The 144179-nt window shown below is 35.7% G+C and overlaps 3 protein-coding genes across 4 annotated transcripts in view; 1 reads left to right on the top strand and 2 right to left on the bottom strand.

Annotated features, from left to right (window-relative positions):
- The window catches only part of LOC147077247 (uncharacterized), a 10571-nt gene extending 9335 nt beyond the window's left edge, over positions 1 to 1236 (bottom strand). The window contains exon 1 of one of the 2 annotated variants that reach the window (XM_085940769.1): positions 1020 to 1236. The gene's annotated coding sequence lies outside the window, so the exon portion shown is untranslated. Of the gene's footprint in view, positions 1 to 894 lie in introns of both variants that reach the window. The other variant, XM_085940770.1, reaches the window with a different exon arrangement.
- A 10021-nt stretch (positions 1237 to 11257) lies between these two features.
- Positions 11258 to 66831, bottom strand: LOC147077248 (monocarboxylate transporter 12-like). Its single transcript, XM_085940771.1, has 18 exons — positions 66665 to 66831; positions 56671 to 57459; positions 51160 to 51261; positions 49363 to 49479; positions 47239 to 47372; positions 44886 to 45079; positions 42731 to 42874; positions 40439 to 40505; positions 37085 to 37200; positions 34877 to 35056; positions 32522 to 32778; positions 28489 to 28700; positions 27535 to 27699; positions 23865 to 24007; positions 20123 to 20228; positions 19508 to 19581; positions 18545 to 18691; positions 11258 to 16848 (listed from the first exon to the last, which is right to left on the bottom strand). Exons 2-18 carry the CDS (start codon positions 56701 to 56703, stop codon positions 16688 to 16690), a joined length of 2352 nt encoding a protein of 783 aa, XP_085796897.1. The 5' UTR covers positions 56704 to 57459; positions 66665 to 66831; the 3' UTR covers positions 11258 to 16687.
- A 3103-nt stretch (positions 66832 to 69934) lies between these two features.
- LOC147077249 (uncharacterized) lies at positions 69935 to 76653 on the top strand. Its single transcript, XM_085941475.1, has 4 exons — positions 69935 to 70146; positions 72362 to 72530; positions 74188 to 74319; positions 75206 to 76653. Exons 1-4 carry the CDS (start codon positions 70023 to 70025, stop codon positions 75447 to 75449), a joined length of 669 nt encoding a protein of 222 aa, XP_085797601.1. The 5' UTR covers positions 69935 to 70022; the 3' UTR covers positions 75450 to 76653.
- Positions 76654 to 144179: the final 67526 nt, after the last annotated feature.

Here is a 144179-nt window from a genome sequence, read left to right on the forward strand (position 1 = left end):
GGCTCCGGTTTTGATTTCCAGTGACGTCACAATATATCTATGTGACTTTCTCAAAGCCTGCGTGTTTGTGATCGTTTCACTTATATTACTACACTACTATTTTCACTACACTACTGTCATTGAACCGGATGGCATGTTGAAGTACCTACTAAAAAGAAAATAGGTACTTAATTATATAATAAACTATCTTTTTTATTCTACGAATAATTCACAAGATTTAAGAATGTAACATTCTTTTTTCTTATAACATACCTAGGTACCTAGATAATTTTAAAACACATCAGAGAAATAATATATAACCAATAGAAAAAACTTTTTTGAAAAAAACTACCCTCGCAACAACAAAAAGAACCCACACCCCTGGGATTCGCGCCCATGTGCTCTACTAACTAAACCATATGCGTGATGTTCTAATATATAATATTATGTACTTATAGTATATAAGAATGCAGACTGGATTGGCCAAGTACATCGAATCTCGGAGAAGATATCAGTAAGGTGGGCTATGTACGTATCACCTTGTGGTAAATGAAGACGATGGTCTTTACTGGGCGACATTGATATTTGAAGATGCTCCTCCAAAATAATTGTAGAACGACTACGCTAAATCGTGCAGTATGGAGACAATTTCTGGATTAAACTCACCAAGTGTCATAGAACCAAGAATAATGATGATAATTCACAATAAGTAGGTTCCCACTAACCACAGAACAGATTAATAAGATAAAAATGTAAAACCCATCGCCATGGACCAAGGTTTGTGAAGTAGTGTACTTTATGACGGTCAGTCCATAAAATCCTAAATAAAACAAAGCGTCCTGAGTGCCTCAAATATTGAATGCGCGTTACATTTACGTGACAAACTTAAATGTAGTATATTATTATGATACATACAAAACTATTGAAAATAACATTGTTTGCATCCCATATTTTCCACACTCGGCGTCCGTAGCTTGTAAGTATACCACACTCAATAGGGTAAGCCACTTCGCGTTAATTTTGTGTTCCCTGGTACTAACCTTCACGAGCTGTCAGATTTATAGACGAATCACAGAATCTGACAAATAATATTACTGTATAAATGTTTTATAAGTAAGATATTGTTGAATCGTTTGCAATAGTGAGTATTTCTTTTGTTTTGCTAGTTGACTAGTTTTAATTTAATTCTTTATTATTAGAAAACATCACAGCTGTTGTACATAGCAACTGAACAAAGCAATAGACAAGATAAAGTTTATTATTTTGTCATCCGATTATCTATAATCGGGTCCTGTTCAACGAACGAATTAAAAAGTCGAACTAACGTAATATCGTAATGTCTTTAAATACCTATTCTAAATAAATTGTCTGTTATTGACATATTGTATTAAATAATAAAGTAGTGAAAAGAACACAAATTTTTACGACGTCTTCTTTTACGATTTCCATAATTTATTAAATTCAAATAAAAAAATAATTGCTAAAACTTACATTTTGTAATATTTAGAAAATTTAATCAATAAAAAAAGTTAGGACAAATTTATTAGTCAATGTTTCACATAGATCCGTAAACGCTGGTAGCGCATATTGGAACTCTAAATGCTTCAGCAGGGCTACAATATCACGTTTTATTATTAATTTATTGTTGGTAGACATTTCACAATTTTTCTTCCGATTCACTGCGGAGCATTTAATTACTTTTTAATGACCACATTTAATAACATGCTAATTATATCTAATGGGCCCCTAATCAGAACACAACAGCTGTAGGGTTTGCGCTGTAAGGATTAAAACTTGACATTGTTTTTATTCCTCTGATGATCAGAATCATTGTAATATATATTTTTGTGAACTGACATCCCATTTTGATATAACGCTGGCAATAATTTTACATGTTTGTTTTCTTTTCACTGTTTTTGACGTTCGTTTGTTATTATAAATAAAATTCAACCAAATAATGGATATAAAACGTGAATCAAACGAAGGTGTAATGGAAATATTATAGAAATTACTCTATATCGTCATTTTGGTTGTGTTTTGAAACCTAAAACATAGGTAACACAATATGCTGAAAAACAACCCAAAACCTACGTATTTTTGGGTTACAGTAGATTGTGTTAGGTTTTGGTTTAATTTTTGGTCTCAAAAGACCTCGATCACAAAAACGATATGATGTAAGTACTATATTAATGCACAAGAAAAGCTCCTGAATTCAGAATGGTCAAAATTACCAATACATTTTACAGATTTTTGAAGTTAATTTTCAATTTGGTTAATTTTATAATTTGTCAAACCAGCGCTGTCTTTAGATTAATAAAGCCTGAGCATGTCTTTTTGCACAAGCAACGAGTGGTCCACTGTTCAGCTGTCGAAATTAGATCCCAGATTGCTTGACATATTGATTCGCCGTTTCTTGTTTCAAATTGAATTAAGTATAAAAAATTCTCTAATAAATACTTATATTAACTATCAGTGTTATTTATAAATAATATACATTCCAGTTATTCATCAGCTGTCAATGTCAGACTAGTCCTTCACAGAAAAACCGGTGGTATAATCGATTTCCAAAAAATATGTAGCATTGATCTATGCATTACATTTGTAGAAGGTGTGTTAACGCTAGTGTATTATTTATCATGTAACTACTTATCTATTCAAATCAAACCATTCCCTGAGTGAACACGACAGACGTGTTAGTATGAGCACTCTATAGAACAATGACAGGTTGTTACCGCCTAAAGCATGGCATCCTCTGAGGATCCAATTTCATGAGGCCAGAACGATTATTCTGATTCACAGATATGAGCGGGTCGATTACGATACTGAAATTTCTAGCCCATAAGAAATATTCTTCCACGGCGCTACATCCCGGGGTGGGATTTGGCCTCCTCCACAACCGCTCTCCACTACTATCGCCGCATTTTGTAAGATACGTACAAATGTATTCCACGGTGAAATGTTCAACGAAGAACTCGTCATTTGATAAAATGTTATACTTACGAACTCATGTTTCACGTACTGCGGCACACGAATAAGTGTCCCACGATAAACTGCATACGTACAACTTACATGTAACCAGTTTTATGTCTATATATTATGTTTTTATAGATAATATACCATTTACAATTAGTCGTCTGAGCAATAACACAGTTTATAAAATATAATGGTAGGTAAACGTGCTGCATAGATGGTCATGACATTTTACAACTTTCTTTTTAGACCAAACCATACCTAACCTAATCTAACCTACCCCAACCTAATATTACCTCATATAATCTTAGTTTGTGATAATCTTCTTCTTCTTCTTCTTCCACGGCGCTACAACCCGGGGTGGGATTTGGCCTCCTCCACAACCGCTCTCCACTCACTCCAGTCTCTCGCCACACTTCTCCAGTTACCGGGTCTTCCTATATGAAGCCAGTCCACTTCTACGGCGTCAGCCCATCTCCTTCTTGGACGGCCTCTGGGTCTCTTCCGTTGGGGTAGCCACTTCGTCATGATCCTTGGCGCTCTAACTTCAGGCATTCTCTCCACATGTCCCGCCCATCGTAGTCTTTGGGACTTACAGTATCTTATGATTGTTTGCTGTTCAATCAGCTCTTCCAACTCGTGGTTCATTTTTATTCTGTAGTTCCGATTTTCCAACGTGGGTCCAAAGATTTTGCGGAGTATTTTGCGCTCGAAGACAGCTAATTTGTTTTCCTCGTTTTGAGTTAAGCACCAAGTCTCCAGCCATAAGTGACCACTGGCCTTATAATGTTTTATAAATTAGAAGTTTACTTCTTCGGCCTAGAATTTTCGACCCCACCAGTCGCTTGCAGGCATGCCAGCATTTATTCCCGGAGATAAGGCGGATTTTTATCTCCTCTGCTGTCTTATTTTGGGTATTTAGGCTGGATCCGAGATACGTGAACTTGTCCACCCCTTCATATGCATGCTGTCCTATGTCTATATTCTGCAGCGGTACCTGATCGCGTGTGCTGACCATATACTTAATTTTTGACTGGTTTATTTGCAGCCCAGCGTTTTCTGCTTTTATTTTCATATTGCCACCATGGTCGATCATCCTCTGTCTGGATCTGCTTGTAATTACTGTCGTCAGCATAAGCGCACATCTGCGTTGTACTGTTATCTACCCAAGAAATATCATTATTTTGTAAAAAATATGTCAAATCATGCATCGAATCAATATGGCGTCACCTGCGCAGTCGAATCTATTTCTGGGGTGCGCAATGAGAGATGGTTCAGTCAGCCCGCGCCGCCGCATGCGCAATGAACTGGCCGGTCGCTTCGAGCGCGATTGCCAGACAGATTGATTCGGTTTTCATCTATCGCGTCGGTCGCTCGGAACCGATGCACCTCCGCGAATTATTTATTTTTAAAATATTTAGTTTTATAAAAATTTATATAAATGTATTCTGAACAATAAAAAGCACTATTTTTGCCGTAAATCCGCGTTGTCAATCAAACACGCATGTCCCCAAAAGAAGAAGCCAGCAGACGATACCTTGACCTTACTTCATCCACAGGGGGGTCCAGCGCAAGTTTCGGAGGTGACAAGGTCATCCATAGACGACAACGGGAGGGGCGGAAAAAGTAGGACCAGTCGTTGTGAATGTATCGGCTATAATAGATACACCATGTATTCTCACCAGCCGAAGTTTAAAGATCCTTCCACGTCCAATTCGATAAATAATACACACTGGTGTATGCTATGGACATTCTTACAATACAAAATAATCTACTTCTCTGACAATACAACCCGGGGTGGGCAATGATAGGGAACACAGCAAGGCCTGAACAAAAACGATGCATGAGTGGGAGTGAGAAAGTATTCGGCACCCTTATAATCTCTGCGACACGCGCTAGAGTAAGATAAAAGGTCTACATATTTTTAAGTTAGTTTCCAAAAGTATCGCTGGCAAATCGTGGTGAATCGCTTCACGTAGCATCGATAATTTGCGAGTTCGTGTTGCTAAATTTGCTATTTTTTGTGTTAAACATAAAGTCCGTGGTATATATTTTTAGTTAATTAAGTAGGAAAGGTGGTTCTGCGTGTTGTATTAAAATATGGTAGCCGTACTGATAAGCAAGAAGATGGTACGAGGGTGGGTCAATAATTCCTTAGAAAAAAGCATTAAAACAGTTTTTATTTTTGTATTTTTTTTTTATTTCTCAACATAATCTCCTTGGAGCTCAATACACTTGGTTAGACGTTTCTCATTTTTTTTTAAACCGTCAGAAAAATAAGTTTTCGGAAGGTCCTCAAAATAAGCATTTGTCCGATCGATGACTTCTTCATTTGAAAAAAAACGTTGTCCACTTAGCCATTTTTTTAAGTTTGGGAAAAGGAAAAAGCCACTGGGGGCTAAATCTGGCGAATACGGTGGGTGGTCGACCAATTCGAACTTCAATTCTTCAATTTTAGCCATTGATCGTAAACATGTGTGAACACGGGCATTGTCCTGATGAAAGAGGATTTTTTTCCTGTTTAAATGAGGCCGTTTTTCTTCAATTTTGTTTTTTAGCTGGTCCAATAAAGATGCATAATAATCCCCTGTTATTGTTTTTCCTTTTTCCAAATAGTCAACGAAATAATTTCACGTGCATCCCAAAATACAGTAGCCATAACCTTACCAGCTGATTTTACGGTTTTCGCCTTCTTTGGACATGGTTTGCCTTCGCAATCCACTGCTTTGACTGTTCTTTCGTCTCAGGAGTATAGTGGTGTATCCATGTTTCATCTACAGTCAGAAAGCGACGAAAAAATTCATCCGGATTGCGTTGCATGAGCGACAACAGGGCTTTAGAGGCCACCACCCTATTGCGTTTATTGTCGACTGTGAGCAAACGCGGCACCCATCTTGCAGAAATATTTTTCATGCCCAATTTGTCATGTAAAATAGAAATGACACTACCTTTTGAGATCCCTGTAACCTCAATTATCTCACTTAACTTTAATCTTCGGTCACTTAACACCATATCGTGGATTTTATTGATCATTTCTGGTGTAGTCACCTCTACAGGACGTCCTGAGCGTGGTTCATCCTTTGTTGATGTACGACCACGTTTAAATTCATTTAACCAGTTATAAATAGTTGCAAGTGAAGGAGCAGATATGCCGTGAACTAAATCCAACTCATTTTTTATTTCCTTTGCTGTTAACCCTTTTATATTAAAATGTTTAATAACAGCTCTAAACTCAATTTTCTCCATTTTCCATTTTTCCATTTTCCACAAGCAAATTTTTTTTTTAAATGTACGAGAAACACACAACAACCCGACCAATCTGATTGAAACTTCGCAGCATACTGAATCTTTAGTGCCGCTGCATGAAAACAAACCGCTTACACTACTAGTCGCGCCACCTGTCGGCTTTTCTAAGGACTTATTGACCCACCCTCGTATTATGTTTCATAGGAAAGTTGATACATGTTCGTGACAATTTATTTGTATATTATTGTTTATTTTAATATCAGTGACCTAGTGTTTCTTTAAAATAACTTAAATTATGGATATCTTTACCTAATGGTTGCATTTTGACCGCTTAAAAATACTATATAACGTAAAAAAATAGAAACTTATATTTTAATTCTGAGCGTCTAGTGCGAGCACTTTGGGCGAGCACTAGCGAAATGGTCTATGGTCTCGAACATTTGTAGGCGAATGCGTTCGCTCGCCCACAAACCAAACGCACGGCACGTAGCTTCATTTAGCAATGCAATGGGTGGCGTCTAGATGTATCTATAGTCTATGGAACCAGTGTTGCCATCTTTTTCTATGCTGATTATAGGGCAAAGGCATAAAAATTATAGTATTTCTGAAAGATATATAGTACAGGAACATTTTTCGTCTTGAAGCCTTCAAAATTATAGTATTTTGGTATATTTGGTGTAAAATTATAGTATTTTACATTTTTCGCGGAATTAAAATTATAGTATTGTACTATAATTATAGTACGGTTGGCATCACTGTATGGAACACAGTATTAATGGGAACTGAAATACCTGACGGGAGTGGAGTAACAGGCAACCTCCACCCTTCGCCACTGTCGCACTGCCTATGGAAAGGGAATTTTCGATAGACATAAAGAAAGTACATATTCTGTTGAATTTCAAATTGAAATGATATCCTTGAATTCAAAATAAAACTGCATCAATTGGTTATTGTATAATCAATTTATTTATTCAACATTTTTCAATCAATATCCAGTCATTGTCACATATATACCTAGTACATATTATATATATATAATAATATATTAAAATAAAACTGTAAATACAAAGAAAACATTTAGAAATTCTGTATACATTTTTTTTCGTCAAGTTTTTACCACTGACCTCGACAATGCTTGGCTATATTGCGAATGCGACCTTTACCTGTTAGGTCTGAATGTGTCCGGAAAACTATACTAATGCGTTTACCGTATCACATTTCACCGTGAGATGCTGAAACCGATGGCCGTACAGCATTGAGACCAAATTCATGTCTAAATAAAACACTTAAAAAATACGTAAGTAATAGGTAATAGTTTCAAAAGTAGGTGCTCATAACTATCAAGTCTTACCTATCAAATATCTGATTAAAATGAGTGTTATTATCAGAAGTTTGAACCCAATCAATATTAAAATTATGTTATTCTGCAATGCACCATCATTTTTTGATATCAATGCTATACGGCCATCTCTTTTGGGTACGGCTCACGGTGAAATATAATACATAGGCAATTTACATGTAACCAGGTCTCAAACGTGGTGTGATTCATGAAAGATTTTTAACGATTGGTATTCGAACTCACATCTTTCACTGTCTGGGTGAGTGCTTTTATCTGATGCGAATGAGTAACAACTATAATTATTAGGTACCTATCTGAGATGCATCAAATTTCAATAAAGGAAAGGCAATCAACTTTGTAATTATTAATTATAGTAATCATTCAGCAAGAAGATTATAATAGATGGCCTCAGATAACGTAGTTGTTACGGTTAATGAGTCATGGATGAATCGGTAGCTTAATCTTTTCTATGCCTCACGATATTACTACGGCAGTATCTGTCAGGCTGCAGATTTTTAACGACACGCGTTGAATGTAGAGCGAAGCTCTTAATACATTCGTTGTAATACCGACAATTTGTGGCTTAGTATTTCATAATCATTCAAACAGATGTCACTGTGTGTTTAATTTTTTTAGATTATACAAATCAATTGACAGTGGCTAGTAATTTTAGTTTCAAGTCGGACGAGATAACTCGTGAAATTTGTATGTGCGGCCTGTCGATCACGGCCTCATAGTATGAACTTGCAGAATGCATACAATCGGTTTAAGCAATCATATTGTTACAAGATTATAATAAATGGCCTCGGATAACGTAATCGTTAGGATTAATCATAATGAGTCGTAGATGAATCGGTAGCTTAATAGATAAGAGCATTAATCCGGACAGTAAAAGATGTGAGATCGAAACCCAATCGAGATTTTTCAAAATTTTATATTTTAATGAATAAAGAATATAGTTTAAAACTGACAGGCTTTACGACCTATTGCATTTAGAAGTCGAGTTCAGTGATTTTTGCAGTAATGTAAGTACTTCTCCCGCTGATTTAAATAGGTACATACTTATAATGGAGTTATTAATTGTGTTTGTTTACATTGTTATAAGCAAGCTATTGAGGACAATACTTTGCAAAATTAATATTCCCAGTACACATAGGTAAATAAATTAAATTAAAAAAAAAGAAATTTTAATAGTCAGTCAAAATCATTATACTTTCTTCATCTTCTTTGTAAATTGCGTACAGAGTGGAGTGAAGCAGTGAATGAAAGAGATTTTCTTTGTCGTCATTTCGAAGACGTTAGCTTACCATTTATATCAGTGGCGAAATATTATAGAAGTAGGCTATGAAGATCTGACAAAAATATTGCATTCTAAACTTATAAGTTATAAATGTTTTCATTTAACTAACAATAAAAACTACAGCAGGTGGTGTTGGTAAGTTTTTAAAATTCAATTAAACCCTACCTCAACCAAACCATATTATATTCTATGAAATATCTGAAATTATACCATTAAATCATATATATTTTACGATATATAGATTAGACAATACAAAAAAGACTTGACGTGTGACAGGGATTATTATAGGCGCCGTTTCGTGTCCATATGATCTAACTGAAGAGATGATAATGTAGTGAAAGAAGAAGATAATAAATCTTCTGTACAACAAAGGTATTACATTTCATTTGTTACTGTCGCTTATTTCCATCCAACAGGAAGTCTTCGCCACTGATATAAAGAGTTATCATATTAGCATTATAGATTTTTAAATCGTCATAGCAGCTATGTTTTTTTCTGATTCCCACCAAAATTTATATTTTTTATGCGACCTGGCGTCTTCGACTCTGTGCCCGAGAAGCATGCAACTTGTCGATTGCGACAGCAGATGTGTTTTTAAAACTAAACAGTCGCCACCACTAAATAGTGGCATAATTGAGAAATGCAAGTGGCAGTTGTCAAAATATATTCTTCTTTCGACCATGTCCGATCCTATGGGCCTCCACAGAGTAGAGGTTCTATTAACAGATTTTGTTTTTACGAGAAATGGGTGTCAGCCACTTGCTCAATCTATTAGGTCCATACCCTGACTCACACACAAATTGAAAAACAATATGTGTACTTGCCAGGCCCAGGATTCGAACCTGGGACCCACGGCATGATAGTCCAATGCTTATGTATAATATGTTACACCGAATGTGCGAAATTGACTATTACATGAAATGGGCAAAATTTTGGCTAATTCATGTAATAGTCAAGCCTGTTGCCTTATTCATGAATTAGGTAATTTTTCTGCTGAGTACATGAATTCGCCACGGTATGGAATTCTTGAACTGTCAACATGACAGAAGAAAAAGTAAATTTAATACGGATGGTTTTATTAGTTATAATTGGACATAATATAATATTATTATTATTAGGTTAGGTTAGGTTAGGTTTTGTAATTCTGAATTAAATTATTCAACTGAATGTCCATTTTGAGGTTAGCTATCAAGTGTCAACAAACTATCACAAACATTCAATCGACCATTGCACAATTGATACCCAACCACGAATCAAATCGCGAAAATACTTTTCAATAAAATTCTTCCGTTATCATATTATAGTTTTAGAATTTTTTTGCGCATAGTAAATGGATATGAACGTCATTCAAATCAATGACATTTGACACATTTGTTTAGTTGCAAAAAACACCACGGAGCGCGATCATCTATTTTGACCATAGATAATATAAATGTACATTTTGACCAAAAAATATTTTATTAATAATTTTGCAAAAAATACCACCGTAGCGCTACTATCTAATTTGTCCAAGACATGAAGTAGGCAGAAAAATTACTGCCGATTTCACGCACTCTCCAGATATTTTGTCTAATTCATGAAGAAGGCAACGGGCTTGCATTTTTCATGATTTAGGCAAAATTTTGCCCATTTCATGTAATATTCAATTTCGCACATTTGGCGTAACATATATACCATAAACATAATAATATAGTACAGAAATAAGAAAATCTCTTCATTTTAAATCATCACTTCACTCTTCACTGTCGACTCGCTGTAATATATCAGTGGCGAAGGGTGGAGGTAGGCTGTTAAGATTCGCTATAAATAGTGCACACTAAACTTTTTTAGTCATATGTATTTGTTTTTATTGAACTAAGACTACAATTTACAGATGGTGTTAGTTAGTTTTTAAAAATCAACTAAACCCTGCCTAAACGAAACCATAATAGTTTTAGTCTAATTTGGGCAATACGACAAAATTGTGCACACTTTTTCATTCATAGTTATTTGTTTTTGTTGGATTAAAAATACATATTGCACATATTCTTGGTTATTTTTTTTAAATTCATTAAGCCCTGCCTAAACCAAACTATAATATATATAAAATATTATTCTATTTATAAAATATTCAAAGTTATGTATGATTTAATTGCATAATTTTAGATATTTTATAGATATACATGTATTTTTTGACTATTATCTATTATGGCTTGGTTTCTCAGGGTTTAATTGAATTTTAAAAACTAACCAACATTATCTGTAAATTGTAGTCTTATTTCAACGAAAACAAATATCTATGTCTGAAAAAGTTTAATGTGCACTGTTTATGGCGGATCTTAACAGCCTACCTCCACCCTTCGCCACTGTAATATATGGTATCTACTGCAGTGATGAGATCATCTCTAATTCAACGTTCGGTAGCCATCCGTTAATGGTAAACCATCGGCAATTGAACCAATTTCGGCTGTTAAATCTTAACCTACGACACCGCAAATGGCAGAACATCAAGCGGGTTTTCTATATATGTGTGCACAGTGTGAAGCTTGCTACATATTAATCCGCAATGAAAAACGACTTAAATAATAATTCACTTTCATAAACCGTAGTTTCCCAAACTTTTTTGATTTACTGCCCCATTTTCAAGGAGAATTTATTTTACCCAAAATTTTAGCTTCTCATTGCCTGCTTCTCGATGCTCTCCAGATCCAGCACCCACTTTGGAAACCGTGGTTTAAACTACTTATATGTTTTTGTTAATTATCAATAATAATAATAATATGTTAATTGTTTCCTACAGTCCCAAAAGGGTAAATTTTAATGAAACCCGTCTTTTACTCTGCCATTTGGGGTTCCTAATATTTAATATTATAAATTTTACAATCTAATGAACATTTTTTTTTTGTTTATTTTAATACAATAATATGTCACATTTTTTGTTAACTATTTTCGAATAAGTACAATTTTATTCAAAAAATTACAACATTTTTTGAACACTATTTTATATAGGGTATTTTAGATAGGGTTGCCAATGGTATATTTTTTAGTGTGACCCTTAATAATCGATAACGTGCCGTCACAGTCAATGCTCCCTCTACGGTGTACGCATGTGCACACGTGTCCACGCAAATTAAAATTATTGATTCATGACAAATTATAAATTCAAAGCGTTCCGACATGACATAAAAAATAAGGGTAATTGTGCCGCAGAGGTGGAAACGAGCTTTTATAATTTTTTTTTTTTTACGAAAACAGTTTATTCCATGTAGACAATAAATTATAATAAATACCTTTTTCTGTCGGCGCATCGGCTTTTCGATCAAATAATCATTAATTGAAAATTTGAAATTTTCATACATTTTGATACACCATTATCAGAAACTAAGATTATATGAGGTAATATTAGGTTGGGGTAGGTTAGGTTAGGTTTGGTTTGGTCTAAAAATAAAGTTTAAAATCTCATGTCCACCTCTGCGGCACATTTACCAAAATAAGTGTAAACACAGGGTAATGTGAATAAAAAATATAAGTGCACGGAAGCACACTGAGTGAATTAGGTAGACGATATCTTAAAAACATATAAAACAACGTCCACCTAAACTCACCTCACGTAAGTGGAATATGTCAATATCCGAAGCGATTTGATTTGAACACTATTATTACTCTCCCAATTGGCATTACTAACGGCAGGTTAGATCTGCACCGTGGGAGAACAAACAGCGGATGCTCCAGATTTCTAATATAATTGTCAGAGACACACAAGTCAATGCCACCAAGAATGGTGGAGTTTCCATTTACACCGCGTATAGTGTAGGTAAATAAAGATCTCTTCTAAAGTTTAAACAGTATGTAAGCAAACCTAAAAGAAAGTCAGTCAGATAGAGCCACGGATAATACCCATACAGCCGAAATTAAAGGAGTCTCGAAAAATTCTTCTGGACCCTCGACCATAAGGTCGTTCTTCAACTGATGCGTCACCCAGACAATAGACCCACTCGCTAGTATGCTTCTAACTAAGGAGTTATAAAGAATTTTTAATACCGTAACATCCGAAAGACCCTGGAAGTATGCAAGATGAAGCCCAGCGCCTTTTTACAAATGATAGCCAACCAGATCTTTGTTTTGGCCTAATATTACATCCTAATAACATTTGCATTCACTTCACAAACGTATTTCACTCATGGTCACTCAATTTTAGTCTTTACGGCATAATAATTTGACAAGTTCATTTATCTATGCAAAAAAAATGTATTTTTTGATGAAATTTTACCGCTTGGATGACATCATGATGTGTAAACCCAATGTAAAAAAAAAATATAGGGAACATTGGACACTCCAGATGATTTCAGATACCTTCTCTTACAGCCCAGAAGTACAATTAAATATCACTAATCTGGTACATCAGATAGTGACACTTTTTATGTAGAATCTTAACAGCCTACCTCCACTCCTCGCCACTGCTATGAAAACATCCCCTGAGAGTAAGTAAAGACTTTGACGGCCCAAATTCAGATGGCTACACTGCGGCAGGGGATACTCGACCATAGTAACTGGAATGAACCGATGCTTGATGGAAGAAGTTTCTGAAGAAGGCCATAACCTGCAAACGATTGTGTTGTACATAGTGCCTTAAATGATGAAGTTTTGCTACTATTAATGGTTCAGAGAGGCTATATTTGCCAGAACCAGTCACATTGGTAATTATCCAACTCGCTCTCAGTCAGAAGCGGCACTTCTCTTGCAATCCAGAAAAGATTACTCTAGCGAAGACGTTTCTTTGATGGAGACGTTATGTCAGTATAGAATGGAAGTTTTGTGCTGTTTCAATGTGGCCATGTTTATACAATTATACATAAGACGAAACATGGTGATCTAGCAGTGGCGAAGGGTGGAGGTAGGCTGTTAAGATCCGCCATAAATGGTGCACACTAAATTTTGTCAGTCATATGTATTTGTTTTCATCGAAATAAGACTACAATAATTTACAGATGGTGTTTGTTAGTTTTTAAAATGTAATTAAACCGTGGGAACACCAAGCTATAATAGTATATAGTCAAAAAATTCTCGTCTATCTATAAAATATCTAAAATTATGCAATTAAATCATACATAGCTTTGAAGATTTTATAGATAGAATAATATTTTTTATCAATTATAGTTTGGATTAGGCAGGGTTTAGTGAATTAATAAAAAATGAACAAACAATATGTGTAATAATATATTGTATTCTTAATCCAACAAAAACAAATTAGTACAAATGAAAAAGTATGCACAATTTTGTCGATCGCCCAAAATATACCAAAACTATTATGGTTTGGTTTAGGCAAGGTTTAATTGATAACCAATACCATCTATAAATTATTGTTGTCTTTTTTTCGACCATGTCCGATCCTAATAGGATCCACAGAGTGGAGGTTTGTATTAACAGATTTGGTTTTTACGAGAAATGTATGTCAGCCACTTGCTCAACCTATTAGGTCCATACTCTGACTCATACACAAATTGAAAAACAATATGTGTACTTACCAGATCCAGGATTCGAACCTGGGACCCACGACGCTATAGGCAGACGCTTAAGCCGCACGGCCATCGTGGGGTATAAAAAATATTGTAGTCTTAATTCAATGAAAACAAATACGTATGACTAACAAAGTTTGATGTGCACTTTTTATGGCGGATCTTAACAGCCTACCTCCACCCTTCGCTACTGCGATCTACTATGTAAATCTAATATCTTGAGATGTGTAACTTTTGGAATACATTTTATACTGATTGTGAATGATTTCGGCATTAAGGGTTACATTGGATGAATCTTGGAAGTTAGCCCTTCGAGATGTGGCAGTATAGACGAATTCTTGAAATTCATTTGACTGACGGGACGAAAAAATAAGTTCATGTCCTGAAACGGATAGGAGAGAAGAAGAAGTTCTGCATAGCATCCAAACCAGAAAACTGCATTATGATAGTACAAATGTACAGCTTTCCCCAACGCGTTATCCAACGAAAGATTAACAGTAAACATAGCCATGTTTCGCAGATTGGTGAGAGTGCAGCTTCACCGAACTGTTTTGGGTAATAGATAATAGAGCAAAGATTACCCTGATGGTAGCTGTTCTCTGATAGTGGATATAACTCAGCCTTTTCAAGCAGATTTCTTCATACAATAAAAATCAGGCGATATAGCCGTAGACGCATTAACAATATGTAACAATAATGATGTATACAAATTGACTCTTATTACAATACACATAGTGTTCATTTTTCAATAACTTTCTTGTATATTTATTCGTTAACTACAGAATAATATTGGGTATGTATGTATGGGACGTGATAGTCTTAATATTCATAGATTACGTTAATGGTAGAGAGAGACACCGTGTCCGAAAACTTGTACGTATGCAGTTCGCCGTATCACACTTCACCGTGAAATGTTGTATCGGAAATATACAGTCGTATATTAAAGACCGCCCAACCTCTTTGGGTCGTATAGTAGGGCAGAGCGGGGTCACTTGATCATGATTTTGCTCAAAGCAGTATAGCTTCTAATTAATGAAGAAATAAGAAATGATATCTTTTAAACCAGTTAAGTTGTTTATTTGGTCATGTAACTTCATCAAAAAACTGTAACAAAGACGATGTTTACAAGACTAAATTTACATTAATGTCACAAATGCCAGATGGAGCCACCCAATGGGGTCAGTTGAGCCAGAAGGCGTAGAAAGGTTTTTTTCATCAGAGCAATATAAAATACAAACAAAATCTTTCTTAAATCTTTAATCCAAGTTATTAGAAAACAATAAGAACATAATATAGTTATACTTGTCTGTACTTTTTTCTTCTTTTGGAGATTTTTAGTGTTCTTAAGTGTTCTTAATTGTTCTTAATCTCTCAGATTCAGAGGAACTCTTCAAAATAGCTTTCTTCACTGTCAGTTTCTTCGATTATACTATCTTCTTGCTACCCTCACTTTTCCGTTTACTTTGTTCTGCAGCAAGCTGGTCCTTCTCATGTGTATCTGTTACTTTCAGGTGTACGTTTGTTATGGCTCAAATGACCCCTTCCTCAAATTATTACTAATTGGATTGAGCCACCCGAAGACTATTGAAAATAGATTATTTTTGATACTGTCATCGCATAAACACACTATTTTTAAATCAAAATACATGTACTTGATTGCCGTAACACCACAGACATGTGCTTGAGAGTCTTGAGACCAAAAAGTATGAGGAACTGCTTTCTTTACTTTTGGCGTGAAAATAGTAACATCGCTCGTTCACAGTCACATCGAACACCGGACGGTGACTGATGCAATTGCGAATTGGCTGTCTACCCCTCCCGCTTTGTTCGGAATCCACCGCTTGTATCTATAATGCAGCGTAAGAGTGATACTACGGGTGGCTCAGGTGACCCCGTGGCTCAAATGACCCCGCTCTGCCCTACTGACATAAAATTCATGTCAAAATAAAACACGGTTCTTGTCGGTTTACACTTTACATGAAGCCAGCAGCAAACAAATTTTGAAAATACCCGAAATACTAGATTATTTGTTAGGTTAGGTTACGTTTTCATTCTTGAATTCATGAATTTTGTCAAAATCAATTATAAAAATTGAATTAATGTTTCATATTGAATCTAATAAAATTAGAGACCGTATAGTATACGGTCATCTCTTACCAATACGAAAGCTCATGGCGTACTGTGCCACGGTGAAATGTTTTACGTACAATTTACATGTAACCGAGAGACACGGCTTCCTTGATGTCAAGGCAGTGGAAGGTTTTTGCGGTAGCCAGAAGATTGGAAACGTTTGGCTAAGACCGACATTGGGTATTAATACCGGATAATAACAATTTATAGTTAGATTAAGTTAGATGTTCATTTCTTGGTGATGTTTCTTCTGGACTTCTTGACGTATGGTAGGCCGGCTTTCTTCTGCTTTCCGACCACTGCCAACATTGGGAGAGCCCCGAGCACCATGCAGGAGCCCATTCCGTAGAAGCACAGCGAGTATCCGCCTGTCACGTCTCTCATGTAACCTGTGATTAAACGAAAAAAAGTTGAAGACATACCTTTTATATATTATAATATGAATGCAAAAGTGAAAAAGGGTAACGATTCAATTAATAAGCTGCATGTCATTTTGCATTGCAGATTCATTCATAATAAATGTCACACAAATAATATTGTGCTCCAACACTATGTACTTAAGAAGTTTTTTACACAATAAGCTACATGCATCGTCTCCACAGCCTTTTGAGGGTGGTTGGACCGATTATGATCCCAATCCCATCCTTAAATATGTCACACCCACCATCCTTATTACTATTGTCATCCAGGCACTGAACAATCACGGGTCATTAGTCGACCATGATTTAATGACAGGGAGTTGTTAGTAGACAACGAAAGAGTCAACTTGCTATAGTGTGGCTGTCGTTTAAGCAAGAACTCAATACGAGTCTCCGTACGAGCTCAGTAAATCAGAACATCTATTCAAGCCGTGTTACCGGCACATAGTGGCTAATCATTCATACAAACGTCATCATCATTCATATTAATCCAAGTGTAACCGTGAGAGTGCATTCCAAAACTATTTTTCTACTAGTGCATCATGACCAGTACCAGTTTAAATCGCTGTTTAAATGACTGAATAAGTGTACCTTATTTTTGTCTCATCGCTGATAGCATACCTAAACAATTATGGTTGGGTTACGGCAGACTTTAATATATTTTTAAAAACTAACCAGTTGATACACCCCTGTTACAGGCGGGCTTCTCCCGGTGTAAAATAATCATTTAGTAGTCATAAGTCGAAACGTAACCCTGACCTCTAGAAACGGCTTCATAAAACATCTAATCTGATTCCTTGCTCAACTACGTAATTTAATTTTTTTTATTCATGAGTAAAGGCCTTCGTCCGGTGTGTGAAAATCACATACTGGGCGGAGGTGTAATTAAGATAAATTTAATTTGATTTAAAAAGTTTAAATGATGATGGATGAGAGAGATAATTTTAAGACTAAATATAAGTATCCATTTATAATAAATTTTGCCGCGCTTGCCGGCAACGTAAAAATTTCCACGCGCCTTCGCTGGGGTGGTCCTCGTGATTCGTCAAATCAAAAGCATCACGCGATAAAATTTGGCCAATCACGAGAGTTCTTTTTGCTGGACGGCGTGGGTACGCGAAATTTGAAAAAGAGAAAGAAAGTTAGTGAGCGTCTGGTTTTCAAATCGTACGGACCTGACGACTACAACTGTAAAAATCCCCAAATATAATTTGTAAAACTAAAAATTAAGAAAATATAAGAAGACCACGTTACGAGCACGAAAGGCCGTGTTTTATTTACACTCCAATCGTTTAACACCTTTTTTTTGTGAATCCGGGGTTCGATGGACACCTGAGCTAGCCGCTGGAATCCCGGGCATCTCACAGTACTATCTGCTAATTGTATTAATAGTTCATTGAAAACAAATAAGTAGGTATGATTAACAAAGTTTGGTGTACACTATTTATTTAGAATCTTAACAGCCTACCTCCATTCCTCGCCACTGCTGTGGCATGATGAACAACAACCTCTCCTTAAAGCCATGCTACGTACCTATTCAATCATTTTATGCACACTCTAATACAATTATGCACAGTTTTAGCAGAGAACAGGTTTTCAGCAATAGTTTTTTTAATCAACTTGTAAATCTGTCGGCATGTGCAATAATAATTAATAGATAAATTACCTGCTAAAGGGGGGACTGAAATGGCACCGATGCTCTGGAACATCCTGACGAGGCCATATGAGGAGCTTATCCTTTCCCTGCCGAAGAGATCTGTGAGTAACACGGGAACCAGGAGAAACCAGCACCCGAGGCAGAGACCATAGCATCCTGGAAATTAACAATGAAAATGATTTATTTTTCCACATTTTAGTCATAGCTTTACCGAGGATATTTCGACTGGGCATGGTATAATAATTATGTAGTTCTTTGCTAAGTATCATTCTGTTATAATTTCATCTCTACAACAACACTTTAATGTAGTGACGAAGGGTGGAGGTAGGCTGTTAAAATCCAACATAAATAGCCTACTTCCACTCCTTGCCACTGTTATAACGTATCTTAACACTCATAAATACTAGCCAGGTCCAATGTCGTCGAGAGACTGCTCTTTTCATTCTCTTATCAGCTCCTCATTTAAAGTTATACCTACCACCACACGCCCAGTATCCATTGCAAACATCTGGTATCGAAGATCAGTATACAGTTACTCTGAGCTTTTGTAACGTGCCATGATTCGTTACCATAAAGCAGCACTATCATAATACAAGCGTTGAATAGGCGGCATTTGGTTCTAACCAAGTACAGTCGTGAGTCCCAGAATGACATCTTGTAAACTAAACGCTTTCCAAACCATGTCCGATCCTAATTAGATCATATGGGCCTCCACAGAGTGTAGGTTTTTGTTAACAGAATTTGTTTTTACGAGAAATGGATGTCAGCTACTTGCTCAATCTATTAGGTCCATTCTCTGACTCATACACAAATTGAAAAACAATATGTGTACTTGCCAGACCCAGGATTCGCACCTGAGACCCACGACGCTATAGGTCGACACTTAAGCTGCGCGGCCATCAAGGATATCTAAACTAAACGCTACAAGGCTAATAACTAATTCTATTAAATTCCTGATGAGTTTGGACATACCTGATGCGACAGCCATTAACCACCATGAAGTCACCAACGGTAGACTCAGCACTGACATTCCGGCGACAAATACACTGCAAATATAAAAAAGAAAATTATTAAGTATTTATTGAACTGGCGATTACGTGGTTGAACTTCATTATAAAACTATAAACACAAAACCAAAACTATTAAGCTATTTGTCCTGGAAATTGTTTCTAATAGGTATATATCTGAGGTGAGGAGTGAAGAGTCAATGTTGAACCTGGCTCGGCCTTAACGTGGCTTGCCTGTTATTCAAGCCAACCGAATTCCGGCGTCCTGGAAGGCCGCTAAATATTAACTATCTATAGAGTGTTTACGGCAGAGCTACGGGATACTGGTATGACAGGGATTCTTGGAAGCGCCGTGTGGTATCCATATGCTCCAGCTAACGGGCTGACATGACCGAAGAAGAAAAAGAAAAAGGTTTAGTTTAGAGAGGGCATAATTAAATTTTGAAAACTAACCAACACCTCCTGCAATTTGTATTCAAAGTTCAATGAAAACAATTAAGTAGGTATGACTAATAAAGTGTGCTCTATTTATGTCGGATTTCCACAGCCTATCTCTACTCTTCGCCACTGGTGAACCTACCTGAGAAGGTAAGCCTTTTTCCTGTCGAATATTTGCAGGTCACAGAGCCATCCTAGAGCCAGCCGACCACATAAGTCCATCGCTGCACTGATGGCCACTAAACTGCCTGAAAAGAAGAAGACATACCATTTGATTAGAAATATTAAGTACTTTAAATGATTAGTACCTACCTACTGTCGTCTCCCTCTATTTTAGAAAGTGAAAAGCACGCTGTCACTTTTATTCTTTGTGGTTTTTCGTCTGGATTCGGGACTTGGAGGTGAAGAAATAACACATCGGAATTGTGTTGTGTGACACCCCCGTATGGTCCCCATTTGGGGATGTCTTTGTGTATCTGAAGAGGCCCGAATCGGTATCGAAGCCAACAAATAATAATGGCTGATTGCGAAAATAATTAAATAATAATAACAGAGCCGAGCCGGCAATGCCTTAGAGTAGATTATAATATGTTGAATGGCAACAATGCCATAATATAACCGTTGACCATTTGCAACGTCGCTTTTTTTCGACGACGGCTTTCGTTGAAAAAAATCACAAGATGGCGCTGAGATCGCGACAAGCAGCAAAATCGCGAACGCGTACATTTCGCCCTCCGTAGAATTAAATTATTAAAAATGTAACCATATAGTATAATAAACGTAAATAAACTCGCCGCTTCCATCACAATTCCGTTGCCTTAATTATCCACCTTCATCCCAAATACAGACGATAAAAAAAGAAAACAAAACACAAAGTGACAGTTGAGAAATTCTCTTACAAAAATGGAGGGGAGTGATAAGTGGCCCCAGTCAACGTGGGACTACGCTTCTTGATTTTGATCGTCTGGAATCAAGAAGCAGGTGGAATTTCTTTCACCCGGACACACCCTGAGATCCAAACACCGGAATAGGAAACGGCGAGGAAAAAACATCCAGAGGCTTGCCTCTGGTGGCGCTCAACAAACTATAATAAAAAAAAGCAGTAGAAAGAGGATGCTGCCAAAGCCAAGCCAGTGAAGAAAAGAGCAGAAACACCCGGATTGCGAAGTCAGGGCTCCCGATGTACTCCCGACCAACTGCATCTGCCAGCGAACTTGGCCCACGGACGAGTGTATCGGGCAAGACCCTGGCTCCAACGAGGGAAAACGGCATCAAATGCCCTGCATCATCAGCCGCTTGAGCCTTCTTCGTCAACAGCAGCGTGTCTGTGAGCCTTGCAATCAGCCCTGGCCCAGATGCACCATGATGAAGAGAGCTACAAAGCGGCCTTCTTCAGCTGAGCAAAGCAGCCTCCATCCATTAGCATCATAGATTAGTTAGTTTTAAGTGTTTTGTGTTTGGAAGCGATGTATAATAAATTATTTCAGTGCTCGAAGTGGAAAATTTTACAACCCGGAGCGGTTGTATGAGGCAGAATGGCGTTCCGGTCCATTTCGGCCCCTGATATATTTTTAAATTATTTTTATGAACTTTAAAGCCATTTTAAGTATTAAATTAAGTTTTCTGCATATTATATTAGTATAATATCAGTGCAGTGCGTGTAATTCGATAGCCGCGGCAGGGCAAGCGAGCAAAAAAAAAAGGGGGTCGAGTAAAATAAAATGGAGGGGAGTGATAGTTGGAAACAGCGAGATGTATTTACGTTTAAAATTATCTAATGGTTACATTTTTATACAGTTACAATTTCTTTTATATTACTATCAAAATCCTTCTTCTCCTCTTCTGCGCATGCGCACCAAGATCCGGCTCAGAAAGCTATGCGCAAAAATGGTGTGTTGCCATTCTTGTTAAATTACATTATATTACAGTTTTATTATTTATTTATTTTCGTAATCAACCCTTACTATTTGTCGATTTGATGTCGATTCGGGCCTCTCCAGATTCACAGAGACATCCCCAAATGGGAACCATTCGGGGGTGTAACACTACCTACTTCCTTTGACCATGTCCGATCCTAATAGGATCATTCGGGCCTCCACAGTGGTGGTTTGTATTAACAGATTTTTGTTTTTACGAGAAATAGATGTTACCCGCTTGCTCAACCTATTAGGTCCATACTCTGACTCCAAACACAAATTTAAAAACAATATTGTGTATTTGCCAGACCCAGGATTCGAACCTGGGACCCACGACGTTATAAGCCGACACTTAAGCCGCTCGATCATCATGGGCTCATTACTTATTCAACAATAAATTATTATAAACCCGCCTGATAAATACCAAATAACGATAAATTTATATATTATTCATTTTGATTCAAAAGTATCGCATGTAAAATGAAGAATATATGTTTGAATAAGTGCCGGAGCACGTTCCGGTCTGAAAAAACTTCCAGGTCTCACTGTCACTAGGTACATGCATAGGTTCCTTAGACTTTCAGTTGTAGATGACAGTGGCGAAGGGTGGAGGTAAGCTGTTTAAATCTGACATAAATAGTACACACTAAACTTTGTCAGCCAAATGTATTTGTTTTCAGACTACAATAATGTGTAGATTGTGTTTAAAATTCTATTGAACCCTGCCCATAGTAGATAATAGTCAAAAAATATTTGTTTATCTATAAAATATATAAAATGATGATGTCATTAAATCGTACATCGTTTTAAATATTTTATAGAATTCTGATAGAAGAATATTTTTTGTTGATTATGGTTTGGTTGATAGCGTCGTGGTTCGCAGGTTCGAATCCTGGGTCTGGCAAGTACACATATTGTTTTTCAATTTGTGTATTCGTAAGATTATGGACCTAATTGGTTGAGCAAGTGACTGACATCCATTTTTCGTAAAAACAAAATCTGTTAATACAAACCTCCACTCTGTGCCCATATTGTGATCTTATTAGGATCGAACATGGTCGGGAAAAAAAATGGTTTGGTTTAGGCAGGGCTTCATGAATTTTAAAAAACTAACCATCACCATCTGTAGTAATGTGTATTCTTAATTCAATAAAAACAAATAAGCATGACGAAAGTGTGCACTATTTTTATCAGATCGCCCATTCTTCTTCTTCGATGGCGCTACAGCTCAAGTCGAGCCCTGGCCTCCTCCACCGCTGTCCTCCAGCCGGAACGGTCCTCCGCACGTCTTTTCCAGTTCCTGATTTTTAGTATCTGGTTGGCATCTTTTGTAACATTAACACCCCATCGTGTGCGTGGCTTTCCCACTGGCCTTTTCCCTCCTGGCTTTCCTTCGAGGATCTTCTTCGGTATCCGTGACTCAGGCATGCGCTGGACATGGCCTGCCCAGTTTAGCCTCTGGAGTTTTATGAAGTTGGAGAGTTTTGAATCTTGGTATAAGCGGTATAGTTCCGTGTTGTACCTAATTCTCCACTCCCCACCATCATTCATGGGTCCGTATATCCGCCTAAGGATCTTTCTCTCAAAGAATCCACCATTTCAGCTGCTTTCACATTTAGCGTCCATGACTCGCACCCGTATGCAACGACTATGCGTATGACGGTTTTATAGAGCCGCGTCTTAGTTTTTCTGAATTATTATGACTTGGTTTGGGCAGGGTTTAATTGAATTTTAAAAACTAACCAGCACCATCTGCAATTTGTATTCTTAGTTCAATGAAAATAAATAAGTATGACTGACAAAGTTTAGTGTACACTATTTATGTTGAATCTCCACAGCCTACTTCCATCCTTACCACTGCTATATTGTAATCTTGTCATCACCTCGGCAAGAAAATGTGATGGACGTTACTATTGCCACTATTACCAACCATATCTGATTTGGCTTGTATAAAATGTTTTTTTTTACCTGCTTCTGCTTTTGAATGTCCAATTGCGAGGGTATGCGCCGGAAGGTAGTACAGCAAATAAGGTGAGCCAGTTGACATGAGAGCCACGGATCCACTCACCAGCATAAAGTTACCGTCCTTCAATAGAGAAACGTCTAGATATCTGAAAATTAGAAGACACGTTTATTAGATTATTAGAATGCCGGGAGGAATTAGAATGGTGGTACCCGACGCGCCATGAATATCTATGAAAAAAACGAAACCTTATAAACATAATTATTTAGAAATATATGAAAGACTTGTATGTCACCATGATACCGGATGAAGGTCTCCCACAGGAGACCACCTTAAAGGGCGGACCGAACCATCATCTTGCCCATAACACCACAGCCTACGTCCACTCTTCGCGGCTCTCGCAACCCTGGCTGAGCGGAGCCTACCTCCACTGAAAACACCAAAATTCAAATTTGTCCACGCTCCCGCCAAAACAGATGCGGTCTGCCGAAAACGGCCGCTCGCGCCGCCTCTACAATCCGTCGGTAAAACAGAGAAGTTCGCGATCAACAGACGAGGAGGACGCCGCCGATCTGTCAGTTGCATGGGCGCGAAAAAGTTCACTCTCTTGCCCGTGACGCCGAACGAACAGCATCTCTCTCTCGCATCGGATGCCGGACAGCTAGCATCGCCTATGCTCGCCTCGGACGCAAAGCTACAAGCATCTCCAGCCCAGCCAGCATATCCCGCCAAAAAGACTGCATCGCCAAGCCGCAAGCACTGACTCTCGCCTTGGATGCCAAGCATCAGCAGCCCAGCCCGCGACACCACGTCTGCAGCCCACCAAATCGCCTTTACCAACCCACCGCCACAACAATAACCTGTATCTACGATAAAATAAACCAGCCACAACAGCATAAACCGTGCGTTTCTGTCTCCCACCCCCGCTTCTTTGGCCATGACATTATCACGGTCTGCCATCTCCGCCTAAGCGCGAAGAAGGCCGGTGATAACCATGATTACAAAAGATGGCAATGTATTATTTATTTGAAACAACCGACCGGGGGTAGTGTAGTGAGTGTAAAGTACAGCGTGTTTACACGCTCATTTTCTATGGCCGGCCTTGCATGCGCCTGCATGTGCCTAGAGCGCGTAAACGTGCTTGTGGCATACATCCAGTTAAATGGACAAATTTAATACATTGTGATACATCCCTGTTACAGGCGGGCTTCTCCCGGTGTAAAATAGTCATTCAGTAGAGTTATAAGCCGAAATGTAACCCTAACCTAGAAACGGCTTCATAAAACATCTAATCTGATTCCTTGCTCAACTTTGTAAATATTTTTATTCATAGGTAAAGGCCTTCGTCAGGTGTGTGAAAATCACATACTGGGCGGAGGTGTAATTATAGTAAATTTTAAAGTATAGATGATGGATTAAATATAAAATTCAAATGTTGTAAATTTTGCCGCGCATTGCGCAACGGTAAAATCTTCGCGCGTGATTCGCCGAATACAAAGATCATCCGATCAGATTTGGCTAATCACGAGGGCTCTTGGTAAGTCGGCGTGGGCTCGGAGGAATTTCAAAAAAAGGGAACCCCGAGAAGAAAAGTTAGTGAGTGTCCGGTTTTCAAACCATACGGACCTGACGACTACAACTGTCCAAATATAAATTTGTGAAAACTAAAAATTAAAAATATAAGAAGACAACGTTACGAGCACGAAAGACCTTGTTTTATTTCTATTCAAATCATTTAATTTTTTTTTTTGTGAATCCGGGGTTCGATCGACACCTGAGCTAGCCCCTGGAACCCTGGATATCTCAATAATTGACCCATCGTTTTTTTAGAAATTTTAAAAAATTGAGGCGTCTAATTCCAAAAAGCGATAAGTCCACATTTGGTCAAAATCGAGAAAAAAATACGCTTGTATTCTTTGTATAATTTTACACAATATGTATTGATCTATAAATTCCAAAACGCGACATAACCCTACGAAAAAAAATATTTTAAGTCTCGATTTATTACAAAAAGCGCCAAGTCCGTGTTTCATATTATTTAAAGCTTGGCTGATTTCGCGCGTGTTTAAGTCAACCAATAAGGGAACGTTCAATATTGAAAAGGGCGTCTCCCATGCTGTCGCATCTGGTAAACTCATGACAGTGCCACGGAAATATGTGCCTTATGCGGAGTAAATTAAAAAGTGAGATACAAATAGCGCTACGTCCAATTTTATTTTGTCTATATTTATTACATTTAAGAGTTTATCGCCTGAAACAAATTGCCATTTGGTTCTAATTTTGACATAGAATACAACGAAAAAATAACAAACAATTGGAGCTTGAAACATAAAAACGTTGTTGTCTCAATTATTCATTGTTGAGTTTGCTAAAAAAATAACAACAGTGCAATTGCAAAAATTGAGTAGATACATATTTTGTAATAAACGCCCATAACCTAGAATCCAAAAATATTTCTTTTAAATACCTATTCGATATCTTATATGGTAATATTTGACATAAAGAGTAGAGTTTTGTTTCTAGTGTTTTCTTCAAGTCGACCGGATTCCGGCATCCTGAAAGGCCGCTAAATACTGTCTAGAGCAGTGGTTCCCAAAGTTGACTGGGCCCCGACCCATCTAACAAAAATTTCCAATCTTGGGACCCACCTCTTAGCTGTCTTAGAGAAAAGAGGGCATAAATATTGGTAATGCTCAGATTCCCTAGTGGCGAGTCGTGGAACTACTTAATGCTCTCTTATTATTTGTTCTAATTGAAATAAAAAACCAATATGAATGAAAGACTGTTGAAATAAGAAACACAACTTAAATAAAAAAAAATTATTACTTAAATACCTACACCTGCAAGGTTTTTTTACAAAGTTATTTCAATGGGAAGGATGTTTTTGTTTCTTATTTTTCTTCATTACAGTTTTAGCATCAACTTCAACTTTAGCTACTTTTAATCGCAGTGAGTTTGATATATCCAATTTATTTAGGTATTTAGTTTTAATGTTAACCATAGCCGAAAATTCGACCTCACATAGATATGAGGTAGTAAAGAGGAGGAAGATTTTCATAGCTTCATCGAACAGGCAAGGATAATTATCAGCAACTGTGAGCCAGAATTTCGTTAACTGTTTACGATTGAAACTATTTTCATGACGTATCTTCTGATAAATCAATGAGTTCTTCACTTGCTTTTGTTGACATACTAGTTGGTAAGTCGTCTTGAAATGGGTTACAAATCCAACCCAACGAATCAAGCCATATTCTGTAGTGCATTGGCAATTCAAATTATTATTATTTTATCACAATATTTTCCGTAACTTAAGTTTATTTCAATTTTTAAGAATTATAAATAGCTGAATGAAATATCAAATTTATCACTTTCTATTTTTTTTAAATTCATGTATACAGTGGCGAGGGCCCACTCAATATTCGCTCACGACCCATAGTTTGGGAAACCATGGTCTAGAGTGTATACGGCAGAGCTACAGGATGCTGGTTAGACCTGGAACGAAACAAAACTGGCGAGCTACAGGGATTCTTAGAGACGCCGTGTGTTGTCCATATTATGCTCCAACTAAGGGGCGGATATAGCCGAAGAAGAAGAAGAAGTTTTCTCTTCTCTTGGAGCTGGAGACAGTTTTTATGAAATACAAGTTGTAACCGATACAAATGGCAGCACACTCACCTGGTTATTCTGTCGTAGCATGTAACTTTGGCATCGTCCGGTAAAACCTTGACTTCGTCATCCTGTCTCTCCATCTTATCCAAATCGGACATGTTGTTTTCGGAGGCGGCCATCTTGTGTAGGGAAGCTATCGCAGGGTGTGCAGGCGGCTTTATATACATTGATCTGTGAAACAGAATAATATTTAAGATTATATTAATAAACTTAGCTTTCCTAGTAGCCCTTTGTTATATCCTATATTATGATGTTTTACATATGAGACTAAAAAATTTATATAAATGTATGTATGAGAATGTATGGATGAGGATTTAGGTATGTATAGGTGTGTATATGTTACGCCGAATGTGCGAAATTGAATATTACATGAAACGTCGGCGCCAAGCAAGCATCAAGCATCCCAAGCCACAAGATCTCAAGCTAACAGCCAGCAAAAACCGCATCTACCCACCGCCAACGACAATGCAAATAACTAACTGCGACAATATAATAAACACCAGCCTCAACGGCATACATGTGCGTTTCTCTCATTCCACCCCGCTTCTGGCCTGCTAGTGATATGGCCTTCACCATTCTCCTCGACAGAGAAAGGCCGGTATCATACTCAACCGCCAAATCAACCGAATCACAATCCTCAGTCATGAGGACCAGGCGAAGAAGAAAAATATTATTCTATTCACTTGAGTAATTGGTATTGGTATTGGGGGTCCAGACATAAAAACCTCCCCTTGTGCATACGCCTGGTGTATCCTGTATCAATGTCAATGATTCAAACCTTGTTTCCTTCTTCTTCTTTGTTAAGTGTCGTCTCCTCTGCGAACATTACAGAATTATGCAGACTGCGTTACGCAGAGAAAGCTGGAGAGATATAACTAGGAAATTAATCACGATTGCCAACAGTGAGGGATGCGAAAATGAAAAACGAAGCATTACCTATTGTTATGTAATTATTAATACCTGCTAATTGGTCTAGTCCTGTGCCTAGCTTTGTAGACACAAGTGGAGTCCGTGGACAGATCTTCAACGCTGTGCAGTCTCCCAGAAGACCTGGTGGCACGCAGACCAGCCCAATGGCACTGCGGGTGAGAGGCTCCTTCTCCCAACACGTCTTGACTCTCCTCTTCTGATTCATCTGAGTCGCAATGGATTGTGGGGGTGGGTTTAGTCACCTGAAAATTTATATATATTGTATATAACTTAGTGACAATGAACCGAAGGCTGTATACCTATTATGTCTTATGAAATTACTTACGGAACCAAACTGTGATGGACCATAATATTCAAATGTATGAATAATATTTTTTTAAATGTTTTTGACCATGTCCGATCCTAATATGAATACTGATACCGCCTAAACCATGGCATCCTCAGAGGATCCAAGGCCATGAGGCCTGAATCATCATTGGGCTGATTCATGCAAACATGAACAGATCGACTGCGAGGCAAATTTCTAGCCCGTAAGCAAATAGTAATTATTAATATCATTTTTTTAATATTATTACCTACATTAGCCTTCATCCAATTTTGACCAATAGGTATTAAATTCGTACACTTACCTACATAAATATTGAAAGCAAAGTTCCCAGCCATACAATGTACCTAGCAACTAGAATATCTGATTTGAGATTACTTTAAAAAAATATGTATTTGTACCTAGTTCAAATATTTCAAAACATGTACCTACCTAGCAAAGAAATACAGCCCTTTTCAAAGCAGGTACCTAAAAAAGGTCTAGCTGCTTAGACTATAGATACATCTAGACGCCACCCGTTGCATTGCTAAATGAAGCCGCGTGCCTTGCGTTTGGTTTGTGAGCGAGCGAACGCATTCGTCTACAAATGTTCGAGACCATAGACCATTTCGCTAGTGCTCGCCCAAAGTGCTCGCACTAGACGCTCAGAATTAAAATATAATTTTCTATTTTTTTACGTTATATAGTATTTTTAAGCGGTCAAAATGCAACCATTAGATAAAGATATCCATAATTTAAGTTATTTTAAAGAAACACTAGGTCACTGATATTAAAATATATAATAAAATACAAATAAATTATCACGAACATGCATCAACTTACTTATGAAACGTAATACCATCTTCTTGCTTATCAGTACGGCTACCACATTTTAAGACAACACACAGAACCATCTTTTGTACTTAATTAATCAAAAATATTTACCACTGACTTTATATTTAACACAAAAAATATCAATTTTAGCAACACGAGCTCGCAAGTTATCGACGCTATGTGAAGCGTTTCGCCCCGATTTTATGGCGATACTTTTGGAAACTGGCTTGTAGCTAGTAGACCTTTTATCTTACTCTAGCGCGTGTCGCAGAGATTGTAAGGGTGCCGAATACTTTCTCACTCGCACTCATGCATCGTTTTTGTTCAGGCCTTGTCTAGCTGATTATTTCTGTGGTGAGCGAAATTCTTAGAAATAAGCCAGGTACATATTATGCCAGAGGCTGTTTTTGTCATTTTTCAGAGATAGAATAATTGTGAATTGTTTGTTGTGTATTATTACTACCTACTCTGCCCTACCAGCCCCTAATAGGGTCAGTCGGTTTTCGAACTCTCGAGGAGCGTGACGTCGGCCGTGGCGTCGCGCTCGCCGACGTCACCGTCATTTAAATTTAATTATTTTTTTTTTTTTTTAATATTTTCTACGCTGTACTATTTGACTGTAAATGTATTCCGACAAATAAACGCCCTGTTTTCGCCTATAATTCCGCCTTGTCAATCAACATAAGCATGTCCCCGAAAGAAGCCAGCAGACGATATCACCGTGACATGACATTACATCATCAGGAGGGGTCCAGCGCTAATACCTACCCCCCCCCCTTTCGGAGGTGACAATACGTGTATTAAATAAGGCTCTAAGTACCAAAAAGTAGTATTGCCTGTAGTTACAAAATACCGAGTCATTGCAGTAAAATTTCATGAAGCAGACCTATTGAAAAATGTAGTTTTAGAGTGTGAAGCAATCATGGCAGCTTCTATAATTTTAGGTATTAAGAATTCGCAAGTGTCAACACACCATCGTCAGCTATTTTATATTGAATGCTGTTGACCACTGCAGTGCTACTTACACCATTATAAATAAAACACGCCAACGGAGTAATAACGTCGACAGGTTTATTTATTTTGCTGTATTTTTTTGACTTGCTTGAGGCACTTAGACTATAGTTGAAGTTATTGGCGTTGGTATGTAGAACATTTTTCTATAAAAATGTCAGTTTTTATGTTTTTGGTACTTAGCGCCTTAATTAATACACGTATTCAATGATCATAATATGGGCCTCCACAGGGTGGATGTTTGTATTAATAGATTTTGTTCTTACAAGAAATGGATGTTAGCCACTTGCTCAACCAGTGACGTCCCGTGGGGGTAGGCAGATTGAGCGTCGTTTGGGGGCGGCAGTTACCCAAAGGGCGGCAAATCGAGGAGAATCAGGTATATAATATAGAAATAGCTACCATAACTTAATAATTACGGAAATATCTTTCCATTAAAAAAATCAGCTCACCGGTTGGAAACAAAATCTATTAATTAGGTAGGTACTATAAAAGTTTTAACATGATTTTTTTGTCGGGTTCGCGATGTCTAGTTTACTTCCGTTGTCCTTGGACATCACGTTCTTGGTGAACATCAATGACACACGCATACCTAATTTAAAATTTATTCAAATTTTTGCCGGTCACTCGCGAGTTTTGGAAGTTGTCAAGTGTATTTTTAAATGTACCGATCTGAAACCGTAGACTCGCAATATTGTCTATTGAAGCAGAGATGGCATTTAAATTCGCTTTAGTGGTTTAGTGGTAGTAACACATTTCTGAGATATTGAAGTCATGAACGGATGCTAAAAAGTACAGTATAAAAAAATGTAGCAGCATTTTGGCCACTGCCTAGGGGCGGCATTTTGTCTAGGGACGTCACTGCGCTCAACCTATTAGGTACAGTCTCTAAACACAAATTGAAAAAAAAAATATGAATATTTGCCAGACCCAGGATTCGAACCTGGGACCTACGACACTATAAGCCGACGCGTAAGCCGCTCAGCCATCGTGGGCAAAAATATTTTTGAATGATTCATAGTTTCAAGTATTGTATAACTTGAAATCCGTTTTACTTATTTCGGTTTAGGTAGGTATCTAATAATTAAATTTAATAATATTATGTTGGCACCCATGGCGGAGTAGTGCTCATTCCTGAATATGTGGGCGCGGGCTCGGATCCTGCGTCCGGTAAATATCAATTATTGTTTTTTAAAAGGTGTTTTTCAATTAATAACCAAGCTAACAATCATTCCTCATAAAACGTGTGTTTATAAAAACCAATAGCGAAGGGTGGAGGTAGGCTGTTACGATCTGACATAAATAGTGCACACTAAACTTTGTCAGTCATACATATTTTGTTTTCATTGAACTAAAACTACAAATTGCAAATAGCCAAATTACTGGGGTCACGATCCTCAGCCATGAGTTTCTGACTAAGAAGAAGAAGATGTAATATTCCATTCATCTAAATAATTCATATTTTTTTGTTCCTGGGGAGAATCCGACCCTGAAAACCCTCACTTGTGTGCGCGACTGCTATCTTTACAATGCATTTTTGACTTACTTAGTGTAGCCCTGACATTCAGACTACAAGTGTGAATCTTGTTACAAATCAACCATCATTGCTAAATACGGTGTAGTTAATTAAATCGTTACTCTCTGCATTCATATTATATAAATCCCGACCATGTCCGATCCTAATAATATCATATTATGGGCCTCCACAGAGAGGAGGTTTCCATTAACAGATTTTTTTTATTTTTATGAGAAATGGATGTCAGCCACTTGCGCAACCTATTAGGTCCATACTCTGACTCATTCACAAATTGAAAAAGAATATTTGTGTACTTGCCAGACCCAGGATTCGAACCTGGGACCCACGACGGTATAGGCTGACGCTTAAACCGCGCAGCCATCATTAGGATTATTTACCTCTATCAAACTAGGATGAAACAGATCGCTGATCAAGTTACTCCGGGGTGAGGCTGGAACCTTCAGGCTGATCTCACTGCCCGCCATCTTATTTTTGTGCGCGTCGTCCGCCATTTTGCTTTCTATTGCGGCCATTTTCTGTGCTTTTTCATGTTCAGCATTCAGCAAAGCGTTTTTCTGATTCAAGAAGATGTCCATGTCACTGAGTCGATCATTGAGGAACAGCCGTTCCAGTCGGTTGTTTACTTTTAAGCCATCTAGAAATATAATCATTTGATTTCATAATTTCAGTTTTGATAATATAATATTTTTTTTACATATTAGGTAGGTAATTATCAGGGAACTCGGAAATAATGGGAATTGAAATACCTAACGGGTAAGGAGTAGCAGGTAACTGATCTCGAGTAAGGAAGAATCCGGAATAAACTTAAGCATATGTCAAGAATACGGCATACGTCACATACTGACAACTGCTCTCGGTTTATGCTTTGACGCTCATTTAATATTTGTGTATACACACACTATTCCAAGTGCATAATGCGTGTTTCATTTTCGTAGGACACTCGTACATTCAAAACCCTGCATCAAAATGTAGCGTATTGAATATAGCCTATCGGAATTCTATTTGTTATATTATATCCTATGGTAACAATTATTATACTCACCAGTGGTGAAGGGTGGAGGTAGGCTATTAAGATCCGAAATAAATAACACACACTTAACTTTGTAGGTCAAACACGTAGGTATTTGTTTTCATTGAACTAATAATACAAACTGAGATGGTGCTGGTTAGTTTTAAAAATCAAGTAAACCCTGCGAAAACCAAACCATAATAGTTTAATGAAAACAAATAAGTATCACTGACAACTGAGTGAAGAGTGCACTATTTATGTCGGAACTTAACACCCTACCTCCACCCTTCGCAATTGATACTAACATGATTTTGAAAAACCTCAGAAACATACAAAAATGTTGGACTGAATGGTATTCAAACTCACATCTATCATTTCCCTGGTGAGTACTTCATTAAACTACCAATTCTTCTACAACTCATGTACAAACACTCGATAATGACAAGCCCTTTCTGTTAATTTGATAAATGAAGTTATTATTAACAGATTAATAAGAATGAAATGCGAAAGCCAGTCGCCATAGAGCAAAACTTTAAAGCCAGTATTAGTTTATGACCTAATGACGGTCAGGCCATAAAATGCCTGAGTTTCGAGTTTCATTTGAGCGTTCTCAAATGTTACCAATATTGAATGCGCGTTTTATTTATATAACAAATGTTTATATCGTAGTATCATCATCATCATCATCAGCCAGCGTCGATCCACTGCTGGATGAAGGCCTCCCTACACTCTTCTCGGTCCCTAGTTATTTACTGTCACTAACATCCACTGAACTTTATAAGTTCGTCTATCCAGCAGATTTTAGGGCATCCCTGTGGACGTTTAGTGCCCCTTGGGGTACCACTGTATGACAGCATTTATCCAGCAGTTGTCTACTCGCCGAGCGAAGTGTCCAGCCCATTGCTATTTCAACTGCTTAGCGACCTCTATCACATCGCGTACCTATTGTATAAAATATTGACCTGTTTAAGTTTATCTCATATTTCACGACACTACTCGAGATATGCACAGTACTCTCTCAGTAATCCGCCATCCCAAAAACCAGACAAGTGTCCAAATAGTGAAAGCGGCGGATTATAGTGCATACATACAAAATACGGTAAAAATTAAAACAGGTATTTCGTAAAAATAGTTTTTTTTTTTTGAGAAATTTGTACTAGCAAATTACGGTTTTATTTATAATCAAAATCAAGTATTTTCTAAATTATACTTAGGTATTTATAAACAAGTTTATTAACTAAATATTAAACAGTAAATCACTTGACACAACTAGTTGTTCAGTGAGGCAGATATTCTTGAATGGCTTAGGATTCCTGGCTTTCCCTATGACCAAAACCTTCAGTTTGTGTGTCCTGGTTCCATTGGAGCACGGCATAATTGTGATTTGGTCCTTGGGCACTTTCCTCCTTGGTACATAACTTTCTTCGCGATGAACGTACGTAAGTTTCCAAAATAAGCCCATCTCATCTGCGTTGTATACTTGTACGAGGCGGACTACTGAATTTGACAATTGAATACCAGCAAATTATAGAGCTTGATTTTGTGCTTTCTACTTGTAAAAATAACGGCGGATTATAGTAGTTGTCGGATAATCGAGCGGCGAATTACTGAGAGTGTACTGTACTTAGGTTCTTAAGCAAGGATTTGATACTATACAGAACTACTCGGTCAATCTACGTAAGCTGGCGGTTTCTTTAATTGACAGAGGTCAGTGATGGCTTACCGATTGGATCCATGTTTCTGCAGTCTGGATTACTGAAGCTAAGTAATGTTGTATCAGTGGTCGCCGTGGAACAGTGGGAAGGTGGTCCCGCGATACGCTGGCTTGGTTCCTCAACGCTGATCATCAAGGGAGCGGGGCGGTACAAAGCTGCACTGACACACACATGAAGCATTCCACCACCTGGAATAATAACAACATTTAAATCAGCGTCCGGCAACCGATGCCACACGTGGCACGCCTCGAAAATGACGTTTTATTAAAATTTTCGGTGGAATGAACTCTCAGACAGATTTCATTGTATGAAAAAAGTCGCATTCACTCTTTTAAGCGTTTTCTATACAACGTACTATTAGAGTTGGGTATTTCCCGAGATAATCTCAATCTCGAGATTCGGGATTTCCAGAAAAGAGTTCTCGGGAATTCTCGAGATATCGGGAAATTTAAAAAAAACCTGTAAAAATCCTAAAATCAGTGTAAAAACAGACAAATTCCAAAAAAATATGATTTTTTTTTATTCATGTAAGAAGACAAACAAAATATAAGTAGGAAAACAAATATAATTAAAAACATTACCTACTTATTAAAATGGAACTTCAAAACACAGACTGTCAATCGCTGCGTCTGACAATCGCATATGATTTTGAGATCAAAATTCCCTGATGTTGCAAAAATTGCGCTCATTTTGAGTCGACCTTGGCTTAATTGTGTTAAGTGCCCCGATCAGTCTTTGAACGTTTTGTGTTTTCTGTCCACTTTTTCCAATGACATTATTAATGGACGACGCACTCAGTACAGTAGCTAGCAAGTAAATTCAAACGTAACATTCGCACGTGCATAGGTAGACGTAACGCAATATCCATTATGCGATATCACGCATCGGGAATTTATAGCAATATCACCTTTATTGTAATGGCGTTAGAACAGTGTTTCTAGTAGCAATGTTCGTTTGAGCGAACCCGTTCGAACCGAACCATTCGGCAGACCCGGCAAGAAGCATCGAGAATTTATAGCAATATCACCTTTATTGTAATGTCGTTAGAACATATTATGCCATTCGGCAGACCCTACAAAAAAGTGAGTGTCATTTTTTTTTCCAGATGCTTCGTCCATATTAATGTCATTCTCGAGATCTGGGATTTCCCGAGATGTTAAAAATTTCTATTCTCTAGATTCGGGATTGAAAATTTCGAAAATTTCTCGAAAATTCCCGTCAGGAAATTCCCGAAACCCAACTCTACGTACTGCTGTGAGTAAAAGGTGCCATGATTCGCTACCATAAAGCAGCACTGTCTGAATGCAAGCGTCGAATAGGCGGCATTTGGTTTTGACCGAGTACAATCGTGAGTCCCAGACATTCCGCATTGAGTTGAATGTTGCCCCAGCCATTCCCATTCGTATAGCGAGCTCTTTCTGCAAAATGCCATCTCCCGTGATCTGTACCCTATTGATATTATCACCGGCCTTCTTCGCGCTTAGGAGGAGATGGCAGACCGTGATAATGTCATGGCCAAAGAAGCGGGGGTGGGATACAGAAACGCACGGTGTATGCTGTTGTTGCTGGTTTATTATAAGTAGTTGACACAGGGTATTGTCGTTGGCGGTGGGTTGGTAATGGCGATTTGGTGGGCTGCAGATGTGGTGTCGCGGCTGGGCTGCTGATGCTTGGCATCCGAGGCGAGAGTCAGGGCTTGCGGCATAGCGATGCGGTCTTTTTGGTGGGAGATGCTAGCTGGGCTGGAAATGCTTGTAGCTTCGCGTCCGAGGCGAGAGAAGAGATGCTGGCTGGTCGACGTCTGATACGAGAGAGGGATGCTGTTCGTTCGCGTCCAACTGTCAGATCTCGGCGTCCTGTTCGTCTGTCGGTCACGAACTTCTCTGTTTTACCGACGGATTCTAGTGGCGGCGGGAGCGGCCGTTTTCGGCAGACCGCGTCTGTGTTTTGGCGGGAGTGTAGACGAAATCGAAAGTCGGATTTGAGGAACGGCAGGCTCTGCTCGGCCGAGGGTTGCGAGAACTGCGAAGAGTGGACCTAGGCTGTGGTGTAATGGGAAAGTTGATGGTTCGGTCCGCCCTTTGAGGTGGGCTCTTGTGGGAGACTTCCATCTGGTATCAACATATCTATAATTTATTAATTCGACAACCCTTTTTTAAAATAGACATTCTTTTCCTTCAAGCGATTTTACCCTCGTGACTTTACAAAAATCTTACCCAGAAGGAGGATAGTCCCATGAAATCCATATCTGTCGACCAGATGTTCTATGACCATGGGGAATACAAAGCTGCCTGCTGCTGTCCCGCTCACACATATACCGTTGGCCAATGCTCTGGAAAGAGACACACACATTAAATAGTGACATAGAGATTAACGTGAAAGAATGGGGGGAGTTTTAGTTGTACCCCGTTTATACGTGCATGGATTTACTGTTGACAGTAAGCATTGTGTATGAAACTGTATGGGTAAACATGTATTATAATGCAGTTGGCAAGATTGCATGCATGAATCAAAAAAATAAGTTTAAGCTTCTGAATTTTCATGCGACAGTAGGATTCTTTCGATCTGCACTTGCGCAGTAGAACGAAAGTGGTGAACCTTGCCGGAAAAAAACGAACTACACTGCGCAGACTCTTTTTGGGGTTAACCGATTTTTACGATTGTCAAATAGTACCATAAAATGACAACATCGCGTCTTGCTCCCTGTTTCTCCTGTTAATTAATATGTAATTACCACATTTTAATATCACATTAATTATATCTAATGGCCAACTTAAGCAAACGCGCCAGTCGCGGTGTTAGCACTAAATGAGTAGAATGAATTGAAGAGACAGTCAGCACTTTTACGTTAGTTAGTTACAGTGTTGCCATCTTTTAAAAGTCGAATTATGGTATACATATGTGGAAAAAATATAGTACGCGTTGTCATCTGTTGAAAATGTATAGGTTTTTTTGTTTCTCAGAAAAAAATAACGGAGAATTTGAGAAACTCCGAGACCCCTTTTTATTTCGGTACCTCTTCTGACCAAAAATGCTTACCGAAGAATTCAAGAAATTTCATTTCAAACCTGTCTAGGGATTTTTTTGCCAAGTTCTCCAAACCTTCTTATATTGCGAAATTATAGTACTTTGCACCAATTTATCGAAAGGAAATATCGAAATTTTAGTACTTTTGAAATATTTTTTCCGATATTCAAAATTATAGTATTTTGAGCGTGCTATACCTGTTTTATATCATACATAGTATGCGGACCAAAATTATAGTACAAATGCTATAATTATAGTACGGTTGGCAACACTGGTTATTTATTGTTACGATAGCTTAAAAAAATACTATTGCTGCCAGTAAATCCTAAGTTCAGTTATGACGTGCAGTGTTTTTTAGCATTTCTAATAGGTATCTAGCTTGCAAAATTTCCATCTGGCATATGGCGTTATATCTAGCGTTTTTCGACACCGCAAACAGCTTGAAACATCTCATAATGTAGCCAGAATATTACACTGGATCTGAATGAAGCCCTCTCCAAGCTAATTCCATTATTCTTGGTTGCGTTGCATTGCCATGTCACCATGTATTTCACAGATTTTATTCCAGCGGCCTCTAAGTATATCTTTTACGAATTCTATCCCTTCTTCAAGCTGTATCCAGCTAATTTCTAATACATCACACAATATCCTTTTTTACACCCTTATCTTAAGCATTATGTCTAAAATGCCTTTCTCTATGAGACACTCGGCTATCAGAACGGGTTACATGTATATTGTACATAAAACATTTCACCGTAGCATAGTTCGCCGTGAGCTTTCCATCGGAAAGAGATGACTGTATACCATGGGGTCTCCAATTTTATTAAATTCATTAATTCAATTTTCATAACCGATTTTGGCAAAATTCATGAAATCAAGAATGAAAACCTAACCTAACCTAACAAACAATCCAGTATGCTGTATGGCCAGTGCCGCCTAGTGGGGGTAGGCAGATTGAGCATCGCTTGGGGGCGGCAGTTACCCGAAGGGCGGCAAATCGAGGAGAATCATTAGGTATATATTATAGAAATAGCCATCTAAACTAAGTAATAACGGAAATATCTTTCCATTAAAAAGTTCTTCTCACTGGATGGAAACAAAATGTATTAATTACTATAAAAGTTGTAGTAGGACTATAATGTTATGTTGGGTTCGCGATGTCTAGTTTACTTCCGTTTTCCTTGGACATCACGTTCTTGGTGAACAGCAATACCACGTGCAGATTTGCGAATTATAGGTATATAGGTACATGATTATTCAATTTTGTGTAAAATGTTTGCTAGTCACTCGCGAGTTTTGGAAGTTGTCAGGCGTATTTTTAAATGTATCTGAAACCGTGGACTTGCAATATCTGTTAATTGTCTATTGAAGCAGGGATGGCATTTAGTGGTATACATTTTGTTAGTAATGTATTCACAAAACACATTTCTTAGATATTGGAGTCATGAGAGGATGATAAAAATATTGTAAAAAAAATGTGGGGGCATTTTGGCGCTAGGGACGTCACTGTGTATAGCTGACTTCCTGTAATCAGACAAGAACCGTGTTTTATTTAGATACTAGTCAAAGAGGTTGGACCATAGACTATAGATACATCTAGACGCCACCCGTTGCATTGCTAAATGAAGCTACATGCCGTGCATTTGGTTTGTGGACGAGCGAACGCATTCGCCTACAAATTTTCGAGACCATAGACCATTTCGCTAGTGCTCGCCCAAAGTGCTCGCACTAGACACTCAGAATTAAAATATAATTTTCTATTTTTTTACGTTATATAGTATTTTTAAGCGGTCAAAATGCAACCACTAGGTAAAGATATCCATAATTTAAGTTATTTTAAAGAAACACTAGGTCACTGATATTAAAATATATAATAATATACAAATAAATTGTCACGAACATGTATCAACTTACTTATGAAACGTAATACCATCTTCTTGCTTATCAGTACGGCTACCATATTTTAATACAACACGCAGAACCACCTTTCCTACTTAATTAACTAAAAATATATGCCACTGACTTTATGTTTAACACAAAAAATAGCAAATTTAGCAACACGAACTCGCAGATTGTCGATGCTACGTGAAGCGATTCACCACGATTTGCCAGCGATACTTTTGGAAACTGACTCAAAAATATGTAGACCTTTTATCTTACTCTAGCGCGTGTCGCAGAGATTATAAGGGTGCCGAATACTTTCTCACTCGCACTCATGCATCGTTTTTGTTCAGGCCTTGGGTTGGACGGTATTTAATGTACGACCATATATTTCCGATACAACATTTCACTGTGAAGTGTGATATGGCGAACTGCATACAAATTTCCAGTCATGATCAGAACATTATAAGTCACACTATGTTATTAACCTATTCTCGGTGGCCTAGTTAGTAGCATAGCCGTCTGTAAATCTGTAGGGCTTGGGTTCAATACCCAAGCTGGGCAATAAAATACATGCTGTTTTTTGTGTGTTTGACCCACTACAAGAACCCGATGGATTGCAGGAATGGTTAATTATTATTCTTATATTTAAATATTTTTACCTGTGTTTCTCAAAATATTGTGAGACAATAATGATCCCAGGGGTTGTTGACAGTCCACCCCCGATCCCTGAAAACAAAGTCATATTTTAGTATTTCTGTAGCTAGGGAGAGTTACGTGTTTGTTTTCATTGAACTAAGAATTCAATTATTATTTACAGATAGTCCTGGTTAGTTTATAAAATTCAATTAAACCCTGCCTTAACCAAACAATAATGTTTAATTAACTATTATTTTTATTCAACGAATAATTCACAAGATTTAAGAATGTATCATTCTAGTTAGTAGCTCAATTTGGAAAACGCTTCAGAGAGTATTAAAAGCCATTATGTAGTTAAAATTTGTCGCATTTAAGTATGATTCCTTTAGCATAGTGATCTATGTGCATGGGCGCGATACCTGAGAGATGCAGGTTCGGTTCCTGTGGAGTGTCTTACTTTTTTCAAAAAGATTCTTTCTATTGGTTATAATACTTAATATAATATTATGTTCTCAGAAGTGTTTTCAAAATTATGTTATTTATTTATTTAAAAAAGACATGTTGAGTACATAACAAATTATTAATTCAGGACGTTCACAACATGACATTTAGAATAAAAATTACAAGTAATCAGTTAGAGAAAAAACAAGGTAGAGAAAAAAATAGTAGATAGAAGGTTTGACTATTATCTATTATGGTTTGGTTACGTAGGGTTTAATTGAATTTTAAAAACTAACCAACACTATCTACACAGTCATTGTAGTCTTAGTTCAATAAAAACAAATACGTATGACTGACAAAGTTAAGTGTGCACTATTTATGTCGGATCTTAACAACCTACTTCCACCGTTGGCCATTGCCATAAGATTTCATTTGGACGAGGGAGTCTCACAATTTTTTTTGTATTAAACACACCATGGTAAATTCTTAATAATAAAAAGCATATCAAGTTATATTTTTTTAAATGAATATAAAAGAATATTAAAAGGATGAAATTAGTCAAAAATCTACACGAGAAAAAATAGAAAACTTAATAAACTTAAAACTTACATAAAAATAATGTATTAATAACGTAACTTATGACATGAATATGTAACATATTCACAATTTTTTTACAATTGCGGGGTCTAATTACAAAAAACGACAAGTCCACAATTCAATATTTTCGGGAAACAGCGTTTTTATGTTTCAAGCTTCAATTATTTGTTTTAACGTGAGATTATTTTTTCCGTTGTATTCTATGTCGAAATTACAACCAAATGGCAATTTGTTTCAGCCGATAAACTCTTAAATATAATAAATATAGGCAAAATAAAATTGGACGTAACGCTATTTGTACCTCATTTTTTAATTTACTCCGCATAAGGCACATATTTCCATGGCACTGTCATGAATTTACTAGATGCTACAGCATGGGAGACGCCCTTTTCAATATTGAACGTTCCCTTATTGGTTGACTTAAACACGCGCGAAATCAACCAAGCTTTAAATAATATGAAACACGGACTTGGCGCTTTTTGTAATAAATCGAGACTTAAAATATTTTTTTTCGTAGAGTTATGTCGTGTTTTGGAATTTATAGATCGATACATATTGTGTAAAATTATACAAAGAATACGTGCGTATTTTTTTCTCGATTTTGACCAAATGTGGACTTATCACTTTTTGGAATTAGACGCCTCAATTGTAAGTTTATCTTTGAGTTAAAAAAAAATCTTTTTAATGTTTTCAGAAACATATTTATAATACAGTTGAAATTGTAAATTATCAACAAAAAAAATCTTAAATTGCAAGCTTCGTATTTTTCCGCTAGGTTCTCTGTTGGCATAAGGATCCCCCTTAAGGTCCAGTATTCTGCCCATAATATCGTCGCTATAGGATTGATTTTCCGAATATCCGTTTTTGTCGAAATCAACCTCTTAATGCTGAATGTTTTTTTGAATCTAATTGGACAAGAACCATCCCTTTCTTAAAATTACTTTGTAATGGTAATGAATACATCATTCATATGCTGTAAAAATAACAATTTAAATATCTCCATGTATTTAAATATAGGATTATGAAATTTGTTTTTTGTCTCCTGAACATTTGGTCTATTCGGTAAACCAATCCTACAGCGACGATCTGTCAATATAGATCTGATGAAGGTTTTGAAGTTTTTAAAACTTTAGAGTTTTTTGCCAGAGTAATAATATTATTCTACTAACTTCTTGCCTGATGTCATTTTATTATGAAACATAGCAAACCTAATAATGACAATATATCGTCTCCAAAATGGTTTGTGCAGTGCAATGGAAAGGATTGGTAATAATTACCTGTCAGAACTCCGAAGGTGAATAGTAAATGCAGCAGTGAGGTGGCCCAATAGCTGAACGCCATTCCAGCGGTACAAAATAATCCTCCAATGAAGACGACTGATCTGCAGGAGAAACGCTGGCACAGCGCAGAACTGACTGGGGCTGGAAAAACAGGAAGGAATAAATTGACGTTAGATTATTCAGACTTCAACGGTGACTACAATAATAATACTCATCAACAAGTGCCTTCCATAGTGGACATTGGCGAACATTGAACCATTATATCGTGAGGTTGGTGAAAAAACTTGGTAAGTCAACATTTTAGGTATTTTGGTCAACGACCAATGTGTATTCAGGTAAATATCTACGCTTAAAACTTGGTTTACACAGGGTTTAACTAAATTTTGAAAAACTAACCAGTACCATCTGCAGTTTTATTTGTATTGTTAGTTCAATAAAAACAAATAAGTATGACTGACAAAGCTTAGTTTGCACTAAGCATTTATGTCGGATCTTAACAGCCCAGTGGCGCACCCAAAAAACATTGAAACTAAAAGCCAATAGATTAGACAAATAAAAACACGGCAAAAAAATGATTTGAAATTCTCCAGCACCCTCTAGAAAAATTTCTTAGATTTTAATTTCTAACACAAAAAATTTCGAAACACTAATGTCAGGTTTTTTTAGAAACCCAATCCCTAATGGAACTGTCAAAAAATTCTCGGTGTCCACCTGAATTCCGGAGTGGTGTAGGTCATGCTGGGGAGGGCTGACAGGGCTCTAGCCTGGGGGCCCGGGCTGTGGGGACCCGGCGTGTCAGGTTGACCAGATAAGTGAGATAAACACACATCATAAATTAGCTTTAATAGTAAAAAAAAGTTATACTTCATGGCCATGAACATTTTCAATAATTGTGCAATATATTTTTTGATTATTATGTGTCGATACTCGACAGCTCCATTATTAAAGTGGATGTATTGAAAATCGACAATAATTCACAGTATAAGTACCCTTAATTTGAACTAAAACACAATTTGAAAAACGTTAATGTAGTATTTCACACTGCCTTTAATTTTAGCGGTAGGTAGGGGGCCCGCCAAATATCCTAGCCAGAGGGCCCGTTTCAGGATGTGGGGACCATGGTGTAGGTACACCGAGTGCAATAGACAAAAGAGCGATAAACTAGAAATTAGGCTGTGAAGAAGAAAAAGAGCCTATGGGACTAATTTTCATTCTCCTCCTTGGGCCCCCCCCAATATTAAAACCTGGGTGCGCCACTGTAACAGCCTACCTCCACCCCTCGCCTCTGATATACATGGTAGCATCGGTTACATGTAAATTGTAAGTAAAACATTTCACCGTGACACAGTTCGCTGAAAGCTTTCTAATCGGAAAGGAAAAGAGATGGCCGTTTACTAAATAGTCTCCAATTTTATTAGATTCAATATGAACATTAATTCAATTTTCATAGCTGATTTTGGCAAAATTCAAGAATGAAAACCTAACCTAACCTAACAAATAATCCAATCGGCTATTTTCCAAATTTGTTTGCTGCTGGCTTCCTGTAAAGTATAAACCGACAAGAACCGTGTTTTATTTAGACATGAATTTTAGATCAGTAGGTACTATACGACCCAAGTTGAGAGAATGCCTGAGCACAGGACGCCAAAAATCATGACCAAGTGGATCCCACAGTGGAAACGGTCTAGGGGTAGACCAAAGAAGAGGTGGGCTGACTGTATCGAAGAGGACTGGAGAAAGATGGGGAGGGCTGGAGACTGGAGAGGAGCAGCCAGGGAAAGGAGCGTGTGGAGGACAATTGTAGAGGAGGCCAAATCCCGCCCCGGGATGAAGTGCCGAGAAAGAAGATGAAGAGAACTATACGACCCAAAGAGGTTGGACGATCTTTAATATACGGACATAAATTTCCAACACAACATTTCATGGTGAAGTGTGATACGGCGAACTGCATACGTATAAGTTTCCGGACACGGGTAACAATAGGGACCGAGAATAGTTGAATGAGCTAAAGAGGTCTTCGTCCAGCAGTGGGTCGACCCCGGCTGATGATGATGATTTAAATTAGCAAACGGCTCGCCAATAACTTGCAAAAAGAGATAGTTGTAGATTAATTTATCACGGAGATCATAAAAGTCTGATTGCTGTTACTTACCTAAAGCCAAGCAAAGCGCAGACAGAATAGCAGGCACCCACGAAGCCATCGTGGCCGAGGACCCCGGAAACGTCTCCAAAACCTCGACGTAGAGGACTCCGTAGGACTTGACGAGTCCAGCTACCCAGAACTGCACCAAGAAAGCGCCGAGGACGACGAACCACCCAAAACCGCCGTCAGGTGCTTCTTCTTGGCTGAAACAAGATGGTGAAACATTACATAGATGAACTCTTTGGTGGTAAGTTTTCTAAACAATCAATCTCCAATCTCTTCTTCATTACTGAGGTTATTATACCTACGTATCAGTAGCGAAGGGTGGAGGTAGGCTGTTAAGATCCGACATAAATAGTACACATTTAACTTTGTTGCACCCACGTTGGCCGCGCGGCTTAAGCGTTGGCCTATAGTGTCGTGGGTCTCAGGTTCGAATCCTGGGTCTGATAAGTACACATATTGTTTTTCAAATTGTGTATGAGTCGGAGTATGGACCTAATAGGTTGAGCAAGTGGCTGATATCCATTTCTCGTAAAAACAAAAATCTGTTAATACAAACCTCCACTCTGTGGAGGCCCATGTTATGATCCTATTAGGATCGGACATGATCGAAGGAGAAACTTTGTTAGTCATACGTATTTGTTTTTATTGAACTAAGACTAAAATTTACAAATGGTGTTTGTTAGTGTGTAAAAATAATTAAAGCCTGTCTAAACCAAACCATAATAGTTTTGGTATACTTTGGGTGATACGATAAAATTGTGCACACTTTTTCATTCATACTTACTTTTATTTGACAAATACTGTTTTTCATTTTTTTAAATGCCTAAACCAAACTATAATAGATAAAAAATATTATTTTATCTGTTAAATATCCAAAGTTATGTATGATTTAATTGCGTAATTTTAGATAATAGATAGACGAGTATTTTTTGACTATTATCTATTAAGGCTTGGTTTAATAGAATTTTAAAAACTAACAGACACCATCTCTAAATTGTAGTCTTATTTTAAAGAAAACAAATACGTATGACTGACAAAGTGTAGTCGGCACTATTTATGGCAGATCTTAACAGCCTACCTCCACCCTTCGCCACTGATATGTATTCTACCTCTTTTATCTGTTACACGGTTAAGAACTTAAAATCTTCCAAGGTTTTCTGATCCTCAACGAATAATGTGAGCCTTATATTATCTTCTTGTGTCTGTACCAAAGATGCATCTAAAATTTCTGAATTAAAAGTTATTTACCATTGTTATTCGTTTGTTTGGATAGAAACTAAAAAGAAATCGGTGTGTGTACTTATGTACGCGGGTTAGAAGTTATACTTCTTTGGCGTAACAAAACAAAAACATAACTTGTGATAATCTAGATTCTTCGACTAGCTCTCAATTATCTTGTTAAATTACACACTCAAGAAAAGGGACCGCTTATTGGAACGCCCTTGGCTTATTTCTATACACTTTAACTTATATTACTAAATTATATAATGGTTTCTCGTTGTTTTTATTTTTAAAGTAACAACTTGAGATGTCCGGGGTTCCAGCGGCTAGCTCAGGTGTCCATCGAACCCCAGATTCACAAAAAAGAACGATATATTTATGTTTGTTAAATTAAATAAGTCTTTCTTGTGCGGGTCTTAGCGTTATATATTTGTATATTTAGTTGCACAACGTTATTTTGTAGTCTTTTACATATTTTGTTTTTACAATCAGTTTCGCAGGTCCGTACACGGTTTACAAAGGACGCTTACTAACTTTCTTTCTTTTCTTTATAAATTTCCCGTACCCACGCCGACTAGTAAAAAAGACTCGTGATTGGCCAAATCTGATCGCATGATCTTTGATTTGGCGAATCACGAGCCTGACCCTGGCGCCGGCGCGCGAGGATTTCACCGTTGCGCAATGCGCGGCAAAATTTATTATATTTGAATACTTATATTTAGTCTTAAAATTATCTCTTTCATCCATCATCAGGGTTACGTTTCGACTTATAGCTACTAAATGATTATTTTACACCGAGAGAAGCCCGCCTGTAACAGGGGTGTATCAAACTGCCACTATGACGTTTAATAGTTTGCTTACGTAAGGAATTGCAAATGGCTGACAATAAAAAATTCGCTGCCTAGGCAACGGAACAATTCTAAACTATAATATTATACTGTATAATCGTCACGATTGCAGTATCATACTGTGGCGTAAAGGTAGTGCGTTCAGCTGATAACCGAACAATCGGTGGTTCGAATCCAATCGAGTGCACAATCCACACGCCAAAAATACACTCTCATCTGATTTCCCAAACGCGCCAAAAGAAGTATAACTTCAAAAAAATGACATCCATTGTGAATAATTATATTACCTTGGACTGATGTTTGGTCCCTTCCTGAGAGCTTTGGACCTGGCGATGAGCGGCCTCGCGGTTAAGCTGGAAATCGTCAGCAGGTTGTCTTCTTCTTCCAGGTTCGTGTCAGGGGGACTCTGGAGATAGCAGGGCTGCAAACAACATATTTTTTCATCACAACACTACTTCTAGCATAGCCCTGGTTCCAAAACATTTTTAGTATAGATTAAAAAAATTAGTAACATAACTATAGAAAAATTTAAATATTCTCCCTATTGTAAGTCATAATCGATATTATAACCAGTACGGACTTTGGCCATCTTTAGAAAACGTCTCTAGCACAAGGTCAAGTCATTTCTCTCGGTTTGGAACCACGTCCCGCGCCTTTTTCCATGTTTGATATGCAGCACATAGGCAGACCTATTATAACATGTTGTTCTTTCTGAATATACAATGGCAATTGGACATAACCAAATTGACTCCTGACCACTACACCAGTCTGTTTTTGACAGGCCATTGTGGATTCGCTGCCAAGCTCTACAAGCTTGGACAATATGTTACCCAGCCAACATGTCCATGTGGCGGACAACCGGGACAACTACAGGATACAAAACACATCTTCTAGGAATGTTTGAAAATGTGCTCTGAAAGGAGAGATTCTCAAGTCAATCAAACCAGTTGTTGGAGCCCATCGGGCTGTCTGACCTGCAGCCCTATATTCTAACTAGTGATATGAAGTCACCCGACGACATGACGTAAATGTGACGTCAGCCAATACACGCTCGAGGCAAGCCGTCCAACGCATACGGCTCACCATAGATATTATTATGCTGAAACATCTATTTGTGTATGGGGACAATGGATAACGCCACTATTTTAGTAGCGTTATTTTCTCGAATGCTATTATCAGTCCGGTAGTACGTCACAATGATGTCATATGACGTCATGTCGACCGGGTGACTACAACTCGCAAGTTCTAACATAAGGCCCCTGATCGCCACAAAGGCCAATTATACTGCATTTAAAAAAATTCCAGCATCTTATTGCGGACGTGAAGATCTCTTCACTTAGTTTTGTTTGTCCGTATTGTTTTAGCTTTGTTAGCCTTTCTCTCCCATGGCACTTTTTATTAAATTACGTCTTTTATTAGACTCAGTCAAAGCTCACTTGAGAGCGTGGTGATCTCAGTCTTGGATATCTGCTTCTGAGACATTGTCAGGCGTAAACAACTGCTGATGCTTCCCATCAAACATAGGGCCTCGTGATACCGGGGTTAAGAGTGAGTGTGGTGCAGGGCGGGTTGGTTTGGAGGGTCCATGTTTATGTTGCAGGACGTAGATTGTGTTTGGATAATCACTGCATGATCAAGGAAGATTGGTCATGGTGACAGAATCTGTGAGACTGTACTAGTTTGGCGTGGAGTGATCATGAGTGATGCACTCTCGCCCTGCACCCGTTCCATTTGTCCCAGCTATATGAAGTGCCTTTTTGCAGTGACGTCCCTAGACAAAATGCCGCCCCATGTTTTCAATACAATATTTTTCATTATCCTTCTGACAAGAATATCTAAGAAATGTGTGGTATAGCTACATTACCGACAAAATATATACTACTGAATCTAATTTAAATACTATCTCTGCTTCAATAGACATATTTCCACGGCTTCAGATACATTTTAAAATACACCTGGCAACATCCTAAACTCGACTGGCAAAAATATTTGGAAAAGTTTTAAATTAGGTATGTATCTACATATAATTCAAAAATCTGCATGTATCATTGCTGGTCATCAAGGACGTGACCTCCAAAGACAACGGAGGTAAACTAGACATTGCGAACCCAACAAAAATATAGTCCTATTAAACCTTGTATGTTAGTAAATTAATACATTTTGTTTCCAACCAGTGAGCTGATTTTCTTAATGGAAAGATATTTCCGTTATTACTACGTTTAGGTACCTATTCCTATATATATTTAATGATTCTCCTCGATTTGCCGCCCTTAGAGTAACTGCCGCCCCCAAGCGACGCTCAATCTGCCTACCCCCACGGGACGTCACTGCCTTTTTGTGATAGTGGCCATCAAATCTAAATGACAGATATTTCAATAATTAACCTTAGTATCTAATATGTTTACCTTTACCTTATGCGTGGTGATGGGCAAATGCTGCGGCCTCGTGGCAGGGGTGCTGGCCTCCAGAGCGGGTGCCGACTGTACCGACAGCAGAGAGCTGGACATCACGTCCATTGGAACCACCACCTGGAAACATAAATGACCAATCATAACTATGAACTTATATTTTCACTCTGATTTAATGAGAAACTGCCAATTTTAAGTATTATAATATTATAGTCCCCACGCCCACGATGGTCGAGCAGCTAACGCGCCGGCTTATAATGTCATGGGTGCCAGGTTCAAATTAAGGGTCTGGCAAGTACACAATATATTATTTTTCAATGTGTATTTGGAGTCAGAGTGTTGACCTAATTGGTTGAGCAAGTGGCTAACGAGTGAAAAAAGAATATTTTTTTTATCATTATCTACTATGGCTTGGATTAGGTAGGGTTTAATTGAATTTTAAGAACTTACAAACACTATCTACACATTGTAGTCTTAGTTCAATGAAAACAAATACGTTTGACTGACAAAGTTTAGTGTGCACTATTTATGTCAGATCTTAATCGCCTAGGTTTTTGCAAGACGGTTTCATAGGCCCTGGCCGAATTCAAATTAGCAATACCCTATGCGGGTAGACGAATAATGATTTTCAAAAAGGCATCTGTCTTTTCATTTGACTAGCATCAAGTAGAGTAGTTTGCGTGCCAAAGTCCTTTAAGGCTATACTTCAGCTGAGGCATGGTCTAAAAAGATCGTGACTAGACGATGCGCGGATTATGCAAATGACGCGAGCCGAACGAAATATAATGTGTCATAAAAATCCAACATGCGTCCTTTTAATGTTATTTTAATTATTATATTCGTAATAATAATAGTATATTCATCGACATGTTTCCTTTTTCAAGTACATGCGGAACGTTTTTTAGTCATCTTTACACGATTTAAGAATATATTCCTCATACGCCATTACAAAACAAATTGACGTGCGAACAAGTCGACTATCGCTCTCCGACTGGCGACGCGGCCGAAATTACGTCTCACATACTGTTGAAAATTATTTGCCGTTTCACTTATGTACGCTCTTAAGAAACCTCGATAGTAATTGCGAGGTATCCATAAAGGCATCTAGAAAAGAAAAGAAAAAAAAAACAGCGTACCTCCACCCTTCGCCATTGCAAGATGAAGGTAGAACTAATGAAAAATATTATTATACCTTAGATTAAATTTAAATTAGACTCAAAGTGCTGGGTATGGAGACTATACCCGGAAGTCAGTGGTATCTTTTAAGTCCCCCCACTTCTTGTATTCACACATTTTTGTAAACGAAGTAAACTAAAATCAAGATTTAGATATTATATAATATTATCAAAATACAAAATAAATATAAAAGACAGAGTCCAGTGGGATTTTTTTCTTTGGAGGAGGCCTTCACCCGAAGAGGGGTTCTTACAAACCAAACAAACTAGTATAGCATTAAAAATAATATTCAAGTTACAAATACAAAAATATAATATATTAATATAAACGTTACATAGCACTGTTTAATATATAAACATTATTTATTAGTGTTATATACAAAATAAAAATCTTAATATATATCCCTATGTATTATACAAAAATATAAAAATATCATAGATAAAATATAAAAAATCATAGATAGATAGATATATATACATAACAGGTATAATCATAGGTTATAATTATATACGTTAGATATAGTCAATTCACTGTCATTTACTTTTTTTGTTTGTAACAAATAAAAAGGCTCTTTATTTTATTTATTATTTATAATATTATTAAATAATTATATAATATAGGTACCTCGTCTGTTGGTATTGTGACTGAGAGCGTAGGGAACTCCCCGACGGCGCCATCTTGCTTCTGTAGGTGGTCGGCACTAGTGCCGTTTCCCGCCAAGCCTTGCTGCAAACCAATAATAATAAAATATATCAATTTCATGTTAGGTTATATTAGCGACCTGAAGGAATATGTTAGAATCGTTCCGAATGATATGTAAAATGGCATGTTCAACTGCTTTGCTGGCCAAAAAGAGATCCTCATTAATGGCACTCAGCTCGAACAGGTGAAAAGCTACATCTATCTGCAGCCCTAACTTGTGACATGAAGTCACCCGAAGACATGACGTATGCTTGAGACTCCTTTACTTGAGGTTGTATGGATACTATCCGTGGCTTTATCCAACTGACTTTCTCTTAGGCATGCTTACATATTGCAGTCTGCAATTTAGAAGAAATCTTTATTTAGCTACGTATTTTTTTCGGCTTATACGCAGCTCTCGAAATGGAAAATTTTACGAACCGGAGCGCTCGATAATTTTACGAAAATATCAACTATATTATACTATACTACTACATCAATTGTAAATGTGATTTATAAAAATAAGGTTTTATTTTTATTATTATATGAAATATCTATCTCAGACGGTCAAATTAATATTTCCACAAGACGGAGCGATAATTTTGTGGATTTGATGAACCGGAAAGGCGCTACGGTGCGTTCCGGTCCATTTCGAGTCCTGCTTATACGAGGTATAAATGGGAACTCTGCCATTCTGGGCAGTGTTGACCTGTGTGTCCCTGATAACTATCTTAGAAATAGAGACCATCAGTTGTTTATTCTCCCAAGGTGCAGAACCAACTTGCCACTGGTAATGCCAATTAGGAGGGAGATAACTATGTTCAACGAAATTGCTTCGGGTGTTGATATATTCCACCTACGTGAGAATGACTTTAGGTAGACGTTGTTTTATAAATTCTTAAAATAGGGTCTGCTTAACTCATTAAATCTTCAACTAATTTATCTACTCATCTATCTCTTTTTTTTATGTAATACCTACTGCTATATTTATATATCTTTGTTTCTAAATGTCATGTTGTGAACGTCTTAAACTTATAATTTGTAATGTCCACAAAATGTTAAAAAAAAAAATGAATCTAGGGGAGCCGCCCAAGCACACGGCTCACCATAGATATTATTATGCTGAAACACCTATTTGTGTATGGGGACAATGAATAACGCCAGTATTAGAGTAGCGTTAATTTCTAAAAAGACTATTGACTCACTCCGGTAGTACGTCACAATGATGTCATATGACTTATGTCGCTGGGTGACTTCAACTCACAAGTTACAACATAAGGCCCCTGGGACAAGAAGTGTCTATAGATGGATGTATATTTGATGAAATTGTTCACAGAGTAAAGCTAGGCTGGAGTGCTTTTGGCCGCCTGAATAATATCTTCAAAAGTGACCTTCCACTGTGCCTAAAGCGCAAAGTGTTCAACCAGTGTGTGCTTCCCGTGATCACATATGCGTGTGAAACATGGACCCTAAGTAAAAGAGAGATCCAGAAACTTAGAGTAGCACAACGTGGTATGGAGAGATGCATGCTGGGCATTATGCGAAAGGACAAAAAGAGGAATGAGTGGATAAGGAAGCAGACAAGAGTTTGCGATGTAATAGAGTTTATTAAAAGCCTTAAATGGAGATGGGCTGGACACATAGCTCGAAAAAGAGACAATCGTTGGATAAATGTAGTCATCTAGTGGTATCCAAGAAGTACAAAACGTCCGCAAGGTAGACCTAGAGGCCACTGGATCGATGAAATGATAAAGTACTGCGGAAGTACGTGGCAACGCAATGCACAGGACCGAGAGAAGTGGAAGCAGCTTGAAGAGGCCTTCATCCAGCTGTGGATTATGGCTGATGATGATGCATATGTAAAAACCATAAGTGTGAGTGAGTAAGCATTCGGCACGCTTATATCTCCGCTCTATGCGTTAGAGTAAGATAGAATTTCTACGGCTGAATTAAATATTTTTTGAAAACGTCGCCGGTAAATATGGATTTGACTGATTACATTCATTTGAAAACTGCGAGCACGTGTTGCTGAAATTTATTGTTTTTGTGTTAAATATAAATTTAGTGGTAATTATTTTGAGTTATTTTAGTAGAACATATAATATGGTTAACTATGTTGTGTTTAAATTACGTAGGCGTACTGAGAGCAACCGTATCCGAAAATTTGTACGTAAACAGTTCACCGCAGGACACTTAACACGTTCAACAAGGACGTGTAACATTTAATCAAATGACGAGTTCTTCGTTGAACATTTCACCGTGGAGTATATTTGTACGTATGCTACAACATGTGGATATATCTTTAGGTTAGGGTTAATCTAATTTGAACTGTACTATTTGCAAACTATCGCCGCATTTTGTAAGATACGTGCAAATGTATTCCACGGTGAAATGTTCAACGAAAAACTCATTTGATAAAATGTTATACGAACTCATGTTTCACGTACTGCGGCGCACGATTAAGTGTCCCACGATGAACTGCATACGTACAACTTACATGTAACCCTTTATTTTGCCTTGGCTATATTATCTCATGAGTGTTTTCAGAATTGTGTATGTTAAATAATTAGAATGATGCATTCTTAAAATCTCGTGAATTATTCGTAGAATAAAATAAAAAATAGTTAATTAAAAATACGTATATAATATTATATTATATCGTTTATCAAGAGAATTACCTACGTTGGTACTGATTGCCCCAAAATGCTGTAAAAGCTTCACTAAAAGTTTGCTAAAATATCCGCAAACTTTTTTTCCCAATCACAATATGCTTGAGCATTAAAATTAAATCCAAAAAATAAACCAGCCCGACATTTTTTTGCTAATACAATAGTTTGTATGTACAACGATTTTATTATCAAGTTGCATGACAAAACAATACCTGTGTTTGTTCATTAGTTACCTACCTACATTATTCTAGAATACATAATTTTATTTGGTTAAATATTATTACCTACTAAACTTACGTATCTGAAGGTTATGGTTCGATTTGACTGAATCGATGATCGGTACCTACCTAACTGTGATCGCAAAATAAATGGTTATATTTGAAAATATTTTCATAAGTACCTATCTACCAGTAGCGAGGAGTGGAGTAGGCTGTTATTGGAATAATACATCTATGGAATAGGTTGATCCTAATAAGATCATATAATAAAAATGGTCCTACACAGAGTGTAGGTTTGTATTAAGCAGTGAAACGGCAAATAATTTTCAACAGTAGTCGCCAATCGGAGACCGATAGTCGAGGGGTCTGCACGTCGATTTGTTTTGTCATGGCGTTGGATGAAAATATTCTTATATCGTGTAAAGATGACTAAAAAACTTGTCTATGTTGTGTTATGTGCTTTAAAAAGAAAACATGTCAATGGATATACTATTATTATTAGTAATATAACAATAAACATAACATTAAATGGACGTATGTTGGATTTTTATCACAAATTATATTTCGTTCGGCACGCGTCATTTGCACGATCCGTGCATCGCCAAGCCACGATATTTTTAGACCATGCCTCAACTGAAGCCTTAACAAAATTTATTTTTACGAGAAATGGATGTCAGCCACTTGCTCAACCTATTAGGTCCATACCCTGACTCACACACAAATTGAAAAACAATATGTGTACTTGCCAGACCCAGGATTCGAACCTGGGACCTTAAGCCGCTGTTTTAAATGACTTTAACACCATTCCAAGCTGATTTCGTCGTAGCCACAATGCCAGAAGAAACTGTGATTCCTCAACCAATGCTTTAAGCTCATGCTGGCACTACTATAATAAACGTAACACACATAATTTACATAATATACGATATACGGCGTAAGGTAAAATCAACGTTGAAAAATTAAATGTAAAAAAATCTCTATTATTTTAAATTCATCGATTATCATCTAGGTCGTACGGGTTGGTACCTATCCAATTGAACGCTTTTACGTATTTTAAAAAAACATAATAATAATTATACCTAGTCAATTCGGCACGTTCGGGGTAGTTTTTTTTACTCTGATACCAGGGCCATTGGTAGTTACAGGGGAGGGTAGACTGGCACGCTAAAACCACCCACACCCCTTAATTCATTCATCCATCAGCAGCGCAATAACCTGATATATTATGTACATTGTACATATACCCTGGCCTCATTTAAGTCACAGCTGTATTACAATATGTACAATATTATGACGTGATGATGTTGACGGCATGGCATCATAGTAACCTTCGAATATTGAATGACAAACTAGCTAGACGCATTAAAGATAACTGTATAATGATTACACTATCGTCAGGCCGTGACAGGAAACTGTAGATTTCGACTGTAGTGTTAGTCATTTCTCATACTTAAATTAGCGTAATTTTGGTAAACTGTTTATAAAAAAAATAAATGATGGTTTCATATTTTTTTGATTATTAATAACCATGTCCTTGCTTTTTCGTACAAGGTGGTTGTTGGTAATTTTGAAGAATCACAAGCACCCAGGGTTTGAGAAAAACACATAACTATTGTGTCCTCACCGGGATCAAGCCCAGAACTCTCGGATGGAAGGCCAGCGCCTTGCGCACTGCACCACGAGAGCCGCCTGATAATTGAGGTGGTTAATATTTTATTTTAGTTAACACTTTAGTAACTGAGCGTAGGTATATTATGAAGAATCAGTGACGTCCTGTGGGACTAGGCAGATTGAGCGTCGCTTGGGGCGGCAGTTACTCGAAGGGCGCAAATCGAGGAGAATCATTAAGTATATAATATTATAGGAATAGGTACCTAAACTTAGTAATAACGGAAATTGAGTACCTTGGTATCAAAGTGGGACATAAGCCATTTACAAAATTATATCTTTCTATTAAAAAAATCAGCTCACTGGTTGGAAACAAAATGTATTAATTAGCATAAAAGGTTTAACAAGATTGTATTTTTTCGCCGGGTTCTCTATGTTTAGCTTACTTCCGTTGTCTTTGGACATCACTCCTTGATGACCAGCAATGACACGTGCAGATTTGTGAATTATAGGTAGGTAGATACTTAGGTACCTAATTAATTTATCGAAATATTTTTGTCAGTCATTCGCGAGTTTTGAAAGTTGTCAGGTGTATTTTTAAATATATCTGAAACCGTGGACTCGCAATATTGTCTATTGAAATATGTAGAGATGACATTTAAATTATATTCTGTGGTATATATTTTGTTAATAATGTATTTCTTAGATATTAAAGTCATGGAAGGATAATAAAAAAAATACTGTATAATGGGGTGGCATTTTGACGCTGGCTAGGGGCGGCATTTTGTCTAGTGACGTCACTGGAATGAATCAAATCAAACGTCAACACGAACGAGTTGTTGGCTGAATCGTTCCGTGTAATTGCAATCACAAAAAGTCGACGATCATTGAATCTGGTTGTGTCTGCGAGTATGCTGGTCTAATTAGACCTTTGAAATAATTAACAAATGAATAGTCACCTGAACGAAGCTCCACTCCCTTGGCAGCGACATGATGACCCGATCCTGCGGCTCCCCGCTAAAGAGATGGGCAGACCGAACTCGTAACACTGATCCACGAGGACCGACTTCCCCTTCCGGACGCTCTGCTTTCCGGCGGCCTCTATAGTAACATCTCGGAGTGGCAACTCCCTGCTCATTGGACTCGGCGCCCTCTGTACGAACCGTTTCCCCGTTTTACCTATTTTTGTGACCTTTTCTACTTCTGGTGAAATCTTCAAAAAACCCACCCTCGACAACCCCTCTACAGTAATTGGCACTTTTTGTTTTCGATTCTTTTTTTATTATTAAATTATTAAAATACAATCAGTACCTCAATAAATAAGTCGCATTATTTTTTTTTGTAACTCTCTCCAGAGCGGGTAACCTAACAATAATAAATATTCAGTAGTTTATCTTTCAAAGAAAAAAATATTTAGGTTGGTACCAATGTTTTATGCGTTGATAATAATATTATCTGTATGTTGTTTACTGAATGCAATATTTAAAAATTCAGTCCGAAAACCTCTACTATTTTGTGTTCAAGTATTATTAACAATACGTGTAATTTTTAGTTTATTATCAAAGCGAGTATAAAATATTTTATTATATATTATTTTTTACTCTCTCATTTGAGAAGCGTTGGTATAATATTGCGTAGAAAAATATTAGTGTTATTTTGTTGATGTATATTTTGTTTTAATTAGTGCTTTTAAAAAAATACTTTTAAGGGTGTTTTAAACCCTTCGGGGGGCCTTTGGGGACGCCAATCTGAAACAAAACAAAACACAATAATATAATAAATAACAATAATTATAGGTAAGTAAGTACATAATTTGAAAACATGTCATGCATTATACACTAAAAATATTTTGTTGTCTTAAACAGTGGTGGTTTTGGGCACGTGTAGGTCTGTAGCGCTGACAGGTTTGGAGACACCCCTGTGTTAAATTTGCATGTGCGATAAAACGCCGTTAACATTAAACATTAAAAACTGAATATAGTTATCGAACATTTGAACATTTTGAAAACAACTCATGAAAAATAATTACAAGATAAAAAGAACTTTTTATATACCACGTTTTTAAATTTTCTATTGAATCATATAAACTTGACATGTGTATTAATAATTTAGGACAAATAAGGCAATTGTCAACAAATATTTTTTTTTGCTATTTTGCAACAAACAAATATAGAATATTGAAATGTAATTTTGATTTCCATAGTAACACAAGTATATATTAATAATTTAGTTGCTAGGACCACCCCCTTAGCAACCAATAATAGTGGATTGGATTACGGATTTTTTCCGAAATTACTTTTCATACAAAAGAGAATTAACTGAAAATGAATTCAATTCTACTTAAAGATGGCTAAACGTATTAAAAGAATGCATTGGCATCGTGTTCTGATATCTTCTAAAAGTTTCAAATTTTCAAAGTTTCAAATTTATCTTGTAATTATTTCAACTTCACCCATAGATTGAAAAAATTTTCTCTTCATAATCTTTTACTATCTACACGAAATCGACATTAGCATTGCAAAGAAGTGGCCAATGCAAATACAACGAATGATGAGTCATAAAAAATAATCAATTCCTATCGTGACATAGTAGCGGAAATTCTCCGTAGATAGTTAGTTATATTGTCGTATATATTATAGTCTATGGTTATTTGCTACGCCCAGGTGGACGGGTAGTCACTAACGATTTCGCGTCATCATTAAATCGGTCTGCACTAAAATATCGATTTAACAATAAAAAGAATTCCCTTCTCTACCCAAGTGTGTCACAGCACTAGCGTAAAACGTATTTTATATGATTAATATTCCATTTTTTGAATTCGAATTTGGAACATAATTATAAAATACTTAGATACATACATATTAACTCTGTTCCACTTTTTGAATTCAAATTAAGAACATGCTAGTGGTTAGCGTTAGATAGCCTATTATTTCAAAGAATTTGACTATAACAAGGGGTTTTTTATAATTATTGTTACTCTACATTTGCATAACGCACGCTTGATTTATGTAATTAGACCAAGCGCATACACAAGGGGAAGAAGGTTTTCGGAGAAGATCCGCGTGTTGGTTTAGCACAGTGGTTTCCAAACTTTATGTTACTACCCCTCCCTTTTTAAAAAAATCTAATCTTGGGACCTCCCATCCCTTTATTTCATTACATAATAAAGACACATTTTTAAATAGTCTACAATGTACTTGTATAAAAATGAAAAAATATATAAGTATAAAAATAAACAAGGTTTTACTAATTTATATTCATTTATAAATTAATTTGTTTTTCATGCGATGAATGTGCTAGTTTATTAGCACAAATTCATCATCGTTCATTAACAAATGGATTCTTTCATGGTCCCCATATCATGAAGCGGGCCCCCAGGCCAGGATCTTTGGCAGGCCCACCTACCTATCGCTGAGGTTAATGACAGTGTGGTACTCTAACGTTGTGTTTCCTAAATTATACACGGGGGTTATCACTTAAGAGCGTACATAAGTGAAACGGCAAATAATTTTCAACACTGTGTGGGACGTAATTTCGGCCGCGTTGCCAGTCGGAGAGCGATAGTCGACTTGTGAGCACGTCAATTTGTTTTGTGATAGCGACAGAGGAATATATTCTTAAATCGTGTAAAGATGACTAAAAAACGTTTCGCATGTACCTACTTGAAAAAGAAAACATGTCAATGAATATACTATTATTATTAGTAATACAACAATAAACATAACATTAAATGAACGCATGTTGGATTTTTATGACAAATTATATTTCGTTCGGCTCGCGTCATTTGCACAATCCGCGCATCGCCTAGTCACGATTAGGGATTCCAATCCCGGGATCCCGAGCTATTTTCGATACCTATGAATCCCGGGATTGATAAAGATAATCCCGAAACTTTCGGGATTGATTTTTTTATCAATTTTTATGGAAAATAAAATAAAAACGAAAATATAACAGAAAAAATACTTTTAATATCAAATAACTACATTAGAAATAAACTGAGTTTGAATGAAGTTTGATTTATACCCATATCTAAGTTGCCGATTCATTTTATGTTTTCACATAAATTAATAAAAATGAGAAAGATTGGAAAAAGCAATGCTTCGCACTATTAACGAAGTAATTCCACCATGATCTCATAAGTTTTACGGCAGTTTCATATTTGGCTGACTAATTAGATTTATGAAGCGGAAAGGCCATAAGTACACCATGATTTGCTTTACTATTTTAAATCTCGCTAACCCAGTCATTAAGTTTTTACTATCAGAAACAGCAATCTCATATTAAATTCACATTATTATTTATATTAAAATATTATTAACTCCATTAAGCTTATGTATTTCCAAGATTGAACGTATACAACATTAACAATAAATGTCTTACTAGATTTATTTTTGACAGATTTCAAGGTTATTTGTAAATATAAAATTTTTATATTAACAATGGAAAAAATGCCAATCCCGGGATTGTCAAATTGTAATCCTGAAATCCCGGGATCAGAATTTTGGCTCGGGATTGGATTCCCTAGTCACGATCTTTTTAGACCATGCCTCAGCTGATGTATAACCTTAAATATATCAATCATCATAGAGGTATCACATCAAATTGCAACGCACAATCATATTATAATTTTAAATATTTAATAGCCCTGAAACAGCGGCGCAGGCGACATTTTTTTATTTTTAATAAAATAATATGAAAAGTGCATTAGCAAACTAACCAAGAACTCGGTAAATAGATTTTTGTTTGCTTCAATATATCTGGCGCAGAAATCAATAATTGAAAGTGGAAACATGGCGAACTTATTTTTTTTGTAATTTTGATTTCCATTGCTCCAATTTTTTATGAATGCCTTCACTTTATCTTTTTAAATCAGTCAATGCATTAGTGGTATTTTTTTTAATTTCAACCAAATAGACAAGTTTAACAACAAAATTATTGTTCCTAAACAAATTTGCCTCAAATTTCAACATTATGATTTGACCCTTTTATTTCATTTTTTCACGAGAAAGCCGGCGCGCTTCACGATAGTATAGAAGTAAGCAAAGTAAGTAAGTAAACAACCTTTTATAGGACTGTTTTTATGTAGTTTTTAACTAGCTGCCGTTTTATAAAATATGCATTTGAAAACTGCAAACCTGTGGCTACATTCATTGTGTTAAGCTTTTCGCGTTCTCTTTGCAACACTCCGCGCCTCCCAGTTTGGAAATCGCTGGTTTAGCAAGTGACTAACATCATTTTCAATACAATGTTTGTGAAAACAATAGGTTATTCGCAATAGATTATTGATTAAAAGATGCCTTGAATCCACACAATACAAATTATTGTCCTAGGTCAAAACGAAGTACGACGCAACAAGGCTTCGTATGGTAGGTATCAACTATCGATTTCACCATCGTCCAGGCATCAAATAAATATAACTCCACTTTATAAAATAAACCCCCAAAATAAGAATAATATCTAGTTCTCTATGTCATAATATAATATTATGGGTTTCATGTAAATTGTACGTAAAACATTTCACCGTAGCACAGTTCGCCGTGAGCTTTCTATCGAAAAGAGATGACCCTATAATATACGGACACTTTTTCATTAATATCTATCTGTTTTCGTTGGATTAAAAATGGGTCTAGGATGATTTGACGCCAGGACAACTGGACGCCATGCAATTCGAAAATAAATAGACGTTAGGTACTTTTAAAAAATATATTTAATATTAATATTTATATTTAGATCATTATAATATTATTATGATTTAATAGTGGTGAGAATTTAAATATGCACACGTAAATAATGATTTTTAATCGTGCATTTGTTTAAGTTCCAACGAAAAAATAGTTTTTTTATTTTTATATAAAGACTTACGCATGGTAATTCTTAATCCGTAATAAAAAAAAACATTATGTTAGGAGTAAAATGAATCAAAACTACCAAGTAGTAGATAGAAACTGATTAAAATTCCTCGTCTACGTTCTGTATACGTGTCTACGACAGTGCGGCGTCCAATTGTTTTGGCTTCCAGTTGTCCCATTCCCATTAACAATACATATTACACATATTGTTGGTTCATTTTTTTTAATTCATTAATCCCTGCCTAAACCAAACTGTAGGTAATAGATAAAAAATATTATTCTATCTATAAAATATATATAATTTGTATGATTTAATTGGATAATTTTAGATATTTTATAGATAGACAAGTATTTTTTGACTATTATCTATTATGGCTTAGTTTTCGCAGGGTTTAATTGAATTTTAAAAATTAACCTACACTATCAGTAAATTACATGCTTATTTCAATGAAAACAAATACGTATGACTGACAAAGTTGAATGTGCACTATTTATGGCGGATCTTAACAGCCTACCTCCACCCTTCACCACTGCCATATACTATACTGATTATTAGACTATATTAGATTCAACATGAACATTTATTCAATTTTCAAAGCTGATTTTGGCAAAATTCATGAATTCAAGAATGAAAACCTAACCTAACAAATAATCCAGTATATCGGCTATTTTAAAAAATTGTTTACTGCTGGCTTCTTGTATAGTCTAAACCGACAAGAACCGTGTTTTATTTAGACATGAATTATTTTATGTCAGTACAGTACGACACAGAGAAGTTAGTCCAATATATACTTTATGTCTTTAATATACAATATTTCACGGTGAAATGTAATACGGCGAACTGCAGACGTACAATTTTCCGGACAAGCATTTAACTGCAGTCTGCAACGCATGCTGTGTGTATATTATGTGAGTGAACATTGCACGAGGGTAGCCGAATCTAGAGGTCGGCCAAAAGATCTTCCATTGTTTTACGTTTAAGGTGAATGCCCTGCCTAGCAGCAGTGCAGCTATTCTAACATGTCACTTAACTCCAAAATCAATATTTTTAAAATGTGATAAATATGATGTATCCCAGTGAGACACCCCGGGAAGTCTGGGTAGGGGGAAAGTCGAGGCTGTATAGCCCGTTCAGACATACGCACTCAGCTCTCCGGTCGACATGATGTTAATGTCGCCGTTGGTGGTACGGTCGATACGTGTACTATACACGACCAGCTTCCACCCTTCGACTGGCTCAGTAGATGGTAAATTTGTTCAGGGCGGTCAAAAGAAGCTGGGTTTGGTGGAGAATAATTATTTTTATAAGTCTATTTTAAATTTTCTAACATTTTGAAACTTAAAAACAATAGAGCGGTATTCTAAGTATAGCTAAGGGTGGCACATCGTCTAGAGACGCCACTGCCCTAAATTCGTAATTATCGAGACACCAAGTTAAAACATAATTATTTTAAAAATATATTTTCTTATTTCATAATAATAATATACTTAATGATAATTACGTATTAATTATTACGCATGTTCAAGTTGTAATAATTACAAGATAAAAATAACTTTTTATACTTATACAGCGTTTTTAAATTTTCTGTTGAATCATATAAACTTGACTTGACTAGCTTAAACGATCAAAAAAAAATGTACTTGATAGAAATAATACTGAAATGTCATATTGATTTCCATAGTAACGCACGTATATATTAATAATTTAGTTGCTAGGACCCAATTAGCAACCAATAATAGTTTTACTTTTTACAGATTTCTTCCTAAATAACTTTTCAAACAAAACAGAATTAACTGAAAATGAAATCAATTCTACGGGGGGACATGCTCGTCGAAGGTCAAAATTGAGTTTTTATTGTATTTTCAAACCATGATCCTGGACACGCCTTAAACGTTGTAGATAATCTATTTATATAATTTTGAAGCCTTATTATCCTTTATAGTTATTTTAAACATTTGATGACTGCATGAAGTATTTTTGTTACATAAAATAGTATTCTTTTAAACCTCTCGCTCTAATGTTTTAGAATATAGTCATATTTCGGTACAAAACTGTGCAGTGGTGTTAAGATTTTTTACATTTATTAATTTTTAAACGCATTTATAAAACCATTAGTATAATTTATTACGAGATAATTTTTGTAAAATATTCACGATAAAAAATTATTTTGATAATCTCTGTAATCCCAAATTTGACAAGAATTAGGCATTTTATTATTCAAAAAATCGGCAAGATTAACACATTTGAAGATGATTCTAAAGATATTTATTATAAGCTATGTCATTGACCATTTAAGTGTGATAAAAATCTTATGAATAATGATTGCTTTATAAGAATTATTGACCTAAGAATAAGGTAGTGTTTTTTTGAAATACGCCATTTCTTTTGTCATTCCCTAGTGGTTAAGCTACAACATACGGCCGTAGCCATAAAACGACAAACTATAATTAAAGTAAGGAGTAAAATTATGTTAACGCGCGTGTTTGAACATGTACCTCACCGAATTTTTTTTTATTTTTTTTTAAACGATACATGTTCAAACACGCGCGTTAATATCATTTTACTCCCTACTTTAATTATAGTTTGTCAATTTATGGCTACGGCCGTATGTTGTAGCTTAACCACTAGGGAATGACAAAAGAAATGGCGTATTTCAAAAAAACACTACCTTATTCTTAGGTCAATAATTATTATAAAGCAATCATTATTCATAAGATGTTTATCACACTTGAATGGTCAAAGACATAGCTTATAATAAATATCTTTAGAATCATCTTGAAATGTGTTAATCTTGCCGATTTTTTGAATAATAAAATGCCTAATTCTTGTCAAATTTGGGATCACAGAGATTATCAATATAATTTTTTATCGTGAATATTTTACAAAAATTATCTCGTAATAAATTATGCTAATGGTTTTATAAATGCGTTTAAAAATTAATAAATGTAAAAAATCTTAACACCACTGCACAGTTATGTACCGAAATATGACTATATTCTAAAACATTAGAGCGAGAGGTTTAAAAGAATACTATTTTATGTAACAAAAATACTTCATGCAGTCATCAAATGTTTAAAATAACTATAAAGGATAATAAGGCTTCAAAATTATATAAATAGATCATCTACAACGTTTAAGGAGTGTCCAGGATCATGGTTTGAATATACAATAAAAACTCAATTTTGACCTTCGACGAGCATGTCCCCCCTTAAAGATGACTAATAGTATTAAAAAAATGCATTAGAATCGTGTTTCGATATATTCTAAAAGTTTCAAATGTCTAGCTAGTCGGGAAGTTAGTTAAAAATCGATTGCAAGATTTGTACCGGACAAATAAGGAAACGTTGTAAAAATGACAACTATTATATACACAAAACTGCTATCGGCGGCAATCTAGGGTAGTTTATCATATTTTTGTATTGGGGTATTATAATTGTTACAATAAGTTAGCCGTCCAAACAGTTTAATCTACCTTAAAAGTTAGCACAGCCAAGATAGGTGCTGTTGAAACATAACACTTATTGCAACAATTACAACTAACTTATTGTAAAAATTATAATACCTCAATACAACAATATGATAAACTACCCTCGATAGCAGCTTTGTGTATAGAATAGATGCGCTGGAGACATTTTCAATATAATATTATATCGATTCGCCTGCAAATAGTATTTATATTTTTTGTCGATTTCAGAAGTATTATTTTAATATATTTTAAGAGGCTACTTGCAATAAATTCATTTTGCCCTGGAAATGGCCCTGATTATTGTATTCGCCATTCTATGTTATGACAATAATATTTAAAGTTATACTTATTTTGGCGCGTTTGGGAAAACAAATCAGAGTGTATTTTTGGCGTGTGACGCCGATGTAACGCGTTTGGCGGTGACGGAAGTTGCGCGTGCCGATGCAACACAATTTATTATTATGATTATGCATTAAGATTTGAGGCTATATTTATATAAGTATTATTTATAAGTAAAATTATATATCAATAAATAAATAGATTTTGTGAACGTTGAGTTGGTAAATAATTCAAACAATGGTATGTTGTAAATTTACAATATTTAGACACTTCATACACAAAAATACATATTTTTACAGTTTAGGATAATATATGTCGTATATCCCATGTCAATTAATTTATTAGTGGTTTATAATAATTGAAGACAATAATAATTATTATGTTTCATCACAAAAGCCAATATCACGTTTCAGTTAAACCATTAAATAGGCTATGTTTTACTTTTGATTTGTAATAAATTATTATTGTTAAAGAAAATAGTTGTACAGTCATCTGTTTAAGTAAAGATGGTCGAAATACCGGTTTGCTAAATTTTTCAAACACAGGTTTTGAGATTTGTTTTTCTTCCAAATTATTTTATTTATTTATTATTTATTCGCATACATAATTATTATTGCTATAGTACCTATATCGATAAAATACCCTTGACACCGAAATGAATACAATCAATAATCATAATAACACCCCAATAAAATTTGATTTTTTATTAATATTCATCATCAGCACTTCTGAATCGATTATAACCGCTGTAATATGGCAAAGATGAGTTTGTTTTTCAAATGAAATACTGTAGCCCACAAAAAGTTTTGTAAGGCTAGAATATTCTAGAATCTAGAAACTGAGTATTCGACCAATTAATAAAATTATTACTGTATTGTAATACTTAAAAGTATTAATTATTAATTCATTGTATTTGTTATTTAAATTGTTATCTTACAATATGAACTGTAATTTTTTTGATTAGTAAGTAATCTATGTTAAATTTTAACATAATATGAAATTTTTTTGTACTACGACGTACTTTGGCATAAATTAGTTAATAAAAAAAATATTATTTTAAAATTACATGGTTAAATTAGCCTATTGTTTTACTATACGTTATTTAATTAGTTATTTCGTCATTGATGATATCCAATATTATAATAATTAATTAAATCTTCAAAAATGCATTGATTAATTGTAAAAAAATACGTTTGAAATGATTATTTTTGCTGTTAACAGAATAACAAATGTTTTTTTACTGTAGTAATGACAATATTTGAATATTTGTATAATCTAAATCAAGTTGGTTATTTTACCTTGTAGTAATGGCGTAGAAATCCTGTGTTTTGAAATGTAAACTGCGCCTGTTCACGTCTAACTCGCGTACTTTGTTGTGCAAAATGTCGATTCGAGTCTATTGTTTTGTATAATTTGCTGCGATGCCGGCGTCAAGTGCTACCGAAATATTAATAAGAATGTTTGAAATGGCCCAAACACTCTTCAGGAAACTGAGAACGTAGTACAGTGATAAAATCGATATTTCTTACATCATTGGATAGGGGTGAATCACCGGCGAAGAAAAACCTCCCTAATACAAATACCTACCTACCTAAAACGTTGTAGGTAGGTAATTTTACTATTACTTTTACCTATTACCTATTATTAAGTAAATAATATGTTATTATCATTGTATTGCCATTTGTATTTGTTTTTACAAAGATTGATTCAAATTTTATTAATAATACATAATAATATATTTTTTTAAGTTATACTTCATTTGGCGCGTTTGGGAAATCAGATAAGAGTATATTTTAGCGTGTGACATGTAACACATAATTTATTTTTTCACACGAAAAAAAACGCACTCGATTAGATTCGAACCACCGATTGTTCGGTTATCAGCCGAACGCACTACCTTTACGCCACAGTATGATACTGCAATCGTGACGATTATACAGTATAATATTATAGTTTTGAATTGTTTCGTTGCCTAGGCAGCGAATTTATTATTGTAGGCCATTTGCAATTCCTTACGATTAAACGTCAGATTGACATTTGGTACTTTAAAAATAAAAACAACGAGAAACCATTGTATAATTTAGTAATATAAGTTAAAGTGTATAGAAATAAACCTACGGCGTTCCAATAAGCGGTCCTTTTTCTTGAGTGTGTAATTTAACAAGATAATTAAGAGCTAATCAAAGAATCTAGTTTATCACAAGTTTTGTTACGCCAAAGAAGTATAACTTCTAACGCGCGTACATAAGTACACACACCGATTTTTTACTATTACATGATAGCCTGGCTTTATAATTTTGATAGTTTAATATCCATTGCGGGCGAATACATTATGCGAGGAACGAGACTATTTTTTGTGAACCGCTTGATTGAAAGGTTTGATATCGACTACCTACTCATAATAGTATCAAATCATCATCATCAGCATGAATATATTCATTTCTCAATGAAGGCCTCACCAAGCTGATTCCACTTCTCTCGGTCCTGGGCGTTTCGTTGCCACGTACTTCCGCAGATCTTAATCATTTCATCGATCCAGCGGCCTCTAGGTCTACCTTGCGGACATTTTGCATCACTTGGGTACCACTGGATGGCTATTTTTATCCAACGATTGTCCCTGTGCCTAAAGCGCAAAGTGTTCAACCACTGTGCTTCCCGTAATCACATATGCGTGTGAAACATGAACCCTAAGTAAAAGAGAGATCCAGAAACTTAGAGTAGCTCAACGTGGTATGGAGAGATGCATGCTGGGCATAACGCGAAAGGACAAAAAGAGGAATTAAATATATTCTATTAATAACCATGTCCTTGCTTTTTCGTGGGTGAAAGATGCTTGTTAGTAATTTTTAGTTAACACCCAGGCTTTGAGAAAATCACATAAATATAATATTGTGTCCACACCGGATCGAACCCAGAGCTCCCGGATGGGCGGATTACGCACCACGAGAGCCGCCTAATATAAGTAGGTATTATAACCCCCCCTCCGTAAAATACAATAGTTTGATAGGTACTTACATTGATAATTATTATTAGGTTACAGATATTAATTCTTTTGTGTCATGTGAAAATATTTTCCTTATTTGAGTGAAGAAAAGACGAAAAAAAGAAATAATATGTAAGGTGGTAGATATCTAATTTTTTCAAAAAGTGCCATTTTTCCTTTCTCCTCTGTTCTTTCTTACGTTTTTGTAGTTTTTGAAGTTATACTTCTTTAGGCGCATTTGGGAAATCAGATCAGATTGTATTTTTGGCGTGTGACATGTAACACATAATTTATTTTTTCACACGAAAACAAACACACTCGATTGGACTCGAACCACCGATTGTTCGGTTATCAGCCGAACGCACTACCTTTACGCCACGGTATGGTGCTGCAATCGTGACGATTATACAGTATAATATTATAGTTTAGAATTGTTCCGTTGCCTAGGCAGTGAATTTATTACTGTCGGCCATTTGCAATTCCTTACGTAAACAAACGATTTCACGTCAGAATGACATTTGGTACTTTAAAAATAAAAACAAGATATACCATTAAGTACCTATATAATTTAGTAATATAAGTGTATAGAAATAAACCAACGGCGTTCCAATAAGCGGTCCTTTTTCTTGCGTGTGTAATTTAACAAGATAATTAAGAGCTTGTCAAAGAATTTAGTTTATCACAAGTTTTGTTTTTATTTTGTTACGCCAAAGAAGTATAATTTCTGACGTGTGTACATAATTACACACACCGATTTTTCTTTTGTACGGCAGTTAACAAAGTAACGGTGAACCATTTGTTACGATGTTCTTAGACATCGTTAGAGACAAAGCACACTGCGAGTGGCCGTGCGTGGCGTGAGAAGTGTAAAAAGCAAGTGCCGTTCAGGCCCCTACGCTGTGCGCTCATCACACGGCTTCTTGCAGCGTGCTCCGCCTCTTCGATCTTTTACAAAGAGTAGATGAATGGTTAGAGTGTAAAATGATAGATGACAGTCATTTTCCTTTTACAATATTGTCAAGATTCTTTTTTTAGCTTATAGGAATAATATATTTTTTTGCCTTTCAAGCAATACATCAGGCACTGCGCTAATAATCAAACCTATGTACCTATTAAACTGACCACTGTGAACAGGCCGAATTCAAATTAGCAATTATACCCGATGCGGGTAGAAGAATAGTTTTCAATAAGGCATATTTTCTCAGCCACACAATTTTCATTCGACTAGCATCAAGTAGAGTAGTTTGCGTGCCAAAGTCCTTAAAGAAATCTCGATAGTAAATGCGAGGTATCCATAAAGGCATCTAGAAAAAAATACGTGAAAGTCTGACACCGCGAGCATTTTATGAGTTTTACGTCAAAAATATGTACCGTTATTCTATAGTATGTAGTGTTTATTTATATTTTACAACACAAAGTCTTATTAAATTTATTGTTTTATTAATACAGTAATAGTTAAGTAAGTACAGACATTAAAAATTAACATTAATATTAATTATTTTGTATTTTTCTCTATAGCCACACATTTTTATATAACATGGCAACACTTTGAATATGCTTTGAATAAAGAATCAGCTGTCAAAACAAAATATTTTGGATAACGCCTCTCTATTTGACGTTTTGTCAATAGTATCGTAGTAAAATCTCAAAATAGAATAGAAAATTCACCAAAAATGGAGCCAATCGTAAAGTTTCCCCTTATAGACAAGATGGAGTTCATAGACGACCCTCAAATGAAGCGATTGGCTAAATTCTTTCCGAAAATACAGAAGAAAGAAATTAGACCTTACGTCAAATGTAAGTTCTCTCCATGTTCTGTCAAAATTTTGTTGTTTTTCTTCCCCTATCGATGAGTAGTGGCGAACGGTGGAAGTAGGCTGTTAAGATCCGACATAAATAGTGCACACTAAACTTTGCCCGTCAAACGTATTTTGTTTTCATTGAACTAAGTAGGTACAATGTGTAGATAGTGTTTGTTAGTTTTTAAAATTCAATTAACCTAGCCTAATCCAAGCCATAGAAGATAACAATCGTTATTGATTAGGTATGGTCTGGTTTATGCAGGGTTTAATGAATTTAAAAAACAAACCAAAACTATCTGTAAGATCTACCTATACCTAATTCAACGAAAACAAATAAGTATGGCTGAAAAAGTGTGCACTATTTTTGTCAGATCGCCCATAGCATACCTAAACTATTATGGTTTGGTTCAAGCCAATTAATTAGAATTTTAAACTCACAAAGTTAAGTGTGCACTATTTATGTCGGATCTTAACAGCCTACCTCCACCCTTCACTGCTGATAATCGTAGATTGTATGCAAGTGACAGAAGATTCATACTTTTTGTAATCTTGGCCGCGCGGCTTTAGCATCGGCCTATAGCGTCGTGGGTCCCAGGTTTGAATCCTGGGTCTGACAAGTACACATATTGTTTTTCAATATGTGTGTGAGTCAGGGTATGGACCCAATAGATTGAGCAAGTGGCTGACATCCGTTGCGTGTAAAAACAAAATCTGTTAATACAAACATCTACTCTGTGGAGGCCCATATTATGATATTAGGATTGGACATGGTCGGATAAAATGAACGGATATCAGAACCAGTGGCGGCCGGTGGTTTCCAAAATTGCTTTCATTGGGGGTGCACTAAAAATTTTCTTACCTTATTTAAAAAGCATATCAAGTCAGCGTTGTTTCTGTTTAGCGAACACCTCAATCACTTCTCATTAAAGTCTTGAACTGTTTGTAAAAGTTTTTTCTCAATGCTTAACACAGGTAGACATTTTAAGTCAGTCCTGATTCATGGTAAGTATTTCTGAAAGACGATTTAATTCTTTTAATGGTTGAAAAACACTTTTCAATTTCCACAGATGTCATCGGACCATCCTTTTTTTATTCTGACTCTTATTATTATTATTATTGATAAAGTCTACGTTTACCGACATCATTTTAAAACACATACACTTCTCTTATTGAACTATAATTATAAGTATTAAGTATTATAAATCTTTTATTCAAAATTTATCATTTTAAAACACACACACTTCCCTGATTAAACAATAAGTATATATATTGTTATGAACAAAACTATCGAAATAACGTGACAAAACACCTAAAAAAGCCGACTATACCGACGACGACAGAAATCATACTGAATTGTATGTAAGAAATAATATTTGAAGAAAATATTAAAAAAACAAAATGGGTAACTATCGATTGTTTTGAATAGGTAGGTACGTATTTTTCGACTCTCGACAAATCGTCAGTTTCTTCGTCTACAAAAAGCAATAAAACTCCAGCAAAATGCCTGCATTGTTAAAAATATGACATCATGTTAATAATTCACTTACTTTGAAAAAAAACATGGTAACTAAGATTTTAATTTTTTATAAATTATATTCAAATATTTGCAAATATAGAACGATTAAAGGATCGATCCAAAATATTTATGTTGATAATCAATTTGTATTCAATATCAGCCTATTTTCAATGAATTTATATGAGATTTAAATAAAAAAAATCTATTTTTTTATCAATCCTGCTAAATCTCAGTTACTACATTTTTCCGCATAACTTTTGAGCTGCGTCCCAAATGGTCATAAAATTTTGTGTATTCATGAGTTATTTATCGTTTTCACGTGTCGGCTTGAACTGTTATTACCCAATGTAATATGAACGCCAAACTATGATCCATATTTGTGCGTTCACGACGAGCGCACGAATTCGGTGACTGTTCACTGAGTATATGCTTTTGGTATAAATTTACATGGATTAAATTGCGATAAACGAGTGATGACTTATGAATAGCATTGTTGCACATTGAGTGATGTTTAGGAAAAAGCAGTGCAGCGCACATGCATGGTGTTAGAGGAGCCGCCGCTGATCAGAACAATGCGTTTTGAATTCGGAATGGTGACATATAAACATAATATATCGGAAAATACCCCTTATGGTTGTAATACATTTATATTATATGATGTCATACTATAATATAATATGTAATCTGGATTCAGTGACTCTGGAAGAAATGCAGGGAGAAAACAGTAACAGGCTGGATGCCATCGCTTCGAATCCTTCGTCTAGATATCACCTGCTCGCCGTTCGTCACCTGCTCAGGCTTTTACATCGAGAGGCCATAAACACAGATCCCCAAGAGTTGAGGGAATACTTGGAGAGCTTGAAGTAAGGATAGACCTTATTTACCATTCTTCTTCTTTTCTTACAAGAATCCTTCACTAGTGTTGACACGTCTACCCAGGTTATGTCTGGATCCTGTAGCTACGCCGAATATGCTTTGTATATTGTATTTTGAGGACTTATTAACTTACTATGGACCCTGCTCATCGACATGTGGGTCTGTTTACACATGCTATTTTCTAAACAGATAAATGTGGTTGAAAAATTAACTCTATCAACATTAGAATAAGGGCCGTTGTTGAAATCTGCATTCACGTCTTTACAGCATTTTATATTGTGGTAAGGAATATTGTAAATATTCTACCTACCAGTAACGAAGGGTGGAGATAGGCTGTTCCGCCATAATTAGTGCATATTACACTTTGTTAGTCATACGTATTTGTTTTTATTGAACTAAGACTACAATTTACAGATAGTATTGGTTAGTTTATAAAATCAATAAATACTGCCTAAATCAAACCGCAATAGTTTTGGAATATTTTGGGCGATCCATCAAAATTATGCACACTTTTTCATTTATACTTATTAGTTTTCATTGGATTAAGAATACATATTACACATATTGTTAATTCATTTTTTTTAAATTCATTAAGCCCTGCCTAAACCAAACTATAATAGATAAAAAATATTATTCTATCTATAAAATATTCAAAGTTATGTATGATTTAATTGCATAATTTTAAATATTTTATAGACAAGTATTTTTTTTACTATTATGGCTTAGTTTTCGCAGGGTTTAATTGAATTTTAAAAACTAATCAATGTCATCTGTAAATTGTAGTCTTATTTCAATGAAAACAAATACGTATGGCTGACAAAGTTTAGTATGCACCATTTATGGCGGATCTTAACAGCCTACCTCCACCCTTCGCCACTGCTACCTACAATTCGATACGGGTGATTATTGCAAATTTGTAGTTAACTAATATGAATACGTGTATTAATTAAGGCTCTAAGTACCAAAAAGTAGTATTGCCTGTAGTTACAAAATACCGAGTCATTGCAGTAGAATTTAATGAAGCAGACCTTTTGAAAAATGTGGTTTCACAGAGTGAAGCAATCACGGCAGCTTCTATAATTTTAGGTATTAAGAACTCCCAAGTGGCCTCCAACCTGGGTGCGCCACTGTATTACATAAATAAAACACGCCAACGGACTTACAACGTCGAGAGGTTTAAATATTTTGCTGTATTTTTTTGGCTTGCTTGAGGCACTTAGACCATAGTTGAAGTTATTGGCGTTGGTATGTAGAACATTTTTCTATAAAAATGACAGTTTTTATTTTTTCGGTACTTAGCACCTTAATTAATACACATATTCATATGTTTGACCTATTTTGCTAACATACCTACTCACTTTAATATTGAGATTTTATATATGGGATTGTGTCCTGGAATAAGAAAATGAGTGGAAATCAGGGAACATAGAAATAATGGGAAGTACATTACCTTGTAAATGTGGAGAAGTATGGGATAATCGTAACACGTGTTAAAGAATATGTTATTTTAAAACCGTTACGTCTATAATCTATTAAATTTTGTCACGTAGCTGTAACGCGCATTCAATATTGGTAATAGTTAAGAACATTCCTGCGGCTTTTGTGTAGTATGACATTTGAATGAAAAATTGTTATTGTTTCCAGGCTCTCGGCTGAATGCTGCGACGAGCTGGCGTCCATTTTGAAGAATAAAAGCGTCTTCGAAGACATTCCTCAAAGCGTCAGACTGCGGCCTCAAATGGTCAGACTACGGTGGAAGATCGACATCTCATACTGGTGATTTACATTGTTTTTTGGGTACAAATTGAACACACAAACAGTGGCGAAGGGTGGAGTTAGGCTGTGGAGATCCAACATAAATAGTGCACACTTGTCACTCATACGTATTTGTTTTCATTGAACTAAGAATACAATTTGCAGATGGCATTGGTTAATTTTACAACGTTCTTATTAGCTCGTATTCTTGCTTGTCCAGTACAAATCTTGCAATCGATTTTTAACTAAGTTCCCGACTAGCTAGACATTTGAAACTTTTAGAATATATCAGAACACGATGCCAATGGATTCTTTTAATATTTTTAGCCATCTTTAAGTAGAATTGAATTCATTTTCAGTAAATTCTGTTTTGTATGAAAAGTTATTTCGGAAGAAATCCGTAATCCAATCCACTATTATTAACCCCTACCTAGACCAAACAGTTCACCACTACTATTTGAGGCATGTTAGGCTATCGCCAATGACATTAATATGGACGAATCATCTGGAAAAGAAAATGACACTCACTTCATTGTCGGGTCTGCCGAATAGCATAATCTGTTCTAACGCAATTACAATAAAGGTGATATTGCTATAAATTCCTGATGCTTTTTGTTGGATCTGCCGAATGGTTCGGTTCGAACGGGATCGCTCAAATGAACATTGACATTAGAAGCACTGCTCTAACGCCATTACAATAAAGGTCATATTGCTATAAATTCCCGATGCGTGATATCGCATAATGGAAATTGCGTGACTACCTGTACATGCGAATGCGCGAATTTACTTGCTAGCTACTGTATTGAGTGCGTCGTCCATTAATAATGTCATTGGCTATCGCATACTGAAATATCAGTACATTATATTATTATGATTTAACAATCTTTATTTTCTTTCTTTTCCACAGTCAACGAAGCCACGGAGACTCAGTCGATGAATCCTTGGACCAAGCGACTCGTGACTCTCTTTTACGGAACCGGATCCAAGTTATTCTACTGATCGAATTCTCGGATCAATCGAAACGAGTCATTTCTCTCAGTCTTCCGGCGTTGGAAAAGTTTAGGTTGGGCTTGTGCGATGCCATACGTAACGTTAAAACCACCGAAGCCAGATTTTTGAGGAGTCAGAGTAACTCGGGAGAGAACGCATGACGAATGCTCAAGAAGGTGTAATTATTAATATTATTAGAGAAACGTTTGAAGGTGACTCAAAAATAGGTCTCCTGCAGATCCATTCCAACCATTGGGTTACATGTAAATTGTACGTACGCAGTTCGCCGTATCACCGCCTGTATTATAATAAAATAATTAAGTATGTATATATCTTAACCAGTGTCTCTCAATCTGTAAGACGCGGCACACTTCTTCTTCTTCTTCTTCCACCCTGTCACGTCCTAACATTGGGGCACAGGGCAAGCACAAGTTGGCGCCACTTCCCTCGGTCCATCGCCAACTCCTGCGCCTCCCACCATGTCAGACCTGCAGCACGTAGGTCGCTCCTGCAGGGTGAGGGAGGGCCGGCCACGGCGACGGAACCCCTAAGGCTGTGCCACAACGGTACGAAGTGCCGCACTCCTTGGCGGCATTCGGAATACGTGTCCCAGCCACGTAAGACGTGGCATACTAGTGTACCGCAAAGGTGTGCCGTGAAAGATGAAATCTATAAATCTATCCGTATTATGTATTACACTATTAATTTAACTTTTTCTATGCCTCACGATATTACTATGGCAGTATCTGCAGGCAGTAGAGCAAAGCTCTTACTAAAATCGCTGTAATACCGATAATTTGTGGCTTAGTGACAGATGTCACTGTGTTTAATTTTTTAGATTATGAAAATCAATCGACAATGGTTAGTAATTTGAGTTTAAAGTCATTTTAAAGAAATTTATATGTGCGGTCTGTCGATCACGGCCTCATAGAGCGAGATAACTTGCTGAAGGTATAGAACCGGCTAACAGCCGACTTCCACTCTATGCAACTGTTATCTATTTATGTATAATAATTATTATGGGTTGCTGCCAAAAGTTGTCAAGTCGATAATTGAGGTATTTACAGTTAATAATGGATTATGTGTCTATATTATAAATATGTATGCTAGAAAAAAAATTAAAGGTCATCCGATATAATTATAGAACTTGCACGATATATAGAATTATGCCTGATTTTAGAGGGCATGTCAATCTTCAAATTACAATAATTACTCCATAACATGATTTCCAGACTTAACAACTTTTGGCAGTAACACCAACTAACCTAACCATAGGTCTGTTGAAAAAACAATATTATTTTATTGTTACCTATAGGTATTAAGATTTTATTTCTATTCATATTAATAAAGTATGTATATTTATGTTTATGTATGATTTTTATTTGGTGTGCCACGAAACAAATTTCCTTTCCCCAGTGTGCCGTCAAATAAGAAAGTTTGGGAGACACTGACCTAACCAATTAAGTAATACACGAGTTTATCGTATATTATGTAAATAAAAAAATATATTTCTTATAGTCCTCTTATTTTTATCAAAAATACACCGTGAGAAAAAGTATACTGAAGTCATCTTAATAGTCGTCGTAATAATGTCTTCAAAAGTGACCTTCCACTGTGAAGAGTGGACGTAGGCTGTGGTGTTCTCTTGATGTTGAAGTAGGCTGTGGGTTCTGGGAAAGTTGATGGTTCGGTCAGCCCATTGAGGTGACAGGAGACCTTCATCAGATGTCAGCCACTTGCTCAACCTATTAGGTCCATACCCTGACACACACAAATTGAAAAACAATTTTTATTTTGTACTTGCCAGACCCAAGATTCCAACCTGGGACCCACGGCTTTCTAGTCCAACGCTTATGCCGCGCGGCCACCGTGGGTGTTATTTACATAATATACAATAAACTCGTGTATTACTTAATTAATTAGGTCAGTGTTTGCCAAACTTTCTTATCTGACAGTGATACCAGATTCTACAAATCAGTCAGATAAGTTAATTAGTAATTAAGTAATACACGAGTTTATTGTATATTATGTAAATAAAAAAAATAAATTTCTTATAGTTTTGTTATTTTTATCAAAAACACACCGTGAGAAAAAGTATACTGAACGGGCCAAAGTCGTCCCACTGCGCCGCTTTCAGTTAGCTTTGCGCCTAAGACATCGATTCTCACAGATTAACCGTTGAAGTTAATAGTCCCACTAAAGTATACCTGGCTTTAATCAGACGTATCACGGGACCCTACGGTTGGTGTGAAGCATCATTTTTTTTTTACTGGGAATGTCTCACGAGAAAATTATAGTCTTAGTTCAATGAAAACAAATAACTATGTACTAATAAGTTTCTGTCTCTAAGCGACGCATCACTGGTTTTATATATTATATCGGTTCCATGACAAAACAGAACAACGAGAAATATAACTATGACCTTTCAGGAAAAATATAAATTGAATATTGAAATTGTCCTATTTCTATTATGTTGATAGATTTTTAATAGCACAGATTTTCAATACGCCATAATAAATCAAATTATATACCTAATTTCTGCATTCCTAATCACTAGAAAGCCTCAAATAAACGGGACTTTGCCGGCAAGCTTAGGATATTTCATCGTAATCAATATGATATGTTCAAAATGATTGGGTGACTAGGTACAACGAAATAATGACCTAACCTAACATAAATAGACTCCACAAAAATTAATGTTTCATTTTTCCCCTGGCTGTTCTGTTTTGTCATGTTACTATTATTATCTGTAGTAAGATGGCAACACATTGGATGGATAAAGCACATTGCCGCGAATTCAGCGGTTCAAGGTTACAGGTTCAAGTCCTGTCTCCTTGTGTGCGAACCTGAGAAACTCCCATCTGGTGATCGACTCAATCGTAGAGCTCCCGGGCACCTAACTTCCTTGGCCTACACCGCATACGATCAGGATCCTCAGAAATCATACGACTACTGAGAAGAAGAAAATCCCAAGTGTTTGGTAGATTGCTTGTGCATGTCCTGCAATCTAGTGTTATTTATAACCAGCCACCAACTCTAAAATATTTCTTATTATTGGTTTAAATTTTGACAGCTTATACAAATTATAATATTATTATCTACATTCTACAGGGTTACAAATGCGCTGGAGCGCTGTTCCGGCTTGTGAAATCGGTAAAATTATCGCTCCGTCTTGTGGAAAAAATAATTTCACTGATTGAGCTTGATAGGTCATTTATAATCAGTAGCGGCTCGTCCATATGCGCTGCAAAACTGCAGCACCCCCAAGCAAATTGAGAAAAATGTAATATTATAATATCCATAATATATAATATAATATATCCATGTATATTATATGAAAATATCAATATTATTTAAGCGTGAATGAAGCTCGCCCGCGCACCGATATATCCAATAATTATCATACACCACGGTACTGCAGTACCGTTTTCAAACGAATATGCTGAAAGGAGTGCGGAGAGCGTGGCACGCAGCTGGGAGCTTGATCGGTACTGCAGGCCCGACAGTGTATCGCCGTATCTGCGTCCGTATGTGAGCCCACGCGCATGCGGAGGAAAGAAATATTGATTTATGAACATTGTGAAAATTTATTCCTGCAAGCAATTTATGCAAAGTTCTTTATTTTAATAACTTATTAATATAATTAATTATTTATATTTAATTTTGATGTTAATAGTAAAATATAATCCAAATAAACATATTTTTTATTTTTAATCAACCGCAGCACCCCCAGATATCTTATCCACGAGCCGCCACTGCATATAATAGAAAATTTAACACACTTATTTTTATAAAATACAAATAAAATTTGATAACTATGTAAATATCTTCATAAAATTGTCGAGCACTCCGGTGCGTAATCTTTCCATTTCAAGCGCTGATTGTCTATCGATATATTAGTATTGTTACGTAGTTATTTAAATATTGATAATATGTCCACATATCGTCGATCTATCTCAGAGTCTGTCAATTTTTTTTTATCTGGCGGCACACTGGGAAAAAATTGTTTTGTGGCACACAAAATAAAAATCACCCAAAAATGAAATACAATTTATTTATTAATGTCAAAATAATACAATCTTGTTAGAATAGATATGTGCAGGTAACAATAAAATAATATTGTTTTAAGCGTCAATGACATTGAGCTACTTTACAAGCTGCTTGTTGGCGAGTTTAAAAGCGGGCAAGTGATTGTGATGATGTGCAAGTGAAGAAGCTAGCGAGTTGAAACCGTCGTTTTTCGTACTATTTGACAGGACGTATTGAGTAGTTTGTTTTTTTAGCGGGAGGTTCGCCACTATCGCTCTACTGCGCAGACGCAGATCAGCCCTCACGCCAGCGAGTAGCGTGTAAAGTAGCCCGGCTTTCAACTTTTCTCTGTAGATTGTTTACAATCTGTTTGTTAGGCTGTTCGATGATTACACTGGGCGAGTTTACAAGCAGATTGTAAATTCGCTGGCTTCTAGCTTGTAAAGTAGCTCAATGTCATCAACGCATTAGCGACAACTGTCAAAAGTTGGTTGTAAGTCTCGAAATCATGTTATGGAGTAGGTACCTAATTGCAACTTGAAAATTTGATACGCAATACAATTTCTGCGCTAATAATTAACCTACAAAATAAACTAAGTGTTCCGTTAAAATCTCCAGGTTTGTGAAGTTTTTCTTACACCTTGCGCATGAAAAAGATAGGGTACCTATATTGTTTTTAACTGACCGGCTGACAAGTCTTGTCGGTTTAACAATAGAACGGTTAGCTGCGCTAATACATAACCTACAAAAAAAACTAAGTGTTCCGTTAAAAGTTCCAGGTTCGTGAAGTTTTCCATTGCAGAAAAAGTTTGGGAAACCCTGTGTTAGATAATAGTCAAAAAGTATTCGTTTAATATAAATAAATAAAATTATGCTATTTAACTGTACCTACATCATTTTAAATATTGGTTATTTTATAGATAGAAGAATATTTTTCATCGATTTTAATTTATTTGTTGACAGGACTTAATAAATTTAAAAAAAAAACTAACCAACACCATCTATAATAAGTAGTTATTTGATACACCCCTATTACAGGCGGGCTTCTCCCGGTGTAAAATAATCATTTAGTAGCTATAAGTCGAAACGTAACCCTGACCTCTAGAAACGGCTTCATAAAACATCTAATCTGATTCCTTGCTCAACCACGTAAGTATTTTTTTTTATTAATAAGTAAAGGCCTTCGTCCGGTGTGTGAAAATCGCATATTGGGCGGAGGTGTAATTAAGATAAATTTAATTTAATTTAAAAAGTATAAATGATGATGGATGAAAGCGATAATTTTAAGAATAAATATAATTATTCAAATATAATAAATTTTGCCGCGCATTGTGCGTGAAATCCCTGCGCGCCTGCGCCGAGGTGGTCCTCGTGATTCGTCAAATCGAAAGGATCACGCGATAAAATTTGGCCAATCACGAGAGTTCTTTTTGCTGAACGGCGTGGGTACGCGAGATTTGGAAAAGAAAAAAAAGGGAGTGAGCGTCCTTTTTCCATCATGTACGGACCTGCGAAACTTATTGTTAAAACAAAATATGTAAACGTTTAAAGAAAATGTAAAATATAAGAAGACCACGTTACGAGCACGAAAGACCGTGTTTTATTTACACTCCAATCTTTTTTTTTTTTTTTTGTGAATCCGGGGTTCGATGGACACCTGAGCTAGCCGCCGAAACCCCGGGTATCTCATATTCTTAATTCAACGAAAACAAATAAATTATACGACTAAGAATGTGTCCACTATTTTTGTCGGATCGCTCATATTATACCTAAACAGTTATAGTTTCGTTTCAGATTTTAATTGAGTTTTAAAAACTAATTCTCACCATCTGCAAATAAATTGTAGTCTTGGTTCAATGAAAACAGATAGGTATGACTGACAAAGTTTAGTGTGCACTATTTATATTGAATATTAACAGCCTACCTCTACCTCTCGCTACTGGTATATACTATGTTATTTAGATGGACAGATTTTTTTAATTTTTGCACATTCAACGAGACAACGGCTTGCAAAGCTCATCCGCTCCTTACCACGCTACCGCGACCGTCCATGTTATTCTTTGGGTGTTAAGTGGCACTCCATGGAGCCACAGAATAAATTGTCCTTGTTACTGTATGCCTTGAACACGTATAGGAATCGTCCGTAGAATAATTGACCGTGCGTCAGGCTGAGCGCATGTTTTGTTACGTCATACGATAAATATTTGGTTCCCTGCAAATATTGTTAGAACAAATTAATACTATCGACCGAAGGTGTCTATTTGATGGAATTTGAATTTAAATTCTAATGGATTTAAATATAATTAATATGTATAAATATTATTTTCAGTAAATTTTATATTTGAGCTTGCAATTGACTCACAATTTTGGAAAAAATACAATATTTCTCGATCTGTTTTTTCCAGGACATAATAATGTATTATTATATTTTATGATGCATTGTAATCCACTATCAAAGGCTGTACCTCAGTTGAGGCACGGTTTAAAAGGATCGTGGTTAGGCAATGCGCGGATTGCGGGTCGCGGATGCAAATGACGCATGTCAAACAAAATATAATTTGTCATATAAATCCAACACTAAGTATATGGTCAGCACACAGGATCAGGTACCGCTGCAGAATATAGACATAGGACAGCATGCATACGAAGGGGTGGACAAGTTCATGTATCTCGGATCCAGCCTAAATATCCAAAATAAGACAGCAGAGGAGATAAAAATCCACCTTATCTCCGGGAATAAATGCTGGCATGTCTGCAAGCGACTGGTGGGGTCGAAAATTCTATGCCAAAGAAGTAAACTTCTAATTTATAAAACAATTATAAGGCCAGTGGTCACTTATGGCTGTGAGACTTAGTGCTTAACTGAAAACGAGGAAAACAAATTAGCTGTCTTCGAGCGCAAAATCTTTGGACCCACGTTGGAAAATGGGAACTACAGAATAAAAATGAACCACGAGTTGGAAGAGCTGATTGAACAGCAAACAATCATAAGATACTGTAAGTCCCAAAGAATACGATGGGCGGGACATGTGGAGAGAATGCCTGAAGTTAGAGCGCCAAGGATCATGACGAAGTGGCTACCCCAACGGAAGAGACCCAGAGGCCGTCCAAGAAGGAGATGGGCTGACGCCGTAGAAGTGGACTGGCTTCATATAGGAAGACCCGGTAACTGGAGAAGTGTGGCGAGAAACCGGAGTGAGTGGAGAGCGGTTGTGGAGGAGGCCAAATCCCACCCCAGGATGTAGCGCCGTAGAAGAAGAAGATATAAATCCAACATGTGTCCATTTAATGTTCTGTTTGTTGTTGTATCAGTAACAATAATATTAATATATTCATTGACATGTTTTCTTTTTAATTAAATAGGTAACGTTTTTAGTCACCTTAACACGATTTAAGAATTAATACGCCCGTCTCCATCGCGAAGCAAATTGACGTGTTTCCAACTTGACGTTCTCTCTCCAAATGGCAGCGAGTCCAAAATTTCGTCGCGCCAATAGTAGAAAAATTATTTGCCGTTTCACTGATGTATCACCTTTACATGTATTTTATAAAATATAGGCTACGCTCGCTCTGCGCTCCGGTTCATTTCGAGCCCTGGTTCAGACCACATTTTTTGGCTGGGTTTTTGTCTATCAAAATTATCATCATTTGCCGTCAATTGAGAAAGTCGCAAATGTCAATTGCGTCAATTGCATCTGTAAACGATCAATGAGCATCAAAACGCCAATAGTTCAAATTTGTCGCAATTAAGCATGGCAGTCGTAGCATAGTGGTAATGCACAGGGCGTGATACCCAAGAGACGCAGGTTCGACTCCTGCCGGACATCTTACTTTTTCCAAAAACAGATTTTTTTTCTATTGGCTATATTTTCTCATGAGTGCTTTCAAAATGATGTATGTTTTATAAAATTATATAAATGTAAAAGTTGAGAGTTGTTGAGACATCTATATGTTGCGAATAATGAATGATGCAGGTTTTATGATCTAAATTACGATACAAACACCTGCGAATTATAAATTTTATTAAGTGCATTCATAAGTGAAACGGCAAATAATTTTTAACAATAGGTGGGACGAAATTTCGCACTCGTCGCCAATCGGAGAGCGGAAGTCGTGGTGTGAGCACGTCAATTTGTTTTGTGACGGTGTCGGAGGAATATATTCTTCTATCGTGTAGGTAAAGATGACTAAAAAACGTTACGCATGTACTTGAAAAAGAAAACATGTCATTGAATATATTATTATTATTACTAATATAAAAATAAACATAACAATAAAATGGAAGCATGTTGGATTTTCATGACAAATTATGTTTTGTTCGCACGCGTCATTTGCACAATCCGCACGTCGCATAGTCACGATCTTTTTAGTCCATGCCTCAGCTGAAGTATAGCCTTAAGGCGGTGGCCTTGATGTAATTATTTTTAAAAACAGTCATTTCTCAATTAGAGTACGTCAATTTTACATATTATGTAAAATTGACGTACTCTACCTCGCTCCAAAAGTTAACACAGCCAAGAGAGGGGCTGTTAAAAGATAGCATTTTTTGGCAGTTCAGACGTTAAATTATTTTTATAATTAACTAGTTCAGTGGTCGGCAAACTCATTAGTCAAAAGAGCCAAATATCAACAGTACAACGATTGAGATTTCTTTTGAGAGCCAAATCTATTAATCTCAAACTATATAATATGTAGGTACACTGTTTATTAACTTAATAAAACTTGATATCATACGTAATAATGATCTTATTTATTGATAAAAATTATATTGTAAGTATGGTATCCATAAAATTAAATCATGACAATGACTGACAAACACTCAATGTTAATAATGGCCTTGCATCTTCTTGGAAAGTTTGGGAAGTCAAGATTTTTCATCTTGTTTTTAATTTTATCCACGATTCCAGGTTCTCATCAATAAGACGACTTCTCAATTTACTCTTGATTTCCTCTATTAAAAATTTCTTTACTAACCACAAAACTTGCAATATTAACATTGTTGGAAGATTGTATTCAGTAATTAAACAATTACTTAAAAAAAATTAAATACAGAACTTGATTTTTCTTGACTCTTCTAAAGTTCCTCAACTGGCTGTCTTCCTTGAATCACCGACAGGATATTTAGTGCTAAATGACGTGACAGGGCGTGTTTAGTTGTAAAGTATCTGTCGAAATTTGACTTCTTGTTATGCGCTAATTTTTCCTGACAAATAATACAGGTCCGTAGTCCATTTAAGTTTTGAATAAGCGCGTAAGTCTCTGTCCTTCCACTTTAACTTCATGGTTTTCGTCTTCCGTTTTTCTTTGCTTCTTCTTTGTAGCCATGTCAAATAAGGCAGAGAGCATTTGTGACAGAGCCGCGGTTTGCCGACCACTGAACTAGTTAATTATAAAAATAATAAATTAATTAATTAATTGTTTGTTTACGTAAGGAATTGCAAATGGCCGACAATAATAAAATCGCTGCCTAGCAACGGAACAATAATTCTAAACTATAATATTATACTGTATAATCGTCACGATTGCTGTATCATTCTGTGGCGTAATGGTTGTGCGTTCGGCTGATAACCGAACAATCGTTGGTTCGAATTTAATCGAGTGTGTTTTTTTGTGTGAAAAAATAAATTATGTGTTACATCTCACACGCCAAAAGTACACTCTGATCTGATTTTCCAAACGCGCCTAAAGAAGTATAACTTCAAAAATCTAGCACATTTATGTTTATAAAATACACATAAAATTTGATAACCATGTTATTATCCTCAGATAAGCTCTGATTTAATGTGATATAAAATGTGATATTAAAAAAATAAACCTTTCTTGCAGTGCAGGTCTTATTGTCGAAGTCGGAGGTCAACGAAATAACCATATAGTCGATTAGTGATTGTGTACAGACATTTTTTACTATTGAATTGACAAGATGAGTGTATTTTCCATTCTGCCATTTAAAGATCCTTGAGTGAAACTAAAAACAAAATTACATGTTTACTTAACGGCCCACATGCTCAGCGTAGGTCAAAATGGAGCATTTATGGTATTTTCAGAGCATAACTCTGGACCTTAGATTATAGAAAAACAGACAGGTTTAGCATACAAACTTAAAAATTAAATAGCGCACTGAATATAAACAAAATCGTGCACTAACGTTCACTACCAACGCACAAGTGTTTACAATTTAAATTTAAGAAAAAACCCAAGCTTAGTGACACAAGTATCCAGCATTTAGCTGGGTCACCCAAATTGAAATGCGAATAACCCCCTTAATGTGCGTGCACAAACGTGCACTGACGATGCACAAACGAATGCACCAAAAAAAAGTTGAAATTTCAACATTGGGTGACCCAACGTTTAGCTGGAACACCCAATTTTAAATTGGAATTTTTCGGTTAACGAAAAAAAAAATCGTGTACAAACGTGCACTAACGATGCACAAACTAATGCACCCAAAAAAAGTTGGAGTTTTAACATTGGGTGATCCAGGTAAATGGACCTGATAAATGCAGTAATGTATATATGAAAGAGGAATGGAATTAGTTCTGAGACGGCTTCATCGAGTAGTAGATTAATCCTGTTTCAAGATAATAAGGATATAAATGGGTAGGTACGAGGGTGGGTCAATAAGTACTTAGAAAAGCCGACAGGTGGCGCGACTAGTACTGTAAGCGGTTTGTTTTCATGCAGCGGCACTACCGATTCAGTATGCTGCGAAGTTTCAATCAGATTGGTCGGGTTGTTGTGTGTTTCTCGTACATTTAAAAAAAAATTTGCTTGTGGAAAATGGAAAAATGGAAAATGGAGAAAATTGAGTTTAGAGCTGTTATTAAACATTTTAATATAAAAGGGTTAACAGCAAAGGAAATAAAAAATGAGTTGGATTTAGTTCACGGCATATCTGCTCCTTCACTTGCAACTATTTATAACTGGTTAAATGAATTTAAACGTGGTCGTACATCAACAAAGGATGAACCACGCTCAGGACGTCCTGTAGAGGTGACTACACCAGAAATGATCAATAAAATCCACGATATGGTGTTAAGTGACCGAAGATTAAAGTTGAGTGAGATAATTGAGGTTACCGGGATCTCAAAAGGTAGCGTCATTTCTATTTTACATGACAAATTGGGCATGAAAAAAATTTCTGCAAGATGGGTGCCGCGTTTGCTCACAGTCGACAATAAACGCAATAGGGTGGTGGCCTCTAAAGCCCTGTTGTCGCTCATGCAACGCAATCCGGATGAAATTTTTCGTCGCTTTGTGACTGTAGATGAAACATGGATACACCACTATACTCCCGAGACGAAAGAACAGTCAAAGCAGTGGATTGCGAAAGGCGAACCATGTCCAAAGAAGGCGAAAACCGTAAAATCAGCTGGTAAAGCTATGGCTACTGTATTTTGGGATGCACGTGGAATTATTTTCGTTGACTATTTGGAAAAAGGAAAAACAATAACAGGGGATTATTATGCATCTTTATTGGACCAGCTAAAAAACAAAATTGAAGAAAAACGGCCTCATTTAAACAGGAAAAAAATCCTCTTTCATCAGGACAATGCCCGTGTTCACACATGTTTACGATCAATGGCTAAAATTGAAGAATTGAAGTTCGAATTGGTCGACCACCCACCGTATTCGCCAGATTTAGCCCCCAGTGACTTTTTCCTTTTCCCAAACTTAAAAAAATGGCTAAGTGGACAACGTTTTTTTTTAAATGAAGAAGTCATCGATCGGACAAATGCTTATTTTGAGGACCTTCCGAAAACTTATTTTTCTGACGGTTTAAAAAAATTGAGAAACGTCTAACCAAGTGTATTGAGCTCCAAGGAGATTATGTTGAGAAATAAAAAAAAAATACAAAAATAAAAACTGTTTTAATGCTTTTTTCTAAGGAATTATTGACCCACCCTCGTACCTTAGACTATAGATACATCTAGACGCCACCCGTTGCATTGCTAAATGAAGCCGCGTGCCTTGCGTTTGGTTTGTGAGCGAGCGAACGCATTCTTCTACAAATGTTCGAGACCATAGACCATTTCGCTAGTGCTCGCCCAAAGTGCTCGCACTAGACGCTCAGAATTAACAGACGTTATATAGTATTTTTAAGTGGTCAAAATGCAACCATTAGATGAAGATATCCATAATTTAAGTTATTTTAAAGAAACACTAGGTCACTGATATTACAATATATAATAAAATACAAATAAATTATCACGAACATGTATCAACTTACTTATGAAACGTAATACCATCTTCTTGCTTATCAGTACGGCTACCACATTTTAAGACAACACACAGAACCATCTTTTCTACTTAATTAACCAAAAATATTTACCACTGACTTTATGTTTAACACAAAAAATATCAATTTTAGCAACACGAGCTCGCAAGTTATCGACGCTATCTGAAGCGTTTCGCCCCGATTTGATGGCGATACTTTTGGCAACTGGCTTGTAGCTAGTAGACCTTTTATCTTACTCTAGCGCGTGTCGCAGAGATTGTAAGGGTGCCGAATACTTTCTCACTCGCACTCATGCATCGTTTTTGTTCAGGCCTTGGTAGGTACATATCAAATTTTGATAGATATAGCAATTCAAATAACCTTCACCCAGCAGTGGGATCCTAATAAGCATTGTGACACATATTTATTCTTATATTTATAGTAACCACATGAATGCAAATAGTGAATAACAATATGACGTAGATACTTCATAATGCAATGATGGGATGAAATGATCATCATTGACTTTTTTATTTGTCTATAAAGCATGCATTTTTCTTATATTGTGTAATAAAACATTTAATTCAAAATTGTATAATTACTATTAGTAAAATAATAATAAAAACGTTGTGTATTAATTACCTATAGTAAACGTAATTTTTAATTTACCTACCTACTGATACACCCCTGTTACAGGCGGGCTTTTCCCGGTGTAAAATAATCATTTAATAGTCATAAGTCGAAACGTAACCCTGACCTCTAGAAACGGCTTCATAAAACATCTAATCTGATTCCTTGCTCAACTACGTAAGTATTTTTTTATTCATGAGTAAATGCCTTCGTCCGGTGCGTGAAAATCACTTACTGGGCGGAGGTGTAATTAAGATAGATTTTAAAGTATAAATGATGATGGATGAAAGAGATAATTTTAAGACTAAATATAAGTATTCAAACTTTTTCAAACAAACGGCAACGTTAAAATCTCCGCGCGCCTGCGCCGAGGTGGTCCTCGTGATTCGTCAAATCAAAAGGATCACGCGATAAAATTTGGCCAATCACGAGAGTCCTTTTTGCTGGTCGGCGTAGGTACGGGAATTGAAGACTACAAAGTAACGTTGTCCAACCAAATATTAAAATATATAACGCCAAGACGCACGAGAAAGACTTAGTGTTTTATTTAATTTTACCAACATATATAAATCTTTTTTTTTGTGAATCCGGGGTTCGATGGACACCTGAGCTAGCCGCTGGAACCCCGGGTATCTCACTACGTTGTCTTTGAATATGACTATGACAGCTAAAATAAAAATATTTCGTATATATGTTCAAAATACATGCATACCGAAAATGATGATCCGTCAATACTTTTTTAGGATAATTTGATTAAACAACGTAGTTTTATGTGTAGTTTTAATATTTGATCATGATGATAATCGTTAACACCAATGTGGCCTTATTATTAGATTTAAATAAACTCATCGAATATTGTGAAGAGGCAAGGCAATGACGTACCTACATTGTATGATTTGTGACAGCTCTGGACATTCCTTAAACTTTAAAGATAATCTATTTATATAATTTTGATGCCTTATTATCCTTTATATTTATTTTAAACATTCGATGACTGCATAAAGTATTTTTATTACTTACATAAAATAGTATTCTTCTTAACCTCTCGCTCTAATGTTTTAGAATATAGTAGTATTTCACTATTTCATTACGTCCATGTGCAGTGGTGTTAAGATTTTTTATTTTTATTAATTTTTAAACGCATTTACAAACCATTAGTAAAATTATTAATGTTAACATTATATAAAGACATATTTACGATAAAGAATTATATTTTATAATATTTGATAATCGCGTGTTTGAACATGTACCTACCTAACCGAAAAAAAAAAAATATTTTTTTAAAAACGGTACATGTTCAAACACGAGCGTTACCATGATCTTACTCCCTACTTCATTTATCGTTTGTCAATTTATGGCTACGGCCGTATGTTGTAGCTTAACCACTGGGAAATGCCAATAGAAATGGCGTATTTCAAAAAAATACTACCTCATTCTAAGGTCAATAATTATTATAAAATAATCATAATTCGTAGGATGTTTATCACATTTCAATGGTCGAAGACATGGCTTATAATCATTATCTTTAGAATTATCTTCAAATGTGTTAATCGTGCCCATTTTTTGAATAATAAAATGCCTAATTCTTGTCAAATTTGGGATCACAAAGATTATAAAATATAAATTTTTATCGTAAATATGTCACTATATAATGTTAATATTAATTTTACTTATAATTTTGTAAATGCGTTTAAAAATTAATAAACCTAAAAAATCTTAACACCACTGCACATGGACGTACTGAAATATGACTATATTCCAAAACATTAGACCAAGAGGTTTATAATAATACTATTTTATGTAATAAAAATACTTTATGCAGTCATCAAATGTTTAAAATAAATATAAAGGATAATAAGGCTTCATATATATATAAATAGATTATCTCCAACGTTTAAGGAATCTCCAGTGTTATGCTTTGAAAATACCATAAAAGCTCAATTTTGACCTACGCTGAGCATGTGGGCCCTTAAGGTGACATTTTTACCTACCAGAGGCACCTAGCGGAAAAATATGAAGTTTGCAATTTGAGATTTTTTTTTTGATAATTTACAATATCAACAGCTGTACCTATTAATTAATAAATAATATGTAAGTAAGTATCTGAAAACATTAAAAAGAAAAATATTTTTTATCTTAAGTCAAATGAAATCTTATTTAGGTATGGTCCCAATATTGAAGCTCGAAAAAGATTTCAAGAAACACACATTTAAATTTTTATAAAAATCGATGTTTCTTAAATAAAAATTATTAAAACTATGAATTAGTCGAAAATCTATTAGGGTCAGCATAGAAAACTTGATAAACTAAATTTTATTAATAAATATCACCATAAAAATATAACATGTAATAATAAGTTGGAGTCCTGTGACAAATTCACATTTTATAACATTTTTTTATAATATTATTTTAAGTTTATCTTTGACTTAAAATAAAAAATATTTTTCTTTTTAATGTTTTCAGATCAATGACATTAATATGGACGAAGCATCTAGAAAATAAAATGACACTCACTTTGTGTCGGGTCTGCCGGATGGCGAAATTCATATTTTAATATCGGTATCCTACGCTCAAATGAACATTCTGCTTGCAAGCGGTCTGGCGACACCGCTGGGTCTGCCCATACAAAATTTCTGACTGCCGGGTTTCGACTCCACCGTTATTATTGTGTTACAAAATGCCAATGTGCCTAGTTAAAAATTGTAAAAAAAATCTACTTAACACTCCAAGAAAGATGGGATATCACTTTTTATGTGTTAGTATTATTTATTATTTATAAAATGCCATTTTAAGATATTGATGAATGTTTATTCAATGCAATTGAATGACAAGAACCATTGGACAGTCAGTCGCCTGTGATTCGCTGGGCTCACTTGCGTCTAATCTCCGAGAAGTCGTAAGTAACCGAGAATCTGTTTCTAACGCAATGAGTCATGACACTAATACGCCATTACAATAAAGGTTATATTACTATAAATTCTCGAAGCTTGTATCGCATAATGGAAACGGATACGTCATATGGTCACGTGACATCTACCTATACATCTGTGAATGACTTTCATGCACAATTTCTCGTGCGCGCCGGGTATGAAGTGAGTTGTCCATTTAATATGTCATTGTTTCAGATACATATTTATTATGAGCATACTTCAGTGAAACGGCAAATAATTTTCAACTATAGGTGCGACGAAATTTTGGACTCGCTGGCAATCGGAGAGCGAAAGTCGAGCTGCGAACACGTCAATTTGTTTCCTGATGGCGACGGGGGTATTATTTCTTAAATCGTGTAAAGATGACTAAAAAACGTTACCCATTTACTTAAAAAAGAAAATATGTCAATAAATATATTATTATTGTTACTAATAGAACAATCAACAGAATTAAATGGAAGCATATTGAATTTTTATGACAAATTATATTTCGTTCGACACGCGTCATTTACACAATCCGCGCATCGCCTAGTCAAGATCTTTTTAGAGTTGAAATTGTATATTATCAAAAACATGTCTCAAATTGCAAGCTTCGTATTTTTCCGCTAGGTGCCTCTGGTAGGTAAAGACATCGCCCTCACAAAAGAATCAGCGTTGCCAACAGTGTCATTCACAAAAATATGCCAGATAGGGTAAGAAAATAAGCTAGATGGCAGAATAAAATGCTATAATCAATGACGTCCGTGGACGGTGCCGCTCTTAGCCAGTGCCAAAATGCCGCCACATTTTTTTTCTACTTACAGTACTTTTTGTCATCCTTTCATGACTCCAATATCTAAGAAATGTATGGATACATTACTAACAATATCACTAATCAACCTAATTTAAATGCCATTTCTGCGTTAATAGACAATATTGCGAGTTTACAATTACAGGTAGGTATGTTGGGTCACTAGTGTGGTGTTCGATGTGTGGGTTGAGGATGATGATAATGAAATCTACGATGTAGCAGGGCGAGATTTATTAGCAGCGTATCGGTACAATAGTATATTATATAATGATAGTACATATAATCCACTAAGATAGTTACGAGCTAGGTACTTGGATTCGAGTGACATTTAGATAAATTATTCTTCGTTATTTATACAATAAAAAGTAATACATTAACATTAAATTCTGGTACATAATCATATTGGACTAAATATAGAGTCAGCGTTTTAAATCAAGTAGCTTTTGAAATATTATTTATTATTACGGTCGTAAGAAAATATGATACCATGAAAAATGATTATTCGGCTAATACACCGTAATGATATAATATGCTGTGATATGATGTAATAATATACCGTACTTAATATTGCCAAATCAACTTGCTGATCTAGCTAAGAGTTGTTTGCTGGAAATTGATTCGCTGGGAATATATAATTGCAGAATAATTTGATACGTTAAACAATAGATATTTGATCGCTACTATACTACAACTACAGGTACATTTAAAAATACGCCTGACAACTTCCAAAACCAGTAACTAGCAAACATATTTGGATAAATTTTAAATTAATGTAAGTATGTACCTGAATGCAATTCAAATATTATTTGCAAATCTGCACGTGTCATTGCTGTTCACTAAGGACATGACGTCCAAGGACAACGGAAATTAACAAGACATCGTGAACCCGACAAAAAAAAAGGTCGTTTTACAACTTTTATAGTAATAATTAATACATTTTGTTTCCAACCAGTGAGCTGAATTTTTTAATGGAAATATATTTCCGTTATAACTAAGTTTAGGTACGAGGGTGGGTCAATAAGTCCTTAGAAAAGCCGACAAGTGGCGCGACTAGTACTGTAAGCGGTTTGTTTTCATGCAGCGGCACTACCGATTCAGTATGCTGCGAAGTTTCAATCAGATTGGTCGGGTTGTTGTGTGTTTTTCGTACATTTAAAAAAAAAATTGTGGAAAATGGAAAAATGGAAAATGGAGAAAATTGAGTTTAGAGCTGTTATTAAACATTTTAATATAAAAGGGTTAACAGCAAAGGAAATAAAAATGAGTTGGATTTAGTTCACGGCATATCTGCTCCTTCACTCGCAACTATTTATAACTGGTTAAATGAATTTAAACGTGGTCGTACATCAACAAAGGATGAACCACGCTCAGGACGTCCTGTAGAGGTGACTACACCAGAAATGATCAATAAAATCCACGATATGGTGTTAAGTGACCGAAGATTAAAGTTGAGTAAGATAATTGAGGTTACAGGGATCTCAAAAGGTAGCGTCATTTCTATTTTACATGACAAATTGGGCATGAAAAATATTTTTGCAAGATGGGTGCCGCGTTTGCTCACAGTCGACAATAAATGCAATAGGGTGGTGGCCTCTAAAGCCCTGTTGTCGCTCATGCAACGCAATCCGGATGAATTTTTTCGTCGCTTTGTGACTGTAGATGAAACATGGATACACCACTATACTCCCGAGACGAAAGAACAGTCAAAGCAGAGGATTGCGAAGACAAACCATGTCCAAAGAAGGCGAAAACCGTAAAATCAGCTGGTAAGGTTATGGCTACTGTATTTTGGGATGCACGTGAAATTATTTTCGTTGACTATTTGGAAAAAGGAAAAACAATAACGGAATTATTATGCATCTTTATTGGACCAGCTAAAAAACGAAATGGAAGAAAAATGGCCTCATTTAAACAGGAAAAAAATCCTCTTTCATCAGGACAATGCCCGTGTTCACACATGTTTACGATCAATGGCTAAAATTGAAGAATTGAAGTTCGAATTGGTCGACCACCCACCGTATTCGCCAGATTTAGCCCCCAGTGACTTTTTCCTTTTCCCAAACTTAAAAAAATGGCTAAGTGGACAAGGTTTTTTTGCAAATGAAGAAGTCATCGATCGGACAAATGCTTATTTTGAGGACCTTCCGAAAACTTATTTTTCTGACGGTTTAAAAAAAATTGAGAAACGTCTAACCAAGTGTATTGAGCTCCAAGGAGATTATGTTGAGAAATAAAAAAAAAATACAAAAATAAAAACTGTTTTAATGCTTTTTTCTAAGGAATTATTGACCCACCCTCGTAGCTATTTCTATATGTAAATAATGATTCTCCTCGATTTGCCGCCCTTTGGGTAAGTGCCGTCCCCAAGCGACGCACAATTTGCTGAATCAACGGAATTTTCTGCATTAAAATCCATATATCGAGCCCGTTTACTAAAAAAAATAGGACTTTGTGTAAAAATGTATTTAATGAAATAAAGGGGGGGAGGCGCCAAGATTAGATTGTTTTAAAAGGGAGGCGTAGTAACGTAAAGTTTGAAAACCACTGGCATAATGTATATAATTTTTCTATTTCTAGCGCTGGTAAATTTTATAATAAAAATTCTTACCACAATATTGGTGACATCTTTCAGAAATGTCGCACGGGCTGTTACTATGAAACTCTTATTCGGATATTGCTTAAAATCGATTTCATAATCGGTGGCGTTTGTTTTTCTTGGGCCTTTACAATATTGGACATTGGTATAGTTTTCATGGTAAGGGCCCTGTAAAAGAAACGATAAAAATTAACTTGCAAGTTCCAAGACACACGACCCAGCAATTCGGTTACATGTAAATTGTAAGTAAAACATTTTCGCCGTGGCACAGTAAAGTTCGCCGTGAGCTTTCTTATGTTAGGCCCGTTTCAGACGGGACACCGGTATCGCGCTCGATATAATATAGAAGGCCCTTGTATTCGAATAAATGAGGAATGAATGGAAAGAAATTTCGGATTGTAATCTCGCTCTGGATGTAGATATTGTATGTAGATCAAGAGATATTGATAGTGTACCCACAGAGCTACAACTTGATATTATTGTTCTTCAGTGTGACACTGATTTTTAAGATAATTGCATCGTCGTGAAGAAATCTCCAAATTTTACAATGCCCTTAATTCAGACAAATTCGACCAACTTAAAGATTATGCAAGAAAAATGTTCGTTATTTTTTGATCAACCTATATATATGTGAACAAACATTTTCGATCATGAACCTCAATAAAAATTCTTTACGATCAAATATCACCGATGCCCATTTACAAGCAGTTTTGAGAATATCAACTACAAAATTAACACCTGAATTTAAAAAAAATGTACAACAGTTTCATTCTTCTCATTATTTTTTTTGTAATGTTTATTTTTCGTGATAATATGTAAGTATGTGAATGTGTAATACGTGTATACCTAAAAATGGTATTTTACTTGCGGCCCGCCGCTCATTTTGAATTCTTGAATTTGGCCCTCCATCCAAAAAGTTTGCTCCCCCCCTGCCCTAGGAGAAGATACCCAGGTCTAAGGTTGCTACGCTCAAAGTGAGCTCTGACTGAGAATTGAAAAACAATAATATGTGTACTTGCCAGACCCAGGATTCGAGCCTGGGACCCAGGGCATTACAGTCCAACGCGTTTGCCGCGCGGCCACCGTGGGTGTTAATCAATTATTAGGGAAGGAAATATTAAAAAAAAAAAAAATACTTACAAAAATGCTTGCGAGGTAACCTCCATTGCAGCTTTGAAATTTGTCCAAGTTGAGACATACTACAATAATTCCCAAAAAAAATATATTCCATTTCATTTTGATAATATTTGTTTTTGAATATTTTCAAAAATAGAAATATACTTTACAGTGACCAATTCGATAATGGTTTATTCAAAATAATTCTATTAAACAGAGTTTCGGCTGCTTTTATAATACACACGTACGGACATAATAATATTAAACACATTATAAAATGATTATCATATCGATTTTTTGTAAACAAAGGACCGGCTGCAGTTCAATTGGGCCTCAAATTCAAACTCAAATTCAAATTAATAATAATTAATAAATAATTTAATACGTTCACAGCATGACATTTAGAAACAAAGAAATATTATTAAAACATTATTATATAAAAAGATCTATATTAGCATTAGGTTACTCTGCTTCTTATTGTGCCATCCCCTAGCGGAGGTCGGCCACCATCAAGGCGATCTTATCTTTGTCATCTGCTACCCGGAACAGTTCAGTGGAGCTGCACTCGTACCAATCACGGAGGTTCTTAAGCCACGAAATGCGGCGCCGTCCTCTGCTATGCTTCACATTGATCTTTCCTTGAATGACAAGTTGGGGAATGCGCTATTTTTGTCCTCTCATAATGTGGCCGAGGTACTGTAGTTTCCTGGTTTTGATACTACGTAGAACTTCTCGGTCCTTCCCCATTCGATTGAGAACTTCAACATTTGTCACTCAGTCAGTCCAAGGAATTTTGAGGGTGCGTCTATACAGCCACATCTCGAAAGCTTCAAGTCTCCGTGACATCTCTTGGTTTAGCGTCCATACTTCCATACCATAAAAAAGAATTGAGAGAACATAACAACGTACCATACGAAGTCTTAGACCTAGGTTAAGATCTCGATTGCTAAGGATGCGTCTTATTTTGAGAAAGGCGCTCCTTGCGATCTCAATAAATTCTAGTTTTTATTTCCTGTGACTGGTCCCATTTCTCATTGATCCATGTCCCTAAATATTTATAATGGGTCACACGTTCTTAAGGGGGGACATGCTCGTCGATGGTCAAAATTGAGTTTTTATTGTATTTTCAAACCGTGATCCTGGACACTCCTTAAACGTTGTAGATAATCTATTTATATAATTTTGAAGCCTTAATATCCTTTATATTTATTTTAAGCATTTGATGACTGCATAAAGTATTTTTGTTGCATAAAATAGTATTCTTTTAAACCTCTCGCTCTAATGTTTTAGAATAAAGTTATATTTCGGTACATAACTGTGCAGTGGTGTTAAGATTTTTTGAGTTTATTAATTTTTAAACGAATTTATAAAACCATTAGTATAATTTATTACGAGATAATTTTTGTAAAATATTCACGATAAAAAATTATGTTGATAATCTCTGTGATCCCAAATTTGACAAGAATTAGGCATTCTATTATTCAAAAAATCGGCAAGATTAACACATTTGAAGATGATTCTAAAGATACTTATTATAAGCTATATTTTTGACCATTCAAGTGTGATAAACATCTTATGAATAATGATTGCTTTATAATAATTATTGACCTAAGAATAAGGTAGTGTTTTTTTGAAATACGCTATTTCTTTTGTCATTACCTAGTGGTTAAGCTACAACATACGGCCGTAGCCATAAATTGACAAACTATAATTAAAGTAGGGAGTAAAATTATGTTAACGCGCGTGTTTGAACATGTACCTAACCGAATTTTTTTTTTATTTTTTTTTAAACGGTACATGTTCAAACACGCGCGTCAATATCATTTTACTCCCTACTTCAATTATAGTTTGTCAATTTATGACTACGGCCGTATGTTGTAGCTTAACCACTGGGGAATGACAAAAGAAATGGCGTATTTCAAAAAAACACTACCTTATTCTTAGGTCAATAATTATTATAAAGCGATCATTATTCATAAGATGTTTATCACACTTGAATGGTCAAAAATATAGCTTATAATAAGTATCTTTAGAATCAACTTCAAATGTGTGAATCTTGCCGATTTTTTGAATAATAAAATGCCTAATTCTTGTCAAATTTGGGATCACAGAGATTATCAATATAATTTTTATCGTGAATATTTTACAAAAAATATCTCGTAATAAATTATACTAATGGTTTTATAAATGCGTTTAAAAATTAATAAATGTAAAACATCTTAATACCACTGCACAGTTATGTACCGAAATATGACTATATTCTAAAACATTAGAGCGAGAGGTTTAAAAGAATAGTATTTTATGTAACAAAAATACTTTATGTAGTCATCAAATGTTTAAAATAACTATAAAGGATAATAAGGCTTCAAAATTATATAAATAGATTATCTACAACGTTTAAGGAGTGTCCAGGATCATGGTTTGAAAATACAATAAAAACTCAATTTTGTCATTCGACGAGCATGTCCCCCCTTAAGTGTCGCTATTTTTTATACTAGTAATAGTTTTGTTTTCTTGAGGTTCATTTTTAAACCATAAGAATTACTGACCTTTTCTACCAGTTGATGTAAACTCTTTAAACTATCAGCAATCAGCACAGTATCATCGGCATATCGTATATTGTTAATATGTTTGCCATTAACCATAATACCCACCGATTCACCTTGTAAGGCTTCCTTGAAAATAGCTTCCGAGTACATGTTAAATAGCAGAGGTGACAATATACACCCCTGTCTTACACCGCGACGAATTTTTACTTCTCCACTGATTTCGTTTTCGATCTTAATATTCGCTGTTTGATTCCAATATAAGTTAGCTATCAGTTGAATGTCTCTTGCATCGATGCCTTTCTCCTGTAAGAGTTCGAGAAGTTTAGGATGCCTAACAGTATCGAATGCTTTCTCGTAATCGATGAAAGACATAAACATCAACATTAACGTCTAGGCATCTTTGCACTAGAATAATCAAGCTGAAAAGTGCTTCGCGAGTGCTCAAACCACTTCTGAAGCCAAATCCATGTCATCTTCGCATTTTCGAAAAATCCTATTATGGATGATTTTTTATAAAACTTTTAACATGTGGCTCATCAAACTTATTGTTCTAAACTCGCTGCACTGCTTTGCATTCGCCTTTTTTGGTGGAGTGATGTATGTCGATTTCAACCAATCATCTAGAATTATGCCCGTTTCGTAAATTTTATTAATCAAATCTATATTTCTAATTGATCTTCTTCTCATAATTTTATCATTTCGTTGTAAATATTATCAGGGCCGACAGCTTTACCATTTTTAGAATTTCGTATTGCGTTTATTATTTCTGCCCTATTTATGCATGGGGCTTGTTCACGTTCATTAAAAGTATAGCCCTATCATCATCAAACAGATTTTTAATATATTATGTTTTCCAACGAATCAGTTTCTTTTATATATCTAATATAATACGCCCATCTTCGTCTTTCAAGATAGTTGATGAGGTTCCTCTCGTAATTCCCAATGTTTCCTTTATCTTCTTGTGCATATTAAAGGAATCGTATTTTCGTTGGAGATTTTCAATTTCTTTGCATTGGTCAGACATCCATTTTTCTTTAGCTGTACGACTTTTACTTTTTATGGTACGAGTATTATGAATTCTCCTATATTGAGTTTCATTTTTATTTTTCCATTTTCTTCTTTCGTCCATTAAAGACAGAATCTCATCTGTCATCCATCTTAGCTGTTCTTTTATATTCTAATTGATTATTAGATATAGAAGAGAACACATTTTTTATCCTGTCCCACTTGTCTGTTATGTCAGAGGATGTAATGACTGAAGTTTATATTTGTTCTATTTCTATGTTCAGTGCACTTTTTACTTGTTGTTTGACTTTGGGATCTTTCAGTTGATTAATGTCAACACGTTGGATTGCGCGTGGTTCCCTCAGTAATCTTTTTAATCTAATTTTTACTGTAGCTACAACAGGATTGTGGTCAGGTGAGATGTCAGTACCTGGATAAGTTTTAGTAGATGTTACGCTATTTCTGTAACGATTGCGAATTAATATATCGTCTATTTGATTTCCTACAATGTTATTGCCATCATCTTATGGGGGTTTCCATGTATACAATCGCCATGCTGGAAGTTTGAATGATGTGTTACAAACAACCATACCCTGTTCCTGGTAAAATTGTAGTAATCTTTCTCCTCGATCATTTCTTTGTCCTAGACCGAATTCTCCTACTAACTCTCCACTTTTACCTTTACCAATCTTTGCGTTGAAATCTCCTATAATCAAGGTAACTTAATGAAGTTACCTTGATTTGATCTTTCGTCGATTTTAGAACTTCAATTATCTGTTCATAGAATTCTTCTATAACATCGTCATCTTTGTCGGCAGTTGGAGCGTACACATGTATTATTTTAACATTACCCATCCACGATTTGAGTTGTAATAGCATCACTGTGTCAGAGTAGGGAACAAAACTATTGACCGATCTGTTAATTTTATCGGTCACTATGATACCTACTCCATTTCGATGGTGGTAATCATCATTTCCCGAGTAATACAAGGTGCCGTTTTCAGTTTTAAATCTGCCGTTTCCATTCCACTTCACTACGCTGATACCAAGGATATCTAATTTTAACCGATTCATTTCCATAATAACGTTTTGCAATTTTCCACTTTTAAACATTGATCGCACATTCCAGGTCGCAATCTTCATAGCCGGCCCGGGGATTCTTAGCACCCTCTGAACATTTAAGGCCTGCCGAGGACTGAGGTCCATGCAATTTGATTTTCCAGCCATGATGATTACTAGGGATATAGTTAATGTGGTAGTTTCCCGTTGCTTTCCACATCGCAGTGTCAAAGCCATTAAAGCCGTTGCGACCATGCCTTCAGTTATCTAAATGTAAGCTGTACCGAGGTCCATCCTCTCCACCTTACATCAGTACTGATAATTGCCGCTGCCCAATACCAGGGATATTTATTGACTTCCCAGTCTAGATCCGCTGTGTTCTGCGATACCAGGGTCACCTCTAGGAGGATGTGGTGCTGGCACCACGCACAGACGATCTCGGCAAGGGAGAGGCTAATGATCTCTTTTAGATCTATATTACGCATCCACTTGCCTTGTAGGACAGCGAGGACCAGTGTCTGGTTTACTCAGAATAAATGTACTACCTTTGCAGTCCAACTTAACCCTTACCCCAACTAATAAGATATTAAACTGCAGAAGATTGTACGCACAAAATACGACCTCACCGATGCCGGGCAGTAGCGAAGGGTGGAGGTAGGCTGTTAAGATCCGGCATAAATTGTGCGCGTAAAAATATATGTATATGTTTTTATTGTACCAAGACAACAATTTACAGCTGGTGGTGGTTAGTTTTAAAAAATTAATCAAACACTGCCTAACCAAACCATAATAGTTTTGATATGTAATGGGCGATCCGACAAAATAGTGCACACCTTTTCAGTCATACTTATTTATTACAACGTTTTATAAGCTCGTATTCTTATTTGTCCGCTAGAAATCATGCAATCGATTTTTAACTAACTTTCCGACTAGCTAGACATCTGAAACTTTTAGAATATATCAGAACACGATGCCAATGCATTCTTTTGATACTTTTAGGTTTAGCCATCTTTAAGTAGAATCGAATTCATTTTCAGTTAATTCTGTTTTGTATGAAAGTTATTTTGGAAGAAATCCGTAATCCAATCCACTATTATTGGTTGCTAGGGGTCTGGGGTCCTAGCAACTAAATTATTCATATATACGTGCGTATAGTATTATTTCTATCAAGTACACACAGAAAATTTAAAAACGATGTACTTATATAAAAAGTTCTTTTTATCTTGTAATTATTTTCGCTGAAATAAGAATAGGTAAGTACAATATAATATTACAAATGGTGTTGGTGAGTTATTGAAAATTCATTAAGCCTTACTTTACCAAACGATAAATAATTGATAAAAAATAATCTTCTATCAGATCTATAAAATATCTAAAATAATGTATGATTTAATAGCATAATTTTGGATATTTTATAGGTACACGAGTTTTTCTTTACGACTATGACGCCGTGTCACACATTGCCCAGCGACAGTATTGCCTGATATGTTGTCGGGAAATAGTACCAGCATTTTTTTCTGTAAATATTGCCGGCAATGTAAAATTTTATAATATATGGCTTGGTTTCGAAGGGTTTGATTACATTTTAAAAACTAACCAACACCAACAGTAAATAATTGTAGTCTTTGTTTAATGAAAACAAATATGTGTGACTGGCGGCTCTCGTGGTGCAGTGGGTAAGGCGCTCGCCTTCCACCCGAGAGTTCCTGGGTTCGATTCCCGGTCATGACAAAAACATTTATGTGTTTTTCTCAAAGCCTGGGTGTTTGTGATTGTTCAAAATTACTAACAACCACCTTGTACGAAAAAGCAAGGATATGGTTATTAATAATTCTAAAAAAAAAAAAAAATAACTATGACTGACAAAGTTTAGTGTGTACTATTTATGTCTGATCTTAATAGCCTACCTCCACCCTTCGCCACTGATGCCGTGTCATACATTGCCCAGCGACAGGATTGCCGGATATGGTGTCGGGAAATAGTTTCAGCAATATTTCTGGAAATATTGCCGGCAATGTATAATTGCTAATGCTCGTTTACGGGCCCATTAATAGATGAAGCGGACCTGTATGTACCAGCCAATTAAATTATAATTATTTTTGCAAATAGTATAGCGATTATACGCATTGCTGGTTTCTTAATTATTATTATATTATAAACTGATCATTGTCAGATATATATATATGTCAATTATTAACCAATCTAGAAATCATTATCATGGTCATCAGCGAATTTGTTCAGTTATATTATCCAAATGCAATCTTTATCCAATGTGTCTAAACATTGCCGACTGAAGAGGAAAGCCGATACATTCACGACTGGTCCTACCTCTCCGCACCTTCCGTTGTCTATGGATGACCTGTCATTGCCTGTCATTATCTAAAGAGTGCTCATACTGACGCGTCTGTCGTATTCACTTGCCGCAGTATTCTTAGTTTCAGATTATTTTAACGTATCTTGGAGACCTTGGAGTTCATCTGATTTAGTGGTTATGTGTTATTAATAATTGGAAGTGACGATCAACGTAAGTAAACTTCTTCTATGTATAATAATATCATAATACACTAGGACGTTTGTCAATGTGACAGTCGATTCTAAACGACAATAACTAATAACTTATTTATACTCTTCAGTCATTATAGAATACCAAACTTTGCTTGCAAGTACATTATCAATAAATAGTATGACAGTGGACCACTCGTTGCTTGTGCAAAAAGTTATGCTCAGGCTTTATTAAAGATGGCGGTGGTCTAAAGCTCAAATTACACTGACGTAGTATTATTATTCTCAGGCCAACTGTTTGCCTAAAACAGTGGTGGCAAACCGTGGCGCATGCGTCAAACGATGATTACAAGTGGCGCATTGTTGAATTGCATCTTTGCGCATACTTATTCCTTTGAAGTAGGCGCAATAACAGAGCTAAGAAAATTTACAAAAAGTTATATAATATGTCGCTTTAGATCGACATACAGATGTGAACAAGTATTTTCATCCATGAAATTGATTAAAAGCTCTGCTGCTTTCAGTAACAAATTTAACACCAAACATTGAAAGCTTAGCGAAATCCAAACTCTCAAAAGCTTTCAGTGCTCCATTCCGCTCAGAGCTCTCTCTCTCTCTCTCTCTCTCTCTCATTACATTCAACAACTTTACTGTGATCTAGAGTTATCTTCACCAAACGAGACTCTCCGGCAGCTGTAGCACAGCTGTAGACAGCAATCACCCTCTCGTCCAAGAGATCATTTCTGACTATTGTAGACTGGTGCTCCAATAAACGTGTTAAGCGAAGCAAATCCTACCACTATCCCTATTTTACAACCCCAACCGTGAATGTAAGAAGGTAGAAAAGGTGCTTAAGTTGTATGGCACATCTGAATTTGTCTGTGAAAAAAATTGGCGCATGGTATGCAAAAGGTTGCGAATTGGAACATTGAAGTTAATGGCCCCATCTAAGCCAGTCTTAATCGAGCGTATCATGGAACCATGCCCCCCACATCTTGAAACGGGCCCCCAAACCAGGATTAGGGAATCCAATCCCGGGATCCCGAGCTATTTTCGATACCTATGAATCCCGGGATTGATAAACATAATCCCGGGATTTCGGGATTGATTTTTTTTATCAATTTTTATGGAAAATATAACAGAAAAAATACTTTTAATACAAAATAACTACATTAGAAATAAACTGAGTTTGAATGAAGTTTGATGTGTAGGTTGCCGATTCATTTTATTTTTTCACATAGATTATTAAAAATGAGAAAGATTGGTAAAAAAACAATGCTTCGCCCTTTTAACAAAGTAATTCCACCATGATATCATACGTTTTACGGCAGTTTCATATTTGGCTGACTTATTAGATTTATGAAGCGGAAAGGCCATAAGTACGCCATGATTATTTGCTTTACTATTTTAAATCTCGCTGATCTATTCATTATGTCTTTACTATCAGAAATAGCAATCTCATATTGAATTCACATTATTATTTATATTATAATTAAACTTGTGTATTTCCAAGATTTAACGTATACAATATTAACAATAAATGTCTTAAATAGTATAAATTATACTAGATTTATTTTTGACCGATTTTATCAATGTTATTTGTAAATATAAAAATTTTATATTAACAATGGAAAAAAATCCCAATCCCGGGACCAGTCCCGGGATCCCGGGATTGTCAAATTGTAATTCCGAAATCCCGGGATCAAAATTTTGGCTCGGGATTGGATTCCCTAACCAGGATCTTTGGCGGGCCCACCTACCTAGCTAAAGTCATGAGCAGTGTGATGCTCTACAGTAGTGTTTACCATATCATCATAATATTACATCAAATTGAAACACACAACCATATATTTAATAGTGTTGAAGTGAAGTAGCGCGACTTTTTTTTTTAAATATTAGAGTAAATTTTAGTGATGTATGTTAATCTCACTTAGCTGGGCGATTTGCCACGTCGGGACCCAGGCTAGAGCCCTGTCAGTCCCCCCTTTGCGGGGGGCATGGACGGAACCCTACGTTTGATGTGAAGCATTTTCCTTTGACTGGGAATGTCTCAAGAACGTTAAATCTTGTTGGGTCTACTAGGGATTGCAATACCCAATGAAAATACCAATACCAGTATTTCGTAAAATATATGGAAAAAAACAGAAGTATCTACCAATCAGTGGTGAAGGGTAGAGGTAGGCTGTTAAGATCTATCATAAATAATGACACTAAACTTTGTCAAACGTATTTTTTTTTAATGAAGTAAGACTCTACAATGTGTAGTTAGTGTTTAAAGTTCAATTAACGGCCCGCATGCCCAACGTAGGTCAAAATGGAGTATTTATGGTATTTTCAAAGCATTAGCCTGAATATTTCTTAAACGTTGTAGATAATCTACTTATATAATTTTGAAGCCTTATTATCCTTTATATTTATTTTAAAAATTTGATGACTCTTTTGAGAGACGGGGTAAAAAAAAAAACAATTTTGAAAAAAATATTTGTTCGGTGGGTAAATGCTGAGTACCTCCGCTACATGGAAGTACATTGGAATGTGGATATATGTGTCTTCAATTGCTCTCAGACATATACATGTTACAATGTACTTCCGTGTAGCGGGTTATTAATGCATTTCTTTCGGATCTAAATTTATAAGACAATTATAACTTTAAATCACAACAGTTTTTATATTGGTAGGTATATAATTTGGAACAGACTTGAAATACATAGATATTGATTAGAACTGAAGAGAGCATTCAAGTTGATATCTTAATTGGTAAAGCACTCTCTCGGAATGCAAAATACATGGGTTTGAAACCCACTTTGTCCAAAATATTCTCAAGCATTTTTCTTATTCACACGTTTACAAGTGAAAGTGCCTGGTGGGGTCGAATACGACGGCCAGATGTTCCAGTGGATGGACAGCATTAAAGCTGGTGTCCGATTTTCAGACATGTGGGTTCAATTCAGTCATTAAAATATAGGTACGAAGGTAATATATATTTTTTGGGTTTAAAAAAATAAGTGCAGTTTATAGTTTAAAAAAAATATATTTATTTAGGTCGGAATCAATCTTAAAAAATATCATATTAAAACTATATTTTTTTACAAGCAGATAATAATACAACTACCAATTCAATTAGCTGATTAATAAACCATTAAATTTATACAAATGAATAATTCACAAGATTTTGAGAATGTATTGAACATACATAACTTGTAAACACCTCAGATATATTATAGCCACTAGAAAAAACTAATTTTGAAAAAAAATACAAAACTCGACGGGTTTGAACCCGTATAACGATTGGTGTCGCGCCAATGTGTGCATTAACCAATTATATTTGACAAAATTTGTCAAAAATTGATAAGCATTTCATATATGTATGACCTAGGTACTAGTTTAAATTGTCGTCATTAGATAAGAGGCTCGTAGCATAATTGGTTAATTCACAGATTGGCGCGACACCAATGGTAATACGGGTTGAAATCCCGTCGAGTTTCGTATTTTTTTCAAATAGATTTTTTTCTAATGGGTAGGTATATATCTGAGGTGTTTTCAAGTTATGTAATATGTACACTTAGATTAGTTGAAAATGTCCCTCTTAGGCGGACGAAACCGGTCCAGATATAATTAATAAAAGAGGAATAAGTATGTACGATAAAAATTTGCGTTTTATTAAATTAAATTAATAATAAAATAATGGGACATTATTATTTAGTGGGTGGTATAGGAAATAATCTTATAATTTGCTACGGATGTGAAATATTTAGTTTGATCTCTAGGCAGAGCATATTTTCCTTATCGGTGTATGCTTTTAAAATGTACAGGTAATTTCCATAGAATTGCTTTCCTCCAAAAATCGTTATAATGTAAGCAGTCAGATCGATCTGGACCTGTCTGGAACCCTGGACATAAAAAAATATAATTTTATAATATGTATTGTAAATATATTTTTTACTGTAATAGCAACGCTCGAAATGGAAACTTTTACGAACCGGAGCACTCGATAATTTTACGAAAATACTAACATAGTATATAATTTTATGTGTATTTTATAAATAATTACAAGATAAAAAGAACATTTTATATATACAACGTTTTGAAATTTTCTGTTGAATTATTATGCTCAATAGGTATACTCAAACTTGTACTTGATATGAAATAAATAAAAAACAAACAAATATAGAATACTTAAATATCATTATGATTTCCATAGTAACGCACGTATATATTAATAATTAAGTTGCTAGGACCACCTTTTAACAACCAATAATAGTGGATTGGATTAAGGATTTCTTCCGAAATAACCTTTCCATACAAAACAGAATTAACTGAAAATGAATTCAATGCTACTCAAAGATGGCTAAAAGTATTAAAAGAATGCATTGGCATCGTGTTCTGATATATTCTAAAAGTTTCAAATGTCTAGCTCGTCGGGAAGTTAGTTAAAAATCGATTGCAAGATTTGTACTGGACAAACAAGAATACGAGCTAATAAAAACTTTGTAAAATACGTATGTTAGATTTTTGGTTGCATGCCACACCTGGTCGTCCAGTAGTCGCGCAAGCAATAAAATCGGGGGATCAGTAAAATTTCGTTCTTGCGCTCGGTCTGCAGCCCTATGTTCTAACTAGTGATATGAAGTCACCCGACGACATGACGTAATTGTGACGTCAGCCAATACACGCTCGAGGCAAGCCGCCCAACGCACACGGCTCACCATAGATATTATTATGCTGAAACACCTATTTGTGTATGGGGACAATGGATAACGCCACTATTTTAGTAGCGTTAATTTCTCGAATGCTATTATCACTCCGGTAGTACGTCACGATGATGTCATATGACGTCATGTCGACCGGGCGACTACAACTCGCAAGTTCTAACATAAGGACCCTGGTTTCCCGGTCTCCCTGGTCGGGCGATCGGTAGCGATGTATGAAAACATATACCTATGTATTGAGCGCTACCACACTGGGCGATCAATCGTGGGCTCGCGGGCAGCCACGCTGCGGAGAGAACATATTTTTTGCATAACTTGCGTGTACATTCATTATTATTATTTATTGGCTGTCTCTTTGGTCGCCTGCAAGTTGCCCGAGAGACCACAGTCGCGCGACTGGCTCGAGACCGGAGTCGCCCGGTATAGCCCGGCTCTAAGAGAATACAGACTAGGTTCCCAGAACTATTTCCAGTCGAGTTAGTTCAAAAGTACGACACGTCTGGATAAGTCTTGTGACGTTAATGGAATCTGGGATGAGAAAGAAGAAAATCGTCACAGTTCTTGCTAATAACCCAAAAATCTGCTCCATTTAGGAGGAATTGTCACAGCAGTGTTTTGTATTTTTTTAATTTGAGTGCTCAGATGAATTACTTTCGAAACCTTGTCCTTGAATTATATTTTCCAAATCGCCGCATCTCAAGATGTAGTTATCTTCCTCTATCTCACTCTAACTGGCTAGCGTGGTTGCCCAAGCCTGCGTCAAAATCATTACTCTTGACTAGGGAATCCAATCCCGAGCCAAAATTCTGATCCCGGGATTTCGGGATTACAATTTGACAATCCCGGGATCCCGGGACTGGTCCCGGGATTGGCATTTTTTCCATTGTTTATATAAAAATTTTATATTTACAAATAACATTGATAAAATCGGTCAAAAATAAATCTAGTATAATTTATACTATTTAAGACATTTATTGTTAATATTATATACGTTCAATCTTGGAAATACACAAGTTTAACGGAGTAAATAATATTGTAATATAAATAATAATGTGAATTTAATAGGAGATTGCTGTTTCTGATATTAAAAACTTAATGAATGCATTAGCGAGATTTAAAATAGTATAGCAAATAATCATGGCGTACTTATGGCCTTTCCGCTTCATAAATCTAATTAGTCAGCCAAATCTGAAACTGCCGTAAAACGTATGATATCATGGTGGAATAACTTTGTTAATAGTGCGAAGCATTGTTTTTTTTCAATCTTTCAATTTTTAATAATTTATGTGAAAAAATAAAATGAGTCGGCAACCTACACATGGGTATAAATACAACTTCATTCAAACTCAGTTTATTTCTAATGTAGTTATTTTTTATTAAAAGTATTTTTTCTGTTATATTTTCGCTTTTATTTTATTTTCCATAAAAATAGATAAAAGAAATCAATCCCGAAATCCCGGGATTATGTTTATCAATCCCGGGATTCATAGGTATCGAAAATAGCTCGGGATCCCGGGATTGGAATCTTGACCCTTGATTGACAAGTTGGGGAATGCTGAACTTTTTGTCCTAGCATAATGTGACCGTGATACTATGCAAAACTTCTCTGTCATTTTATATTCGATTGGGAACTTCAACATTTCTCACCTGGTCAGTGCAAGAAAATTTGATGATGCGACTGTTGTCGAACAAGAACTTCTTGTCTATGTACTAAAAATATGAACTAACAAGCCCGTCCTTGATGTTAATCGTACTTCCATTTCATATCATTTCATTTTACGCTTTCATGGTATACGGATCCTTCAATTTACGTAATTTGTTGCTTTTTATAATAAATATATATCTATATAAAATGATCAGGAGTGATATTAAAATTATTATTAGTATTTTTTTGGTTTTGTAAAAAAGGAGTTGCATCTAAAAAAGAGATGATACATTATTCAAGCACGCCTTGCCACCATGACAGATACGTCACTGAAAAGTCTTCCATATGCGACTACGCCGACTACAGCGACTTCCAGTTAGCGATGACACTTTGTTGTCGGACAGTATACAGACACATACTAAAACCCTCAACTTTTCATGACATTTACCATCCATAATCGTACATACTTTTTTAATGTTGCACTTGGAATCGAACTCTATCAATTTCTGCAACAGCTCCAACGCAGCTTCGGGTTGTTCACAGATGCTGTCTCTGTTGAAATTGACCACATACTCGAATTTACCATTCTTCTCCTTATAAATCTTGAAGACAAGCTTAAAAAAAAGAAAAATATGTATTATTACTAATAATAAATACTATTTACCAGTGACGTCCCGTGGAGGTAGGCAGATTGAGCGACGCTTGGGGGCGGCAGTTACTCTAAGGGCGGCAAATCGAGAAGAATCATTTGGTTTATAGAGAAATAGCTACCTTAACTTAGTAATAACGAAAATATCTTTCCATTAAAAAAATCAGCTCACTGGTTGGACACAAAATGTATTCATAATTACCTAACAAAAAAGATTTACTGTAATTTTTTGTCGGGTTCGCGATGTCTAGTTTACTTCAGTTGCCCTTCGAAGTCCTTGGTAACCAGAAACGACACGCGCACAAATGATAAAAAATACTGAATAAAAAATGGGACGGTATTTTAGCGCTGCCCAGGAGGCATTTTGTCTAGGGACGTCACTGCTATTTACAGTGACGTCCGTCGGCAAAATGCTGCCATTAACCCCGCTCTTACATCAGAGCTCGCATTGTTAGCAACATGTCAAAAACTTCGATGTGACGTCATCGTTGTTCACAAAACACTCGTTGCCAAATAGAGCTCCGCAGAATTGGTTGAATGCGAATGTTTGTTTGAAAAAAATATCTTCTTTTATTCCGCCAGGGTATTTTTTATCATGAATTATTGGTTTATTCAAGTTTATTGGACAATAAAAAACGTAGACTACAACTCGATTCAGATTGTGTTCAAATTGTGTAATTTAAAAAAATCGGTGAGTGTACTTATGTACGCGCGTTAGAAGTTATACCTGCTTCTTTGGCGTAACAAAACAAAAACAAAACTTGTGATAAACTAGATTCTTCGACTAGCTCTTAATTATCTTGTTAAATTACACACTCAAGAAAAAGAACCACTTATTGGAACGCCATTGGTTTATTTCTATACACTTTAACTTATATTACTAAATCATATAATAATTATTAATCGTTGTTTTTATTTTTGAAGTAACAACTGCCACTGTGACGTTTAATAGTTTATTTACGTAAGGAATTGCAAATGGCCGACAATAATAAATTCGCTGCCTAGGCAACGGAACAATTTTTAACTATAATATTATACTGTATAATCGTCATTATTGCAGTATCATTCTGTGGCGTAATGGTTGTGCGTTCGGCTGATAACCGAACAATCGGTGGTTCGAATCCAATCGAGTGTGTTTTTTTGTGTGAAAAAATAAATTATGTGTTACATGTCACACCGCAAAAATACACTCTGATCTGATTTTCCAAACGCGCCTAAAGAAGTATAACTTCAAAAATACAAGGTAATATTTTGTGAAGTTTACTTAACAATTTTAATAAAAATAATATTACTAACTAATTATTTCAACAATTCTTTTAAATTTAATATTTAGATTAGGGGGCGGAAACCAAAGGTTTTTAAGTGTGTAATCCATGGCCCCCACAAGGGGGGAGCTGACAGGGCCCTAGCTTGGGGGCTCGGGCTCAGAAGGGGCCCGGCGAGGCGAGTCGACCAGATAAGTGAGATTTCACAAATTTGCTTCACTAGTAAAAAAAAAAAAAAGTCGTCTGCTTCCTTGTCGCTATTTTCCTTCAATAACATTATTAATTAAAATTATGTGGTTGTACGATACAATTTTTAATTGTGTAAGTATCAGTACTGGACAACTCCATAATTCAAATGGATGTATTGAAAATTGATTAAAATATAGAAAAAAACACGGAATATACCCATTAATTTTACCGCATAGACCATTTGGAAAACGCTACTGTTTGGAAAGCATTATACTGTCTTTATCCTTAGCGGTAGGTAGGGGGGGCTGCTTCAGAATGTGGGGGCCATGGTATGATCAAGAGGAAACCATTTGGGATAGACCTGGACTGATGGTCAAATGCTGGACCAATTAAAATCCACACTGAGCTGCTACTCCAGATTGAAGAATTTCTCATGTAGCGTTATAAAATACCTACTTACCCTGACATTGTTTAGATTCTTGAACAACGTGAAGTTCATTCCCAGTATGAAGCTGCCGTTTGAAGACCTGTGAATCGCCACAGTTAATTCACTGCCATTAATTTTCTTAGGGCCATTGCACACTCTGATGTCTTTGAAATTTTCTTTGTAAGGACCCTGAAAATAGTGAATCGAATCACGTACACAATCAAAAATAAAATAATTACAAGATAAAAAGAACTTTTTATGTACTTACCACGTTTTTAAATTTTCTGTTGAATCATATAAACTTGACAATTCTATGTATTAATAAAAACTTTTTATTATACTTGATAGAAATACTGAATTAATATTATAGAATATTGAAATGTCATTTTGACATTTCAAATTGATTTCCATAGTAACGCACGTATAAAATAATAATTTAGTTGCTAGGACCCCTTAGCAACCAACAATAATAACTTTCCATACAAAACAGAATTAACTGAAAATTAATTCAATTCTGCTTAAAAATGGGTAAAAGTATTAAAAGAATGCATTGTAATCATCTTCTGATAATATATTCTAAAAGTTTCAAATGTCTAGCTAGTCGGGAAGTTAGTTAAAAATCTTCAATCGTCCAATACAAATCTTGGATAAACAAGAAAAAAAATGTACTGGACACTCAAGAAAAAATCTGTACCGGACAATCAAGAATACGAGCTAATAAAAACGTGGTAATAAAATACGTCGTCGAATTTGTAAGTTTTCACTGTGTTTTTCGCATAGATATTTTTAGAGACAACTTTGCTGGAATGGTCGAGCGTACGGATGTAAAGCATCATCAGTTTTTTTCCGCTTAGGAATCTAGCCAGGAGCAGTTTCCCAAAACTAAGGTAGCAACGCAGTTAAGTGTTTACAGAGACATTCTAATGAAAGTGCCCATGGGAGAGAGGAACTCGGTTAGCTAACAAAAATAAATGATGCTATATAAAAAAATATCGACTGTAGAATGGTAAAAGGACTTAACCAACACAAATAAAATTTTACAGGAGGCAAAAAAACGTTTTTGTTACGATTTTCGGTCAAAGTTAATAAATTAATACTTTGAGTTTTATACTCCCAGTCTGATTTTAATTATTGAGTTAATTAATGAAAAACCAACAAAATATATTATGATGGTTAAGTCGTTTTTCCCACTTCACTTCCTTTTTTTTTCCAGCTTAATCAAGATAATAAATTATTGGTATTTGCAGCTTACTTCTTTTGGACACAACGTGTATTTAGTCATGTACAATGTTATTATCTAGGGGCGGCAGGTTATATGAAAGTATGGTGAAGCAGGCTGGTATGGTGAGGCAGGCTGGAAATCAATTTGTGGCAAATTTCCACGTTAATATTATATTATATAGGTACGTTATAATGGCCAAAGTAAATCCTCCGTGATGCCCTGCATTTTTTTTATCGCGTCGCTATTCTTCGTAAGTTATCGGGTATTGTTGGCCTGCTTCATTCAGTTGTATGAGAAAGCCGATTCCTCGCCCCTCTTTTTATTTAATACCTCTATGGTTATTATCTAATAAAACCTATTTTGAAAATGCTGAGGGTTATTTCATTTTTCTTTTCTACAGTCGATATATAATTGGTATAAAAAACAAACCTAAAACAATACGGACATACACAACTATGAGAAGAGATCACACGTCCAATTTTTTTAAACTGGCATTTTTGTGGCGGCCCATTGCCGACTAAAGTAGAAAGCCGATACATTTACAACGACTGGTCCTACCTTTTCCACCCCTCCCGTTGTTGTCGATGAATTACTTGTCATTGCCTGCCATTTTTCTATAAAATGCGCATACTGCATACTGACGCACCTGTCGTGTTAACACAGGGAATGGTTTGCTTTGGATAGATGAGTTACATGATAAATAATACACTAGCATTAACACACCTTCTACAAATGTTATGCATAGATCAATGCTACATATTTTTTGGAAATCGATATTACCACCGGTTTTTGTGTGAAGGACTAGTCTGACTTTGACAGCTGATGAATAACAGGAATGTATATTATTTATTAATAACACTGATTAACACTAACATTCAATTTGAAACGAGAAAGGGCGAATTAATATGTCAAGCAATCTGGGATCTAATTTTGACAGCTGAAAAGTGGACCACTCGTTACTTGTGCAAAAAGTTATGGTCATGCTTTATTAATCTAAAGGTGGTGGTGGGCGGCCAGATCGAATGTTCCGACGGGCCCAGCAGTTGGTAGGACCGACTTGAACATCTCTTCCCTTTCGGAGGATATTCTTGGATTTTCTCGGAGGATTTGGTTTGTATACTGTAGCTCTCCGCCACACGGAAATGTTGGTCAGGTGACTTACAGCTAAACAACTTAGCAGCGAATTTAATGTGTTCAATTAAGATAATTAGTAATTCTATACCATTTATTTAAATAATTTATATTTTTTCTGATCCTGAGGAGCAGTGACGTTGCTAGGCAAAATTCCGCCCCTAGGCAGCGCCAAAAAGCTGCCCCATTTTTTATACAGTATTTTTATCACCATTCCATGGCTCCAGTATTTAAGAAATGTGTTGTATTGATATGTAGCTGCAGAATAATAAGCGATCGAATATCTGTTGTTTATAAAAATATCAAATTACTTTGCAGTAAAATATTCCCAATCCATTTCCAGTAAACAATTCAGCTAGACAAGCAAGTCGATTAGGCGAAATTAGAGACGGTGTATTATTACATCATATCACAGCACTATACCATTACGGTGTAATAGCTGATTAAACATTTCTCATAGTATTTTCTTACAACTGTAATAACAAATAATATTTCTTTTCGCTACTCAATTTAAAACGCTGACTCTATATTTAGTTTAATATGATTATGTAACAGAAATTAATGTTAATGTACTACCTTTTTATTGTATAAATAACGAAGAACAATTTATCTCAATGTCACTCGAATCAGAGTACTTAGCTAGTAACTATCATGTATAATATACTATTGTACCGATACGCTGCTAATAAATCTCACCCTGCCACATTGTAGACTTCGTCATTATCATCATCCTCGACCTACACATCGAACACTACACTAGAGTGACCCCAAAGATACATTACTAACAAAATATACACCAATAAAGCATAAAAAATTTAATTCAGATATAAAAAGCGAATAAATATATTTAAGTTAGACAAATCAACAAAGTCTGATGTATTTGGTTGATATTTCTGACACATTTGGTTTGTACCATTTAGCAATACACAGATTTATTATTTCCACACCATTTTCACAAAGCCCTTATTGTAGTTGGGTACATCATGTAAACAAAATATTTTAATCTATTTCTTTAAGTATACCTAATCTCGATTTACCGCCCTTCGAGTGAGTAACTGCCGCCGCCAAGCGATGCTCAATCTGCCTAACCCTACGGGACATCACTGCTGAGGAGGTCAGAACACGACAACCCACCCCCCTTGTGTGTGCGGCTGGTTAAGTAAAACGTGAGAAGCGGATTTTTATTTCGCCTAAGGAAGTCATCCCACCCACGGTGGCCGCGCGGCTTAAGCGTTGGACTATCACGCCGTGGGTCTCAGGTTCGAATCCTGGGCCAGGCAAGTACACATATTGTTTTTCAATTTGTGTGTGAGTCAGGGTATGGACCTAATAGGTTGAGCAAGTGGCTGACATCCATTTCTCGTAAAAAAAAAAAACAAAATTTGTTAATACAAACCTCTACTCTGTGAAGGCCCATATGATCCTATTAGGATCGGACAAGGTCGAAAAAAAAATATTATTATCTAAGACTATGTCGCTAATAGGATTGGTTTGTCGAATATCCGTTTTTGTCGAAATCGACCTTTTAATGCAGAATGTTTTTTTTTTATCTAAATGGACCAGAACCATCCTTTTCTTTAAATTACTTTGTAATGGTAATGAATACATCATTCGTATGCTGTAAAAATAACAATTTAAATATCTCCATGTATTTAAATATAGGATTATGAAATTTGCTTTTCGTCTCCTGAACATTTGGTCTATTCGACAAACCAATCCTACAGCGACGACTAGCTTAAAATATCTTACTTACAAAGGAAATAATCAAATGATTTTCTTTGGCTGTGACAACTGAACTCGAAGCGACCACAATTATTGATATTAATATTATTTTAGTTGAAAACATTCTTAATAAAATGAATAGGCAATGATACGTTTTTCCACTACAATGCTATATGCGCAATGAACAATTTAGAATAAAAATATATCTAGTTAAACCAATCATACATAATAATGTAATTTGTATATTATACTTATTCGTAATATCATTACCCATAGCATATAAAAATAAATTGCGTGCAATTACTCGTTGATTCGTAATTTTAAATGTTTTTAATGTAGGGTTTCCGACAGGCTTGCATCGAAATCGAAAAATCGGTTTATTTTATTCTTGTCTCCCGTGATGTGTATCCCCCCAGTGGCGAAGGGTGGAGTTAGGCCGTTAAGATCTGCCATAAATAGTGCATACCAAATTTTGTCAGTCATACGCATTTGTTTTCATTGGAATAAGACAACAGTTTACAGATGGCGTTGGTAAGTTTTTAAAAATCAATTAAATCATGCGAAAACCAAGCCATAATAGATAAGAGTCAAAAAATACTCGTCTATCTATAAAATATCTAAAATTATGCAAATAAATCATACATTACTTTGAATATTTTATAGATAGAATAATATTTTTTATATATTAAAGTTAGGTTTAGGCAGGGCTTAAGGGCCCACATGCCCCACGTAGTTCAAAATGAAGATTTATGGTATTTTCAGAGCAAAATCCTGGACCTTCCTTAAACGTTGTAAATAATCTATTTATATAATTTTGAAGCCTTATTATCCGTTATATTTATTTTAAACATTTGATGACTGCATAAAGTATTTTTATTACATAAAATAGTATTCTTTTAAACCTCTCGCTCAAATGTTTTAGAATATAGTCATATTTCAGTACATAACTGTGCAGTGGTGTTAAGATTTTTTACATTTATTAATTTTTAAACGCATTTATAAAACCATCAGTATAATTTATATCGACATTATTATAGTGAAATATTTACGATAAAAAAATATATTGATAATCTCTGTGATCCCAAATTAGACAAGAATTAGGCATTTTATTGTGCAAAAAATGGGCACGATTAACACATTTGAAGATATTTCTAAAGATCCTGATTATAAGCTATGTCTTTGCCATTCAAATGTGATAAACGTCTTACGAATAATGATTGTTTTATAATAATTATTGACCTAAGAATAAGGTAGTATTTTTTTGAAATACGCCATTTAATTTTTCACTCTTAATACAACGAAAACAAAATAAATAAGTATGAATGAAAAAGTGTGCACAATTTTTTCGTATCGCCCAAAATTAATAAATAAGCAGGGTTTAATTGATTTTTGAAACTAACCAATACCATCTGTAAACTGTAGTCTTAGTTCAACAAAAACAAATACGTATGACTAACAAAGTTTAATTTGCACTATTTATGGCGGATCTTAACAGCCTACCTCCACCCTCCGCTACTGTCGGGTAGGTAGGCCAAAACGAATTTTCCTTACATCCCACACTACTACAAGAGTTTATCACACCTGGTTTTATTGTATTTTTGGAAACATTGAGGCGCCCGTGCGCACCAGTAACAGTGAAGTTTGTACGTATGCAGTTCGCCGTATCACACTTCACCGTGAAATGTTGTGTTGGAAAATGTATGGTCGTGTATTAAAGACCGCCAAATCTCTTTGGGTCGCATAGAAAATAAATAAATAAAAATAAAAAAGCCTTTTTATTTCTTACAAACAAAAAAGTAAATGACAGTGAATTGACTATATCTAACGTATATATAACCTATGATTATATCTATTATGTATATATCTATCTATCTATGATTGTATTATCTACTTTATATAATATTAAATATTATTATTTTAAATATATTTTTGTATAAGTAATACATAATAATATATATATTAAGATTTTTATTTTGTATATAATACAAATAAATAATGTTTATATATATTATTAAACAGTGCTATGTAACGTTTATATTAGCATATATTTTGTATAATATTTTTGATGCTAAGATACTAGTTTGTTTGGTTTGTAAGAACTTCTCTTCGGGTGAAGGCCTCCTCCAAAGAAATCCCACTGGACTCTGTCTTTGGCTATTTGTAGCCAAATTGGGCCCGTTGTTTTTGTGATATCGTCTCGCCATCTCGCATGGGGTCTTCCTTTGTAGCGTTTCCCTTCTGTTATATTGTAGGTTAGTATGTAAAGCTTGGTTGGTGAGATAGATGCAAGGTTTGTTAGCGTGGTTGTATTTTTCTTTGGAGGGTTTTGGTCGTGATCGTTCTCGGTGACCAGCCGTATTGGAAGATGGTTTTTGTTATAATATTTTGTTCGTGTATGAGATCTTCGTAGTGTTACGTCCCCAAAAAGTGGAGTAGTTTAAGTAAGATAGTTAATCACTTTCACTAAGTCTTTTAGGTTTCGTAATTACGAATTTAAATAGTCTTTATACTTGTAAAGATATTATTTGCTATTTTATTATTATACAGAGGACTATGAAAATAGGACTCTGTTAAAGTCTCTTTTGTTTTGTCAGGAATAGCGAAAGAGAGCGGAAATGTTCACAGGAGATATCAAATGTAAAGAGAAGAACTTTTGATAGATGTTTGATTTATTAAACGGAGAAGAATTACAGTAATACAATTATTACGATTGACAAAAAGCCGACTTACAATACGAGAAGTACAATGGTTGACGGAGAACTAACAACTTCATTACGTGAATAATGGTAGATATATGAAAAGGAATAATGTTCTAGAAGTTTCTAATTATCAACACAAATAACATTATGTTATTGTTTTGTGGTTTTCTGGAATTAATTAGAATAATTGAATCAATATTTAAATTGACAATATTATTGATATCAGAGGATGCTATTGTTATCAGAGGAAGTTGCGGTTTCTTGGTTATTAATTTTATGCATAACAGTAGGAGGGGTGGGTTGGTTGCTATGTGATCTTGTCTTTGTTGACTTGGTTGTTTGTTATAATGTTGGTATTTTTGTTGACAAAGAAGTTCAGCATACCCGGTTTCAGGGCTCCTTCTGATTATTTGATCTTCGAAATGATGTCTGTGGTTGGAGCGTTTTGTTCTCTTTGTTCTTTTTGGTGGCTTGAATATTTCTGTCGTTCTGTGGTAGGGGGTTATTTTCAGGTGATGTAGGGAGTGTTCTTTTATAGTTAGGTTTTACTATGATCAGTTTATCATATTCTCTTTGGGTCGCATAGTACTGAAATAAAATTCATGTCTAAATAAAACACGGTTGTTGTCGGTTTACAGGAAGCCAGCGGCAAATTAATTTTCAAAACAGCCGATATACTGGATTATTATTTATTAGGTTAGTTAAGATTAGTTTTTCATGAATAAACCGACTTTTACCTAAAACACATATTATGTAATAAAAACTACCGAAATAGGTACATTTCATTCCGACCATGTCCGATCATAATAGGAACATATGGGCCTCCACAAAGTAGAGGTTTGTATTAACAGATTTTTGTTTTTTTACGAGAAATGGATGTCAGCCACTTGCTCAACTTATTAGGTCCATACCCTGACTCACACACAAATTGAAAAACAATATGTGTACTTGCCAGATCCAGGATTCGAACCTGGGACCCACGGAGTGATAGTCCAACGCTTAAGCAGCGCGGCCACCGTGGGTGGGGGGGTAATAGGTACATAATATGTAATTAAATTAGAAATACAGAACAACGCGTATTTTTTTCATCTCGGTGCTATAGAGATGACCGTATAGTATACGGTTATTTTTCTTTCCGATAAGAAAGCTCACGGCGAACTGTGATACGGTGAAATGTAATACGTACAATTACCAATTTTTGTTACCAGTTATATACCACCATGGCCCCCACAAAGGGAGGGCTGACAGGGCTCTAGCCTGGGGGCTCGGGCTCAGGAAGGGCCCGGCGTAGCGAGTCGACCAGATAAGTGATATAAACACACATGACAAATAAAAGTCTCTCTAATAGTAAAAAAAAGTCGCCTGCGGGCTATTTTTCTTCAATAATGTTATTATTTAAAATTACGTGGTTCTACGATACAATTTTTAATTGTGTATTATTACTTGACAACTCCATAATTCAAATAGATTTATTAAAATATACAAAAAACACTAAATATACACATTAACTTTACCGCGTACACTATTTGTAAAACGCTACTGTAGAGCTTCACACTGCCTTTATCTTTAGCGATAGGTAGGGGGGCCTTCAAAGCCTTACCACTATATGGAAGGATCGGGGAATTTCGATTGCCACAAAAATGATGCTTGTGCAAACATTAGTGTTCTCGATATTCCTATACGGAGTCGAGTCGTGAACCCTGAAGGCAAGAGAACGGAAGACAATTGATGCCTTTGAGATGTGGTGTTGGCGCCGAATGCTTCGCATTTTTTGGACGGAGCACAGGACGAACCAGTCAATCATCCAGGGACTGAAGATAAAGGAACGGCTTTCGACGATATGTCTGAGAAGAATTCTGCAGTTTTTTGGACATATTGTCAGGCGCGGACCGGACAACCTGGAGAGACTGATAGTTTTGGGTAGCCTCCAGGGAAGACGAAGCAGAGGAAGAGCATCTGCGTGATGGAGCGACCAAGTGAAAGAGCTGACTGGGGGCACCATCCATTCTGCCCTGAGAGAAGCGGAAGATCGAGAAGGATGGAAACTCTTGGTCGCTCAAAGGATGGCGAAATTTAAATGTGGTCACGATCCTCAGCCATGAGTGCACGACCAAGAAGAGAGAGGGGAGCCGCCAAAGATCCTAGCCTGAGGGCCCGCTTCAGGATGTGGGGTCCATGTGTGCCACACTTTGTAATCTTATTATGTACAGTTTAAAATAATATTATATTATTGCAATAAATATCATCAGGACTGTACTTAGAAAGCAGCAATTATTTATTCATTATCTATATTAAATTTTGCAATTTAGCTACGCACTCATTAATGTCATTATTATGTACATTTAAAAAGTAAACCTAAGTGCGCACACAATTTAGCGAAGTATCAATTTTGTCATATCAAAAATTTCGAAGGCTTTTCCGGCCAGGGTCGGATAATTTTACGATGTATTTATTGAATTACGCAATAAATTTGCAGCGCTCGAAATGGAAAAATTTACGAACCGGAGCGCTCGACAGTTTTCTGAAGATTTTTACATAGTAAAGTTATCAAAGTTTATGTGTTTTTTTTTTCATAAAAATATGTGTTAGATTTTCTATTATATGGCCTATCCAGCTCAGACGGTCAAATTATTTATTCCACGAGACGGAGCGATAATTTTACCGATTTCACGAACAGGAACGGCGCTCCGGTGCGTTCCGGTCCATTTCGAGCCCTGTAAATTTGTCTGTATTTATCTGTCTGTAACGCAGCGCAACATAGCGCAACACACCAGTGGCGTAGGGTGGAGGTAGGCTGTAAAGATTACACATAAATAGTGCACACTAAACTTTGTCAGTCGGACGTATGTGTTTTCATTGAATTAAAGCCGTATCCACATTGGCAACAAGTTTCTGGCAACCTCATTAACGTATATTTTTCTAGATAGCCCTGTCACTGTTGTGACAACCCCGTATGGTCCCCATTTGGGGATGTCTTTGTGTATCTTGAGAGGCCCGAATCAGTATCGAAGCCAACAAATAATAATGGCTGATTGCGAAAATAATTAAATAATGATAACAGAGCCGAGCCGGCAATGCCGTAGAGTAGATTATAATATAACCGTTGAAGATTTGCAACGTCGCTTTTTTTTCGACGACGGCTTTCGTTGGAAAAAAACGGAAGATGGCGCTCAGAATGCTGCAAGCAGCTAAATCGCGAACACGCCGATTTCATCCTCCAAAAAATTAAATTATAAAATTGTAACGATTATAATATTAACGTAAATAAACTCGCCGCTTCTATTCACAATTCCGGTGTCTTAATTATCCACCTTCCATCCCGAATCCAGACGAAAAAAACCATAACAAAACACAAAGTGACAGTTGAGAAATTCACACACAAAATAGAGGGTAGTGATACTGTCTTGTCAAAATATTGATTAGACTTTCGAAAAATGATTAATTTTACATAATTATAAAACATTCAATTCAACAACTTATACATTTTTCTTTTTATGCCTAAATATTTTATCTACAAATAGCTAAAAGTAGACGTTTATACACATACGTCATTTCGTTACTGTGAGATCATCATGGCAACGGGAGTGTTAAATTTACGATAGTTATCAAAATTTAATGAGGTAGCCAGGAACTTGTTGCCAATGTGAACACGGCATAAGATTACAATGTGAAGATAGTGTAGAATCCACGCCATAGTAGATAATAGTAAAAAAAATCCTTTATCTATAAAATATCTAAAATAATAAAATAATGCCATAAAACCATACATAATTTTAGATATTAGATAGAAGACCATATTTTTTATCGATGAGGCAGGCTTTCCTTAATTGAAATTAAGGATTCCAATCCCGGGATCCCGAACTATTTTCGATACCTATGAATCCCGGGATTGGTAAACATAATCTCGATACTTTCGGGATTGATTTTTTTATCAATTTTTATGGAAAATAAAATAAAAACGAAAATATAATAGAAAAAATACTTTTAATAACATATAAATACATTAGAAATAATCTTATTATATTATCTTTTCATAAATAAATAAAACTGTTTTACTTTCACATTATTATTTATATAACAATATTGTTTACTCCATTAAACCTTCGTATTTCAAATATTGAACTTCATTTCTTCTTTCGAACATGTCCGATTCTAATAGGATCATATGGGCCTCCACAGAGTAGAGGTTTGTATTGACAGATATTGTTTTTTATGAGAAATGGATGTCAGCCGTTTGAACTATAACGCCATGGGTCCCAGGTTCGAATCCTGGGTCTGGCAAATACACATAGATTGAACTTACACAATATTAACAATAAATGTTTTAAATAGTATAAATTATACTAGATTTATTTTTGACCGATTTTATCAACGTTATTTGTGTATTATAAAAATTTTATATTAACTATCGAAAAAAAAGCCAATCCCGGGATCGTCAAATTGTAATCCCGAAATCCCGGTATCAAGAGTTTGGCTCGGGATTGGATTCCCTAATTGAAATAGATTGCGTACAAATAAAAAAAAAACAAAAATAGAAACCATTTCTTTTATTCAACGAACAATTCACGAGATTTTGAGAATATAACATTCCATATATTTAACATACATAACTTGAAAACACCTCAGATATATACCCACTAGAAAATAATTTTAAAACCCGATTTTTTCTAGTGGGTGTTTTCAAGACATGCATGTTCAAAAATAGAAACATTAAACGTACATCTTTAATATATTATATTTTTATATAATTGGAGAAGATAAGACTGAATTTTTAATATTACTTATACTTTAAAAAAATTCCGGTTCCATTCTGAACTCTCAGGTATATGCGCGAGTTCCTTTAAGAGCGTACCTACTTCAGTGAAACGGCAAATAATTTTCAACAGTAGGTGCGACGAAATTTCTCACTAGTCGCCAATCGGAGACATACAGTCGAGGTGTCCGCATGTCGATATGTTTTTTCATGGCGTCGGATGAAAATATTCTTAAATCGTGTAAAGATGACTAAAAAACTTTACGTATGTACTTAAAAAAGAAAACAAGTCAATGAATATAGTACTATTATTATTAGTAATATAACAATAAACATAACATTAAATCATAGATGTATTAAAAGTAGAGATAGGCAACGATTTAGCTTCCTCGAACAACTGAATGAAGTATGCCGACAACAGCCGATAACTCACGAGAAATGGCGACGCGATAAAAAAAATGCAAGGCATCACGGAGGATTTACTTTGGTCATTATAACGTACCCATATAATATCGTCAGTCCCTAATAAAAAAGTCGGATCTGCAAAATGCTATTTTTCAGTACGAGCAATCAAAGATGTTTCATCAAATATCCTTTGTGACCTATTTCTTGCCATAATGAATAAAAATACGGGTTATAGAAACTAAACGTTTATAAAAACATCCGTCTGTCGGGTGAACATAGCAGCAACTGTCATATTCGACGCATCTTGCTCACCCACGCCCAGCCAACAATGTCGGTACGTAAAAACCGACATTTTTATTCGGACTCTCTCGGTAGATCCGTCATTTTTAACTTGAGTATCTCGAAATTTTTCAAACAAACAAAAAAAACTGTGATTGTGGTATAAATTTTTAAAGTGTTTAAACGACTTTTACGTAATAATCCGAAAATTACAAAATTTCAGATCCGACTTTTTTAATAGGGACCGACGATATAATGTTAACGTGGAAATTTTGCCGCAAATTCATTACCAGCCTGTTTCACCATACTTGCCTGCTTCACCATACTTTCATATAACCTGCCGCCCCTACCATTAAATGGACGCATGTTGGATTTTTATGACAAATTAGATTTCGTTCGGCACGCGTCATTTGCACAATCCGCGCATCGCCTAGCCACGATCTTTTTAGACCATGCCTCAACTGAAGTATAGCCTTTATCTGTATTTTTTCTCAAATTGTCTGACACATTGTGCTAAGTACCCAAGTCCCCAACTGTATCAATTAGTAAAATATCAAACATTATGTTACAATGTCACATAATATTAATATATGGACCAATCTAGACAATTGAGCATTTTAGTTAACGGCCCACGTGCTCGTCGTAGGTCGAAATTGAGTTTTTATTGTATTTTCAAACCATGATCCTGGACACTCCTTAAACGTTGTAGATAGTTTATTTATTTAATTTTGAAGCCTTATTATCCTTTATAGTTATTTTAAACATTTGATGACTGCATAAAGTATTTTTGTTACATAAAATAGTATTCTTTTAAACCTATCGCTCTAATGTTTTAGAATATAGAATATATTCTTTCGATCTGACTATAATTTGAAAAGTTATTAACGAAAAATCATTAAGAGCATACATCAGTGAAACGGCAAATAATTTTCAACAATAGGTGGGACGTAATTTCGCACTCGTTGCCAATCGGAGAGCGATAGTCGAGCTATGAACACGTCAATTTGTTTTGTGATGGCGTCGGAGGAATATAATTCTTAAAACAAAAAGAAAACATGTCAATGAATATATTATTATTACTAATATAACAATAAACATAACATTAAATGGACGCATGTTGAATTTTTGTGACAAATTATGTTTTGTTCGTCACGCGTCGTTTGCACAATCTGCACGTCGCGTAGTCACGATCTTTTTAGGCCATGCTTCAGCTGAAGCATAGCCTTAAAATTTAGGGTTCCTTTTTTCTGCACGAAAATTTTGCAACTCCTTCTTTTTACAAAATCTAAATCTGAATTTCGATAATAATTCGGCATTTGCGGCTTGATTCCGTTTGACAGAACGTGTATTTAGTTGTGTATATTGTGATTCTCAAATGAGGGTTAACGCCTTTTGCCTAACAGGGTCGAAACTATTGGTCAGGTTGGTGGCAACACTAAACAATCTTAGGTATCTTATTATGTTGTCACTTAATAATATACCAATAATAATTGGAAAATACATTTAAACAAATAATGAGTTGCTGATTGTGCCTACTTATTTCTTCTTCTTCTTCCACGGCGCTACATCCTGGGGTGGGATTTGGCCTCCTCCACAACCGCTCTTCACTCACTCCGGTCTCTCGCCACACTTCTCCAGTTACCGGGTCTTCCTATATGAAGCCAGTCCACGTCTACGGCGTCAGCCTATCTCCTTCTTGAACGGCCTCTGGGTCTCTTCCGTTGGGGTAGCCACTTCGTCATGATCCTTGGCGCTTTAACTTCAGGCATTCTCTCCACATGTCCCACCCATCGTAGTCTTTGGGACTTACAGTATCTTATGATTGTTTGCTGTTCAATCAGCTCTTCCAACTCGTGGTTCATTTTTATTCTGTAGTTCCCATTTTCTAACGTGGGTCCAAAGATTTTGCGGACTGCCTACTTATTTACAAGGATTTAATTTTTGTTTTGTATTATTATTATCTGTTAATATAATAAATAAAGTAAACGTCAAATTTGTGATGTCGTGTCGTATCCTGTAGTCCTGTACACGCACGTACGGTCACACTAGCTCGAAGATAATTCGAATATGTTCGTGCGTTCTTGATAATCTTCGATACGATCAAGCACAAAAATAGGAATTGTTTCAATTTGGTCACGACTCCAGTGAACGACTCAAAACTGAATTTTTACGATCGGGGGCGTTCGTGGCAGACGGTCTGCCAATGTAATTTGAGCTTTGGGGTCTTTTATTTTAAAGGTTTGAATAGAGAGGCACAAATGACATCATTTTATTATTATTATTAATAATAATCATGTCCTTGCTTTTTCGTACAATATGGTTGTTAGCAGTGACGTCCCTAGACAAAATGCCGCCCCTAGGCAGCGCCAAAATTCCGCCCCATTTTTTATGCAGTATTTTTTACCATACTTTCATGACCCCAATATCTAAAAAATGTGTTAAATATATGCATTACTAACAAAATAATACCACTTAAACATACAAAATTAAATTTAGATATAAAAAGCGCATAAATATAATATAGCTAAGTTAACACTTACACAAATCACCAGAGTCTGAGGTCCTTAAAAGATACACCTGACAACTATTAAACCTTTTATGTTAATTGTTGCCCACCACTGAGCTGATTTTTTTCGTGGAAAGATATTTTCGTGATTGCTAAGTTTAGGTGCCTATTTCTGCGAAAAAGCACTAAGTCAAAATTTTGCTGTTTTGACTTAATGATGAGGTAATCTTATTAAGAGTTCGCTCTATAGTCTACAAAAACACACACAGTCATATCTATAAAACTGGCGAAGATAGTCAAAAAGACATACATCTATTCAGAGAAAAGGCACTAAATGGACTTAGTGCATTTGCTTCTCTCATTCTCAGGCTATATTCACAAAATTCTGCGTGCGAAACTGCACTAAGTCATACTCAAATCAATATCGCAGAAAGGAATTTGCCTTTTATATGTATTATGTAAAATAAGTTAAGACCGTCCAAACTTGCAAACTCGATTATCTCAAAACTAGTATTTTTGACTTAATGCTTATTCGCAGTATACACACGAATTATATTATACCAAATGATTCTCCACGATTTGCCGCCCTTCGAGTGACTGCCGCACCCAAGCGATGCTCAATCTGCCTACCCCCATGGGACGTCACTGGTTGTTAGTAATTTTGGACAATCACAAACACCCAGGCTTTGATAAAATCACCATAAATATAATATTGTGTCCTCACTGCTTACATTACTTTAGTTTAAACTTTAGAAGGGATCTTTACTTAGACTTATACGCGGCATAAATGGAAACTGTCATTCTTAGCATTATTATGACACTTGTGTGTCTCTGATAATAATTATCTTGGAAATCGAAGGCATATGTTGCTTTTTCTCCCAAGGTGCAGAATTAATCTGCCATTAGTATTACCAATTGGGAGGGCAATAACTATGTTTAATCAAATCGCTTCGGATATTGATCTATTCCACTTACGTGAGAGTGAATTTAGATGGACGTTGTTTTATAAGTTTTTAAGATAGGGTCTATCAAAATTCACTCTGTGTGCTTTCATCTACTTTTATTTTTCATATTTTATTTTATTTTTTATTATTGTATTATTTCTCACGTTACCCTGTATTTTTATTTGAAAAATTGTAACACTTTATGCCATGTCGTTGACGCTTTGAATTTATAATTTGTCGTGTTCATTATATGTAAATTTTAAAAGTTTCATTCTGTGCGCTTCTATGTGGGTACCTAAGTATGTTTATTGTATTATTTACTCATATTACCCTGTATTTTTATTTGAACATTGTTAACACTTACTCTGTGTCATGTCGTGACCGCTTTGAATTTATAATAAGTAAAATAAAAATTAACTTGAATTTGAATTTCAAGTGAATTATTCGACTGTGCTGTGTACATGATGTAAAATGTTTAAAACCACAAATATCGATCACAACCCATGATTTATCATGATAAAATAAGGGATGGATGAAAAAAAAAACAATCTACACCCCAATAACCTTTATTAGTTAATAAATCAGTATAATTATTAAATTCTCTAAAATACCTTGCTACGCCACTGGCATTGGCTACGTGCGTAAATGAAAACAAATAAGTAAGTCTGTCTGACAAAGTTTAGTGTGCACCCTTCACCTGTGGTGTGTATAGGTGCGTACATTTTGAAGTTATACTTCTTAAGGCGCGTTTGGAAAATCAGATCAGAGTGTATTTTTGGCGTGTGACATGTAACACATAATTTATTTTTTCACACAAAAATAAACGCACTCAATTGGATTCGAGCCACCGATTGTTTGGTTATCAGCCGAACGCACTACCTTTACGCCACAGTATGATACTCAAATCGTGACGATTATATACAGTATAATATTATAGTTTAGAATCATTCCGTTGCCTAGGCAGCGAATTTATTATTGTCGGCCATTTGTAATTCCTTACGTAAACAAACTATTAAACGTCGTAGTGGCACTTGTTACTTTAAAAATAAAAACAACGATAAATAATTATATAATTTAGTAATATAAGTTAAAGTGTATAGAAATAAACCAAGCGCGTTCCAATAAGCGGTCCTTTTTATTGAGTGTGTAATTCAACAAGATAATTAAGAGCTAGTCGAAGAATCTAGGTTATCACAAGTTTTGTTTTGTTACGGCAAACAAGTATAACTTCTAACGCGCGTACATAAGTACACACACCGATTTTTATAATATTATATATTATATTAATTAATAATTAATTGGCGCACTTGTCGCTACTGCCCCGGGCGTTAAAATATCCCTGGCATTTTAACTTACAGATTTTGGCTAAGGGTGCATTATGTCAACTATTATTTCAGCGCAAAACAGGTTTTCTTTGGCTGTGAAGGCTTTGTAGATGTAACGGTAAGTCCCATAGAAAAACTTCCCTCCAAAGTTGTAATAACTTGTCTCCGTCAGGTCGTAATAGAAAGTTTTTTTACCTCCCTGAAAAAAAACGACAATATAGTATTATACTTGGGGATTATGAACACGATGGGTCACCACTTTGGGGGTAGAGGTGGAGGAGAGAGAAGGCGTGTCCGGAAACTTGTACGTATGCATAATGCTTGAGACTTTCACAGTTGTTTTTTATCGTAATGGATTTTCGGGTTTCCACCGCGTGTACTTCATCCTTCTTTTCTTATTTCCTTTACGTTTCGGATTCGTTGCAGAGAAAAAGTACGTATGCAGTTCACCATATTACACTTGAGTCACCAATCCCTCTTTGGACGATTTTTCAATAAAATTAGTTTTGAATGTACGTATGTGCTTTGAGAATCGGTGTCTCCGCCGAATCTTAGGGGTACATTGGTACGACCGCGTTACAAACACCCGAGTTCGTGAGCAGACACAACAGCCTTCGGTGATTGAAGTTATTTTGAAGTGACGATTTACGTGGCTGGGACACGTATTCCGGATGCCGCCAAAGAGTGCGGCACTTCGTACCCTTGTGGCACAGCCTCAAGGGTTCCGTCGCCGTGGCCGGCCCTCCCTCACCCTGCAGCGGTGTTACAAAAGTGACCTACGTGCTACAGGTCTGACATGGCGGGAGGCGCAGGAGTTGGCGATGGACCGAGGGAAGTGGCGCCAACTTGTGCTTGCCCTATGCTGCAATGTTGGAACGTGACAGGGTGAAAGAAGAATAAGAATGTGCTATATCAGGGATGGCCAGTGCGTTGATCGCGAAGGTATTTTTGGTAGATCGCGGACATAATAATAAATTTTACTATTTCTTGTTCAAACGTGGCTTCTTTGGTAGTAGGAGATGTTTTAATGAAACATAAGAAGCCCTTCAAAGATGGTGAAATATGGGAAATACGTCTTGAATTAATAATTTATTATGTGCTCAATGTGTCTTTTTTAATTAAACCCGCGGAGGGATCATATAAAAAAAATAAAAATGAAACTGAAAAAATGTCTTTAATCAATGGCGTATTATCATTATCGAGAAGTACAGTCATGCGAAGAACACAAGTGATGAGTTTAAACTTGGAAGAAATTCTACAGAAAAACATTAAAACCTAAATTTAATGTAAATTCCTATTCTTGCAATTTGACGAGTCTATATTACACGGATATTGCACAACTATACGTGTTTATTTTATTGGTTTTTTAAGATATTATTATTATGTCTGCATCAGAAGAATAATTAACAGTTTTACCACTGAAGGAACGAACCAGAGAAGAATAATATTCTTATATATTTAATGCATTTTTAGGTTCTATGCATGGTTAGGAATCATGTTGGGTTTATTACTTTATGTAAAAATGATGAAGCAATACCCACTTTTATCAGTTATCATAGCATTATACACCAGCAGGCGTTATGTTCAAAAGTGTTTAACCTGAACCACGTGATGGATGTTGCTTTTAAAATTGTGAATTCAATTCGTGGTAAAGCTTTACAAAGAAGGCAATTTCGATCATTATTAGAAGAATGTGGATCAGAAAATGGTGAACTTTTTTAGTCAGGCTAAGTTTTTGAAAAGGTTCAGAGAAGTTATCTGAAATTGAATAGTATTTTAACAATGAAAGGGGACAGCATATCATCAAGTAGATGACAAAACGTGGTTTTTAAGATTTCTTTAAATTAAAAGATGTTGCTACATTTATGTTGTTCCCATTTAATGATAGTGAAGAAATACCCATAAAAATAAGTGTTTTATTCGATATCGATTCTACACACTTTGCCACACTTGAAGGAGAAATATAATAATAAATAAAATAAATTAAAAAGCCTTTTTATTTCTTACAAACAAAAGTAAATGACAGTTAAATGACTATATCTAATGAATATATATATAACCTAGGAATATATTTATTATGTATATATATCTATCTATGGTTGTATTATCTACTTATTTTCTAGTTTATGTAATATTAATTATTATTATTTTTTTTTTATATTTTTCGTATAATACATAATATTATAATATATATTAATTTTTGAAAAAGTATAATATTATTAGATAATCCAAATTTAATGATAATATGAATTGAACAATGGTATGTAATTAGTTTGTTTGGTTTGTAAGAACCCCTCTTCGGGTGAAGGCCTACCCCAAAGTGTTAATCTCTGGCCTCGCTGAAGGAGAAATATTGACACTAAAATGCGACATGGTCCTGAAAGTCAGAGCTTCAAGTCTTGATGGTTTTTGGAGCTTAATTTGTGAAAACAAATTTCCACATTTTTTGAAACTTTTTGGATTTTTAACTTGGTTCTACATATCTGTGCGAATCGGCGTTCTCTTCAATGAATGCAATCAAAACAAAGCATCGCTCATGATTGACTAACGATAATTTGACTGCGTGCTTACATCTAAAGGTAACTTCATATCACGTACAATACGACAAAATTGCTGAAAATATGTAATGCAAAGTTCCCGACGAAAATAAAAAATAAATTTTTAGTTTTCTATTATTTGATATACAAATTGTACACCTGTATACAACTGAAACACATTTTTTATAAATGTTTTTTTTTATATAAAAGTGTTTATATTGAACAAAAACAACCCAACATACAAATATATACTTAGATTTAAAATAAATGGGAGGGGGTGTAAATTTACCACACCGGGTGACATCTACCCTAGTTACGCCACTTTTCAGATGCGTTAATGATCCGCACACACAATAGAAAATTTTGAGGGAACGTTAGTCTCAACCCTATCAAATATACTAGTTATAACAAACCTTTTTGAAATTGCACTTAGAGTCGTGCGCGGCAACCATTTTTATCATCCCCCAGCCCTTCTCTGGTTCAGAGCAGATGTTATCCTTCTTCACGTTGACGACGTGTTCAAATCTTCCATTCTTCCGTTTGTATATCCTGAGCATAGTCTGAAATTAAATACTTAATACAATGATTCACGGAAAATTGACCGTTGATTACAATTAATTGAGGTCAGACGAAAAACTAAGAAGGTACCGTAAAACCCCCTAACTTCGCCCGGTTTTTTAACAGAAAGTCGTTTTGCCACCAAAATATCCACCAATATGAAGTCTTATAGATCTTATGAAATGCACAATGATAGTGTTTAATTTTATTTATATTGAAGTAATACCCTTTTCATACTAAATAATACAATAAATTACTATTTTTTATATAGACGAAGTTACGGCACGATTCCTTAACTTCGCCTAATGTGTTTTAGTAGGTACAATAAAAAAATATTGTCTATGGATACTCACGAAATCTATTAAAAAATAGCCTTAAGCAAATTCAGGTCTTATGGTAGAGACAATTTGACATATTTTAAAGAAATATCTACGTTGGCGAAGATAGGAATCACTTCAATGACTATTTCATACAACCTACCAATTTACGCTAGGGCTGCCAAAACCCAAAGCATTATAGTATCATTTTTATGTGTTGATTTACATAGTAAATTTTTAATAAAGGAAATATGAGAAAAATTGTTAACTGGTGATTCAAAGTGATGAATAGTTTTTAGTCTAAAAACAATAAAAATAAAAAAAACACATTTATTTCAAGAAAATCGATTTTTTGTGACAACCCTAAAGCCAGGGGAAGTGTAGGAACAAGTAGTTCAAAAAACATAGCCTGACATTGCATACTCAAATAATTGATGTTTTATTATAAATATCGGAAATCGCACGTTACATTTGGCAAGCAGACTATATCACTATATTATATTAAAAATATGAAGAACCTACCTCTACAAGATTCGTAGAAATCAGCAAAAGTTCAGAGGTATTCCGAAAAAATCTCTTCAAACCGGACTCGAAAAAACGGTACTAACACAAACACGGCGAAAATAATGGCGGTTTGAAAATTGTGTGGTGACAGGACGAATATTATCTTTAAAATCGCCTCAGTGACTTAAAGTGGTGCAATAGTAAAAACATGAGTTTTTAGTGTTTAATTGATTTAGGTGAAGTTAGGGACACTTGGCGAAGTTAGGGGGTTTTACGGTACGCCGAAAACACTAGATATGGGAAAACTGGTGGATTTTGAAGACTAAGTATACCTACTGTCATCAAATATATCCTCTCCCCCCCCCCAAAGTATGCCCCAAATCACACATCAGAACTCCATATCAAGCCAGTACTCTAACCAAAAAAAACATCACTAGGATTCCCCTAACGAAAAGTTAACTAGCCCTGCCTTCCAAAATAATATTATTGCAACACGCATTTCGGCAGTCGAAAGCAGGGTGCGTATTATACCTGACCTGGAGGATACCGAAGCCGCCGGTCCCCAGTGAAAGTACCGTTGGTCGGCCGCCAAGCCCGGCCGACTGTTCCCAACCCGGAATGCAAAGCCTCGTTTGCCTCAATATTATAAATCAGTGAACCCCTGTATGTTATTGTGTTAATAATAATTCATATTACCACCCTAAAAACGAATCGTGTGTTCGACAAAGTGCTTCGGTGACAATCCCGTTAATGTGCCCAAACAAATTAATTCGTCAGTGCCGTGCCATTGTAAAATTATCAATGTTTCTCAATGTGTTAGTATAAATAAATTGCAATTCTGCGCAAAAATGTGTTTTATCAATATTAAATGCGTCCCGATGTCTCCACTTCCCGAACCAGAAGTAGTGCTAGATGAAGGATTCTACCAACATACTGTGAGTCCTTCTTCTCGGTATTACTACTTACTACCAGTATAGGAAAATACTTAGTATCAAAGCTTGTTCCAAAATACTTACTAGTATTTGGGATTTTATATAGAGCGCGTGGCGTGCAAAGCTGTGTCAGTGCTGTTTAAAAGCCATTTTTACACAAATTGTTTATATAATTATTATCCATTTACACAATCACGCATAAAATTTGAATTCAGTCATTACCCACTGAAGAAGGAAGCCGATATATTACACGACTGGTCCTACTTTTTGCTCCTCCCGTTCTCTGTGGATGACCTGTCATTGCCTGTCATTGTCTATAGAGTGCTCATACTGACGCGTCTGTCGTGTTCACTTCTCTGAGTATTCTTAGTTTCAGATTATTTTAACGTATCTTGGAGACCTGAGTTCATCTGATTTGGTGGTTATGTGTTATTAATAATTGGAAGTGACGATCAAAGTAATTAAACTTCTTCTGTGTATTATAATATCATAATACACTAGGACGTTTGTCAATATGACAGTCGATTCTAAACGACAATAGGTAACTAATAATTTATTTATACTCTTCAGTCATTATAGAACACCAAGCTCTGCTTGCAAGTACGTTATCAATAAATAGTATGGCAGTGGACCACTCGTCGCTTCAGCAAAAAGTTATGCTCAGGCTTTATTAATCTAAGGATGGCGGCGATTCAGTTTATAAGTTCCAAGTATAACACTAAAACATGGAAAAACTCGCCGTGACGAAACCAGATAAACGCGTAAATACTTATCAGTCTCATACTCAACTGGAACTAAAACTAACTCCATATCTCAGATCTCTATATATATAAAAATCTCGTGTCACGATGTTTGTGGTCGAACTCCTCCGAAATGGCTCCACTGATTTTAATGAATTTTTTAATGTATATTTTTTAGGTATGAGAATAGGTCAACAAGTATATTTCATACCGCTAAGTGATTAGGGTATCTCTATCCAGAAAATTTTTTCTTTTATTTTTTTGAAAATTTCTTTTTGTATTTTTTTTATTATTTTGCATCAAAAAATACCTATAACTCCAAATTTTCACTCTCCTACCTTTACCCTCCCATTTTTTAATCGCGATTTTATTATTTTTGTATGAACAAATTTAACCGTCGTTCGTATTTCAAACAGAACGAAAATATTTATGTTGTTGAATGACAGATGGCGCTACGTCCGAGAAGAATTCAAGAGAAACGTCGCGTCATTTTGACATTTCATTCGGCATATCACAACGCAGTGCGTGCAAAATTTTGTACGATTTATTTTAATTTATCTATTTTTATGTGCGTGTATTAGAGTGCACAATGCCATCAAGACGCAAGGGGGGCAATTTGGGCCGTCGAACGAATAAAGCAACAAACATGCAAAATAGTAGAGCAGAAAGAACAGACGAACAAATCCAACAAGATAACAAAAACGTGCGTATAAGCATGTCGCAATTGCGTGCATCCCAATCACAAGAGGCACGAGTTGAATGAAATCAACAACGACAATTGGAACGGAGCCAAGCGCCCGGTTCGTAGTTAACACACGCAGAGCAAATGACCGACAACGCCAACAAGTACATCGAACATTTACATCCGCTTCGTTCCTTTGTCTCGCATTCGAGTACGAGCCAGATATTGAATATTCCGCTCATCCGAAAGTGCTGATTGGCTTTATGGACAAAGAATGTCCCCATTGTCATGCGCTCAAATTCAAACATGAGTCAGCCGGGATGTGTTGCGCATCAGGAAAAGTGCAACTACCAGAAATTGAGATACCACCAGAACCATTGAACGGCATGCTCATCGGCACGATTCCAGATTCAAACCTGTTCCTGAAGTCCATTCGCACATTCAATTCATGCTTCCAAAAGACTTTGTTCGGAGCAACAGAAATAGTTCACAATACTGCGGCAAATGGTCAACAATTCCATTCTACGTTAAAAATCAAAGGCCAAGTATACCACAAAGTAGGCTCATTGCTGCCAATGCCAAACAAACCACATAAATTTTTACATATCTACTTCATGGGCGGTGAGGACATCAACCATGTGGATGCACGTTGCGGCTACAATAGCCTCAATTCGCCTAATGCCAGGCGCATCGTCGGCGAACTGGACGCCCTGTTGAATGAGCACAATGAATTATTGAAATTCTTCAAAGCACACATGCACGAATTGCAAAGTGACAATCACACTATTGTCATCAATCCTGATAAAACACCAGCTGGAGAGCACGTGCTTCGATTCAATGCGCCTGTTGTTGACGACATTGCTGGAATCATGGTTGGCGACCGAACATCGACGCGAGAAATCGTGATTCGAAGAAGAAACAATAATCTGGAGTTCATCGCTGACACACACCGTTCATACGACGCTCTCCAATATCCGCTAATTTTCTGGAAGGGACAAGACGGATATTGCATAAACATTAAACAACGAGATCCTGTCACAGGTAATTCATTCATTATGAACATCATTACTCATTTTGAATTGAGAAAATGAATGGTTGATATTTTTTTGTTTTTATCGGCGGTCATCGTCTACAGCGCTCTATTCCTCTTTCTGTCATATATCCCATCCCCACACACTTACGATATATTCGTTATTTTTTATTTAACAACCAAAATATTCACTAGAAATAATTTATATGGCAGAACAACGTTTGCCGGGTCAGCTAGTATTACTATAAAAAAAACTTCCCACCATTTCTGTCCTTCACTATACCAACTTTACAACTGGGGAGAAAGAAAGATCAATGACGCCAATGACAGTTGAGTGTATCACGGCTCGACATATTACGTGTATTATGCTATCTCGCTCGCGCGCATTTAATTTCAATAGTATTGAAACGCGAGTCACGATAATCTCATCGCATGCGTTCGAACAAGTTTCTTGGAACAAGTTTCTATGGCCACACGTACTGCGTATGAATAGTTGTATGCCGAGACTTGAGTACCTACACAAACTGGTGACAAGTATTTTTCCAACTCACCTCTAGTAAACACAGAAGTACGCCGAGTAAGCTAAATATTAAACTCTAACTTTAGAATTTATAAAAACATATTATCTACAGTGCGACTTTTATAATATTAAATCTTCTACGTCACCACGGTCGTTTTTGGAACTAAGACCCGCCCCCCACATTTTACTTTCTCTGCGCCCATTATTCAATGTGTGTTCGATAACACGTGGAGTTTTATTATCATTAAAATGCCGAAACGTCTGCGGAACCAGACAAACATCATTAGGTATTTCGAATCCAGAAGTATTTTTTTGTCTTTTTTTAATATTAGGTATTAATAGCCATGTCCTTCTCAGATCCTTACAGGTCACAGAGTCATGCGAGCATACCTGCACCAGTTTAAAATAACATCTGATGGAAAGTGCCATATTTCAACGATGGAAGCGACCAGGACGTCCTACATTTACTCCTAGATTGTCCTGAACTTTTTATTACAGATGACAGATGCGGACGTTCGAGACCTTCCCGGGACCATGGCAAACGAGGCCGAAGAGATGCACTTTTTATTTTCTGTATTGGTGTAATAAAAAGAATCAAAATAATAAATGGTGACATGTAATGATGATTCATGCTTTTCAGATCCAGTGACAGTCATATAAGATAGGATAAGCTCAGAATATCAGTCCTATGCAACATTTCTTTTACCACGGGAAAAACTCGGCTACAAATCGCAGTCCTCATACAACATATTCATCAGAATCACCACCGCCTTGCGCTACAAAGAATTTTCCAGGGTTTTTGCAAGGCGGTTTCAGTGGCTGAATTCAGATTAGCAATACCCGATGCGGGTAGAAGAATAGTTTTCAATAAGGCATATTTCTCAGCCGGCATAATTTTCATTTGACTAGCATCAAGTAGAGTACTTTGCATGCCAAAGTCCTTAAAGAAACCTTGATAGTAAGTGATAGGTATCCATAAAGGCATTTATAAAAGAAAAAAAAATACCTTGTCCTCGCTTTTTCGTAAAAGGTGGTTGTTAGTAATTTTTAAGAATCACAAACACCCAGGCTTTGACAAAATCGCATAAATATATTGTGTCCTCACCGGGATATAACCCAGAGCTCTCAGATGGAAGACCAGCGCCTTACGCACTGCACACGAAAGCCTCCAATCTAGAAGATTATGAGGAGGAGTTATTAATTCCTTACCTTAGTCCTGGGTATCTTCTCCTGGGGCATTCCCGGCCTAAAACTAAACTAGATGCTTCACATCGCCAATGTAAGGCCACGTGATACATTCGATTAAGACAGGGTGTGGTGCGTGGCGGGTTTTGGTTTGGAGGGATTAAAAAAAAAGTGCCAAGTAGGTATCTGCTATGGCAGGTCGACACGCAAAGAGCACGTGACATAATACATTACTTCTCAAACTGGAGGGCGCGGCTCAAATACTGGATTTGGTGTGAGCAGTGTATTTATTGACGTAGAGACCCGACGCACTGACTGATTTAGATGCCCCATACGATAAAAAAGGACAATGTATTTAAAATTTTCCAAATAATAAATGCAGAAACATTTTTATGCTCTGTGTCATAATATTTTACACTCGTTTTGTGAGAAATGCGCATTTTTTTTTAAAATTGTATGATTTTGTGACTTTTTAACTCTTCGGAGGCCCTTTTTTATTTATTTTTTTTGCTGAATCGGTAGCGTCATTTACGTTAAAGAAACGGGCCACTGAGCGTGGGGCGGTGTGATTTAGTGGAACCCTTAAAAATACAAAAATTTCGAGGGTGCACTTTTTACTCCTGTGCCTGACAGCCATAAATCAAAACTTCCGAGACCAGCTTGCCAGTGTTGCATGACACAACCTCGCACATCTATCTAGCGACAGTTGCGCGTAGCCTTCGAAACGTATTGATATTTCAATGCGGTGATCGGCGAGCCGGTATAGGAATGACCAATTCGTAGGTGTTTGTGACTTCACCCCTCTGACTCGAAGCCCGTGAAGGATGCAACATGTCGAATGCAACAGCCAGATGTTTTTTTCAGACGAAACAGTTGCATTCGATCAATCTGCGAAGCTCCATTTGGCAACGCGTGTTATGCTGTTTCGTTAAATAACGATGACGTCACATCGACGTATTCGTCACGTCTTAGGCGAGACGAGTTCCGATGTGCGAGCCAACGTAAAATCCAATATTACACTGCTCTTGCGAATAAATCAAAAACATTATTGACCATTGTACCTATTTCCTTACCATCACATTCTTGACGTTTCGAAGCAAAGTGTAAACCACTGTCATGTAAAAGGTGTTGTTATCTGCTCTGTGGAGTGCCACTTCAAAATCGCTGGCGTTGATCGACTTTGGACCTTTGCAGATTTTCAAATCTGTGTAGTTCTCTTTGTATGGTCCCTATAATAAAAATAACAACTTAGGTACTTACTAATAAAAATTAAAACAAATTTCCAAATATGTTCAAGATGAAGACAGAGCAAGTAGAGTATAATTATGCTTCATAACTTTGCATTCCGGCTCTAGGAAGAAAATGGAGTAAGTAATAATATATTCTAAAAATATGTTTTTCACATAATATTATGTCCATTTTTTTTTAAATTTATTAAGCCCTGTCTAAACCAAATTATAATAGATTAAAAATATTTTAATATCTATAAAATATTTAAAGTTATGTATGATTTAATTGCATTATCTTTGATATTTTAAAGATAGAAGGGTATTTTTTGACTAGGTATTATCTATAATTGCTTGGTTTTCGCAGGGTTTAATTGAATTTTAAAAACTAACTAACACTATCTGTCAATTATTTTAGTCTTATTTCAATTATTAAAACACAAACGTATTATTAACAAAGTTTAATGTGCACTATTTATGGCGCATCTTAACAGCCCACCTCCACCCTTCGCCACTGCCAGATAATATTAACTCCACTAAGGGGCACATGCTCAGCGTAGGTCAAAATGGAGCTTTTGTTCTATTTTCAAAGCATGATCCTGGACATACCTTAAACGTTGTAGATAATCTATTCATATAATTTTGAAGCCTTATTATCCTTTATATTTATTTTAAACATTTGATGACTGCATAAAGTATTGTTATTACATAAAATAGTATTCTTTTAAACCTCTCGCTCTGATGTTTTAGAATATAGTCATATTTCAGTAGGTACATAAATGTGCAGTGGTGTTAAGATTTTTTACATTTATTATTTTTTAAAGGCATTTATAAAACCATCAGTATAATTTATATCGACATTATTATAGTGAAATATTTACGATAAAAAATTATATTGATAATCTCTGTGATCCCAAATTTGAAAAGAATTAGGCATTTTATTATTCAAAAAATGGGCAAGATTAACACATTTGAAGATAATTCTAATGATACTAATTATAAGCTATGTCTTTGACCATTCCAGTGTGATAAACATCCTACGAATAATGAGTGCTTTATAATAATTATTGACCTAAGAATAAGGTAGTGTTTTTTTGAAATACGCCATTTCTTTTGGCATTCCCCAGTGGTTAAGCTACAACACACGGCCGTAGCCATAAATTGACAAACTATAATTGAAGTGGGGAGTAAAATGATATTAATGCGCGTGTTTGAACATGTACCATTTAAAAAAAAATCCGTTAGGTTAGGTTATTTCAAAAAAACACTACCTTATTCTTAGGTTAATAATTATTATAAAGTAATCATTATTCGTAAGATGTTTATCACACTTAAATGGTCAAAGAGATAGCTTATAATAAGTATCTTCAGAATCATCTTCAAATGTGTTAATCTTGCCGATTTTTTGAATAATAAAATGCCCAATTCTTGTCATATTTGGGATCACAGAGATTATCAATATAATTTTTTATCGTAAATATTTCACTATAATAATGTCGATATAAATTATACTGATGGTTTTATAAATGCGTTTACAAATTAATAAATGTAAAAAATCTTAACACCACTGCACATTTATCTACTGAAATATGACTATAATCTAAAACATTAGAGCGAGAAGTTTAAAAGAATACTATTTTATGTAATAAAAATACTTTATGCAGTCATCAAATGTTTAAAATAAATATAAAGAATAATAAGGCTTCAAAATTATATAAATCGACTATCAACAACGTTTAAGGTATGTGCAGGATGATGCTTTGAAAATTGCATAAAAGCTCCATTTTGACGTACGCTGAGCACGTCCGCCCTTAAGAAGAAGAGAAATCTGTCAGTTTCTAGAAAACGTTGGTTAATCTAAGTAATTTATGATACATTGTTGACTCACAAAAACATTGTTACCAATGCTGGCTGCATCAGCGTTGTTTCCAAGCATATTCATCTCGAGAAAAATCACGAATAAAAATATAATACTATATACAGAGCACTCCATTTTTTAAATGTACAATTCACTGATTCACTGAGGTCTTTTGATAATAATATGTTGATATTATTTTTTTAAGTTAGTAGATACTTGTAAATTATTTTACCTACTAATATAGGTATGTTTTTTTTTTAAATTCAGGGCTCGAATTTTGGGACGGTAGACCGGTCGGTATAGCATGTCTTTATATATAGTCTTCCACTAGGCCAAAATAACATTGAACTCCAAAATCAAAAAAAGAATAATATGCTAAGTACAGTGACGTCCCGTGGGGGGTCTAGAACGATTTGGAACCGTTACAACTGGCCGCCACGGAATTCAAAAATAAATAGACGTTATGTACTTATAGGTAGTTTAAAAAAATATATTTAATATTATTATTTATGTTTAAATGATTATATTATGATTTAATAGTTGGTGAGAATGTAAATATGCAGACGTAAATAATGATTTAATCGTACATATGTTTAAGTTCCAACGAAAAAAGAGTTTTTTATTTTATATAAAGCCTTAGGCATGATAATTCTCAATCTGCAATAAAGAATACATTATGTTAAGATTAAATGAATTAAAACTACTAAGTAGTAAATAGAAACTGATTAAAATACCTCGTCTACGTTCTGTATACGTGTCTACGACAATGCGGCGTCCAATTGTCCGGAGTCCAGTCGTCTCATTCCCCCCGTAAATATTCCTATAAATATATATAGGAATAAGAACCCAAACTTAGTAATAACGGAAATATCTTTCCATTAAAAAAATCAGCTCACTGGTTGGGAACAAAATGTACCTATTAATTGGCATAAACGGTTCAAAAGGACTGTATTTTTGTCAAGTTTGCGATGTCTAGTTTACTCCCGTTGTCTTTGGACATCACTCCATGATGACCAGCAATGACACGTGCAGATTTGCGAATTATATTTGACTTATAGGTAGGTACATACATAGGTATCTAATTAATTTATCCAAATATTTTTGTCAGTCATTCACGAGTTTTGAAAGTTGTCAGGTGTATTTTTAAATGTATCTGAAACTCGCAATATTGTCTATTGTATATAGAGATGACATTTAAATTAAATTTTGCGGTATATATTTTGTTAATAATGTATTTCTTAGACATTCAAGTCATGAACGGATAATAAAAAATACTGTAGGTATAATGGGGTGGCATTTTGACGCTGCCTAGAGGCGGCATTTTGTCTAGGGACGTCACTGGCTAAGGATGTCGTTTTTTTCTTCTAAATGTGATGGATGCCTCGCATTTACTATCGAAGTTTCTGTAAGGATTTTGGCACGCAAACTACTCTACTTGATGCTACTCAAATGAAAAGTGTACAGGGTGAGAAAGATGCCTTATTGAAAATCATTATTTGTCTACCCGCATCGGGTATTGTTAATTTGAATTCGGCCAGGGCCTATGAAACCACCTTGCAAAAACCCTGGAAAATTCTTTGTAGCGCAAGGCGGTGGTGATTCTGATGAATATGTCATCATATTCATTGGAAACTGAGAACTGTGATTTATAGCCGAGTTTTTCTCAGTTACATGTAAGTTGTACGTATGCAGTTCATCGTGGGACACTTATTCGTGCGCCGCAGTACGTGAAACATGAGTTCGTATAACATTTTATCAAATAACGAGTTCTTCATTGAATATTTCACCGTGGAATACATTTGTATGTATCTTACAAAATGCGGCGATAGTTTGCAAATAGTACTGTTCCAATTAGATTTACCCTAACCTATCCTAACCTAGTAAAGACATCTCATAAAATTCGCCACATCTTGTAGCATACGTACAAATGTATTACACGGTGAAATGTTCAACGAAGAACTCGTCATTTGATTAAATGTTACACGAACTCATGTTTCACGTATTGCTGCGCACGAATAAGTGTCCTGTGGTGAACTGTTTACGTACAAATTTCCGGATACAAATTATTTCGAGGTATAAACTGTCAGGCATGACATTTTTTTTTGTAACACGGGATAGCCGCGCTAACTGGATAGAGGAGAATAATAATTATATCTTGAGATGCGGTGATTTGGAAACTGAATACTCACATTGCATCACTAGCGACACCGCCCCGCGCGTCAAGTCACAGTTATCGTATATTGTATTACACGCCCACAAACTGTCAAATATCATTGATTACATGAATTTTCAACAAATTGTAATGGCGGTGTACCTAGAGTTGGGTTTCGGGAATTCTCGAGAAATTTTCGAAATTTTCCATCCCGAATCTCGAGAATTGAAATTTTTAACATTTCGGAAAATCCCGGATCTCGAGAATCTTTTCTCGGGATTCAGGATTTCTTTATTATCAAATATTAATTAACAAAAATGATTTTCTATATGAAAAAAGTGAACAGAAACACAAAACTTTCAGAGACTGATTGGGGTATTTAACACAATTAAGCCAACGTCGACTCGAAATTAGTGCAATTTTTGCAACATCAACATGGAAATTTTGTGTCTCAAAAGCGTACGTCAGACGCAGCGATTGACAGTATATGTTTATTTAAATTCTATATTAATAAGCAATTTTTTTTAAATATTTTTGTTTTCCTACTTCTATTTTGTTTGTCTTATTACATAAATGAAAAAAAATCATATTTTTTTGGAATTTGCCTGTTTTTACACTGATTTTAGGATTTTTACAGTTTTTTTTTTTAATTTCCCGATATCTCGAGAATTCTCGAGAATTCTATTCTGGAAATCCCCAATCTCGAGAATTCAAAATGTCATCATTTCGGGAAATCCCGAATCTCGAGATTGAGATTTTCTCGGGAAATACCCAACTCTAGGTGTACCTTTGTACAATGTAGAATATACAATGTAATATTATATTATAAACATTAAACACGATATAATATAATACAACACCTCTCCATGCCTCGCTGTGCGACTCTTAGCCTTTGGACATCTCTCGTGTTGAGGGTCCACGTCTTGCAGCCATACGTGAGCACGGGTAGCACACAAGACACAATGGTAGGTCACTTTTGAAGATACTATTCAGACGTCCGAAACGAATGGGTTAGGAAGTATACAGGAGTACGCGATGTAATAGACGTTGCTAAACAGCTGAAATGGAGATGAGCAGGGCACATTTCCCGCCGAAAAGACGGCCGCTGGACAAATGCCGTCATCCAGTGGTACCCAAGGGGCACAAAACGGCCACAGGGTCGCCTTAAAAGCCGCTGGATTGACGAACTGGTAAAGTTCGGTGGAAACACGTGGCAACGAACGACACAGGATCGAGAGGCCTTCATCCAGCAGTGGATTGACCCCGGCTGATGATGATGATATAATACAACAATAGAGTTTACTAAACCACTTCTTTATTCAACGAACAATTCACAAGATTTGAGAATGTAACATTCTA

Source organism: Rhyacophila brunnea, unplaced genomic scaffold (assembly GCF_057557595.1).
Source record: "Rhyacophila brunnea isolate RB1 unplaced genomic scaffold, BYU_Rbru_1.0 scaffold_13, whole genome shotgun sequence".
NCBI classification, from domain to species: domain Eukaryota; kingdom Metazoa; phylum Arthropoda; class Insecta; order Trichoptera; family Rhyacophilidae; genus Rhyacophila; species Rhyacophila brunnea.

Excerpts from the sequence above, each read along its gene's own strand:
- LOC147077248 (XM_085940771.1), bottom strand. The coding sequence starts at position 56,703 with ATGTCGCTGCCAAGGGAGTGGAGCTTCGTTCAG. Across the intron at positions 49,480-51,159 it reads TCACAATACCAACAGACGAG|GTGGTGGTTCCAATGGACGT; the intron begins GTACCTATATTA and ends TTATGTTTCCAG. Across the intron at positions 37,201-40,438 it reads CAATATTTTGAGAAACACAG|AGCATTGGCCAACGGTATAT; the intron begins GTAAAAATATTT and ends GTCTCTTTCCAG.
- LOC147077249 (XM_085941475.1), top strand. The coding sequence starts at position 70,023 with ATGGAGCCAATCGTAAAGTTTCCCCTTATAGACAAGATGGAGTTCATA. Across the intron at positions 72,531-74,187 it reads GAATACTTGGAGAGCTTGAA|GCTCTCGGCTGAATGCTGCG; the intron begins GTAAGGATAGAC and ends TATTGTTTCCAG. Across the intron at positions 74,320-75,205 it reads AAGATCGACATCTCATACTG|TCAACGAAGCCACGGAGACT; the intron begins GTGATTTACATT and ends TCTTTTCCACAG.